This window comes from Sinohyriopsis cumingii, chromosome 16 (assembly GCF_028554795.1).
Source record: "Sinohyriopsis cumingii isolate HCF-2022 chromosome 16, ASM2855479v2, whole genome shotgun sequence".
Lineage (NCBI taxonomy): Eukaryota > Metazoa > Mollusca > Bivalvia > Unionida > Unionidae > Sinohyriopsis > Sinohyriopsis cumingii.
In genome coordinates this window covers 97,133,101-97,277,279 of record NC_142976.1, presented here as the reverse complement: position 1 = coordinate 97,277,279, position 144,179 = coordinate 97,133,101, and the positions used below count along the sequence as shown (strand labels likewise).

Here is a 144,179-nt window from a genome sequence, read left to right as displayed (position 1 = left end):
CTTTACAGATCACTGACATCTCACCTCTGTCTGCATGGGTTTGAGTCTTGGATTTAGCTAATGTGGGTATGTGAGAACGCTTGCCAGTAGCTTCTTTTGGGTCGGTGGTTCTTTCTGGGGTTTTCTCTGGTTCTTCCTCCACCCTAAAATTTTGGCTGCCATGTATAGTCTATCGTGTGCTGAACTATGGTGTTAAACCCTACAATAACAACAACAACAACCACTTATTGTTGGTGCCTTCATTATCAGAGTTGAAGACCATCAAGTTTGGTGTCAATTTAGATTAAGTCAAACCTGGCCTAAAGGTCACCTGCATTCATCAGTCACCTGTCTGCAGCATGCTATTTTTTTTTTTTAAAGTCTCCTAAAATAAAATATCGAAGAAATTAACCCCTGTTGAGCAGTAATTGGTGTTGGTAAATCCCTGTGCTAGCTAATTAGAGTAGTCTAAAATTGGTTAATTACTTAATTAGTTGTATACTTCTGATTATAATGCACAAATGTCTTTGGATAATGGAGAGCTGTGTATTAAGTCAGAATAGAAGCAATACACTAACCCAAAGCTAAAGGATGAATATATTTGTACAGTACACATGTACACAGCAAGCACCTGCAGGTTATATTCATGCAGAGGAATACACACACAAGTGCTATAATAATTAGATAATGACATCATTGAAATGCTGTAATCATAACCTAATGTAGCTCATTGAAATGCTGTAATCATAACCTAATGACATCACCAAAATGATATAATGATTACCTAATGACATCATTGAAATGCTGTAATCATAACACAATGACATCATTGAAATGTAGTAATCATTAGCTAATGACATCATTGAAATGCTGTAATCATATGACCTAATGACATCATTGAAGTGCTGTAATCATAACCTAATGACATCATTGAAATGCGGTAATCATTAGCTAATGACATCATTGAAATGCTGTAATCATTAGCTAATGATATCATTGAAATGCTGTAATTATTAGATAATGACATCATTGAAATGCTGTAATCATAACCTAATAGCATCATTGAAATACTGTAGTCATAACATAATGATATCATTGAAATGCGGTAATCATTAGCTAATGACATCATTGAAATGCTGTAATCATATGACCTAATGACATCATTGAAGTGCTGTAATCATAACCAATGACATCATTGAAATGCGGTAATCATTAGCTAATGACATCATTGAAATGCTGTAATCATTAGCTAATGATATCATTGAAATGCTGTAATTATTAGATAATGACATCATTGAAATGCTGTAATTATTAGATAATGACATCATTGAAATGCTGTAATCATAACCTAATAGCATCATTGAAATACTGTAGTCTTAACCTAATGACATCATTGAAATGCTGTAATCATAACCTAAGGACATCATTGAAATGCTGTAATCATTAGCTGATGACATCATTGAAATGCTGTAATCATGACCTAATGACATCATTGAAATGTTGTAATCATTAGCTAATGACATCACTGAAGTGCTGTAATCATAACCTAATGACATCATTGAAATGCTGTAATCATTGCCTAATGATAGTATTGAAATGCTGTAATCATGACCTAATGACATCATTGAAATGCTGTAATCATAACCTAATGACATCATTGAAATGCTGTAATCATAACCTAATGACATCATTGAAATGCTGTAATCATTAGCTAATGACATCATTGAAATGCTGTAATCATAACCTGATGACATCATTGAAATGCGGTAATCATTATCTAATGACATCATTGAAATGCTGTTATCATTAGCTAATGCCATCATTGAAATGCTATAATCATTAGCTAATGACATCATTGAAATGCTGTAATCATGACCTAATGACATCATTGAAATGCTGTAATCATTGCCTAATGATATTATTGAAATGCTGTAATCATGACCTAATGACATGATTGAAATGCTGCAATCATTACCAAATGACATCATTGGAATGCCATAATCATTACCTAATGACATCATTGTTAACTTGTATATACAATGGAACCTGTCTTGAAAGACCACCTATTCTGCCCAAAATTCTGGTCTCTCAAGACAGGCAGTCTTTTATAACAGTGGTCTTTCAAACAGGTTTTGCTGTAAATCTTACAGCTTCTCATCATACTTAATATAAGCTGAAACACTTCATTCTACAATCAAGGTCACTGTGCTTTGATTTGTATCACTGTCAGTACAGTTTGTTTTAAGTTCATCTATCACATATATCTCCTATGGCCCTAGATATCTTCTTAGTTTACTTGGTGTGAATTATTTTGAAGGTAAGTCAGCTCACTTTATTCTTGCACACTTAGTCATAGAAAATGTGCATTATGGTTTTGATTCAAGTCTTTTTTACTTGCTTATACCCATTGGCAGATTTTCTTCAAGCCTGAGATAAATGATTATGAAACTATGACAATTCATTCCATGACATGCACAGTTGCCCTTTGACCTTATTCTCAAGGTCACAGTTATAGAAAATTAGTATTAAGGTTTTGCTTAAAGTTTTTTTCATTTGCTTATATTTCCTAAATCCCAATAATGTATTCTCCTTATCCATCAGATGAATCATTAAGAAGCTTAGAAAATTATTTCTGTAAAATATGCTCTCACCCCATTCATGTTGGGATGAGGGTCACAGACATATAAAATTTGGGTTAAGGTTTTGGTTAAAGTTTTTCATTTGCTCGTATTGCATGAACCCCTTGATGGATGTTCTGCACACATTAGAGAAATCATCATGAAGTGAAAACAATTCATTCTACAGCATTCTCCCTAAACCTTTTGACCTGGGGTCAAGGTCACATGTTTCACTGCAATGCCATGTTCATGAGCTTGTTATGCAGGCCTTATCCTTCTTTTTTAATCTCAATAACCCCTAAAAGTGAGTAATTTATACCCTTTTATATATTTTTGGGATTGCTAAAGTAGTTTTAAGCCCAGATAAAGTTAATTGCAATGGTTTCATAATCTTGTAAATCCTGGCAGGCAGTCAGGCATTAAAAAAATGTAATTTGATTACAATGAATTGCATTTGAAGGTTATTGTACATCCATATTTTATTACAACAATGAGTTACTTTTATAAAGTAGCTTCTAATAACAAGAAAGCCAGGGCCTGATAAATTTATGCTTGAACCATTATTATAGAATGTGTGACCTTGACCCTTAAGTCAAGAGGTTGAGAGAGAGAATGATTGTTACCTTAACCTCAAGGGCAAAGGACAGAGAAATTATCTTTGTTTAGTTCTTGATTCATTCCAGGAATAAACAGACTCAACATGTATCAAGGGTTTTAGGATATAAAAGCAAACGAAAAACTGTAGCACAAATTTTAACAGTAATTTTCTGTGACTTTGACCATGCCCCAAAGGTAAATGGGTCAGGCAAGTATGACTTTGTGACCCAAAGGTAAATGGGCCAAGCAAGTATGACTTTGACCTTGATCCAAAGGTAAATGGGTCAGGCAAGTATGACTTTGACCATGAGCCAAAGGTAAATGGGTCAGGTGTGTGTGTTACTAAAAATGATTTATACTTACTTTGTGATATTTCATCAGATCACAATTCATTTTGGATTTGAGGAAAACTATGCAGATAAAAAAACTTTACCAAAATCTTAAATTGTTGAAGTCATCAATGCCTATGCTGCAAATGTAATATGAACTCCATAATTGTAGATTGACAGCAGTTCTCAGAATTTATTCGACATGCAGGCCTATTGCTTTATTTCTTTGTAATCCTTTCATAATTTTCAGTCATGGAAACATTCTAAGATATCTGATTAAGAATAAAAGAAACTTGCGTGATTCATAAGAAAATTGATTAATTGTGATTTTACAGTGCACCAGAACTGTAAGGCCATATAGCAACATATTGATAAGAAAAGCAGATTTTATAAATAAAAAAGAAACCCCAAATTTCTTGAGCCCACATTTTTATTTTCCCACATTTTTATTTTGCTACAAAGTAAAACAAAAAACGTAAACAAAATCAAATTCTTGAACAATATTTTTTGTTCAAATTAACCTTGACCATAATCTATGGTGTGTACAGACTGTGAACCTTGACCTTAATCTATGATGTGGACAGACTGTTAACCTTAACCTTAATCTATGGTGTGGAATGACTATTAACCTTGACCTTAATATATGGTGTGGACAGATGTACATACTGGTGGACATGCTCAAATTAATTGTTGTCTTGAGTTTGCAGCCAGATGGCATTGACAAAAAAGAGGTTTCTTACTTACAATGTCCAAACAAAATTCATTTATAAAATTGTTTGAGACTGCTTTATTTTCTGGAATATTTTGTCTTGCCTGCAAAGCATAGCTGAGATTACATAGGTATCACTATTCTAATGTCATTGGCATTGCTGGTGTAGGCATCAGCTTTCAATTCTTCCATATCTGACACTGTTGTAAATGTAACTTGATGGGCATATTCTTCAAAGGTGTTAGTTCATCCTGCAAAAGGAGGTCAGAGTATTGTACATTTCATGTTGCAGCAATTATGTATGATTTTACACTTAACTCAGTTGCTGTCACACTGTTGCATGTATTGTCCTGAAACTTGATGGGTGTATTTGTCTTAAAAGGTACTACTCACCATGAGCAAAAGTAGGTCATGATGATCTGTTTTTTATGATTGTTTTTGGATTTAGTTCAGTTTGTCTGATATTTTTTTGTATGTCCAGTCATGAAATTTGATTTCTTTTGAGAACAAAAGTAGGTCACAGTGACCTGCCTTTCATTCTGCAGTGATAATTTTAAGTTTTAACATTTAACTCAGTTTCTCTGATACTGTTGTGTGTACAGTCATGAAAACTGAATGGGTATACTCATTTTGGATGGTACTACTTACTAGGTGCAAAAGTAGGTCAGAGTGACCTATTTTGCTTGTTATAGCAACTTTACAAGGTTTTTAGACTAAACCATGGTGAAACAGGTGAGATAAAGCACTCTGTAGAATTCTTGTTTTTCACTACAGTTAAATATTTTTGAGACCATTCCAAAAGGGTGAATGTAACTTGTTCAATTTTACTAATCACTTTTATACAAGGAAAACAAAACTTGAATTTTTAGATCTCATATTTTCTCTTGAGATCATCAGTAGAAATTCATTAGTTACTGTAACTTGGTCTAATGCTTTTTTGTGTTAATAATGAAGTTTTTATGAGTGATGTCATATTTTACACAAAGAATGTGCCAACGTTAAAAGTAGGCAGTTTACACCTCTGACTAATGAGAGGTTATCAGTTTTTTCTCTCCTTCTCCGTTAATTGGCCAAGTTAAGAAAAAGTTCCCCCTACCAAAACAAAAAAGAGTAGTGTCATGCTAAACAGTTTGGTTACCTAATTTGTTTTAATTATTAATGCAGATTGCAGTTTTGTACTGCCTCACTGCCACTTCATTCTTGTGTTAGGAGCAAAGATAATGCACACTGTTAATGGAGATGAAAAAATGTTTCTTAGTCACTTGATCCTGGGAGCTCCAAGCTGCTATAAAAATAAAAAGATAAAAAATACATTTCTTTAGCTTACAGTACAGCCTGACAGTGCTTCTTACTAACCAATCCACATCATCCAATATCTGATTGGACACAGCTAAATTCCTGATCAACCAATGGCATATGTAGCTATGTATCTACTACTTCATTATCTGATTGGATGCAGCTGAAGTAAACAACCCCATCAGATCCCTTGTTGCATTTAAACTGGGCAGTTATTGGGAATAATCATAGTGGCCATGGTATACAATGACACAAATTGCATACAAGTTTCTCCATTTCAAACATTTCAAGTCAGTGTCAGTGGAGACAATGCACAAAAGACATGATGTGTCTGACAGGGTTTGTAACAGGGTCTCTGGAGGTGGAAACACTTATTGCTATTGGTGGGGGACATGTATTGCTATGGGAGAGGACTTGTACTGCTATGGGTGGGGACTAATTGCTATTGGTGGGGGACATGTATTGCTATGGGAGAGGACTTGTATTGCTATGGGTGGGGACTAATTGCTATTGGGGAGACTTATTGCTATGAGAGAGGACTTGTATTGCTATGGGTGGGGACTAACTACTATTGGTGGGGGACATGTATTGCTATGGGAGAGGACTTGTATTGCTATGGGGGTTACTAACTGCTATTGGTGGAGACTTATTGCTATGGGTGGGACTCTTATTATTATAGGTGTGGATTTATATTGCTGTGGGTGGGGACTCTTATTATTATTGCTGTGGATTTATATTGCTGTGGGTGGGGACTCTTATTATTATAGCTGTGGATTTATATTGATATGGGTGGGGACTCTTATTATTATAGCTGTGGATTTATATCGATATGGGTAGGGACTCTTATTATTATAGGTGGGAATTTATATTGCTATGGACGTGGACTTTTATCTTCAAGAAGGCACTTGTTCAAAACACAGTTTCAATTATCTTTATCAGCTCTGGATAAAAGTGAATCAATGACTGTCGACGATCAAAGATGGACTCTTTGATGAACAACAATCTCTCATATACACCCATACACTTTTCCAAGTAAATATTTAGAAATTTGGGCATTTAATGTAAAATGTACCACCTCTTATAAATTCTAACAACATAAGCTCCCCCACCCCTTACACCCACCCTTGAATAATCTTGAATCCTGCTTATCAGTCCCCTTAGTGTCTGTTTAATACCTGTGGAGGTTTTGACAAGTAATATTACTGGCAATGGTGTAAGACATCATGTGACTCATGGCTACTCTGGCCTAATGTATGTCAGTTAGTTGACTGCCATTCAGTATGATATTCAAATTCAAACCATCATCGGCTTCAACAATTTTTACAAAAAAATCTTGGAAATTTCACTGTTCCACCTAAAAATGTATTGCTAATTAACATGGAGTATATTGCTAATTGACATATGGTAAATATTAACATAAAATACCTTGAATTTTATATTTTGTTCCATACTAACAATTAGGCATGGTTATCTCCCCTGAGGCAGTATGGTAAAACAGTATTATATATTGCTCAGAAGTTTCATGTATTAACAGGGGTGACCTTTGAACTGTTGAGATATATTTTAGATTTTTTTAAAAATAGCATTATTATTTGCCATCGTATTTCGTCATGCAAATATTTTTAGTCTTTAAGCATGAATAAAACTTGTTACTAACAGTGAAAACCACACATACAATAGTTCTACATATGCATTCTTATGGTCTGAGATATTGCTAATTCAAAGAGTATCTCATCATTATTAAATAAGAAAAACTAACATTTTTTGTATGATTTACTTCTAAGCCATTAATATAAATCAGGGAAAAAATGTATTTAATGTTTTTTTACACCTAAGACAACAAGATTTCTGTCGGAAAGACAAATGATTGTGCAGTTTGTAAAAAATCTTAATAACCATAAGCTGGTTTGGGGATGTAAACATGTAGAAACAGTAAGCATGTACATGGGGGTGTGGGGGTTTTCAATCCTGTCAACATATCAATCAGAGCTTCTGAATGTGTTTGGCCTTTGTCTGACTATTTAAACCAAAAATATTTTATGAAATATATATCTATATATTTCACAAATTGATGTTCCAGAAATTGCGTAGATTTAAATCCTGGATCTGCTTTTTCTTCAGTTTTAAATCCATTAAGTTGTTTTAAATCCATTAAGTTTTAAATCCATTAAGTTTTAAATCCATTAAGTTGTTTTAAATCCATTAAGTTTTAAATCCATTAAGTTTTAACTTTTTTCAGCATATTTTAATGTTTCCTTTTGCAATTTACTTTTTACCTTCAAAAATAGTGTATGCATTTTCTTAATATTTCCAAAATGTAAAAGTTTATATAAGATATCAGAGATGATGCTACAGAAATGCATAATATTTACTTAGCAAATATATTTTGTTCATAGTCTGAGAATGAACTAGCTCCCAAAGTAGTATTTTGAGGCTAATAATTAAAGTCAGTTTTGTTGCTCGAATCTTTTTCTTATTATGCCCTACATGTATGTTGTATGAAGCACTTGCATACTCTGACACACTGAACTTCATGTATGTTGTATGAAGCACTTGCATACTCTGACACACTGGACTTCATGTATGTTGTATGAAGCACTTGCATACTCTGACACACTGGACTTAATGTATGTTGTATGAAGCACTTGCATACTCTGACACACTGGACTTCATGTATGCTGTATGAAGCACTTGCATACTCTGACACACTGGACTTCATGTATGTTGTATGAAGCACTTGCATACTCTGACACACTGGACTTCATGTATGCTGTATGAAGCACTTGTATAATCTGGCTCACTGGACTACATGTATGTTGTATGAAGTACTTGCATGCTCTGACACACTGGACTTCTTGTATGCTGTATTGAGGTATTGCATAGTCTGACACACTGGACTTCATGTACACTATATTAAGGTCTCACATACTATGATAAACTGGACTTCATTTATGCTCTACTAAGGTCTTGCAAAGCCTGACAATTTTGACTTCATGTATGCTGTATTAAGATCTTGCATACTGTGACCAATTGGACTATGTATGCTGTTTCAAGATATTGCATAGTCTGACAAACTGGACTTTATGCTGTTTCAATATATTGCATAGTCTGACAAACTGGACTTTATGTATGCTGTTTCAATATATTGCATAGTCTGACAAACTGGACTTTATGTATGCTGTTTTATGTACGCTGTTTCAATATATTGCACAGTCTGACAAACTGGACTTTATGTATACTGTTTCAGTATATTGCATAGTCTGACAAAATGGACTTTATGTATACTGTTTCAATATATTGCATAGTCTGACAAACTGGACTTTATGTATGCTGTATTAAGACAAACTGGACTTTATGTATGCTGTATTAAGATCTTGCCTGTGGTGTAAGGGACTGATGAAGTAAGTTATTTAGTACCAAGGGAATTGGAGTAAATTCTTGTTGGTCTTGGGCAACAAAAATGGTGCTTATGGAAGGGTTAATACCAATATATACAATTGTTATATTGGTTTTAGTATAACAAGAAGTCACATCATCACTTCATTTGCTTTGGAATTTGTGTTTTTGTGCTGTTGTTCAGATTCCTGGAGTGTTAACATGTTTTAGGGAGGGCGTTATCATCAAGATAATAGAATTCACAGCTATCAAAACCAGCTCTTGACATGAAACTGTCAGTCATCAAGATAAAATATGTGGGTGTATCAACACATAATTAGAATCTAGATAGATGCAAATTATATTACCCAGATAAAAAATACACAGCATATTTTTAGGTTACCACCAATCCATCAAGTAAAACACTTTTCTTTCTTCATGTGCTTCTTTGAAATTTTCCATGATCAGCTGCAATAAGTTGTCTCCCTTACCTTGATCACCAGGTGGCATGCACATAAGGGGGCAGGGGCCAGTTTTTATGTACAAATTTAATGCCACAATCAGCAGCCTAGTACAAAAAATCATGAAAAGTCAAATACACAAGTGAGGTCAAAAAGGTCCATATTTTTGGATACCTATATTAAAACAAAGAATATTATCCACTTGACCAAAGAAGTAAATGGCAGCTCATAACAGAAGAAGTTTATGCACCCCAACCCCAAATTTATACCTGCATTTTTCATGTCCGAAGGTCATTTTTGACACCATGTGATGCTCACAGCGCAAACACAAGCCCTTTTCCTAGATGACAATTCTGCAAAACATTGTGTACTAAACAGGCTGATGCAACTGAAAATAGTTGTCATCCAAGCCGTTTTTGAGATATTCTACTTGCCCCAAACCCATGTGTTTACTGCTATGGAGGCTAGCTTTTCTTCCTAGCTGACTATTGGTATTTCACTATCAACATACTGCAGAGTAGCTATGAAAGGTGTACATGCCTGACATCAGTTTCAAGAACAACACAAGCCCGCAACACCAAGTTCACAAATATATCCATATCTTTAATTAGTAAACAATAATAGCTGAAAAAGTCACACCATAGCCTTAAGTTAATAAATTTGCCAGGGGCCAATTTACAAAACTGGACCCTGCCACCTAAGGTATGACCAATGGCAAAACATGAACTAATATTATTCATTTTCATTTCTGTTTAAAAATTTTGCTTGAATTGTGGTGCATTTTTTACACCCTTTTTGGTAAGGGATCATCTAATAAATGGGGGAGTAAGGGGTGGAGGAGGTGGGATTTTTTTTCTTTTTTTTCTGGAACCCAAATAGTTTGAAAATATTCTTTCTCTGATTTGTTGAAAAATAACTTGTTATATCCATTATATTAGTTGAAAAAAATTATTATGACATTAAAGAAATATAAATTTGCTTTAAAAATATCACACACATACACACACATGCACACACACACATGCACACACACACACACACACACACACACACACATTAAATGAAATTTTATGAGGTGGTCACACACTTCCTTTGATTGTTTGAGACAGTTTTGTTCATGTTAAAGTGTCCCTTATTGACAATAAAACTACCATATGTACTTGCTTATAAGATGACTCCAACTGCAAACTGCATAGACCTGATCTGTCACTGCATAATATGCTGGCAGATCTAAGTCTGAGCAGTTTATTAGGAGTATTCATTTGAATAAACTACATTCACTCTTATCTGTAGGCACATTATGCTATGGCAGACCAGGATCTTTGTTGTTTGACTCAATTTAAAAATGAATATATAAGGTAGACTGTTTTATAATCACTTATATTCCACTGAATGATAAAATTACAAAGTTACTAATGCATTAGATGAGGCTGTGATTGATGCACTGTAATAAGTTACATGGTCACAATTACTAGTCACATCAGTCATGAAGTATGACTTACAATCACTGTTCATATGTTAAATTAAGCTGTTATGGCAAGTTGGAAGTAGATCTTCAGAGAGGGACTACTTCTGGTGGACTTCAAGTTTATTTATGAAGAATAGAAAAACAAAGAATGGTTGCTCAAGATGAGTTTTTCATGTACTCTGTGATTATTATTGGTTAGGCTTGTAATGTACTCTGGTGTTATTATTGGTTAGGCTTGAAATGTACTCTGGTGTGGTTAGGCTTGTAAAGTAATCTGGTCTTATCATTGGTTAGGCTTGTAAAGTAATATGGTGCTATGATTGGTTAGGCTTGTAAAGTAATCTGGTTTAATCATTGGTTAGGCTTATAATGTAATTTGGTGTTATGATTGGTTAGGCTTGTAAAGTAATCTGGTGTTATGATTGGTTAGGCTTGTAAAGTAATCTGGTGTTATGATTGGTTAGGCTTGTAATGTAATCTGGTGTTATTATTGGTTAGGCTTGTAAAGTAATCTGGTGTTATGATTGGTTAGGCTTGTAAAGTAATCTGGTGTTATCATTGTTTAGGCTTGTAAAGTAATTTGGTGTTATGATTGGTTAGGCTTGCAATGTAATCTGGTTTAATCATTGGTGTTTGGCTTGTAAAGTAATCTGGTGTTATCATTGTTTAGGCTTGTAAAGTAATATGGTGTTATGATTGGTTAGGCTTGTAATGTAATCTGGTGTTATCATTGGTGTTAGGCTTGTAAAGTAATCTGGTGGTATTATTAGTTAGGCTTGTAAAGTAATCTGGTGTTATCATTGTTTAGGCTTGTAAAGTAATCTGGTGGTATTATTGGTTAGGCTTGTAATGTACTCTGGTGTTATCATTGTTTAGGCTTGCAAAGTATTCTGGTGTTATTATTGGTGTTAGGCTTGTAAAGTAATCTCACAAAAATGTTATATACTTCACAAGAAATTAGTCTTTGTTGTGTAAAGTTATTTGGATTTTGATTACAAGAAATTGACTATCTTCAAAACAATGTTAATTCTTCACAAGAAATTAGTTTTAGTTGTGTAAAGTTCTTTGGATTTTGATTACAAGAAATTGACTACCTACACACAAATATGTTACATTCTTCACAGGAAATTAGTCTTAGTTGTGTAAATTTATTAGGATTTTGACAAAAAGAAATTGACTACCATTGTAAATATGTTAAATTCCCCACAGGAAATTATCCTTAGTTGTGTAAATTTATTAGGATTTTGACTACAAGAAATTGACTACCTACACACAAATATGTTAAATTCTCCACAGGAAATTATCCTTAGTTGTGTAAATTTATTAGGATTTTGACTACAAGAAATTGACTACCTACATACAAATATGTTAAATTCTCCACAGGAAATTATCCTTAGTTGTGCAAAGTTATTCTGATCTAGAGACAATGATGGACCAATCTCTTAATGATTTTTTCATTAGTAAAATGTGGCCAGTATAGACATTGTCTGTTGGAGAATATTAATTACTTTACAACAATTTGAGACCCTTTAATTCCCTAATTCACTCTCCATGAAAACTTTCTGAAATAATCTTATGCAATTTTTTCATCACACCTGTATCAATTTAATTAAAAATCCACACCTTAAGATTTTGTTTGTGATTTATTAGGTGTTTTTTTCCCACACACACCCAATAATTATCAAGGCTCCCATTAATACTCAGGTCAGTTAGGTTTGTGATTTCACCAGTCAAAAGTAAAGGAATGCAGAAGAAACAGATGGACAAAACAAATGTAAATGCCAATAAACAGTTAGATAAAGGAGATTATCTAAAAATGAAAGATAAAACAATAAATGAATATATGAACAATTTCTGGTACAAAAAGAGAGACATAGAATTAGGAAATATATTAATTAATTATTAACAAATGAGAATAAACAAGAGCAAAATGTAAATAACCATTTCAGCATAAGATTATAAGCTGCAATCGAAAACTTGTTTTATTCACAAAATTACACTTCATTTCTCACGAGGACATTTTAGTTATACTGAAACTAGGAAGGAAAATACAGTTACAAAGTATCAATTAAGAATTGATGTATGTTATCTTTTTAATAAAGGTTTTATTTATTGTTTTTCTTAGTTGGAGCAATAAAACAATTATCACTGCAACAGGTGGCCCTCAGATGCACACAGTACAAACTTCAACATCGCTGACTAGCAATAAATCTCCCATAATTGAAGGACTTGGGTCAAGAAAGCAAGCCTTTATTTTATCGAATCCATTAATTATCTTCTTTAACCTTGTGTGTACTTTGTAAGCATTGATATGAGCAGAGCTGCATTATTAATATTATTAATTAATATTAATTAAATTAATTAAATAGATAATTAATTAATTATATATTTTTTGTTTGATAGGTGACATCATAAGTTGCCTTCTTGATTAAAGATGCCTTCAGAAATTTTAAACTATTTTTAATTTTCTATTCTCTTTATGAAGTCGACGTATTAAAATATGTTATATAAGTTGTATAAATAATAATAAGCTTGCAAACCACCTTGTTCTGTGCAGTTTACAGGTGGATACAGCTTATAAACTAGTATATACAGCATATATGGTATAGTTTTTGTATCAGTGATAATACTATAAATAATGGTATATCATAATTTGGTCAGTTGCACAGACCAAATCATCTTTTCTGGCTATGGGTCATCGAACCACTTCACTTCACATCAACCCTTGACATATTTAGCCAGCTGCAATGGTATCTACTGCACCACTATCTGATTGGATGCAGCTGGAAGAAACTGATCCAATCAAATTCCTTGTTACATTTAAATTGGGAGATTGTTAGGAAGAAACTGATCCAATCAGATCCCTTGTTACATTTAAATTTGGAGATTGCAGCCTCCACACTCAGTAATGCATACCGCATATAAATTCTTCCAGTTTAAACATTTGAAACAACTTTTGATTCCAAGTCAATTCCGGTGAACATCATGGTAATTGCTTTACTTAATATCTAACAGGTCACTTGACAAGCTCTCTGTTCTAGCATCTAATCTGGTGCAATTGCACTCTACTAAGAAATTAGACAAACCTGACTGTCTTACTGACTGACTCACTTCACTATGGTTGACCCTAGTTTATCAATGACTAAAGCAATCCTCAGAGACTGAAGACCTTTCTATAGTAATGCTGAGCTAGCTTATTGTCTGACTGTGTTAATTGCTGACATTTATCTAACTCTAGGTTACAAACTAAAACACACAATATATAATCAGATTACAGCCATATATCCATTCTCCATTCACACTTCCTACTAAGATTTAATGTGTACAGGAATTTCCAAAGATGCTATGTTAAGTGTGAAATTATTTTAAAACTATTTCCTTATTAGCTAATTATATCCAAAATGTACTGTAACTACTTAGCTCGATTTCAAGCACTTTACGCTTACTTAAAAAGCGACAAATTTTGCAACAAATCGTCAGAAATCCAAACATTTGGCTATAAAAGAGAAACTTGCTGTCAGTGATTTAATAAATCTAAAAACACATTTTCACCAATACTAGGGTTCTTGTTTCATTTGCTTGCCAGCCTGAACTGACAGATGTAAAAAAAAAACACACTGGGCTAGTCGACGCCATATTTAACATGGACTGCTGTTATAAATTTAACAGTAAATACAAATCTCTCGTAATCAAACAATGTATAGATTTATCAGAAGAATTGTATACCAATGTATTTTCTCATTTAAGACATAGATAACTATAATAACTGCATAGATAACAAAATAATTAAATCTAGCACTATAATACGTACATCTGGCCTGGCAAAATTTGCTAAAACTATTTACTGTTGCATGGACCGAATTATTTATTAAACTTGGGTATGTGTGTGTGTGTGAGTGTGTTTATGTGTGTGTGTGTGTGTGTGTGTGTGTGTGTGTGTGTGTGTGTGTGTGTGTGTGTTAACAATTTGAATCATATTGCCATGATGTCTGCAGTGTGGCAGTTTATAGTGATGTCTAGCCAGTACTGGAGCATCATACCACAGACATGTGGCATCATGTCCCACCCAGTCACACTATCCTGAAACCAGTGTTACAAGTCTATACTCTTAAAATAAGTAACAGAAAAGAGTGAAGACAACAAGATTTATAAAATTTAACAAATATTTTGTTTCCCTTTAATAGAAAGTGAAAATGAGATAAAAGAACTTAAGGTATTGCGAATTAAATCCCAAAATGATCAAAGAATTAAACACACTAGTCCTAGTAATTAAAAGTCCTGAATAAAATTCAGTTAAAGTCCCGAAGAGATCCAAAAGTGAAGGCAATCACATGTCTGTTAAAGCCTTCAGAGTGATGATGTACCAACAGTCTCTTGTTGAATCACATAAATATTACTCAAGGTTTGAATTCAGCATAAATTCCAGTGAATGTCTTTATCCAAGAATTTTATCAGAGCACTTTTGTATTTCCAGAACAAATAATCACTTGAATTAAATAATTTGAAGAAAATAAAATGCAGCCCAAACTGGCCACAAAATAATACAACTTAGAGTGCTACATGTTAAAGCATGACTGTTAAAATCCTCAGTCACAAGATTATATAGTTCTCTGCTTGACCTCAAGTCACAATTACCATTTTCTAAAAACAACCATTACCTGATGGAAAATAACCTTCTAGAATGATCTAATGAACCTTTTTTATTTACAACACCAATAGCCTACAACATTCACTTAGGAATCTCCAAAACCCTGACCCTGATCAACATATTTACTCCTTCTTTGTTTACCCGAATAATAATCCTGATAATAAGCTCATAAACATAGAGAATAATGAAGTTAATATAAATGAAATAAAAAAATTCAATCAGGTCAAGCAGAAATGACCTCAGTTTTGGAGAAGGTCAAGTTCAGCATACAGTGCTACAATGCAATAAAAAATTAAAACTAACAAAAAATTAAATTAACTATACATAACACAAGACCAACCTTTCCTAACACTAACTCTTAAGGCTGATCGACAATCATTTTTATAAGTGTTTGGCATGATTTGGCTGGGGTTCAAACACTCTAACCACTTAGGCCACTGGAGTGGTTAAACTAGAGTAAATACTTAATGGTCATTTCAACCATTACAAACCTACAAAATCTAATTCCATTCAAATAATTCACATGCCATACTGCTCAATACTGAACAATGCTGAATTATATTACACTCTTTTCAATTAGACCAAGAAATAACTTTATAGTCAAAAGAGTTCATATGGGTACATGCCAGTTCCATGTAAAAATTAAAGTTATCCATGCCTGATATGTAAAGTCCATATCTCAAAATATTCCATGAATGTAGGTCAGTACGATGTAAAGTCTTTCACGACCATAAAAAGACTTAGCACAAACATTGTGATGTTCACTAATTTAATGTTACTGTACAGGAAGTTATTTGCTTGCTAAGAAAGTCCATTTGGTATGTGCAACTGTCCAAGTGTGGACCTTATATATCGGTTATGCTATGCCATGGGAGAGAAGAGGTATACGAAAAATATGGAAGGAAAGGTTTATAGGACAGTATAGCAGAGCAAAATCAATATAATCAATATAATCAGTCCCTAATTAAGAACTGATAAAGTCCACATGGAAACTTTACCCCATTATATGCCTGGACCCCAGGGACATATCTCCTGGTTGCCCCCTCTTGTTGACCCTGACTCTATCACTTGTTTTGGGATATCAGTTGTCTTGCTGTGGGCTTTTGTCATCAGGGAATGGTTACCATCTGTTTTAGTCTGTAATGATGGACAAGTCTCCTTTGTTGTTTTGGTCTCTTGCAGTGTGTTTGTGTCAGTTGTTTGATCAAAATTCTTGTCTCTGTTGTTGGGACTGAAGTGTGTATCAGTTTGTTTGCATGGACATAGGGACCTTCACAGCATATGATTTGCACAACTGCATTATTTGTAAGTCTGACTGAGTCTGATGTCACTTATGTACCATGGTCCTGCCCATGGTTGTTGAGTCTGGATAATCTCCTTTTTGGATTATGCAGCCTAGTATAAGGACCATGTTCATCGTGGTAGTCCTAATATCATTGTTGCAATTTATCACTGTTGCCTTGCACCACCTGTTTCATTATTTCCATCGGTGCTTTTTAGTTTTTGTAAATAAGTTGCCATTGTGTCCTTTACTGGCTTCTTGGTATTTGTAGAGAAACATCCAGTGGAGCTGGTTTGTCTCCTCCAAAGACTAGTTCATAGAGGGAGAATACTGTTGAATTAGTGCATGGTGTCTGGCAGTAAAGCCAATAGTATTCCTGACAACAAATCAATCCAGTTCTATTGTGTTTCAATAAATAAGTGGACATAGACTGGACCAACGTCCTGTTGAATCTCTCACATGTGAGTTGGTTTGTGGGTGGTAGCAAGATGTAGTGAAGTGTTTAATATCCATTTTCTTACAGTTGTCATCATGACTGGATTTATCATTCTGGTGGAGCTATTTTCAGCTTCAAGGAATCTTCTTGTGAGTCAGCAGAGAAGATGAGTCAATTACTAATTATGTCATTTGAAGTTATGAAGCCTCATACAAGGGCCTTCATGGATGATATGACAAATACATCCAAGGATGATATGACAAATGCATCCAAGGATGATATGACAAATAGATCCAAGTCAGAACCAGAAGATAGATGGATGTTAAAAGATATTGGAGACCTGATTAACTGAGCCAGGATGAAGTTCAAGTCATCTAAGTCAAGAAGTCTGGTCCTGAAGAAAGGAAAGGTGCAAGATAGGTACAGGTTCAGAATAGAAGAGGAACACCAACACTGGGTTAAGAGCTTCAACAAGTGGTTTAAGGATTCCAAGAATGACAGTGAGAGTGTGGAAAACATGTAGCAACAAACCAAAGACTTGATGAAAGCCATAGAAAAGAATGGACTACATAGGCAGTACAAGGCCTGGAATTACCAGCATGTTTTTCTACCAAGAACCCTTTGGTTACTTCCAGTATACCGAGTTCCACTGATGGCCATAGAACATGGACAAGGATGAAGTTTAAGCCATCCATATCAAGATGTCTGGTTCTACAGAAAGGGAAGCTGCAAGATAGATACAGGTTCAGAATAGAGGAAGTGATACCAACACTGAGTGAGCGGCAGTTAAGGGACTTAGTAAGTGGTACAAGGACTCCTCAAATGACAGTGAGAGTGAGGCAGACATGAAGTGACAAGCCAAAGACTTGATAGAATCCACAGACAAGAGTGGGATACCTGGGAAGTACAAGGCCAGGTGTTAACAGAATTGTATTCTACCAAGAATACTTTGGCCACTACTAGTATATCAAGTCCCACTTATGGCTATTTGAGAAAGTCTTCAGTATATATCTGCAATGATGGATGGGAGTGCCACGGAGCTCCTGTAGCATTGGCTTATGCAATGCTGTCAGCAAGCTTCATTAACCGCTACCATCAGTGACAGAAGAGCTCAAGATGACCAAGGCCAGGCAGGTGATGATGTTTGAAGACAATGCAGATGAGAAGGCAAGAGAGATACAGACAGGAAGAAAGTGGGTGGTAGCAAAGGCAGTTGAAGAAGCAGAATCCAGACTGGCACACAGTGACATGGTAGGAACAGTAGCAAAAGGAAGGTTGTGGCTGGGAAGTCTGAAAAAACTTATGTGGCGAGCTGCAAGCACTAAGGAAAGACAGGCAAATTAAAGCTGTCAGCATTATGAAGCAGAGGAATTGGCTATACTGGGAAGTCCATGAAACTGTCTTGTAGTGACATCTGGGAGTTGAAGCCCAGAAAAACGCCTTTTACTTATGCTCACTGTATGATGTATTTGAGAAAATGTTCAATATTATATCTGCAACAATGAATGTGACTGAGAAGGAATTTCAGTAGTATCAGCTTGTACAATATCAGCAGTAAGCTTCAGTAACCGCTATCATCAATGACAGAAGAGTTCAAGATGACCAGGCAGGTGATGATGTTCAAAGACAATGCAGATGAGAAGGCAAGAGAAGTACCAGTGGAGGTACAGACGGGAAGAAAGTGGGTGGTAGCAAAGGCAGTGAAAGAGGTAGAATCCAGACTGAGATACAGTGACATGGTAGGCACAATAGCAACAGCAAGACTGGGGCTGGGAAGTCTGTAAAGACCTATATGGCAGGCAATAAACACGAAAGAAAAGAGCGGCATCAGCCAGAAAAAAGTATGTCTTGCAGCTGTCAGCATGAGAAAGCAGGGAGATTGACTATGCTGAGAAGCTGCGATGAGTAAGAAATTGTGACATCTGGAGAGTTAATGGCCAGAAATCAGTTTCATCTTCACACTCACTGTATGATGTTCTCCCTACACCAACAGACATAAAGCCTAACTATTGATTCAAATTGAAACTTTGTGGGAGACTTGCAAATTTGGAACATGTGCTGTAATGCTGGCAATGTAGCTCTGACAGACGGTCATTATATTTAGCATCTTGACCAAGTGCTGGTAAGATCTGTGTCAGTATGAATATGCCAAGAGAAAGAAACATCAGGTGAAAAGTGTCATCAACTTCATCAGCATTGTGAGAGGTGACGAGACATGAAGAGGTATTTTGACATCAGCAAGGGATTGGGAAATGTGGGAAGATGTAAAAAGAGAGCTGAAGTTCCAAGGTAACATCTGTAACACCAACTTCGAAAGTGAACCCAGAGTCTGACTGATACTGGCTGCTTATCCAGTCTGGTCTACTATTCTGTACACTGAGACTGGATGATATTGCACCTTGCTGGATGAGCATGGAGGGTCACATTCCAAGGTCATTATTCAGGTTTATTGATGTTTGTAATGCCTGGTATACTACTCTGTATACAGAGTGTGACTGATACTAGCTGCTTATCCACTGTCTGGTCTACAAATCTGTCAGTACAGAGACTGGCTGATATTGCACCTATCAAGGTCGTTATTGCAGGTTTAATGATGTTTGTAAACAATATACTGATATCAGTTTTACTGTTACTGTGAGCAGCCTCACGTATTAAATGACATTCTTGATACAGACTCGGCATTGGTATAATTGGCACCACTTTTGTGATTGCCTCATAATGAAATCCTTGTAATAAGATACGCTGACGACCGATGAAATCTGTTAGATTTGTAATGTCCATAAGGTATTTTAATGCGGTGTAAAAACATTGAATTTCTGGTGCTCAAGAAAGTGTCTATAATACCGCATTCCTTCCACTAATGCTAGACCTATGTTGGATACGCCCCATTTTGTTTCAGACAGACGTAATATATTGTCTCCATATGAAAAATTATATTCTCTACCCTAAACATATCTTTAATGAAAGTGTATGATATTGCTTGTCAAGAAGCATCTTTTGAGACAAAGATTAATCTAAGGTGCGACTGTACAAAAAGACATCATCAGTGCAGCATAGAATATATTTATACATTAAACCTTGCAATAGCGAATGTACAAAGACACATCGTCAGTGTAGCATAGAATATATTTATACATTAAACCTTGCAATAGCGACTGTACAAAGACACATTGTCAGTGTAGCATAGATTATATGTATACACTAAGCCTTGCAATAGCGACTGTACAAAGACACATCGTCAGTGTAGCATAGAATATATTTATACACTAAGCCTTGCAATAGCGACTGTACAAAGACACATCGTCAGTGTAGCATAGAATATATTTATACACTAAGCCTTGCAATAGCGACTGTACAAAGACACATTGTCAGTGTAGCATAGATTATATGCATACACTAAGCCTTGCAATAGCGACTGTACAAAGACACATCATCGGTGTAGCATAGAATATATTTATACACTAAACATTGCAATAGCTCTGTCATGAGAAGCTGCAAACTCATGTGTGAACTAGACAAAAATCCAAACGGAAACCTTTTGAACACATACGAATCATCGGATTTGATTCTTTTCTACAGTCTAAAGATCAAGCTTGGTTTGCCAGAAACCAGAAAATCTGTCAAGCACTAAATTAAAAAATAGACTGTAGAAGATTGGCTATGCTAACTAGCATGAAAACAAAATGTGGAAGATGAAATACTTCCGGTTTTCAAAACTCCTTCAGGTTCTTGTAGTTCACTGCAAATCTATTTTCCCCATATTCCTCCTTCGCAAGAACCACTGTGCTTTGCCATGGTGATGCAGATGGTTTGATGATGTCATAATTTAACATTTCTTGAAATTGTCTGTCGGTGTATTCTTTTTGTATTATGTCAGTTCAGGAATCATTGGCTAACAGGGTATATATATATATATATATATATATATATATATATATATATATATATATATATATATGTGTGTGTGTGTGTGTGTGTGTGTACGTGTAACGTCGCCCTCTTAGTAAGATGGGTGGCCAATTGGATTTGGCTGGCGTTATCTAGAGGATGACCTCCCTCGATGTTATAACATGGTGGGAGTGAAAAAGAATAGAATTTCAACAGAGAACTGAGCAAGAATACTAGGAAGAAAAAGAGCAATACGAGCCCTCTTAGACAAGAAAATAACAAACTTAATCAAAACAAACTAAATGTGACAATTCCAATTCATTCTAAATTATGTTAACATAATTTAATAGCAGTATCCAATTTGGATTTATTCCATCATAATAACGAGTGGTGAAAAGAGCTCAATGTCCACAACTGATTTGCATCTTCCTCCCCTTGATCGCGTATCAACGTCTTCATGTTTCCTCGAGCCTTCCTATTCTCTACGTTTCACCCCTTCCTGGATTTCCTAGTCCTGTATTCTGAACTCGTCACTCCTTTTCTTTGGACTTCCGTCTTCCGACTGTTCCGTCTCTCTCTCTCTCTCTCAGAAAGCTGATCCTTAATGCTGTTCTCTTTCAGAACTTGTGCGTCCTAGCACTCAACCCTGTCTTTTCTCACAAGACAGCCACCTGGTCCCTTTCTTGTTTAACGAGGAAAGCACTATTCTCTTTATGCTTACCCGGAGTTAAACTAATCCTCTTTCATAAAATTTTGGACTAAAGAATTCCGACTAAGGCCATCACTTTAAATTCGCATTGCTTTTAAAGTTTGCGCCTTAATTTATTCTGCCCAATCATAGGCAGCGGTTCCTAAATTTTCCCCAAGATAATAATTTCTCCCGTCACATTTAGACAGCAGAGAATCCGTGAACTACGGAGCAAATCACTTTCCCTTTGATAAAAATGATAATTTGACATGGGTTCCTATCAAGCGGTTATGGTTGGTAGCTCAGTTGTTTACATTCTCAGGACAGCGTAGCAATGCCCAGATCAATCTCCCTGATTCATACATTTTAGCCTTTCAAATTTTAACACTGACACGGGGGAAGAAAAGAAGAAAGGTAGAAGTGACCTTCACAAAGACTTTCTGGCTTAAATGCGAAAACATTTTAATGCTCAATGCATTCAACTTTAAGGTTCAATACAATTAAAAATTCGACACTTCACTATATATACATACATACATATATATATATGGGTTTGTGTGTGTGTGTGTGTGTGTGTGTGTGTGTCCTAATTCCGATAAGTCCACAACAAGCGACCTCTGTTTCTCCTAACAAATTCTTGGAAATACAATTTTTCAGCATAGGTTAAGCCAGAGACTGACAAAATGAAAGCCATGGTCTTGAGCAATTGTCACAAAGTGACCCTTTTCGGGACTTTCAGTTGCGTGTGAACAGTTCACACCACAATGCCCTTCTCCTCTAATGAGCTGGCTTGGTAATGTCGTAAATTTCAGTACCTTTTACAGTTGCTACTGTTTCACTAGGTCTTAAGGTTATGTCTTTGTTAGTGGGATTTAGTAAACGAAATCGTCCTCTGCGTCCTTGAATCGTATGTATTGTTTCTGTCTCTATTTATTAAGTTGTGGAAGGCAAGTGTGATACAGGTTGTAACAATATATCGTCCCTTGGGGTAGTAGTTCCTAATTTTCCATGATACTTCACAATCACACGGAGCAGGCACCACAATCCTGGCAACTGTTCTAGCAAGGCTTATTTAGGTTTATGTTCATATTGTAAATCTGCCATACAGGGTTATTGTTTTTGAGGTCAAGTATATTGTAGCTTTCCTACTTTCCAGGAAGTCGATACCCAGAATAAAGTCACAAGGTACATGCTTATAAACATGGAAACTGTGTGCAACCATGGGTCTTTTGATTTCTTGGTCTGATGTTGACCTTTTATATTCCCATGAACTCCATCAATGAAGGGAATCCAGGCGATGCAGCTGACCACTTGAAATGCGTCAAACTGATGCTCCTGTATCAATTAGTGATGTGGATTATTCATAATCAATGTCAAGTGGTTTCTATTAATGTCTGATGTGATCGTCTCATGTAACCTAAAGAGATTTGATTGTGACATTTTTTATATACTGTGATGGGCTTTTCATTTATCTGGTCACACTGTCGGAGCTGATCCGCATATTGTTGTTAAACTTTCCACATTTTCGGCACTATTTGATATTGGCTGAACATTTCTGCTGTTACGTGCAATGAAAATCTTCAACACCATCCACAAAATTCTTGTTCAATGTCTGCGGCATGATGCCCCAATGCTAGACATGGCGAGAAACTGTCACACTTCAGACATGGTAGCGATATGACTGAAAAATTGTAAAAGCTACTTTAAAAATACAACACACACACACACACACACACACACACACACACACATTATAGTGCTGATGTTCTCTGCCATTGTACCTTTACTTCAGGACCATCTCTACTAATGAATTTTGGTTACAGAAACAAAAGTCATACCTTGATACCGCCGTAATCCATTGTCTGTTAATACTAAGGATAGTGAAGCGAGTAAACCATAATTTAGCATCTTGGCTTCCATCACCAGAACAAAAAGGTGAAAGCTGACTGAAATCCACGTAGCTTCTGTCCATTTTGATTCAGCGAACGATAGTAAAAATTGTAAGGTTCAGCAAATTCAGAATAGAATCAGTTTCCTCTAAATCATCTGAAACCAGAACATTTTGAAAACACTTCCACACAGTATATCCACTTTTACTTCTCCGCCAATTGCTTTATCGCTTAATCCGAGGTAAATGCAATAGGGTTTGTGAATTTGACAAACGAGACGAGTTTTCTTCTAATTCTACATGTTGACTGATTGACTCACTCACTTACTGGCTATCCATACCATGGTTGACCCTAGCTTATCAATGACTCTTCGGTTTGACTGTTGTGGTGTGCTTTTATGCACTACATTTTACTTTCATTACCTCAGCACTAAATAGTCTTTAACGTACTGATGTGCTTTTCAAGACGAATGAACTTATTATTGTGTCAATCAATAAATCGGTTGACGACCTAATTCGATTTGCACATTTCTTATCAAGATTTTTTTAATTATATAATAGGACTTTATATAATTTAAATTCTTTCCAACCCATGCTACCCTAACATACATACATACATACATACATACATACAAACATACATACATACATAACCCATACCCTAACATACATACATACATACATACATACATACACACACATACATACATACATACAAACATACATACATACATAACCCATACCCTAACATACATACATACATACATACATACATACATAACCCATACCCTAACATACATACATACATACATACATACATACATACATACACACACACACATATGTATGTATGTATGTATGTATGTATGTACGTACGTATGTATGTATGTACGTACATATGTATGTATGTGTGTATGTATGTAATGCTATTCACTGCAAAAGTCGATATATATGGTCAGTCACACCTTTTTTGACGTGTATTGATGGATACAAGGTCTCTCTATGTTGGGTGATTGATGAATATATAAATGTTTGGAACACTCTTCCATCCAATAAGTGACAAGCATACGACGTATCGCTGTGCATAAAATGCCTTAGTAACTGTGCTTTGTTGACATGTAATTAAATGCAATTTCACAAATAACCAGACAGTTGGAGCATAAAAGAAGATCCTTTACACATTTATTCTGCACATTTCAATAGCAAGAAGGCAGCTTTATCGTTATTGTATTGAACAGGCCCAGAGGATTTGCAAGCACGGTGATTTCCATGTTATTTTTAGACAGACTCTTGTAGGTCTTGTGTTTCATTGGTTGAAAGCAGAGCAGAGGTTTAGGCGAATCGTATCTTGGTAGTAGTATATAACGGCGGCATAGCTGTGGTGGTTAGTCTGTAGTAGAAAGATAGGTCAGAGTCGAATTGTACGGATCGAGGTCTTTAAGGCAGGTGTTACAACCGTCATTGTAGTGGAAGTGTACATTTTGCCTTGTGGACTAGGTATTTAGAAACCGAGTGGCTATAGCGATAAATTGTACCGAACATCTTGCGATGGTTAACTGCGATAAAGCAATCGGTGACGATTTTAGGGTGACTGCAGGATCGTAGGTTGTATATTGGATAATATTATATCAACAATTGGTGCAGTATATACGCATGTACAGTCATTGTAGTTGTTTAGTTTGGCTAGTAGCAGTTGAAGTGAAAGACCCTGGGTGTAACAGCTACGGAAGATTTCAATTCTTGGATTTATCACAAGCGGATGCGTCAAGAATCCATGTTGTGGATATTTCATTAAATTGTAAGTGGTTTTCTTTCTTTCTTTTTTTGTCAGTTTTATTTTAGATCTAGATTTGAATAATATTAGTACAATTAAAATGAAACCACTCATCGACGGACACTAAAGGAGAATCACGAAAGTCGGCATTTAAAATAAAAAGATGAGTCGATTAAGAGAAGTGATTATTAGATGTCCTTATATGACGTTTTTATGATTTAATAAGGATTTTGTTCAATACGTAGAAGTGTCGGCGAAGGACGGTTTCACTGTAATTGGTCCCCATTATATACAGCCATAGTACATAGACACATCCATAATAAATATGTAGAGTTCTTATAGTTACATATATTTGAAAAATGTAATTTTAAATTATACGTTATGCATTCAGTGTTGTTAGGATTTAATATCTTTTCACATGATAGGCTATGCATGGCAGCCTGTATAAATGGTGGAAGGAAAAAAAATCCGGGAAAACCGTGGAAGAACCACCGACCCGTAAGAAATAATTGCCAAGCGTTCTTTCTCGATGGCCTATCCCAAGTTGTTGTCTGCTTAACGCTGTTTTCAGCACACGATAGGCTATAAAGACCGCTCCGGTGGCCTAAGTGGTTAGAGCGTCAGCCTCAGATGCGGGAGGTCGCGGGTTCGAACTCTTGCCGAGTCGTGCCAAAGTCTATAAAAAAGGAATAGGTTATGTCGACCTGGTGTCAGGGATAATGTGACTGGGTGGGGCATGATGCACCAGTGCTCGACATCACTATCAGCTGCCACATTGCAGACATCGTTAGCGATATGACTAAACAATTGTTAAAGCTACGTTAAAAATCAAAATCGCACATATACACACAAAACATTGTGGCTAATATAAGTGAATGGAGAAAGGAAAAGGGAAGCTACTGGTAAGCTCTCTCAAATACCAGTGTTGGCTGAGCCTGAGACTCAAACCCACGTAGACAGGTGAGATGTCAGTGATATGTATAGTCCAGCGCCTTAGACCACTCGGCCACCTACCTACCCTCACCCACGAGCATTGTAGCAGTAAATGCTGACCATTAGGCCTACTTTGGATTTTGTCACTTGTTTGGACTTGAATGAAATGTCGTGAGCTCTGGACCAACACTTTTAAAGGATATAAGTGTTGTTATTATTATTATTATTATTATTATTAGTAGTAGTAGTAGTAGTAGTAGCATTAGTTATGTTGGTAATCCTTATCTCTGAGGAATGACATATTATTGAGAGAGAAAGACAACAACATGGTAGCCGAGTGATTAGTGTGCCGAACTCGAATCAGCCAGTCAGGTAGGCGTTGCGTGTCCCGGGGACAGACATTTTACAGTAATTGCAGGGATCTTATATAAACACTCGTGCATTATTTTGCCATCAAATCCGGACAATTGACAGTTTACTTGATTACAATAATACTTCGCTATTTGAGCGCACATCCGGGTACACAGCGTATATTTCCTTGTCAGGAAGGTCTAGGCATGTGAACTTCCCATCCAACATAACGTTTTGCGTAGTAATTAAAGATTATGTTTCGTTTTGTGGCATGAAATAATAATAACAATAATAATAGTGATAATGATGCGGCTACTATTGTTGTGTTCAGTGATTTGATTCTCTACTAGACTTGATTAAAAACAGTTTCTTTTTTTTATTTTTGATATTCTTTTTAAGTTTATAACTGAAAGTACATATTCTTAGTGTATGTATTAGACCAGGGGTCGGCAATCTATTTTACATAGCGTGCTACTTTTTCTACTAGCAAGATTGTAACACTTAAAACCGAGATTTTTGGCTGCCCTGCACGTGCCATACGATCTTGAATTCGGTTTAGTGAAGTTGGGTGTTACACACGCATCTTCATTGTGAATACAAACAACGAAAGGGAACCAGTCTAAGCAGGAAGTGTATTTCGTTCAACCTACGATTTTAGGTTTGGGACGTAACTTCATGGCACACGCCATAACAAGGGTGACTCAGTGCAACAGGGACTTATTTTCAGTCAACGTTTAGGTATTAATATATTATTATTAAGAGTTTTAAACTTATCTCTGCGCCTTTTAATTAGATATCCAAATAAGGGTTTAGGAAAAGCACTCGTCAATCGTCCTGACTGGGTAAGAAACTAAGAATTATTTTTTCGAGTACAACGTTGCTACATACTTGTTTATGGACTGAATACATGTATATTCACACGCTTAGAAGAAATCTCAATACATTTCCCACCCTTGTGTAATTTTTTCATCTGGCCAGACATTGTTACACAGAGGGTCAGATTATGGGGTGGGGTATGGGGCACGTGCCCCGGGCCCCCAGGTTACTATGCATAAAATTACACTTAAATCAACCATATATAGGTCTACGCCATCTGAAACTTTACCTAATATAACTATAATAAGTATACACATGTATAGGTCAGTTTAAGGGCTCGTTTCATTATGTATTTATAAATCCATAATGGCACCACTTTCCTAAGCACCCCAGGCCTCCAGAGTGTTTTTCTTGCCCTGGTTACATTTGTTTCAGGTCACCAGTATTTTCAAGACTGTAGCTGTATTGATACATTGTCATGCCAGAGGGAAGATCTCTGTAGATATTTCTAAGAGCCTGTAATTGCTTTTAGCGTTGCCAAATGGGTATTTTCATTGTTTCAGCCAGTTCACTACAAACTTTCTCACAATGCATGCTATTACAATCTACTTATTGAAACAACATATGATTGATTGACATTTAGTTGGGGTAATGATCTAGCAATGTTCCAGTTCACATGGTGCCTATGTTTAAGTCTCTGGAATGGAGGTTTCACTATAATGGATCATTTAGTGGTAAAGTTAGTGGAAATAAAGATTGTTGGAGGCATTCTTTCAAATTCATATTACTGACATTTGTCTTGTGAAAAGTAATTAGATGCTTATACAGTGGTGTTATTAGGTGCTGGGGTCCATAGATTTATCACTGTAATTATTTTTCTATCAGCTGCCTATATTCAGTAAATCAATAAATGTTTTTAAAGTAAAAAAAAATATAAAATCCTCCTATTTTTTGTGGAAAACCATTTTACATGTAAAATGAATGAACACACTGCTTATATAAATATACATCATTACTTAGGCATGACAGTATCCTAACAAAGTCATACACTCATGAAAATATTGGTGTTCTGGGGGCAATCATAACAATGTTAGACCAAATGAAAATCAGAATTTTTGACATTTTTCCTATCTCTACTTCTCCCACGTTTAACTCATAAAGACTCGTTGAAAAAAAATAATTATGACACTTAGAATATTTAAACCTCTAGTTTAGTAAAAGCATAAGAAGTGTAGTGAAGTCTGCACTGCTGTGTACATGTAAAATGGGGACATGGATGGTTAACTCTTGCAACTCACTTGTCCCTGAGAATTTTTTTTCCTGAGCCTATGATATAGTATGCATGGCTGAATCTTGAGTATTGGTTTGTTTTGGATCTAATAATAGGTCAACATTTTTTCATTTTTTTTAACATGACTTTTGGTCTAGATATTATAGTAATATATATTATTACAAACATTCATAAATAGTATTTGTTTTATCATTTATGTGTTTCTTCAGATGCTATATCCCTAGACCTTAAATACTTAATTTTCCCTGTTTTATGAAGATAACATCCCAACAATATTTTGATTTAATTATCCTGCAGGTAATTGAGCACTGTTCTCATAATGTTGTACAGTTACCAGTGTACCCCTTCAAAAAGTTCAAAACACAGCTGCTCGGATCATACTTAGAGTACCACGATCAGAGCTCACCTCCCCGCTGCTCTGTACCCTACACTGGCTATCAGTTCGATCCAGAATCAAACACAAAATTTGTTCTCTGTGCTACATTTCAATGTCGGACTCTAGTCCAACATACCTATCCGATCTCACCCACGTGCGTGTACACACCAGCAAGATACTTACGCTCCTCTTCTGACAATCGTATACTCATTATTCCCGCTGTGAAAACAAAGTCATATGGACAGCGTTCTTTTGCATACCAGGGCCCAGCAACGTGGAATGAATTGCCCACTGAACTTAGACACAAAGACACAGTGATCACATTCAAGAGGGTTCTGAAAACTCACTTATTTCGACTGCAAGAACAAACTTAAAGACCTAATAATGTTTCCTACCTGAAATATTCTGAGCATGTTTTTTATTTTTTAATGTTTTTCTAATTTCATGTTGTTTATGTTTTTGTAATAATATTATTATGTTTTTTATCTTACAGGTGTTGTCTAATGTAAAGCGCTTAGAGCTTCTAAAGATTAGGCGCTATACAAAGTCCTCATTATTATTATTATTATGTTATCTTTGCCCTGCCAAATGAATTTAAAGAATGGTTTATTTACTTAAATTCAGTGAAGTATTTTCAAATAGGCTTGGTATAGCTAAGAACGAAAGTTTCAGTTTGGAGATTGTTAGTATTTTAGTTAGTGTTATTCTTCTATTAGGACTTGGTAATCTTTAACTGGTGTGTGGCAGTGTGACACAACTAAGGCAGGGCTAGCAATTAATCGTTTTGAAGTTACTTTAATGAAAAAGTTTCTACTGATCTTTATTATTTCTAAAAAGAGGTTTTTTTAAAAGTAGTTAAAAATTTAAAATCTAGTCTTCAATACAATCCGAATTTTATAATTACTAAACTACTATTAGTCAGACATGATAAATAGTTTGTGTGAACCTTTGTTCCATTTATGTAAACTGCAAAACAAACGGGGACCTTGAGTGGCCGAGTGGTCTAAAGCTCTCATCGTTATGGATCACTGCCATCTCACCCCTGTCTGCATGGGTTTGAGTCTCCAGTTCGGCCAACAGGGGTATGTGAAAAAGCTTGCCAGTAGCTTCTCATGTGTTGGTGGTTCTTTCTGGGGTTTTCCTGGGTTCTTTCTCCACCAATTATACTGGCTACCATGTATAGCCTATCTTGTGCTGAAAACTGTTGTTAAACCCTGCAACAACAACAACAAAACAAATATTTTTGCTTCTACAATTCAAGTTGTATTTGTGTGCATTCTTAAATATTTGGACCACAAATATCATGCATATAATGAAAGTTAAATTTTTACAATGGAAAGCAAATATTTCACTCAAAATATTGCTATGGATCATCTAAACTTGTTAATATCAAAGGTAGGTTTTTATTTATATTGAAATTATTATCTCGATATTTATATTGAAATGAACTTGTGCATTGTTGTTGTTGTTTTGGGTTTAACGCTATTTCTCCACAAGTATAGGCAGCCAGTGTAACTGGTGGCCAAAGAACCCAGGAAATTCCTGGTAAGAACCATTGACCCGTGGGAGGCTATTGGTAGGCTTTCTCAAATACCCACATGGATAGAGGTAAGATGGCAATGACCAGTAAAGGCGAATGCTTTAGTCCACTCTGTCACATGGGACCCCATGCATGATTGTAAATACAACTTGTTATGTGGACCCATACATGTGTTATATTGATCCATGATATATATCAAAGTATAGAAATAACATATCAGCCACAACATACAACACCAAAATATCACAGTCTATATGCTGTTAGCTTGAAATTATTAGTGGAAGAAACATCAGACATATGAGAGAACAATGAAATCAGACCAGGAGAGGTCAGCTTAGGACAAAGCAGTAGTTTTGGAAACTTTTGTCGGAAGTTTTGACTTCAGATTGGGAGTATTTTCGAGTACCTTTTATAGGCATGAAAAAGATGGACAACTATTGATTATAGTTCACATCACGGTGATCTTTTACAAAATATTAATAATATCTTTCGGTTTTTACTGTTTTTACTTCAAGCACAAGGATTTCCACATAATACATCTATTCAAATGCTTAAGTTGAACTTAAACACCAAAATGAAACCAGCTTAGTTGAAAGAATTCAAAAACTGTTAATTATTATTTTCTGTTTGAGCTCTTCCCGTATCCAACAATAGTCCTTTAACATCTTTAGTTGTTTTTCAATTACCACTGATCACATATAGTATAATCCAGTGATTAATTTTAGGTTATTGTCAGTTGAATTTAAGTGTCAAACTTGCCAGTTTATAGTCACATGAATACATGAAGTCTTCACCATAGTACATTGCAAGCAGTATGAAAAAAGGAAGCAATTTCTGTTCTGGAACCTTTCAAGAAAACTAATTCTGAGTAAGCCGGAAATTTCCGTGAGTGATGTAAGGGATGGGAGACACCCCAATTCTCATAAGGATGAACCTCTCAGTTACATATAGGGAACAATGTGCACTCGGATCACTGACCAGAAGTATAGCCTGAGACATGCCATGCCAGGACAGTTTGTCATCTAGCCTCAAAACAGTGGCAGCAGTTGTTTTATTATAAAGAAGAAAAGTGGAATAACCTCAGTAAAATGACATGGCTATTGCAATCATTGTTTGTTCGTGTGATTTGGATTTTTAAGGTAGCTTTAACAATTTTTCAGTCATATTGCTACGATGTCTGGAGTGTGACAGTTTATAGTGATGTCTTGCATTGGGGCATCATGCCACAGACATGAAACATGATGTTTCATCTTCACAGTCACATTATCCTGACACCAGGCTGACCAGTCCTAACACTAACCTCTTAATGCTGAGTGCCAAGCGAGGCAGCTGTTAGTACCGTTTTTGTAAGTCTTTGGTGTGACTCGGCCGTAGATCGAACCAATGACCTCCCACATCCGAGGAGGACGCTCTAACCACTAGGCCACTGGAGCGGTGCTATTGTAATCGGAGTAATTAAACAGTATTTTGGTCTGATGCAAATACTCTTGGTCACATGCCCAATTACTTGATCATCTTGGAGAAATATGAACTGGGGGATTTTAGTAGATGGTTTAAGTTACTGGGTAGTCAAGGGTCAAGGGTTGACATTGTTACAATGTCCATCATAAACTGTGAATGGAAAGTTCTGATTTTGAATGATAAGCTACACCCACTTAGTTATGGTTGCTGTCGATATATGTGGAAGAAAGATCATCCTGACAAACTAGGAGATAACATTTTGCTAGAATAAGACAAAATAATAAAATCTCTCAGTTCTTGCAAAGCTATACATACTTAATAATTATCAGATTTTCTAGTAAGGTACCAGTACGTTTTATAAAAACAATATTTAAGCTTTCGTTATGTGCCTGTTACATTTATATCCTGATGTCCAGGCATGTTTTGTTAAACAGATATTAAAGTTGAATAAATAAATAAACAAACACTTTAAACCAAGTTGCCTGAATGATTCAAAGAAATATACATTCTTTACGCTGCAGAAGTATGTCTTCTTGGTTTAATGGATGAAAAATTTCATAAGGGAATCATTGATAAACCAGTAAATTGAAATTAATCAGATCCATGTAAAATGACCATTTATCATAATGTCTTTTTAAAAAAAGGAAATAATAATGGCACATTGAAATAAGCAACAACTTGCAAGTTGATGGGATATGTTAGCATCCGCTTTGACCTTTGATAATTAATGTGACTTGTTTTAAATTACTATATTGATGTTATAACATTTAAAATCAGTTATTTGTTTTATTTGAAGTCCTAATAAAGACAGTATAAATATAAAATATTTTTTTGAAAACCTTCCATTGAAAACAGTTAAAAATAATTCAGTTTAACTTTTGAAATAATGTCAAAATCTAAGCTAGCTCTCTCTCTCTCTCTCTCTCTCTATATATATATATATATATAGTGTAGGAACAATCCAGAATTTAAAGTTTAGGGTGGTGTTCTGTCAACTTAACACCATTTACAAGTCAGTGCTCAAGTTTGAAAATTTTAATAAAATCAGCACTAATGAGGCATGATGCAGGATTCCAAATTTAATTGTTAAAAGAAAAGCAAGACAAGGTAACAAAAGTACAAAGCTAAACAACACAAATATGCAATGTTTCTTTATTGCATGTAATGTTATGGCTCCAATTAGATATGCAGTTTGAACATAAGCATACAATTAGCATAAAATTGTATTCAACATCTTCACAAGCACAACAAATGCTATCATTATTTAAAAGTAGTTTTGTATATTTACATATGAAATATTATAAATAATGCATTGCTTCAAACGTAGATATTTTGTCCATGTTGATGTTTGGTATGAGAATTTTTTATATAAAAAAAATCCCTCTTGAATCCTTTCCTAGTAATGACTGACTGCATCTCATGTGCCGCAAGTACAAAGGTAAATCATTATCCGGATAAATTTTTAATTTTCTGCATAATCTCTCATTCCTCGGCAATGTAATACGAGAGTAATCAAGCATGGTCTCATGTTTGTGAGCAAATATGGTGGATAGCAATGTGTAATTAATACCTAGTTTTGATTGGTCAGTGTGCTCAGTATGATTGACAGGTTGGAACTATCCATTGAGTGGACACATCCAAATTATATCACAAACATGCAGTAAGTAAAAAAATCTTCACCTACACTAGACCATCTGGAACTAACTTGACCACTGCCTTCCATTAGGCTAAGCCTTGTTCTGAACATGGCAGCATCTAAATACAAGTTCATGAAGAACCCAGGGGCAAATAGTTGAACTCTGAATTTACTAAAAAGGGAGTTTGGTACCAGTATACTACGACAAAACAGTTGCTGTGTGTAATATGTAAAATGGTATTAACAGCTGCCTGACTGGGCGCTCAGCATTAAGAAGCTAGTGTTAGGACTGGTTGATCTGGTGTCAGAACAATATGACTGGGTGGGACTTGATGCAACATGTCTGTGGCATGATGCCCCAGTGCTAGACATCACTATAAACTGCCACGCTGCAGACATAGTTGCGATATGACTGAATTTTTTGTAAAGCTACAGTAAAAATCCAACTCACACACTTTATGTTCAGTGTTTTATGATATAAATATATTTACTGAGGGCTGATAGTAATGTCTACCATTGAATGACTACATGGTTATGGACAGGACCATAGTACAGCATTTTCCGGTTACTGGTCCTGTGGGGTTGTGGGATATTTTGGTGAGTTTCAAACCCATTGTGTGTGTGTGTGTGTGTGTGTGTGTGTGTGTGTATATATATATATATATATATATATATATATATATATATATATATATATATATATATATATATATATATATAGGTCATTTTTGAAAACTTCACACAAAAGGAGAATTATGTTTCTATTCTTTGCTGCCTTGTTCACACTTCAGAACTTATCTCAAAAGGAGTATTGGGTTTCCAGTCCTGTATCATAGATTGTTCTACCTTGTTTACCTGGGCTGGAAGAATCTACCTTCTTTACCTGGGCTGGAAGAAGAAGCATACTACTATCTATTCTCCTTGTTTGACCCATAATCTAATTTTTTTAATGCCACAGACTTGTCATGTATTAATTCATTTCTGATCAGGTTTAGAGTAGATAGCCATGGGCTTTATGATGTAAATAGTTATTGCTAATGTGATGTAATTAGTGATTGCTAATGTGATGTAATTAGTTATTGCTAATTTGATATAATTAGTGATTTCATTTCTTTTGTAGCCGTTATAGCGCTTATTCTGTAATTATTAAATGGCATTTCAGTATTGACAGGAACTCAGTAGTCCGAAGACTTTTGTAGTTAAGCAAATGCTGCAGAAAGAAGAAGTGATTCTGGTTAAAATTGGAAGAGGGAGGGATGGGCTATTTGAAATGTGGTATTGTTGCTGTTCAACATGGTAATTCATTCAGGATGCTGTTATTTCATTTGGTCAGCCTCGCTGAGCACTCGGCATAAAGAGGTTAGTGCTAGGACTGGTTTGACTGGTGTTAGGACTGGTTTGACTGGTGTTAGGACTGGTTTGACTGATGTCAGGATAATGTGGCTGGGTGGGACATGATGCCACATGTCTGTGGCATGATGCCCCAGTGTGAGTATCGCTATAAAATGCCACACTGCAGACATGATAGCGATATAACAAAAACTGTTAAAGCTACCATACATTAAAAATCCAAATCACACACACACACACTTGGTAGAGTTCTGGGTACTTGCCTACTGTGTTGACAACATAGTTGTTATGGAGCATGCTTATAAACACTGACAGTTTCCTGTCGAATCGGTTGGATCCTGTGATTACTGATACTAATGCATTATAGTTCTTCTCGTGTTTTTCACAGGTTCTTCTTCCACAACTTACGCTGGCTGCCATGTGTCAAGCATTGAGAAATGACATTAAACCCAAACAAGAAGAACACAAGACAATATTCAGCCATACATTGTGAAACTTGTAAATGAAGGTTATTAAGTCAGGATTTGTATGCTGAACAGAAATACTTTACTTTTATGGGGATGTATTGTTAGTAGGTGAGAAAATTGGGAGGGGCAGTAACCATTAGAAGTTGGTCAAAACAAGAGAACATTTGAGGAGATCCTTGCTAGATACTGATTTTCATATTTCCATTAGGCACAACAAAATATACATTTTGGGGGTGGGGGGAGGTTTGCAGATTCTGGCACATTGTTTCCCAGGTATAAAAAAAATTATAATTGATTTGTTCATCTAACTGAGCCAGTTTTGCCCAGTGCTTGAAGTACTTATGTTATATATAATGTATATTTTTAACAACAAAATACCTACCTAACCAAATTTTGAAACAAATGCAATAGAAAGCACACATATTTTTTTTTACATATGGACCAGTGACTTGCTGCATACTTCCAGAAAACAGTGTATTGGTGGTGGTGGTGAAGGGAGGGGTGGGTGGGCAGGGCTCAGTAGGATGACTGCTAAAGTAAATATGTTTGCTTTTGAAGTCTGCTGTCTGTCAGAGTAAGGTATTTTTGCCCTGTGTTAATTGACGTCTATTAGACATATCCACCCATAAAGTTAAATTGTCAGTCCCACAACAGCACACACCAAGAGTTAACAATGTATCATACAGTTACAGATATTGGTCTGCCATCCTGGCTATTTGTACTGTGGATAAATTGTTTGTTGTCCTGGTCACAGGTACAGCCCTAGGTGGCCAAGTGGTCAAAGGCAGCTGTCTTTACAGGTCACCTACATATCTCACCTCATGAATTCTAGTCTTGGATCAACCAACATGGGTACCAGTATGAGAGAAAGTGTGCCTCCCATGGTTTGTGGTTCTTCCTTTACCAAATATACTGGCCACTATTGAAAACTTGTGCTGAAGAATGGCTTAAACCCCACAAAAGAAAACCAAACCTGACCACAGGTGCTTAGGAAGCCAGAGAGACATTAATGTTTTCTTAGTGGGAGAAAAAAATCAATTAACAGTTTCTGTCATGTAATGAAGCTGCTTGCTGCTACTACCATAAAGCAGTGCAGTGTCTTTTTGAACTTCCTGTTTGAACAGAACTGTATAGAGAAGAAACCATCCAGGTTATTCAGTTCCCTTTATAATCAATATAACATACAGTCTGCAATTTTTCATGTTGAAGTAGACTTTTGCCTCAATCTTGACTGGTGTGCTAATTTTTGCCACAGTCATGACTGGTATACTGTTGATATGGGGATATGCTGATCACAAATGTATTTACTTACAAGTGAGAAAGTAAGGTTTCTGCAACAATGGAGCAGATAGATGCATTATTATTATGTTTTGGTGTTTTACAGCACAGCAGCACAAGTTCTGTAGGTAATTTTTGAGTGCTTGAGAGTAAAGTGCTTTGCTGAAGGATCATGGTAGCTGACCCAGCTGATCTGATGGCAGTGTGTATTGCCATAAAAACTTTACAAATTTGGAAACTGAATGAATTCTTCACATGCACAATTTATTTGGTGCAACTTGACCAAGCTGAACTTTGTAAACTTGTATGTTCTTACACACAGAGATGTTAGTCCAGGTACAAAAAGAATTTCAATGACACAGAGATGTACTTTTAAAATAAAAACAACTTGTACTGTAGTACTTGACCCACCCATGCTATGTACTTCGCTGTAAAGTTTATAACTAATTAAGTTGTTGGTTCCTATTTATATGATATTATCACAGAAATGTACAGGAGTTAGTGTACCAAAAAATGCATGAATGACTGTTTGGAAGTTATTATATATTTTAACTTTTGGAATACATAATTTATATTTGCAAAGAAAATAATTTCTTTTGAAGTTATTTATTTAATAGTTACTCGACACCATTTCTGTATTTATTATCATAGATTTGTCGTACCAAAATTTGGTCTTGATTCTGAATGCATGTAGTAAACCACATTACTCATTCAAAATGTCTAAAAGTCCATCATATCAACATGTCCACATTGTTCTTTCAAAATGTCTAAAAGTCCATCATATCAACATGTCCACGTTGCTCATTCAAAATGTCTAAAAGTCCTGTCATCTAAACATGTCTACATTGTTCTTTCAAAATGTCTAAAAGTCCATCATATCAACATGTCCACATTGCTCATTCAAAATGTCTAAAAGTCCTGTCATCTAAACATGTCTACATTGTTCTTTCAAAATGTCTAAAAGTCCATCATATCAACATGTCCACATTGCTCATTCAAAATGTCTAAAAGTCCTGTCATCTAAACATGTCCACATTGTTCTTTCAAAATGTCTTTAAGTCTATCATCTCAAAATGTCAAACAGTCCATCATCTCACTATATCCACATTGTTCTTTCAAAATGTCTAAAAGTCCATCATATCAACATGTCCACATTGTTCTTTCAGAATGTCTAAAAGTCCATATCAACATGTCCATATTGTTCTTTTAGAATGTCTAAAAGTCCATCATATATTATAATGGGCAGAGCTGTGCTACTTTCACATCATCAGTGTTATAATGGGCAGAGCTGTGCTACTTTCACATCATTAATGTTATAATGGGCAGAGCTGTGCTACTTTCACATCATCAGTGTTATAATGGGCAGAGCTGTGCTACTTTCACATCATCAATGTTATAATGGGCAGAGCTGTGCTACTTTCACATCATCAATGTTATAATGGGCAGAGCTGTGCTACTTTCACATCATCAATGTTGTAATGGGCAGAGCTGTGCTACTTTCACATCATCAATGCTTTAATGGGCAGAGCTGTGCTACTTTCACATCATCAATGCTTTAATGGGCAGAGCTGTGCTACTTTCACATCATCAATGTTATAATGGGCAGAGCTGTGCTACTTTCACATCATCAGTGTTATAATGGGCAGAGCTGTGCTACTTTCACATCATCAGTGTTATAATGGGCAGAGCTGTGCTACTTTCACATCATCATGCAAGCACTACTTGTTGGAATTTTGATACAACTTTTCTGATCATTTGTTCAAATTTGTCAGTATTTATCACTTGGGCATAACTAAAGTGAATTTATGAACCCACCTGAAAATATATTTCATATTACCGGGAAGAACTGGTAATTAGTTTTTGTGGCACTTTAAACGCTTTAGTGGCTGTGTCACACTCATGTTTGATCTCTTTCACAAAGACACCTAGAGGCAGCTTGCCAAGGCTGGCCATGGCAGATCTTGAACCCAAGACCCATGGATTACTAATCCAACACTCTACCTACTAATACTTAGCCACAACGGCTCCAGCCTTGAGGAAAATTGTCATATGTGCATAAAACATTTTACTGTGAAGATAAATTAATTTCTAATCAGTGTGCCCAATGTAATCAAAATCAATTTTAGGTTATATCCATGACTCTAAGATGTAGATGGACTCTAAGATGTAGACGAGGCTTGATGGTTCATCCTGCATGTCGTAAGAAGTGACTGTTGGTGGTACAGTGGCTTTGTTGTCAGCATACCAGACTTTTATCCAATAGGGTTCAGGTTTGAACCCTACCACAAGATCATCCCAGATCAACTACTCAACTCCCATAAGATCATCCAAGATCAACTATTCAACTCCCATAAGATCATCCCAGATCAACTACTCAACTCCCATAAGATCATCCCAGATCAACTACTCAACTCCCACAGGACTAAATTACTTGATCAGATTCTCTTCCAATAAATCACAACCGCTCCGGTGGCCTAGTGGTTAGAGCGTCCGCCTCGGATGTGGGAAGTCGTGGGTTCGATCCCTGGCCGAGTCATACCAGAGACTTACAAAAATGGTACTAACAGCTGCCTTGCTTGGCGCTCAGCATTAAGAGGTTAGTGTTAGGACTGGTTGGCCTGGTGTCAGGATAATGTGACTGGGTGGGACATCATGCTACATGTCTGCGGCATGATGTCCCAGTGCTAGACATCACTATAAACTGCCACATTGCAGACATCGTAGCGATATGACTGAAAAATTGTCAAAGCCATGTTAAAAAAAAAAAGTCCAAATCCAATAAATCAAACTAATCTGCATGTGAATTGCTTGCTTGAATTTTAATTCTCATGTAGGCAAATTGATGAATATGGGACCAGAGAGATCCCACTCACATCGCCAGTGGAGTGAACATGTACGCTACCACAGTAAATGCGTTGACAATTGGACCATTGCGCTTGATACCAAACTTGACCATCACAATTTTTAAAAAAAAATTCAACTGGTACGTAACATCATGTAATGACTATTGATAAATCATTACTATAAGATGGCCTCAAGTTACAAAAACACTTAATATCGCATGATTGGACTGCTCTGTCACATGACCTCTGGCAGATGGGTCTTTTACTACATTGGGCTTCTGGGCAGTTGTTGCTGTTATGGGGTTAATGCTGTTTTTCAGCACATGGTGGACTATATATGGCAACAGGTATATTTAGTGGAGGATGAACCTGGAAAACCCTGGGAAGAACCATCAGCCTACAGAAAACTACTGGCAAGCTTTCTCAAATATATACTTTGGCCAAGCTGAGGACTTGAATACATGCAGAGGTGAGGTGTCAGTGATTTTAAAGGCAGACACCTTAAACTAATTTGTCCCTCCCTTCTTCTGATCGATATCCACACATATAAAAGCACATGCATACATGTACATCCTAACTATATCTATCATTCTTTCGACTACATTCCAGGCAAGTTTCAAGTGAGTTTCACATTTAGTTCACTGCATAGGTTGTTTTTTTTTAAACCCTAAATACACTCTCACACCTGTAGTAATGAAACTTGGTGAGGAGATAAAGATTGATGAGAAAGATGCCCTCATCACAAAAGTGGATCACCATGACTCATGTTTCACACTTTGCTGACTTTGGTTAAGTCTTGATTCAAGTTTATTTTGCGGGCACTATTTATGTTACAATCATTCAACTAGATGGTTTCATTGATTCTATCACTCTACCAACAAAAGAACACTGTGACCAACTTTTTTTTATCTTACTAGCTTGGGTTAAGTATTTAATTTAGCCCTTCAGAAAACATATTTTCCACACTGAAAATACTAACATACCTAGAATCATGAATCTTTGTGAGGGGATGCACCTTGATGAGTACTGGATCATTTCAGAAGTATGTCACTTTCGCCATATTGCATACTTCACTGACTAATTAAATATTGTGCTTGAAGATAATGTCTTAGGCAGTGCTTATATTAAAATCATGAGACTTGGTTCTAGTTGGCATTTTGTAAAATAGTAGGTCACTGTGCTTATATTTATACTTTCACTAGCTTTGGGCGAGTCTTTTTGTTTAGTTAATATCCATAGAGTTCATATTTTTTAATTATTTGGGTTTGACCTGTACATTAACTCCTGCAATTCTATCTGCACCCCATCAGTGTACATTTTAGACACTTCTCACCATTTCTTGTGGCTCTTGCATTCACATTTGGGTTTAGGCTCCTTTCGTTGATATGTACAGAATATTTCCAAATCATATTCTCCGTTGAGAGCTTATAAATCCATGTGGAATAACACGCCCTACATGCTGTCACCATTTTGAATTTCATGAGTAAGTTGGATCTTATAACAGTAAGATTCGTCTTTCACTCATTTGAAATTTTTTGGTTTTTTTTGTACACGTACAAGTGACTCAACTCTAGCATCCATTGCCACCACATTGACATAGGAAGCAAGCCTATATAAGAGGTAAGGATATTTCAGATGACCTGTTATATTGTATTTTTTATTTGGGCTACTTCGGATAATTTTCGTTTAGCAAAAAACACTCGAAGATTATTTAATTTTCAGAGTAAATGTGCTTTTGAAAGAAAAGACTTGAAGTCCCTGGATAAATTACATTATTGACACCAACGATGTGTAAAAAATATCAGCTTCATAGTAACAACTCGAGCACCGCCCCATATGATCCTTGGCGGCCAATATTTATAATACATTGTTTCATGTCATCATGTAGATTAATAGGTCTTTTTTTCACATAAATATTTTAATTGACTGGCTAATTGTACAGAAGTCATAAATCTAACTGGAAAACAGATTTCCAGATGAAGGTTTATGATCGGTACATTTGCATCAGCTTCCAATCCCAGTGCAGATATACTTGAATGCAAGTCGAGATCAGCTCCATTGATCCTGATCTTCTGGTGGATATTATTTAATAGCAGATCAGCATCTGCATTGTTTGTTCTACGGATTACTCGCAACAAGCTGCATTGACTTAGATCTGCTGGCTCATTATGGGATGACAGATCTGCGTTGTTTGTTCTACTGATTACTCTCAACAAGCTGCATAGACTTAGATCTGCCAGCTCGTTATGGGTTGACAGATCTGGGTTGTTTGTTCTACTGATTACTCATAACAAGCTGCATAGACTTAGATCTGCTGGCATGTTATGGGTTGACAGATCTGCGTTGTTTGTTCTACTGATTACTCGCAACAAGCTGCATAGACTTAGATCTGCTGGCATGTTATAGATTAACAATCTGTGTTGTTTGTTCTACTGATTACTCGTAACAAGCTGAATAGACTGTATCTGCTGGCTTGTTATGGGTTGACAGATCTGGGTTTGTGCAACTTGCTGTTGGACTTCGGGTGAATATATACTGTATACTTACATTTTGTTTTTGTTCCGAAATTCATTGAGTGACATGTGAAGTGTTTTCCTATGCTGTATATAACTAGGAACATTATCCTAATAGGCAACATCATGTATGGGAAAAATCCTGGACATGTTCTGAATGCTGCATTCAGGGAGGTTTGACTACTCCAGTGAGACCCATCTCTCTGGTCTGACAGCCATCAATAATTAGTCCTGCAGTGCAAAATTCTTGCCATTCTACTGGAATGATTTCATTTATGGCACTGTCTTCCTACATAGACAAGATGGATGAGGTGGAAAATCCAAGTATGTAGACCATTATCCAGATTTTTGCCAGATATGATTCTCACTTGCATGATGAGGTTAACACCTTTGAGAAAGTGAGGAAATGTCCATGTCAGACATGCACACTGGTACATGCTTAGTGGTCCCTCACTGTAATGGTCCCCATTTTAAAATTAGGTATAAAAGAAATATGTTTCCTGTTGCATTGGTTTTAAATTAGAGTAGGTTTGTATGCATTTTTTAAAAATGTTATATATGTTATGATGATTTGTAGGTACAATGTATTAAGCACTACAAACTACTGGTCAAAACCAGCTCAGTTAGATGCACAAATCAATTTCAGGATTTTATATATATATATATATATATATATATATATATATATATATATATATATATATATATATATATATATGAAGGGGGAGTGCTAATGTCAGCAGTGGAAAACAGTCAGTCAACAGTAAATGCACATTTTGTTTTTTGGGGGGTTAGTCTTTGATACAATACAGGTATAGTCTTGGATCACACTTCACATCCATAATCCCCCTCTTTAAGTGACTTAATTAGTACACAGTCCCTGATACAATATTGGTATTGTCTTGCACTCCCACTGCATATTCCCCACTCTAATTGGCATAAATATCACACAGTTTAAGATACAATACAGGTATGGTCTTGGATCCCACTGCATAGCCCCCACTATAATTGACTTAAGTATTACACAGTCCTTGATACCATACAGGTATGGTCTTCGATCCCACTATATCCCACACTATAATTGACTTAAGGATTACACAGTCCTTGATACTATACAGGTATGGTCTTCGATCCCACTATATCCCACACTATAATTGTCTTAAGTATTACACAGTCCTTGATACCATACAGGTATGGTCTTCAATCCGACTATATCCCACACTATAATTGTCTTAAGTATTACACAGTCCTTGATACTCTACAGGTATGGTCTTCGATCCCACTATATCCCACACTATAATTGACTTAAGTATTACACAGTCCTTGATACCATACAGGTATGGTCTTCGATCCCACTATATCCCACACTATAATTGACTTAAGGATTACACAGTCCTTGATACTATACAGGTATGGTCTTCGATCCCACTATATCCCACACTATAATTGTCTTAAGTGTTACACAGTCCTTGATACCATACAGGTATGGTCTTCAATCCGACTATATCCCACACTATAATTGTCTTAAGTATTACACAGTCCTTGATACTCTACAGGTATGGTCTTCGATCCCACTATATCCCACACTATAATTGACTTAAGTATTACACAGTCCTTGATACCATACAGGTATGGTCTTCGATCCCACTATATCCCACACTATAATTGGCATAAATATTACACAGTCCTTGATACCATACAGGTATGGTCTTCGATCCCACTATATCCCACACTATAATTGGCATAAATATTACACAGTCCTTGATACCATACAGGTATGGACTTCAATCCCACTATATCCCACACTATAATTGTCTTAAGTATTACACAGTCCTTGATACTCTACAGGTATGGTCTTCGATCCCACTATATCCCACACTATAATTGGCATAAATATTACACAGTCCTTGATACCATACAGGTATGGACTTCAATCCCACTATATCCCACACTATAATTGACTTAAGTATTACACAGTCCTTGATACCATACAGGTATGGTCTTCGATCCCACTATATCCCACACTATAATTGGCATAAATATTACACAGTCCTTGATACCATACAGGTATGGTCTTCAATCCCACTATATCCCACACTATAATTGGCATAAATATTACACAGTCCTTGATACCATACAGGTATGGTCTTCGATCCCACTATATCCCACACTATAATTGGCATAAATATTACACAGTCCTTGATACCATACAAGTATGGACTTCAATCCCACTATATCCCACACTATAATTGACATAAGTATTACACAGTCCTTGATACTCTACAGATATGGTCTTCAATCCCACTATATCCCACACTATAATTGACTTAAGTATTACACAGTCCTTGATACCATACAGGTATGGTCTTCAATCCGACTATATCCCACACTATAATTGACTTAAGTATTACACAGTCCCAGATACAATACAGGTATGGTCTTTAATCCTACAGCATATTCCCTTGTTTAAGTCTGCTGTTCAGATTATTTTGTTGTATAACAAAGAAAACTATTTGGGGTGATTAACATCAGAAAATTGAAAATTACAGTGACAAACAAATTTATGCTTGATTTGGATTGCTCTAGACTTGGTCTTTTGTGGCACAGTAACTCATCTTCCAAGGCAGTTGAAGAGTTTTAAACTTTGGTAGCCAACCAAGAGTGATGTTAGGATTCAAGCCAATACCCTTTTGGTTGCAAGGTCAGTTGTTTGCCACTAAACCACCAATGTTTCTTGCTTCCTTCTTGAAAAGATTTCCAAAATGGTTTCTCTACAGCTAGGTTGGTCTGGAACTTTATTTCATCATTGTGTACTTTTGTGACCTTTGCAAATGATTCAGAAATTTTTGTAAGAATGACTGCAGTCTAGTTAGGCCACAGTTTGTAACCTCTCTAGCACTTTGAATACCTTGTTTATTCCAGTCAGCCAAACAGAAAGTCATAAAGCATTCCTATTGTGTTTTAAGTGTTTTATATTCAGTAAGGATATCTTACAGCAAACAGAATGTGTGTAAATCTTAAGGCATCATTACACCTAATCTTAAGATTACTCAAATGACTGGTTTACATATATTATTGATAATGAGTTTGTCTGTAAAACTTGTCAGGTGATGATAAGAAATATATTTATGTAATACGCAGTACAATACAGTCTAGATTCTGCTGGAAGAATACAAAGGCAGCTAAGAATCCTCAATGTTTGCAGAAAAATCCACAGGTGTAGTTAGCCTGCCTTTTGTATCCACAGGTGTAGTCAGTCTGCCTTTCATATCCACAGGTGTAGTCAATCTGCCTTTCATTTTGTATGAGATGTGGAACATTCTTTATGTTATGAAGATATTCTTCTTCTACTGTTCTTCACAAGTTGATGTTTTCAATTTTTATGTATATTGATTTTAAAATTATCTATGGATAATTTGTGGTATACTGGTACCAGTATTACAGTTTTACAAATGGTCTTTGTTCATGTTAAAGTTCAGTTATCAAGGACATTGTTAAAATTAAAATATTTTCCTTTGTTTTTTATGTTCATTCAAACTCAGTTTCTCTGCTAAAATGTATTACTTTCCACAATATAACATAAAATTAATGACAAATTAAAACATCCAAAATTACCTACAACATTCCATGGCTTGGTTTGCTGTCATGTCTGACACGATTTTATGATGCTTACGTAGAAGTACATTGGCTCATCGTTGTTTCATGTCAGAATTATGGTTTTGTGCAATGTATTGTCAAATTGTGAATTTAAAGAAAAATGAAAAGTGGCTAGCCATTTTAAAAAAATTCTTAACAATGAATGATACTGAAAATAGGATCTACCAAGTATTTGGTGTCAAACGGAAGCGTTATGAGTTGTCCGAGTATACATTTACACTATGTGACTTACAGTTGATGAAATAATCACAAACCCTTTTAAATATTAAAAATAGAATTTAGAAACGTAAAATAGGCAACCATTGGGGAAAATGAGAGAAAGAGAGAAGAAAAGTAGACTATTTAAAAATAAGTCAACCTCTTTCATAGGATATTGAACTTTGAAAGGATACATCTCTTCATTGAAATCTTTGCTTTACAGATATGGATCAGAGAAATAAGAGCAGATATTAAGTATACTATCATAAAGCATTATGCTTGGAGATGAGGAGTTACATTTAAATAGGCCAGAGTCCCCCCACATACTATTTGAAAGAACTGCAGTTTTTGTTTCATGAGTTATTGTCAGGAATTATGACTAGAAGAAGTGATCAGATGTATTTGCTATTTTAGTGTGGCTTACAAAAATAAGAATGTAAATCAAGGTTTGCTTCTGTATTTCATAGCTGCATAGTAAGTTGTATATTATTGAAGAAAAAAATCTTCTATAAAAACACAATAACTATATCATGATGTTTATAATAAGGTGAAAATTAAAGTGAAATTAAATATTAAGTTTCAGTGATAAATTTCACACTGTTTTCATGATAAAGTTTACACTGTGAAGTTGGGGTCCATGACTGGACCACTTCATATCTGGGACCAAGTTATCATTAGGTGTCTTTTAATGATGAACCAAGCATGGTCTCTACTACTGACCACATGCACTGTGAGGGATCAGTGCATGGTCTCCACTACTGGCCACATGCAATGTGAGGGATCAGTTCATGGTCTCTACTAGGGACCAATGCACTTTCTACTACTAACCACATGCAGTGTGAGGGATGAATGCATGGTCTCTACTAGGGACCAATGCACTTTCTACTACTTACCACATGCAGTGTGAGGGATCAGTGCATGGTCTCTACTACTGACCACATGCAATGTGAGGGATCAATGCATGGTCTCTACTACTGACCACATGCAATGTGAGGGATCAATGCATGGTGTCTACTACTGACCACAATCAATGTGAGGGATCAATGTACTTTCTACTACTGACCACATGCAATGTGAGGGATCAATGCATGGTCTCTACTACTGACCACATGCAATGGGAGGGATCCATGCATGGTCTCTACTACTGACCACATGCAGTGTGAGGGATCAATGCATGGTCTCTACTACTGACCACATGCAATGTGAGGGATCAATGCATGGTCTCTACTATTGACCACATGCAGTGGGAGGGAAAAAAGCACTGTTTCAACTACTGACCACATGCAGTATGAGTAACCAGTGCACTGTCTGCTACTGACCACATGCAGTATGCACCATTCATCTTTCATGATTCATATGGATTATACAAGGTGTATGAGGTACCCCTCAGACCCTCCTATCCAGGTAGGTCAGACCTCTGACCCTCCTATCCAGGTAGGTCAGACCTCAGGTTCACTGCTTTAGGAAATATTGGTGTATGGTGGAATCTACTCCAAATCAAACCTTGTTCCTGCAGATCAGTAATGTTTACCCAGATGTAGATCTATCTCTTGAATCTGCCACATTAAATCTTACTGTATCAGACAGGATTGTGTTGATATGCTATGAGAAAAGACCTCCAGCAACTATAATCCTTGCTGAACACTCAAGCAAGCATTTTCACACATCACAATAATGAGGACTAATTGATTCTCTCTCTCTCTCTCTCTCTCTCTCTCTCTCACACACACACACAAATGTTTAAAGTTTTGATTTATTGTAATGCAGTGAGTAAAACAAATTTTAATTCTGTAGTTTAACTTTTCAGACTTTTTGTACCATACCTAAATAGTTACTTTTATTTTAATACCTTTTACAAAATTTTAATATCTTTAATTTTTATATTTTATCTTGTACATGGGGTGAAACAATGTGACTGCCAGATATTGATATGTATAATGAATGATACACAACCTACAGTATTGGTACATTATCGATGTTTATTTCAAACAGAAGGTATTATCATAATAACTCATTAACCCATGAGTAGAAAAAAATTGGGTCCAAAAACTAAGGTTTTCCCCACTGTATTTTGTAGTGCAACTAGGAATTCCAGATTATTTGGTATCATTGTAGAGCTACATCTGTCTACCTTTCTATAAAACCACCCACTTTAGTGTATCATGCATGACCCTGATGCTACAGAGCATGGCAGTAGGCTACTACATCTTGCCACATAAACTCATCACCAGGGGTTAATGTGTTAACAAGGATTTATAATTTATGTGCAGTGTCGATGCACAAGTGGTTAAATGCGCATCGTATCGAGACCACTCTCTGTTCCAAATGCCCATATTATCCTACTTTTTGCAAAGGTTCATCTGTCTGTCTGCAGTTTATAATGGTCTACCTTAGATCTGAGGCCAAAATGTCTAAAGTCCAGACACAAAATCGGATTCCGACCATGACCAAATTTTGGGTGGGAAAAAAATCAGGTCCAAAATATGAGATTTTTTCCATCTGTATTTTGTAGTTCAGCTAGAAATTCCAGATTATTTTGTATCATTGTAGAGCTACAAGACTGTCTACCTTTCTATAATACCACCCACTTTAGTGTATCATACATGACCTTGACGCTACAGAGCTCGGCAGTAGACTACTACCATCTGCCATGTAAACTCGTCACCAGGGGTTAATGTGTTAAAACCAACAAAAAAGTGACTTTAATTGCCAGATGGTCTCATTTTGAAGGATATATTTAGTCTCTTACACAATAAATTGGGACCGCTCCAGTGGTCTAAGTGGTTAGAGTGTCCACCTCAGATGCAAGAAGTCACAGGTTTGAACCCTGGACAAGTCTTACCAAAGACTTTTTAAAATGGTACTTGCAGCTGCCTTGCTTGGTGCTCAGCATTAAGGGGTTAGTGTTAGGACTGGTTGGCCTGTCATGAGGACAATGTATCAGGGTCACAGGACATGATGCCCCAGTAGTAGACATCACTAAAAACTGCCACACTGCAGACATGGTAGCAATATGACTGGAATTTTTTTTAAAGCTATGTTAAAATCCAAATCACACACACACACAGTATATTAGAGCTGACAAAAATGGTTCCTGTTTTTGAGTTAAAATGGTTCCTGTTTTTGAGCTAGGTCCTTCGTGAAAGGTTTTACAGCAGGAGTGGGTAAAAATGTGGTCCACATGTCATAACATTTCTGTCTAACTCACCTGGCAAGTGAGGACACCTGGATTATGAGGCAGTTTCATTAATATAGTAGAAATTATGGGCCTGTGAAAACTTAACAAAGTTTGTGGAGTGGTCCTACTGTGAAAATTATTGCCCACCCCAGTATTAGCAGAAAAGGAAAATTTCTAATTGTGATATTGCATATTTTTTACTTTGCAAGGCTCATAGATTGGCATCTTGTTCTTGAAAACCTTGAAAGTTCTTTCATGTTGGACAATGTTTGGGTCATACAGAATATAATTTTGGATGGTCGGTTGTGTTGCTGATCTGTGTTGTTGAAGCTTCTATTAGTTTTGTATTGCTCAGTCAGATCTCAAAAAATTTGAGGCCCCGGAAAGCTATGGAAAAGTTAATGAATATTTGCTTGAGTGGATGCGTACAGACCCTGTTTACACTGCATGGTTGTAAATGCTACTTGTCCAACCAGACAAGTGCCTATACTATGAGAAACAATACATATTATTTTTCAGGGTTTATAAATTTCAACTTGTATTGCATGACAAGTGCTTATACTATGAGAGGTAATGCATATTATTTTTCAGGGTTTATAAATTGCAACTTGTCTTGCTGGACAAGTGCCTATACTATGAGAGGTAATGCATATTATTTTGTAGATTTTATAAATTGCAACTTGTCTTACTGGAGGAGTGACAGTACTGTGAACACTATTTATTGCTGTTTGTATAGAATAATGTTCCATGATAACTGGAGAAGTGAATTTTATGGGAAGTTTTTTCTTCTTCTGTTGAATTATGGGATACCATTAGTACAGAACTAACATAAATCCCACGAGTTAGAAACATTTTTTCACATATTCCTTTTTTTCTTGACTCCAAAGTTTTCTTTTAATGTTTTGGAATTTGGAATGCCTGATTACCAGTACAAACTGTGTAGCCATTTACTTTAGGGGGCCCCGAGTGGCCGAGTGGTCTAAAGCGCTCTTCGTTACGGATCACTGCCATCTCACCTCTGTCTGCGGCGGTTCGAGTCTAAGATTCAGCCAATGTGGGTATGTGAGAAAGCTTGCCAGTAGCTTCTCGAGGGTCGGTGGTTCTTTCTGGGGTTTTCCCGGGTTCTTCCTCCACCATTAATACTGGCCGCCATGTATAGCCTATCGTGTGCTGAAAAATGGCGTTAAACCCCACAACAACAACAACAACAACAACAACATTTACTTTATTCCAGAACTGAATTGCTTGAAGTTCATGCTAATACACCAAAAAACTTCAGAGAAATTATTAAATGGAGACTTGAATGCTCAAAGAATACAGAAGATATGGGGGGGGGCAATGGGGTAAGGTCTGAGGCATGGGAACAAGTTTTGATGTAGATTGTTGTACTGTCAGTCTGTAGAAAACATCAGAGACAGATTATTTACAGTCAGGGTCTAACAGATTTCTCCATTTTGACAGATGATCTGTATAGGTAGATGGCCCTTGCGATGCCTGGTGCAAATTAATGATGATGAGGTGTCACCTTATAGAGATCATAATCAGCCTGCTAAATGTACATACTATACATGTAGTGGCATCTTGATTCCATTAAGACCAGATGGTTTTCTGCCCCCAAAATGGGAGAAAATGTCAAATTGGGATTCACAACTCTTTCTGAGTGGACATCTTTTTATTTTTATTTTGTGGATTTCATTGCCTTATGAATCTGTTTCATATTTCTGATATTGCACTGCTGAAATACTATGGCATGTTGTAGAAGATGAAGGACCAGAATCACATGTAGGAATCCAACATGGACAGATGTATTTTGAGTTAAATTTTTGTTTTGTTTTGCTTTCGTTTATGGTTTGGCTTTCACCAGTGTGGGTGAACATGACTGTTTCCTATTTTCTTGGAGGTCTGTACTAGCGGTGAAATCATCATTCTGTCTTGATAGTTTTACTGTGTCTAAATTGCCATTCTGACTTGATACAATTTCACTGTATCTAAATTGCCATTCTGTCTTGATACAATTTCACTGTGTCTAAATTGCCATTCTGACTTGATACAATTTCACTGTGTCTAATTGCCATTCTGACTTGATACAGTTAAATTGCCATTCTGACTTGATACAATTTCACTATTTAAATTGCCAGCTAGAAGATATCAAATTCTGGAGTAGAGTTTCATAACACTCTGAGGGGACTCATAACACGCTGAGGGGACTCATAACACTCTGAGGGGAATCGTAACACTCTGAGGGGACATTAATATTGTTTCTCATTTCCGTTTATGTATTTCTTTATCACTTTAAAACAATTTCAGCTATTCACCCACTTGATGGATGCTCCATCTCCCAGCTGAAGTTATGCTTGCATTTAAGTTTTATATGCTCTTTGTCATTTCACTGTTTTGACCATATGACTGCCAGTGAGGACACCAAAAATCTATACATTGTAATTCATTTTAGCTGACAGAAATGGACTAACTTGATTACAAATAGGTAAAAATATTTAATCAACTGATACTTACTAAGAAATGAGAAAATGAGTCAAAAATGTTTGAATTTTCTTTGGACTCGCTCCCTTGTAAATGTGTAATGACTGGGGAGAGGTCCTGAGGAGAATATAGAAACATGTAAGAATTGAATTTATTGGGTTATTTTTATATTTTCCACATCCATGTAATGTGGTTTTCTGTTCCATAAAGTACATGGCTTTCAAATCACATGGAAGATTTATTTAGTGACACTCTTGACAGGTTGGGTATTATATATATATACTAGCATAACTAATGTAGCAATCAACCAACTCCCAGAAGTGAGATTATCATGTTTTTTCATAGGATTGCATGTGTGTTTCTTTTGAAAATTTTACCACTGTATTAGAGAGACATTGTCAGTTGATAGTGAAAATGTTACCACTTGATTAGAAAGACATTGTCAGTTGACAGTGAGATCATTACCAGTTTTTTAGAGAGACATTGTCAGTTGATAGTGAAAATGTTACCAGTTATTAGTAGAGAGGCACTTTCAATTAATAATTAAAACATCATAAAATCAGTCAAAAATAACTATTTCTGGCATTTTGTATTGTGCATACTGTATTGGTGTGTAATCATTAGAATACCTCGTGTCAGTGGGTCCCCGAGTGGTCTAAAGCACTCTCCGTTACGGATCTCTGCCATCTCACCTCTGTCTGCGTGGGTTCGATTCTTGGATTCGGCTAATGTGGGTATGTGAGAAAGCTTGCCAGTAGCTTCTCGTGGGTCGGTGGTTCTTTCCGGGTTTTTCCTGGGTTCTTCCTCCACAATTAATACTGGCCGTCATGTATGGCCTATCGTGTGCTGAAAAATGGGAGTTAAACCCTACAACAACAACAACATCGTATCAGTTTAGTTTCATAGATTATTCATGACAGCTGGAATTACATAACAGTTCTTTTTGGACAAAATGGAATTTTGAATGCAAAGTGGTTGACTGGGTGATGGTGGTGGCATGAGCATCAGCAGGAAGTATTCCCCCAGAAGGTGGTGGGGGCAGGGTAAAATGTAGAACATGGTGTAGTTAATCTTGTTCCAGTTAAGGCTGGCATGGTCATGAGTCCTTTTTTTATGTACTAGGTAAGTTGTATGTTTTGTGTAAGGGGAAGGTGATGGTGACAATGTTCCTTTGTGATAAAGAGGTGTGGTTAATTAGATTTGGCTGTCTTTATCTAGAGGATGACCTCCCTCAATTTTATTTACCAGTGTGAGTGGATAGATAGAACATGAACAGAGAATTGACCATAACTGTTGAGAAGAAGTAAGACAATACGACAAGAGAGTAACAATTTAATCAATGACATAAACTAATAGTGTCAAATTCAATTTAAACAAATTTACGTTTACAGAATTTATATAGCAGTGTCCTATTATTGATTCATTTCATCATGATAACGAGAATGGTGAAATGAGCACAATGTCCATGCCTGATTTGCATCACTGAGCATTGCTTTCTGTCTTTGTCTCTGTGTACCCCACGTCGTCCCACATTCATGTGTATACATTTGATCTTTCTTGATCCCTCTATCCTAACCACTCAAACAAGTCCCTCTTGCAGGAATCATGGACTGAGGAAATTCACCCAGTCATTACATTAAATTCAACAGTTCAACAGGGTATACGCCTTAAGTTAAACTGACCAATCGTAATCAGTCATTCCTAATTGTTCCCCAAGATAATTGTTACTTCCATCAGATTTTGACAGCTTATCGAAACTTAGAAATATGACACATACCAACTTCTTTTTATTAATGACTATTCGAAATGACATTCCCATTAAGTGGATATGGTTGGCATCTTAATGTATACTTTCCCAGGACGGCTTTGCAATGCCCGGGTCAATTCCAAATTAGCTACATATGCTGGCCTCTCCTTTTCCCATAAAATGTAACAACTGACATGGGAAAAGGTCGAAGTGACCCTTGACATAAAACCTTGCTGGCTTGACTACTAAAATTGTAATGCACAGTGTATTCAATTTTAAAAAATTTCAAAATTCAACACATTACAGTGGTAAACTCTGGCTACTATGGACAGCATTATAATGAGGGAAAACTGTAAGGTAGTCACAGGTGGTATTGATATGACTGCCATGGGCAGCATTATAATGAGGGAAAGTGACACTTGACTTATACGAATTTGATTTATGCACTTTCATTTTAACACAATTTATAATGAAGTAATAACATTCATTTTGGGGGGCCCAGAGTGGCCGAGTAGTCTAAAGCGCTGTCACGGATCACTGCTATCTCACCTCTGTCTGCATGGGTTCGAGTCTCGGATTCGGCCAGTGTGGGTATGTGAGAAAGCTTGCCAGTAGCTTCTCGGGGGTCATTGATTTTTTCTGGGGATTTCCCGGGTTCTTCCTCCACCTTTAATACTGGCCGCCATGTATAGCCTATCGTGTGCTGAAAATTGGCGTTAAAACCCACAACAACAACAACATTCATTTTGCGCCATTGTCCTCGTTTTTATGAATTGGCAGGTGCCATGTGTTATGATTCATATAGATCATGTATGCGCATTTACATTATTTTTTATTTATGCCAAATCCTCAAGAAAGCATCAATGGCATACATCAATCATCCTCTATATAACATATTTCATTATGAGGCAGTCTCACTGTAAGATCATATACCCTATATTATCCATGGTCAGCATTACAATGAGGGAGTACTGTGTTTATAAGGCAGTCTTACTGTGAGGTGGTATCAATATGGCTGCCATGTTTTGCATTATAATGAAGGATTACAGTATTTATAAGACAGTCTCAATATTACTGCTATGGATAGCATTATAAAGAGGAGTACTGTATTTATAAGGCAGTCTTACTGTGAGGTGGTATCAATATGGCTGCCATGGTCAGCATTATAATGAGGGAATACTGTATTCAAAAGGCAGTCTCAGGTGATATCGATATGACTGTCATGGACAGCATTATAATGAAGGAATACTGTATCAAGTTTCCATATTGAGAGTTATCAACCAGATTTAATTGTATATTACCAGTACATAATCATGATTGATCAGTGAAATGTAAGAGATCAATACAGCAATACTGTCCATACAGAAATGGTCATGCCAATTACACTATTCCTTCATTTTAACAGCACCCATGAAGCTGTAGAGTATACTGTCTTATAGTGGGACTACTTTATAATGAAGTATATATAATAGTCCATTGTTATAACACTGTCTGTTATAGCCTTTGAGTATACTGCACTATAGTGAGATGCCTTATAATAAGAGTATATGATACATAGAATTTTTTTACCACTTCATGAAATGGAATGGCATTATAATGAAGCACCTCGTAACAGGAATGGCATTATAATGAAGTACCTTTTAACAGGAATGGCATTATAATGAAGTACCTTATAACAGGAATGACATTATAATGAAGCACCATATAACAGGAATGGCATTATAATGAAGCACCATATAACAGGAATGGCAATATAATAAAGCAACTTAAAACAGGAATGGCATTATAATGAAGCACCTTATACATGTAACAGGAATTGTATTATAAATCATAAAACATCTAATTGATCTGTTATATTCCAGGCCAAATCGATCTGTCTTAAAGTCAGGTCATAAGACATCCAATTGGTATGTCTTAAAATCAAGTTGCAAGACATCTAATTGGTCTGTGCACAGAAAAGAGACCGGGTCTCTTTTCCAGGTCCAGTTGGTCCATCTTAAAGTCAAGTCATAAGACATCCAATTGGTCTGTCTTAAAATCAAGTCATAAGACATCTAATTGGTCTGTGGTCTCTTTTCCAGGCCCAGTTGGTCCATGTTAAAGTCAAGTCTTAAGGCACATAATTGTCCTGCATTCTGTTCCAGGCTCAGTTGATCTGTCTCCAAGTCAAAAGACATCTGATTGATCTGTGTTCTATTCCGGGCCCAATTTATCTGCCTTGAAGTCAAGTCTTTTAACATCTAATTGGTCAGTCTTAACTAAGCCTTAAATTTGAATAAGTCCAGTCTTTGATTTTGAGACGTAAGATACCCCTCAGCCAAATGTGAAATTTCCAGTAGATTTCTAAGCTGCACAACAAATGATGTATTAAACTATACCATATATACTCACTTAAAACTCATATCAAGCTGAAAATTGAACATGACTACCATCATACAGTGCACAAGCATATCTGGGTCTGTGCAGTTTGTTAGGACTAATCATTAGAACAAACAACATAGACCCCTATCTGCAAGCACATTGTATTATATGATGGTATCTGTGTTGTTTCCATTTGGAACCAACTTATAAGCGTGTATATATGGTAGGTTTCAAAGTTTGACATTTTACCTGGATGTTTTTTTCTAGTTTTATTTGTTCTCCAACATGGGTTTCATTCAGGGCTTTGCAAAAAATTACTATTTGTATTGACAGTGTCAGTTGATTGTGAAAATGTTAACACTTTATTAGAGAGACTTTGTCATTTTTATGGTGAAAATGTTAAGACCTTATTAGAGACATTGTCATTTGATAGTGAAGGTGTTAACACCTTATTAGAGACATTGTCAGTTGATTGTGAAAATGTTCACACCTTATTAGAGGCAGTGTCAGTTGATAGTGAAAGTTTTAACACTTTATTATTGACAATGTCATTTGATAGTGAAAATGTTAAAACTTTATTATTTATTTTTGAGGATGCTTAATGCCATTTAATTTTTATCTAAAATAAAACCCATTGGACATTGTTCAGTCAAGGGCAAATTTACATCTCAATCAAGCATATAGACAACAAAGACTTAAATAATGATGGCAGTAAAAACAAAGACTTCAGTAAAGAAGAGTTGTAAATCTTTTATTTGATTGGAATCATGCAACTTCCAACAGTCCTTTTTTAAACCCTTGCCACGCAGTTGGAGTCCATGTAACTTCCAGCAGTCCTATTTTAATTCGGCATTACACTTCTGAGGAATTCCATAATGTGATTAGTGTCTTTTTAGATGCCAGTTTTGATATAGTAACTGGGGGGCAATTGAACAATCATTGCTTGAAAAGGTGTTGGAAAGTGGACAACATGTTTTCTTTATTATATATTTAGTTGTTGTTGTTGTAGGGTTTAACGCCATTTTTCAGCACATGATAGACTATACATGGCGGCCAGTGTTAATGGTGGAGGAAGAACCCGGGAAAACCCCAGAAAGTACCACCGACCCATGAGAAGCTACTGGCGAGCTTTCTCACATACCCACATTAGCCGAATCTGAGACTCAAACCCACACAGACAGAGGTAAGATGGCAGTGATCCATAATGGAGAGCGCTTTAGACCACTTGGACACTCGGGTCCCCTATATATTTAGTAGATACTTGAAAACAAACAAAGAACCTTAGTAAAAAATGTTTCATCCTTGCTACCTCAGGGGGTTAAAACGTGTGTCTTAAGGCATCAGATTGCAGCATCAAATACCATAGACCTCAGGTGAAAGGAAATCCCTGCTTATAAATGAAACTGAACACCCAACACTATATGATGTGTTCCATTTTAACCTTGGCTCCCTAGATAATTGGTAAGCCCTATGGGTCAAGTGGTCTAAGGCACTCGCCTTTACAGGTCACTGACCTATCATCTCTGTCTGCATGGGTTCAAGTTTCAGGCTTGGTTAATATGGGTATATGAGAAAGCTTGCCAGTTACTTCTTATGGGTAGGTGGTTCTTCTTGATTTTTTTATAGTCTTCTCCACCAAATATATGCTGGCCACCAGGCATAGCGTAGTGTTGAAAAATTGCATTAAATCCCTAACAACAACAACAACAACAAGAAGTCTCTAGGCTCTTGCTATGATGCTTAAGAAATAAATGTATTGAATCTTGAAGTGCAGTCAGGCAAAATATTATGTGTCGCATCTGAGTTGTAAACAACAAAGAGTGATAATCACATGATCAGTAATTGTCGACAGAATGCATGGCCAGGTTTATTGATTGTAGGTTTCTTTCTGTATACCTGCATATGTCTTCTATGGAAATCATTAAGAGGTAGCTATTATGACGGATGGAGACATTTGATTAAAAATTAGAATCCAAAGATGGAGCCTTGATTTTGTAGATGATTTCAGGGTTAGGTGATTCCCTGTAGGATTGTAATAGATAATCCCAATAAACTTATATTATTTCAATAGGTAATTTTATGTTTCCACATCAGTGGATTAAACATTCTCCATTCTGCTGCTGTGTTTAATTTTTTTATATTTATGGTGGGTGGACATTTTAGTCTTGGCACCCTCTAATTAATGCTTTTCAGTGTTTTGATGAACAGTTTGTCTAGATTTACGAAGCTTGTATTGCCCAGTATCCATTGTCTCCCAGTTTTGTGAATAATATAGTTATCACACCCATGGATCATATTGCCAGAATAAAATGAGAACTTTCCTTCTTAAAATACAGTTTGTATTACTGATTAATGTGTTGTGGATTTTTTAAAAGGTGGATTTAACTGTATCTTAGATTATTTAAGAAGCCACACGAAGCTAGAAAGAGGTTTCAGTACCAGTGTAAAATACCCAGTTGTAACCTTTTTACTTGAGCAAATTTTATCCCAAATTGATCAAATTTTTCCACCAATATCATGGATGCTGGCCCCATTTCTGGTCTCCCATGAAAAGTCAGTTTATTATTTTTTTAATTTCATATTGATTTAGTATCTCAGAAAGACAATGCATTGCATGTCAGAATGTCAGAGTACTATTTTGTGTATTACAGGCTTGGTTTCCAAGGAAACGATGGAGTATGATTGATTGGCATCTGAATACCGAAATTGATTAATCTGAGTATTTTGCATGATATGTGCTATTTTACCGATTGTAGCAAACTCCTTACTGACATAAAAGCTGAATAAATATAAATGGTTGTGACAAGCTTTTTGCTATTTCACCAGTCAGGATCTTGCGACTCCATATTGACATCAATGCTGAATGAATGCAGTGTCATGTCTTGTGCTCACTTGTAGCCAAAAGATCTTTCGATGGCATGTTAGTGAATGGGAATGACATGTATCATGCCTATTTACCACTTGTAGCAAAAGATTTTTTACTTCAATAATGACATCATAGATGAACTAATCCCAAATGGCAGTGACATGTGCTGTTTTAAAGTTTTAAAAAAATGATCATTTAGCTAGATTTAAATGCTAACTGGCAGTGACATAATAAATGTTACATGGCTTTGACATAATTAATGGCAGCGAGACAATTAATGCCAAATGGCAGTGATATAGTTAATGCTAAATGGCAGTGACACAATTAATGCTAAATGGCAGTGACATAAATGCTAAATGGCAGTGACACAATGCTAAATGGCAGTGACACAATTAATGTTAAATTGCAGTGACATAATTGATGCCTAATGGCAGTGACACAAAGCTAAATGGCAGTGACACAATTCATGCTAAATGGCAGTGACATAATTAATGGTAAATGGCAGTGACAATGGTAAATGGCAGTGACATAATGCTAAATGAATGGTAGTGACATAATGTGAAATGGCAATGATGTAATTATTGCTAAATGGCAATGACAATGCTTACTGAATGTGACATGACATATTGCCAGATAGCAATGACATAATTAATGTTAAATGGCAGTGACACAATGCTAAATGACAGAGACATAATTAATGCCAAATGGCAGTGACATGTCTTGTACTGGTTTAATAGACAAAGTACAGATCTTTTATTTGAGTGGTGACATCAAAGCTGAATGAATGCCAAATGGCAGTGACATGCCTTGTGCTGTTTTACCACTTGTAGTAAAGATCTTTTAATTCAGTAATGACATCAAGGCTGAATAAATGCCAAATGGTAAAAATACTATTTATCCCACTTTAAACAAATATATGTCAATTTTTGGGTTAATTTAATTCATGTTAACTGCCCAATTTAATCCAGCATTTGCCTGATACTGGCATGCTGATATCTAGTTTTCTTTCAATCCTAGAGGCATGCTGATATCTAATCTTCTTTCTATCCTAGAGGCATGCTGATATCTAGTCTTCTTTCTATCCTAGAGGCAAGGTAGAGCTCCATATCTAGTAACAAACTGCATACATGGCTGATAGTGTTCTGTTTTATCTTAGTTATTGCAACATTTTACCTACTACAGACGCTAGCTTATGTAGCCATTGTTGTACTGCCCAGCTCTTATTCACAACTGTCAACACTTGCCAACATGTCAAACTATTTTTGTCTCTTTCCTAAGATTTTAGGTCCCCATTGAGATGCAAAGCAAACAGCAACAGTATTATTCCTAATTTGCCAATTTAAGTTCCACATCGAGGTTGCCAAAATTCATTGCATAAAAGGAATTGTTGAATTACAATGGCCTCATTATTAGGGTTTTGAATGTTATGAAGATAAAATGCAAGATAAAATTGAGTTGACACCTAAATGCCACTCACTTAAGCTAGTTTATACCTTGGAACTGCATTAAATGCATTCACTTGTTGCATTCTAATATTGTTTAAATTATTCATTAGTTTGGCTTTTATTTTTTTTATTTTTTGAGAGTAAAGGTGTGTAGTCATGACAATTTTAGTCAGGTCTTCATATCATGAACATTTTTGGTAGAGTTTATTGTCATTTTTGTATGATATGGTTGGAAGTTTGAATGAATGCAGTGTTGAGTATCTCTGTGCATAATTTGATGTGTTAAATGTTGCAGAGGTTTCATTACTTACAGATGGTCAAATGATGCCTTATCAGTAAAATCAAGTAGAGAAAACATTTGTGACAGATGTTGAAAAGATGAAGCATAATTTGCTGTCTATGATATGTAGAAAATATGATCGTGTGATGGAAGAAAAAATAAGTGTGGTTCCGGTAACCCGACCTACCCTTGTGGCCTCAACCCATAATTTTGTACAGTAATATCTGTTTTGAAAGACCACCCCTTCTGCCAAATAATAATGGTCTCTCAAGGCAGGTGGTCTCTCATGACAGCTTATAACACCTTATAATGAACAAATCCATGCGTTGAGAATTTGGTCTCCTAAGACAAGTGGTCTCTCAGCAGTGGTCTTTCAGGACAGGTTTTACTGTATCACATATGTAATCAATAAAAATTATGATCAGACATTTTTACACATCCGAACTTTTTCTAACTTTAGAGTGACACAAACTAATACAAGCTAAATCAAACATTAAACTTAATACTGACTTTTCTGCCTTATTTTTGTCCATGCTGTTATGCATATTTTATATTTTGGCCTGAAATATGTTGAAAATGTAAGTCTCAGAGACTTATTTATGGTGTTAAATTCATTGGGAGAATTTTGTAGTGACAGGTGTAGCATTGATGCTTAATTTACGGGTAAAATCGTGTGGAGAAGCTGTCGTGAATGTGTTAGATACAGCCCAAGTCCAATTTACTTTGATTCTAGCAAAGGAAACAGTTTCATGTTTCAATGAAGGAATGAATCATTGATGTGTTCGAAACTAAACTGCAGACAAAAATGAGGAAGATAATTCATTTTATATTGTATGGGGAAGTAACTCATTGTGAGGCGTATAAGGCAAGGGACAGTTTTTATGTTAAAAAAAAATTTGATGTTGCATACACCTTCCTAATATAACAGTTCATTAAAATGAAATAAATGAGTGAGGTCAAAAAGGTCCATATTTGTGGATAGGCATAATTGACATGACAAGTCTGTGGAAATTCATTGAATAAAACATTGATGCACCCTAGCCCAGAATTTATGCATGCATTTTTCATGTCCGAAGGCCATTTTTGAGAACATGTGATGCTCACAATGCAAACACAAGCCCTTTCGCTGAGTGATAATTTTGAAAAACATTGTGTACTTAATAGTTTGATGCAATTCAAAATATTTGTCATCCAATCAGTTTTTGAGATATTCTACTTGCCTTGAACCAACATGTCTACTGCAATAAGTGGCTAGGTCTACTTCCTACCCGACTATTGGTATTTCACTGACTACATACCGTGCTGTGACTACATGAAGTGTAAATGCCTCACATAGTTTCAAGAACAACACAAGCCAGAAAGACCAATTTCCCAAATATTTCCATATCTTTAATTATTACACAATAATAGCTCAGAAAGTCACACCAGACTCTTAATTTAAGAAATTTGCCAGGGGCAAATTTACAAAACTGTCACCTACTACCATACCACAGCAACAGGAAGTAAATTACTGCAGTGATACATGATTGAAATGTATGTGTATGTCATGAATAACAGTGCAAAATATTTTTAAAAAATGGTTATTTAATCTGTTATTCTGGCATGATGGTGAAACTGTGAGGTAATTCCATGCAATGTTACAATGGAGGCATCCCTTGCCAAAATTGGATGATCTGGATTATCAATGGATGAATGTACCATGACATTTCAAAGGGAAAATGTTCAGGGACATTTCCTTGGAAGGACTTTTAAATGTGAAAGTTTGTTATTAGCTTTTGAGATTGTGTTTTTCGACTTAAAACATATTGAATAACAAAAGGACACTCCCTTTTTGCAGGATTAATTTTGGTGAATCTGTTATAAAACTTTATATTTTTGGAGGATAAAAAAAAACATGCTATTTTTTTCACAGAATGTTTATATAGCTCACTTAAAAGATTGGTAGTTTGGACAGTCTTGACTTGAGAGATTTGTACCTGTCATGATATGAATTCCTACATTCCTGACATGACGTGACACAAATTCCCATGTTCCTGACATGTTATAAACATAAAACTCTTCTTTGACAACTCCTCAATGTACTCTGTGTAACCTTTAACCTTTCAACACTACTGAAAGTGGTAATTGTCAAATAGATTCTTGAGATGCCAGGTATAAATACACAAATCTGCATTATTTAGCACAGGTAAATTAAATGAATATTTCAGGTGATTTGGTATTTGACAAGCTGCAACAACTTCTCAAGAGTTAAATTTAACTCCAAAGTGAATTAAGTTTTAATGCTTGATATTTAAACGATGTTATTATATTGGGTCATTGGCATGTACGACAAAATCTTGCCCTCAAGGCCATGTGAGCTGGCCCTTGTATCCTACAATATTACTTTTTGCTATGGGATGTATGTGCGACACATTAATTGCTATCAATATTGTTACTGTTAGCATCACATGTACAAGTTAAAGTTGCATTAATCTTTGCAGTAATGATGATAATTATACAGTATTCCATATAAAAGCAATAATGATGATGATAATTATACAGTATTCCATGTAAAAGCAATGATGATAATTATACAGTATTCCATGTAAAAGTAATAATGATGAAAATTATACAGTATTCCATGTAAAAGCAATAATGATGATAATTATACAGTATTCCATGTAAAAGCAATAATGATGATGATAATTATACAGTATTCAATGTAAAAGCAATAATGATGATAGTAATTATACGGTATTCCATGTAAAAATAATGATATTTATACTGTATTCCATGTAAAAACAATAATGATGATAATTATACCGTATTCTATGTAAAAACAATAATGAGGATAATAATGATACCCTATTCTATGTAAAAACAATAATGAGGATAATAATGATACCATATTTTATGTAAAAACAATAATGACGATAATAATGATACCATATTCTATTTTAAAACAATAGTAATGATAATTATACCATATTCTATGTAACAACAATAATGGCCATAATTATACCATATTCAATAATAAACTAATAATGATGATAATTATACCATATTTTGTGTAAAAACAATAGTAATGATAATTATACCATATTCTATGTAACAATAATGATGATAATTATACCATATTCAATAATAAACCAATAATGATGATAATTATACCATATTTTGTGTAAAACAACAGTAATGATAATTTTATCATATCTTATGTATTAACAATAATAATGATAATAATAATACCATATTCAATAAAACAACAATAATAATGATGATAATTGTACCATATTCTGTGTATAAATGATGATAATAATTATACCATATTCTATTGTAACAACAATAATGATGATAATGAGACCATATTCAATGTTAAAACAGTAATGATGATAATTATACCATAATTGATGTAAAAACAATGATAATAATGATACCATATTCTATATTAGAACAATAATGATAATAATTTATAATGTATTCTATGTAAAAACAGTAATAATGATCATTATACCTTGTTCTATATAAAAATAACACTGATGGTAATACAGTAATGATATATTTAATGTTAAAACAATGATGATGATAATTATACCATGTTCTGTGTACAAATAATGATAATAATTATACCATATTCTATGTAATGACAATAATGATGATAATAATGATACCATATTCAATGTTAAAACAATAATGGTGATAATTATACCATATTCTATGTACAAACATTAATGATAATAATTACAGTTTTTGATGTAAAAAGACAACAGTGATGATAATTATACCATATTCTATGTAGAAGCAATAATAATAATAATAATTGTATTCTAAATGATAAACAAAATAATGTTGATAGTAATTATGCCATATTGTATGCAAAATTCCCACAATCCTCATCAAGTACACATACATTCTTCTTTATTAAAAAATCCTCAAGCAGGGTGTAAGTTTTGTGATCTGGGCGAGCCTTAGTCCAGGAAGCAGCTCATTTAGAAAATTGTGATTTGCTCTGTAAATGTTTAACATCTCATTACCGCTTAGACTCATTACCACTTAACTCATTACCACTTTACTCATTACCATTTGTTTTTACTCATTACCACTTAACTCGTTACCACTGAACTTATTACCACTTAACTTATTACCACTTAACTCTTTAGGGGGCACTCACCAGTTATTATGTACTTTTGAGAGAGTGATGTATTTAAGGTGAAGTTGTTTGCATTTAAAACATGCACAATGGAGAGAATGTTGGCATACCTCTAAGCTACATTAATGTAATGTGGATGATATTTCTTTGGATATTGTACTTTTGGAAATTGTACATGATTTAAACACACTGCTAACTAAAATGACTGCTCCCTTGTGCTAAAAAATCAGCCTGAATTAGGCTAAAGTACACTATCCATAGCAGCTATTAAAATAGGGAAAATGAATTTTGCCAGACTAGACTACCAGTTTCTGAAAGTGCAATGAATGAATTACCAAATATATAAAATGTAAAAAAAAGTTATTGGTTCTTTTTTTAATGCAATTTACCTCTGAAGTTCAGGAAGTGAAAATGACCAAGTAGAGCTAGCACTTTTTTGAAAGGTGCACTTCTGGAGTAAGGCCAAGCTGTATACTCTATAACCCATATTACACCCATCAATCATATACCAAAATAAAGAGAATTAAAGGTTATTTGAATTATACCTAAGATATACAAGGTCTTTTTTAAATAGCCAGTATAACCAGTGAGGAAAGCGGGGGAAATTCTTTTTCTTTAAAATCCTAACCCTATGCAAAATACGAAACTGTAGAGTGCCACCTTACTGCTTAACTCATTACCGCTTAACTCATTACCACTTTACTCATTATTACCGCTTATCGTATCTATTCATGTATAAGCTCGTTCGCATATAAGCTGACCCCCAAGCTGAACAGATATAAACACTAAAATGTACATGACCTGTGTATAAGCCGACCTACAACTTGGAGTCATCTCAAGATGCACAAGATATTAGTTCTAAATGCATTTATTTAGGCAAAGTTTTATTTTTTTTAAATTACACAGGTTGGCGTGCATGATTATTAAAAAGAAATAGTATAAACTTGCTTGAAAAGTAATTTATTTAATTTTCTGTTTTCTTGTTACTTCTGCCTAATTTAGATTTGTGTATAATTTGATTGAACGATGACAAGAATTTAGCAATCGCGAGTTGCTGTAACATTACCTCTTCCTTTTAACTCGATTATTGTTTGCTTATGCATTATTGTATTGGACATTTTATATCAGTGCACCAGTAAATATGCTTTTACTCAGCTCTGAAATTGAAATTAAAATGTAATCCCAGTATGACAACACAAGGAACAAACAATACAGTTAAATGCTAATACCGTAAAAGCTGAGTTGTAGTTTGCTTTGATGTAAGTGACCTTACACCATACCTGTCAGCTTTCATTTTAGTCACGTTGGCTTTCTTGCTTGTTTATTTAAGACTAATTTTTAGCTATTTATAGTTTGACAACAGCTGACCAGAATATGAAAACATGGCACGTCCTGAGGGAAAATAGGGCAAGTCACAGGGAGAAACGGCTAGTCTTTTTGCAAATTTCACACATTGGACCAGGAAGATCGATCAGTATTTAGTGAAAACAAGGCTTTAAAAATGCCACGAAAAACCTCCCGATTTTAGGTCCCATTCTCATTTTTTCATTCAGTCTCCCTTCCTGGCTTTTGAAAAGTTCATAGGTATGCCTTACACCCTGTTTTACAAAACTACAGTAATCATGCTAATATTAACGAATAAAAGGCAATAACACATCAATGTACTGGTATAGTTACCAGTCAAAATTCCCTCTTATCACAAGCCAGTTTCAGGGTTTTAATGATTAACTGGCGTGTACTGCTGTCGCAAAATGAAAGAAATTTGCCGACTATCAACATAGGAGATGCCTAAACATCAAGCTTTCCATTGTGTGGAAAGTTATGATGTTTGTTCAGCTAAAACACAAAACTAAAATTGATTGATGTTGAGCTTAGTTGATCTATATGAGAATTTTAGCCTTTATTATTACCACTCTTCATTAACATGTAAATTATGATGGTTATGTGCCTTGTACAATTAAACAGTGCTGGTTATAATGCAATGATGTCTTAGGCTGTAATGATAAAGTTTGGATCATTGTTCAGTTATGTTTGAGGCTGTATTGATATGGTGCAGGTCCTTATTCAATGATGTTTTAGGCTGTATTGTTATGGTGCAGGTCCTTATTCAATGATGTTTTAGGCTGTAATGATATGGTGCAGGTCCTTGTATAATGATGTTTTAAGCTGTAATGATATGGTGCAGGTCCTTATTCAGTGATGTTTTAGGCTGTATTTATATGGTACCGGTTATGAAACAAAGAAGTTTTAGGCTGTATTTATATGGTGCAGGTCCTTATTCAATGATGTTTAGGCTGTATTTATATGGTGCAGGTCCTTATTCAATGATGTTTTAGGCTGTATTGATATGGTGCAGGTCCTTATTCAGTGATGTTTTAGGCTGTAATGAAATTGTGTTAATCATGATAACATGCATATCATGATATACAAGACACAACATAAATATAGTAATGTTTTAAACTGCAAGTTAAAATTCAGCATTGACTATTCTTACACTTAGAAAAAAATCAACTTGCTTTTTTGTTATCTAAAACAAATTCATTTCTTAGAATTATAATAATGGCATTTAGGTTGTCACAGAGCTAGAACTATTAAAAGTGCTGAATATCAGATTCATCTTCTATTCAAATACAATTTTTATTCTCTGACGCCATCACCTTTCATTGCCTTGCAAACTGTACTGTACTGTACATCACATAACAGGGCTTTGCATTGGATATAAGATTTTTTTTATCTCCAACAGAACAAGATTTGCTTTTCACATAAAACTAACTGCATTGGAATTCATTATAAATTCATGAAGCACAGAAATGGAATTGTTCATATACATTCCAGATTTCTATAACTAACTTAATGGGGCATGAATACTTTGAAATTTGATCCCTGGGACATGAAATCCCTGGTACTTAGTACTTGCCAACTAGTTTAATTTAGTGTGTGTGCATTCAGTTTCAGTGGAAATAAGCATGTTGGCTGGGGATAGACAGTGCATGCTGGCAACATGGAATTCTTAGTGAGACGATTAAAAATGAAACATACTTTAGGAAATGTACTTTTTAAAGTTCTGATTGTCCCATACCGCAATACTTGCACAAACACATTGATCTCATATCATAGCCATAATGTCATAATTATTTGTGTATTAATGAACCGTTGCACTCATTTATATGTATTAATGAATTGTTACACCCCTTTATATGTATTAATGAATTGTTACACCCCTTTATATGTATTAATGAATTGTTACACCCCTTTATATGTATTAATATATTGTTATTCCCTATTATATGTATTAATGAATTGTTACACCCCTTTATATGTATTAATATATTGTTATTCCCTATTATATGTATTAATGAATTGTTACACCCCTTTATATGTATTAATGAATTGTTACACCCCTTTATACGTATTAATATATTGTTATTCCCTATTATATGTATTAATGAATTGTTACACCCCTTTATATGTATTAATGAATTGTTACACCCCTTTATACGTATTAATATATTGTTATTCCCTATTATATGTATTGATGAATTGTTACACCCCTTTATACGTATTAATATATTGTTATTCCCTATTATATGTATTATATGTATTAATATATTGTTACGGCTCTTTATATGTATAGGCTACAATACCATCAGCTGACTTGCATCTGTTATTTGACTGGCATTAGTATCCCCATGCTATAGCATAGGTGTATTGGTTTGGTCCCATGCTATAGCATAGATGTATTGGTTTGGTCCCATGCTATAGCATAGATGTGTTGGTTTGATGCCATGCTGTTGCATAGGTGTACTGGTTTGGTCCCATGCTATAGCATAGGTGTATTGGTTTGATGCCATGCTGTAGCATAGGTGTACTGGTTTGGTCCCATGCTATAGCATAGGTGTACTGGTTTGATGCCATGCTGTAGCGTAGGTGTACTGGTTTGGTCCCATGCTATAGCATAGGTGTACTGGTTTGGTCCCATGCTATAGATGGCACAGGAACACATGTAGTGCCAAGGAAATGGGACTAAAGTGCCTTGCTGAGGAGCAGGCCAGTTTTGTCATGAGTGCAGTTCCCATGGGATGTTTTTGTCCCCTCTGTCCCATATGATGTTGTTGTCCCCTCTGTCCCATATAACATTGATTTTTTATAGGATGTTATTGTCCCCTCTGTCCCATAGGATGGTGTCCCCTCTGTCCCATAGGATGTTGTTTCCTTTCTGTCCCATAGGACGCTATTGTCCCCTTTGTCAGTCAGTTGGAACCAAAAGGATAACTTCATCTTATTTATGTACTTTTAGTCAATAACTGGATGGCAGATACACGGGACTTCATGTTTAGCCAGAGTTCTTTAGAGTGTCTTTCAGATTGGAAGTCCACTTTCCAATTTTGAAAACTAGGAGTCCTGGGCCAGAAAATACAGGTAGTTGAACCATAGAGTCACACTACAGAGATCTTGGCTTAGTGATACATTATCTACTAAAGCAATGTAACAGATGGGAGGCTGCCGCCTCTCTTTCCTCCTAACCATTTTCATGTGCAAACAAGACCAGGCCTTGATTTACTAATTCTGTCAGAACATGTCATTGGTCAGTGTGCATATGACCACTTACCATTAGCCATGCCCTTTTTTATAACATCTGCAACAAGGCAGAGCAGAGCATGTCATGTTACGATGTTGGTTTTCCATATTGTTATGTTACGATGTTGGTTTTCCATATTGTTGTGTTGCAGTGTTGGCTTACCATCTGTCTGTTGCCATAAGGCAGAGTGTGTCATGTTATGGTGCTGGCCTTTCACATGTCTGTTGCCAGTTTCATTTCTGCATGATAATAGAGTTCCCAAATATCTAAATTGACCAAACATCTTGGAAAACTTGCTCTTAAGAAGAAAAAAATCTCTCTATTTGGTGGTCAGAGATAATGGTCACTGTGACTAAAAGAACTATGATTTCTGCATAACAACACTAGTTGTACATTGCAGACTTGGACCAAACCTTGTGGATGGCTTGCACCTGGGGTACCAATGATAGAAAGAAGAAAAATGGTTTCTGAAAACAGATTTCAGTTTTTGACCATGTACCTTAACTCAAATTTGATTTTGCCTTGCATGTTGTTTGCCTATTCATTTTGAGTCAAAAGTGTAGGTTGAAGTGATAGAAGGAAGGAAAATGTTTTTGTGCATAATAACTAGTTCTAGACAAAGTTCCAAGGTTTGTGGATTCATGCACTTAAGCATGGAAGAGGCCTATTCAGTGGTGTGGCCACCCCCAGTTGTGGGGGTTACATTGCTTTAGTAGATAATGTATCACTAAGCCAAGATCTCTGTAGTGTGACTCTATGGTTCAACTACCTGTATTTTCTGGCCCAGGACTCCTAGTTTTCAAAATTGGAAAGTGGACTTCCAATCTGAAAGACACTCTAAAGAACTCTGGCTAAACATAAAGTCCCATGTATCTGCCATCCAGTTATTGACTAAAAGTACATAAATAAGATAAAGTTATCCTTTTGGTTCCAACTGACTGACAAAGGGGACAATAGCATCCTATGGGACAGAAAGGAAACAACATCCTATGGGACAGGGGACACCATCCTATGGGACAGAGGGGACAATAACATCCTATAAAAAATCAATGTTATATGGGACAGAGGGGACAACAACATCATATGGGACAGAGGGGACAATAACATCCTATGGGAACTGCACTCATGACAAAACTGGCCTGCTCCTCAGCAAGGCACTTTAGTCCCATTTCCTTGGCACTACATGTGTTCCTGTGCCATCTATAGCATGGGACCAAACCAGTACACCTATGCTATAGCATGGGACCAAACCAGTACACCTACGCTACAGCATGGCATCAAACCAGTACACCTATGCTACAGCATGGCATCAAACCAATACACCTATGCTATAGCATGGGACCAAACCAGTACACCTATGCTATAGCATGGGACCAGACCAGTACACCTATGCTACAGCATGGCATCAAACCAGTACACCTATGCTATAGTTTTTGACCATGTACCTTAACTAAAATTTGATTTTGCCTTGCATGTTGTTTGCCTATTCATTTTGAGTCAAAAGTGTAGGTTGAAGTGATTGAAGGAAGGAAAATGTTTTTATGCATAATAACTAGTTCTAGACAAAGTTCCAAGGTTTGTGGATTCATGCACTTAAGCATGGAAGAGGCCTATTCAGTGGTGTGGCAACCCCCACAACTGGGGGTGGCCCAAGTCCAATGGTGGCCCAAAATTTCCATCAAATGATTATTTTTTGTGTGGAGATGGCCCTAGAATGAAGTTTTGCTGGGGTCCCAGAATGTCTTCCTATGCCACTGGGCATATTGATTTTGAGGTCAGAGTTCAAGGTCATTATGGTCCAAGGAGAAAGAGTTTTGCTGAATAACTTTTTTTTCTTGAGTAATCTCTTTGATCAAACTTTGGATTGATTACACTTGGGGTAATGAGGAAATTTGTAGATTCTATGGTCTGAAGGTCATATGTCAAAGTCTTGCCAGGTCTGAAAAGAAAATAGTGGATTTTGCATAGCAAGTTAGTACTGCATATATGTTCCAAATGCCCAGATTATTCAGACTCCATTGATTGATAATCTCCAGAGTCGACCAGCTTTTGGTAGTACCCACATAGAGGATTATTAAAGAATATGTGGGCATAAAACATGCAATAAACAGTACTCCCAGTCATCAGATACATAAATTCAATGATGACCTTGAGGAAAGCCAGGCAGCAGTTGATATAAGATCAGCCATAATGACATAAATTGAGACATTGTTTGAAGCGAGAAATTAAATTACTATGTCATAGCAAATTTGGGGGCTGCAATCTTTCTTCATTACCTTTAGAAGTTATAGACTATTTAGAGTTCATGATATTCATTTGTTTCTCTTCCAGATTTGGGATCAAATATGAATAACAGGAGATATTCCTTGGTGAAACCCATATGTAGTGTCTGGACCAGAATATAGTTCATCAGCGGTTATCTCCCATGACTATTCATTCACAGGAGTTACATTCCTTGTATCATAATTTGTGGCCATTATCTGAGCTAATGTAAACTTTTTTGGGGTGTTTTTATTTCCTTGCAAAATTTTTTGTTAAAAGAGCAATTTGGATTAAAAGCGGATTAAATTTTGTGTATGCTGCTTTTTAACGAGAAAATGTCTGACAACAGCGAAAGCGGAAGCGAAGATGCAAAATATGAAATAGAAAATGGAAAGTCAGATGACATATGTAGAGACTTTCTTCGAAATGTTTGCAAGCGTGGAAAGCGCTGTCGATATCGCCACCCAAATACTAATGAAGCGAAAGAGCTAGGCAGGCGTCATGAGTACACATTTTGCCATGATTTTCAGAATACAGGGTGCCGACGAGCAAACTGTAAATTTTTACACTGCACTAGGGAAGAGGAGGAATATTACAAACAGGCAGGTCAACTTCCTGTACGATTACAGCAGGCTGCAGCCATGGGGGTTGGTGTGACCCCTAGTGAACTACCCATTCTTAAGGGAGATATCCCTGTTTGTAAAGACTACTTAAAGGGGGATTGCAGACGAGGGGGCAAATGTAAATTCAGGCATGTGTCGGCATCTGACTATGAATTCCAAATGCGGAAATCTGATAGTAGAGTTGGAAAATTTGATTCATTCAGGGATGGATTTGACCGTTTTGATAGGTATGACTATGATCATGACCATGGAATTAAGAGGCGGAGAATAGATAGGGATTTTGAAACTCGATATTCCAGTTCATTGCCGCTAAGTTATCAACTTTTAGAGGATGAAAACTTGATGTTACGTCGAAAAGTTGAAGAACTAAAGAAACAGGTGGCAGACTTAACTGCCACAAATGAAGTTCTGCTTGAACAAAATGCCAGATATCGGGTTTGTAAATCAAACGCTATGCACTCATTGCAGAATCCTCCCAGCATGCAATCGGGACCTTTAAACCACCTGAATGCAAGTCTCGCCCAGCAAATCGCGCTGAACAGTGAATTGGTATCTCAGCAAGCAGCTATACAACAGCGCATTGTTCGGGAGCTCGCTCCACAGGCGCAATGCAGCATGGCAGCAGGAGTGTCAATGAACCCTTCAAATATAGTTCCTGTGTCTCTTTCCCAGACGGTGTCACTTCAGCCACCAGTCACACTGCAGCCACCCGTCAGCCACTCACAGAGCATCCCACAGAATCTCGTGGCCCCAAGTGGATCCTTGGTGTCCTACCCTATTGTCACGCAAAGCATGAGAAACCCTGCTACAGGCCCCACGTCCAGTATGGCTCACTGACTATAGGATCCCAAGGTAGGTCTTGTCTTGTCTAATTTTGTACATTCCTATCTGTCTTTAAAAAGAAATAGTTATTTTAATATTTACAGCACTGTATAGCTGGTAATTTTAATTGATACTTCAGCAGACTGGAGAAAAAAATATTTCTCCAGTTGAGAAATTTTGCATAAATCATTTATGTATGGGTTTCCAACTCTGCAAGAAATCTGCAGATGTGGATTGCAAATGCAGGATCATGAAAATAGTTCATGCTTTGTAATACCAGCATTAAATATAATTAGGCCAATAGAGCTGAAATATCGGTTTTTAGATAGGCTAACGGAGATAATGGTAATATTAGCAGACAACGTATCCCATACAGGCAGACTTTGTTTTGAGCTCCTTAAGTGTACTGGCCATGAGGCAAGAGTTATTATGTTGTTATGTTGTCCTGCCTTCTGTCTGTTACAGATTTCATTTGTGGATAGCTTTTATTTGCTGTAAGGAAGAGCCTTATCAACTTTGGGGACAAAAAGTCATGGTCACTAACAGAAAAAAGAAAAATTATTTTATATGAATTAACTAGAATTCTCCACTACCTACTGTTACCAAGCTTTATGGATGTCATGTACTTAGAATAAGGACGAAACTTAAAAATTTCAGGATTAAAATTTCAAATGTCAACGTCACCATGACTGAGAAGTAAAGTTTCTGCATAATAACTTGAGTTGTCAACAGTTTACAATTACCAAACAATGTGGATGGGTTGCATTTGGAGTAAGGAAGAACAGTGTCAGTTTTGCAGTTCAGAGATCAAGGTCAAGGGTATTGACTTGCAGGTTTGGCAAGAAAGAATCCTATTAATTTTAGGGTCAAAAGGTTTTGGTCACTTTAAAAGAAGACAGATGTTTTGTGCGTAATAATTTAATTACCTTGACCAGAATTTGCTATGGTTCACTTAAGCTGTGGAAGAGGCTTATTGATTTTTTAGTAAAGAGGTCAAAGGCCAGTGTCATTGTGACTTAAAAAAAATGGGTTTTACCGAATAACTTTTTGTCCAGAGTAAGTTACCTGACCAAGCTTTTTTTGGTTGACTTGCACTTAAAGCAATGAAAAAGCCTTTAGATTTTGAGGTCTGAAATCCAGAGGTCAGGGTCATTACAAGTCTTAAGAAAATACACTGTAATAGATTTTGCAAGTTAAGTTTAGTTGAAGACAGCATGCTTTGACAAAAGGTCAAGGTCATTGAAACCTGGTGATCAATAAATCTTCAAAGTCAGATATTCTGTACTATTGCCTACACAGAGGGATAGTAAATGGGGGTGGGGGTGTAATGTGCTATTCATGGTTTGGAATTTAGAATCTATAGTTGTTTATGCCAAGCCCTTGGTGCATAAAAAGAGTAAAAATACATATTACATGTCTTTAGACAGGATGCAGTAGTGCATCGTCACTAGCCAAGGTTCCAATGATGACATCATCTACACCTTGGCGGATTGAACAGATATTTTAGCGCTTTTTCCTAGTGACATCAGTTGGATTTCATGAGTTGCCTCCCTTAGTATGTAATGCCAACTAATCATTAGCGTTTAACAGTGGTGCATTGTACATGGCCGAAAATAGTGGAGGCAGTTGATTTAAACAGGACATTTTGTAAGTTTAACATTGAAAGTATGATTACGTACCAGAGAGAAGCCATTACAGGTGTATTAGAGTTAAATATATTTGAACAAACATGGACTGGCAGTGGAAAATTGCTTATTTAGCATTCCATTCAAGTTATGTGCTCCCCATATCTCAGTCATCATGTAGGAACTGTGTTCAAATTTGAACAACTTAATTTTGATTTGAGGTGATGACTTGCTGCCACATCCAATTAAATTCACAGACCTGATGCACAAAATATCTGTTCGAAACGCCATGGTGTAAATAAGATTATTATATTGGAACCTTGGCTAGCAAAGATGGCAGATGTTTAGTATTCAGTCATTAAAGTAGTGATTGTGACCTTCTGTAAGTCAAATGAAATCAACCTCCTGTCCCTGTTTCTTGGAGGTCAGAGATTGGTTTCATACAACTTCCAAAAAATCTTGTGGTCAAGAAATTGTGCTGACTAGTATACCAAGGTTTGATTAGTATTGGAATGGCCTTATTGGGACCAGATTGTGTGCTAAGTCTGTACAGGAAGTCAGAGTACAGAGTTGTCTGTTCTGTACAGAATACAGAGTGGTCTGTTCTTTACAGGGTACATTGTGGTCTGTTCTTTACAGAGTACAGAGTGGTCTCTTCTGTACAAAGTACAGAGTGGTCTGTTCTTTACAGGGTACATAGTAGCCTGTTCTTCACAGAGTTCAGAGTGGTCTGTTCTTTGGGGGCACTCACCAGTTGTTATGTACTTTTGAGAGAGTGACGTATGTAAGGTGAAGTTGTTTGCATTTAAAACATGTGCAATAGAGAGAATGTTGGCATACCTCTAAGCTACATTAATGTAATGTGGATGATATTTCTTTGGATATTGTACTTTGGAAATTGTACATGATTTAAACACACTGCTAACTAAAATGACTGCTCCCTTGTGCTAAAAAAATCAGCCTGAATTAGTCTAAAGTACACTATCCATAGCAGCTATTAAAATAGGGAAAATGAATTTTGCCAGACTAGACAATACCAACTTCAGAAGTGCAATGAATGAAATACCAAATATATAAAATGTAAAAAAAGTTATCGGTTCTTTTTTTTATACAATTTACCTCTGAAGTTCAGGAATTGAAAATGACCAAGTGGAGCTAGCACTTTTTTGAAAGATGCACATCTGGAGTAAGACCAAGCTGTATACTCTATAATCCATATTACACCCATCATTCATACACCAAAATAAAGGGAATTAAAGGTTCTTTGAATTATACCTAAGATATACAAGGTCTTTTTTAAACAGCCAGTATAACCAGTGAGGAAAGCCAGGGAATATCTTTTTCTTTAAAATCCTAACCTTATGCAAAATACGAAACTGTAGAGCGCCACCTTTACAGAGTACAGAGTGGTCTGTTCTGTACAGAGTAGAGTGGTCTGTACAGAGTACAGAGTATTCTGTTCTGTACAGAGTAGAGTGGTCTGTACAGAGTAGTCTGTTAACTCTACAGAAAGTCAGGTACAGAGTGGCCTATTTAGAAAAGTTTTACTGTAATTTCGCATTTCTCTTTCTTATAAAAAAGATGAGAGAAAAAAATATGTACAACTCCTTGAATAAAAACTTTCACCAAGTTTTGAACAATGTGCATCAAATGATGCTTTGACGTTATATTAATACATACGAGCTATCTTTGTAGACAGCTAGAACCAGTTTTTTGTAGGACTTTGTCAATGCCATTGTTCTATAACCAGTTATTTGCATGACTTTGTCAATGCCATCTTTCTAGAACCAGTTATTTGTATGACTTTGTCAATGCCATTGTTCTATTACCAGTTATGTATGACTTTGTCAATGCCATTGTGCCTTTTGTTCGTTTTTACATTGTAATTATTTTATTTCATTTTAAATGGCACTGCCTAAAATCTAGTACAAAATGCATTCACATTATAATATTTGAGAATTTATTTTCCGGGATCACTCTTTCAAACTGCTCTGAAACATAAGTTCCCATTTACTCTCCTGTTGCTTGCATCTTGGTTTGCAAACAAAACACCACTTCTCTTGTTGCTTACATCTTGGCTTGCAAACAAAACACCTCTTCTCCTGTTGCTTACATCTTGGTTTGCAAACAAAACACCACTTCTCCTGTTGCTTACATCATGGTTTGCCAACAAAACACCTCTTCTCCTGTTGCTTACATCTTGGTTTGCAAACAAAACACCACTTCTCCTGTTGCTTACATCATGGTTTGCCAACAAAACACCACTTCTCCTGTTACTTACATCTTGGTTTGCCAACAAAACACCACTTCCCTGTTACTTGCATCTTGGTTTGCAAACAAAACACCACTTCTCCTGTTGCTTGCATCTTGGTTTGCAAACAAAACACCTCTTCTCCTGTTGCTTACATCTTGGTTTGCAAACAAAACACCACTTCTCCTGTTGCTTACATCTTGGTTTGCAAACAAAACACCTCTTCTCCTGTTGCTTACATCTTGGTTTGCAAACAAAACACCACTTCTCCTGTTGCTTACATCTTGGTTTGCAAACAAAACACCACTTCTCCTGTTGCTTGCATCTTGGTTTGCAAACAAAACACCACTTCTCCTGTTGCTTACATCTTGGTTTGCAAACAAAACACCACTTCTCCTGTTACTTGCATCTTGGTTTGCAAACAAAACACCACTTCTCCTGTTGCTTACATCTTGGTTTGCAAACAAAACACCACTTCTCCTGTTGCTTACATCTTAGTTTGCAAACAAAACACCACTTCTCCTGTTGCTTACATCTTGGTTTGCAAACAAAACACCACTTCTCCTATTGCTTACATATTGGTTTGCAAACAAAACACCACTTCTCATGTTGTTTGCATCTTGGTTTGCAAACAAAACACCACTTCTCCTGTTACTTGCATCTTGGTTTGCAAACAAAACAACACTTCTATTGCTTACATCTTGGTTTGCAAACAAAACACCACTTCTCCTGTTACTTGCATCTTGGTTTGCAAACAAAACAACACTTCTCCTGTTGCTTACATCTTGGTTTGCAAACAAAACACCACTTCTCCTGTTGCTTACATGTTGGTTTGCCAACAAGACACCACTTCTCCTATTGCTTACATCTTGGTTTGCAAACAAAACACCACTTCTCCTGTTACTTGCATCTTGGTTTGCAAACAAAACAACACTTCTCCTGTTGCTTACATCTTGGTTTGCAAACAAAACACCACTTCTTCTATTGCTTACATATTGGTTTGCAAACAAAACACCACTTCTCATGTTGTTTGCATCTTGGTTTGCCAACAAGATGCCACTTCTGTTGCTGCTTTCATCTTGGTTCACAAACAAAACACCACTTCTCTGTTACTTGCATCTTGGTTTGCAAACAAAACACACTTTTGTTGCTTGCATCTTGGTTTTTGCTTGCATCTTGGTTTGCCAAGAAGATGCCATCTCAGTTGCAGCTATTGTGTGTTCTGCTTCATGCATTGTGCGATTAAACTGGTTGCCGGTTGATACATTGCTGGTGGCATTTTGAATTTGACACTCCAGTCTGGATATTCCATCAAAGAGACAGCTGTTAAAAGTGTTTGAGAAGATACCCCCACCCACACCCATCTACCTTTCTTGTTCTGTGGTTAATGACTTTGATAGCACAGAATTATGCCACAAATAACAGCCATATAACCGTTATAGGAAGAACACATGAAAATCCTGTTAAGAACCACCGATCCATGGCAAGCTTTCTCACATACCCACATCGGCAATGTCCGAGACTCGAATCCATGCGGACAGAAGTGAGATGGCAGTGATCAGTAAAGGCAAGCACTTTAGACCATTCATCAGCCTGGTGGCCCCCCTCCATTCATTTATTAGAAATGTGTTTTGTAAAATTAGTATTTTTCAGACATAATCAGGGATGGGGGGAATAGTTCAGAATTATGTTTTTGATGTGACATGCAGTGACGTAGCTCTTATGTTATTGATTGCAGTGAACATCATCATTATAATGACGTCATTGATACATCTTCATCAGCATGACATTCAGGCTATTGATAAATACATGTATCTTTTTCTTTGTACAAAATGCACCTTGTTAATCATGCCTGACAGTGTGCCATAACTTAAAGAAACCCACTTAAAATAAAGGAAATTGATAAGAAGATGCTTTTCTCATATAAACTCAATTTTCTTTTCTTCTTTATGCTTTTACCTTATATTTATTATCTTTAGAGACCATGAAGAATTTGCATTAATAATTAATTTACAGGGACAATTAATCTCTTTCCATGTTATGAACATCCATATTGCATGTTGCCTGGCATTAAAAGTGTTTTCCTAATTGAAGAGTTTCTTAGGGGATGTTAATTCAATTGATTTCCAATTCAACCAGTCCTGGCTTAATTAGCTTCCACTGAGCATGGACCTAAAACTAGTCAGATAAAGAAATCACGCCAGTCATAGTCACCTTGAAAATTGATTCTTGCTTCATGATAAGTCATATAACTAAGTAGGTCAAAAGTACGTTGGTTGGCTTCTTCTCAGGGAGGGGAGGGTTTTGATAATTCATGTCTGTCTGTCCACCTGTGCAGGCTTCTTTCTGTTTGTAACTTCTGAACCTAACAATTGTGTAGCCAGGACAGTGGTGGGTGTAGCAAGAAATTCTAACATGGCAAAACTTAATTACGGGGCCCACTACCAATTTTTTAAAAAATATTTTGGTGGTCAGAAATTCATTCCCTCCCTCAGCAGGGATTGTTTGGGCAATTGCTAAGCGACTGAGTGAGGAAGAGCATTTGGAACCTGAAGGAGTATTCAGGCTGCTTTTCTTGGAGTTTACAGAAGTGGATTCTTTTGTGAAATAAAATAGTAACTCAGCGGTTTTCAAAGAACTTCTGAACTGGAATTTGTATGTTTGAGTTTATAGAAAAGTATGAAAATGCTTAAGGTTCATAGAGATCTATCAAACAACTTTGAAAATTTTTGTGTGTCCCACAGCAATTTAACTTCTCAGAAACCAGTAAGCCAATTTCAGCTGGACTTAAAGGAAATCACCCTGGCATGAAGGCCTTTGAAATGTACAAAAAATGATGATTTAAAAGATATTTTCAAGAACCCCTCTGTAGAATTTGACCAAGTCAGACTAAATCATCCCGGTTATTTTTGTTGCACATTGAGTGCATGCACATAGGTTTCCTTGAATACTGTCATATGTCGCTCAGATCTTGACCTAGTTTACCCTGGCTACATCAGAAGGAAAAAAATCCCAAAATACAATTACAGCTTTATATAAGTGGATGTTTATCCGTGTCTCTGTTGATGTCTGCAATGTCCATAGTTGCAAAAGGTCATTTTAAAACAATGAAAGGGCTTCTCTTGCTCTGTTAAATTGCTGAGTGAAGTGCTTGACGGCCGGTAGCATAATATATTTTTGAGGTTACCTTTATAGTGAGGAAGATCTATTTTGAAGTTGATATTATTACAAACAAGACTTAAATTTATGCAAATACACAATTTGTCATTTAATTAATGATTTTCTAGTTTGGAAAGAAGAAAAGTAATTCAGAGTACAGGGGTAATTAGGCCAAACCAAAAATTGTGTTTCCAGTTGGCCGACCATCCCTGTTTCTCATTGCTGACCCTAGCACTTTTCACCCTCATTGTAAATAAAAAAACATTATTTCACACAAAAAAATCACCTTTTATATATATATATATATATATATATATATATATATATATATATATATATATATATATATATATATATATATAAAATAAAAAAAATGACCACCCTACGCTAATTTTAAAACCAGTGCAGTAGGTAGTTCTCTACAGTGTCATATTTTGCATAGGGTTATAATTTTAAAGAAAAAGAATTTCCTCAGGTTTTCTCACTGGTTATATTGGCTATTTAAAAAAGACCTTGTGTATGTTAGATATTGTTCAAAGAACCTTAAATTCTCTTTAGTTTGTTGTATGATTTTGATGGGTGTAATATGTGTTTCATCAATATGTTTCTGATACTTAAAGCAATGATAGTTAAAATGACTACCAGAAAACTTTGCCAACAATGAATATTTCAAAATTCCAGATTTTGATGCCAGTTATCTGTAGATAAACAGAATTTTAGAGTAGTTTGCATTCAGAATGTGTTTTTACATCCTACGCTATGATGTAAGCTATTAATCATTGATGTGGACTATCTGATACATCTGGCCTTGGCCAGCATAGACCAATCCAGTTATTTAAATGCTTTAGTGATGACAGTTTCGTTTGATGTTTTTTTATGTATAAAGAATTGGCAAAGATGGTTGGAAGGGACTATTGAAAGATGTTCTATTCCAGTCACAGAGCCCCACAGAAAATACCTGGTTTTCTGTTGTGTTTTAGGGGCCCCTAGTGGTCTAAGGCACTCTGTTACGGATCACTGCCATCTCACCTATCTGCGTGGGTTCGAGCCTCGGATATGGCCAATGTGGGTATGTGAGACTACTTGCCAGTAGCTTCTCCTGGGTCGGTGGTTCTTTCCTGGGTTTTCCTGGGTTCTTCCTCCACCATTAATACTAGCCACCATGTATAGCCTATCGGGTGCTGAAAAATGGTGTATAACCCAACAACAATGTTTTTTTTTTGTTTTTTGAAGGTGAACTTGGTTTTATGCAATGGTGCTCTATTCTTTGATTCAGTGGGCAGCCAATGAGAGTTGAGATGTGTATGATTCATTGGGGAGCCAATGAGAGTTGAGATGTGTCTGATTCATTGGGGAGCCAACGAGAATTAAGATGTGTATGATTCATTGGGGAGCCAATGAGATTTGAGATGTGTATGATTCAATGGGGAGCCAATGAGAGTTGAGATGTGTCTGATTCACTGGGGAGCCAACGAGAATTAAGATGTGTATGATTCGTTGGGGAGCCAATGAGAGTTGAGATGTGTATGATTCAATGGGGAGCCAATGAGAGTTGAGATGTGTACGATTCACTTGAGAGCCAATTAGAGTTTAGGTGCGTATGATTCAACAGGGAGCCAATGAGTTGAGATGTGTATGATACAATGGGGCGGCCAATGAGAGTTGAGGTGTGTATGATTCACATGGGAGCCAATTAGAGTTAGATGCGTATGATTCAACGGGGAGCCAATGGGAGTTGAGATGTATATGATTCAATGGGGAGCCAATGAGAGTTGAGATGTGTATGATTTAGTGGGGAGCCAATGAGAATTGAGATGTGTTTGATTCAGTGGGGGAGCCAATGAGACTTGAGATGTGTATGATTCAATAGGGAGCCAATGAGACTTGAGATGTGTAGGATACAGTGAATGTGGATTAATCATGTCAGGGTCACTATTCTAGATTTACCACAGGACCAGGCAAGTTGTAGTATGTACTGATTCTTGTCTTCAAATATTCATTCAGTCTTTCATTATGAAAAAGTCTGCCTGTGAGAATTAAACATGTGCCTGCTTCCAGAAAGGAATGTTGTGTTTCTTGATAGGTTTATAAGATACCTAAATATTATTACATTAAGGTACACATCAGCTTTGTACATCAGGTAACTTGGGGGTTGTTGCTGATGGGAAACAGCAGTGATGGATGGATCATTGAAATGTGGATGTGGGTCAGTTGTCTTTTTGGTGGGGGAATATTAACTGATCAACTTTAGATACCAGCTGGTTGTAGGACAAAGTCTACTTGCAGACAATTGAAGCAACCTCCATTTGTTGCCTGGTCCTGGCAATTTTAGTGACATACATCCATCTATCCATCAGTTCTTCGATATGGCCATTGTTGATCTTTGGCCATTGGTCATCATCCATCACATACATACATAAGCAGACAGACAGGCAGTGCCGATGGTGATATGATTTGTGAAACTGACATACAGTAAGAATTGTTATTTTTTCATCAACAGAGTATGGAAATTTTACTTGTGTTGATGTGACGTCTTGAAAGTTTTATTTGTATTCTCTCTCCCCCCCCCCCAATATTACTTTAAGTAGACGACTGACTGACATTTATTTTGGAACAAATATTGAAAACATTTATTTTTTGGCTCCACAGCCCAGTAATATTATATTTTCCCTTGAAATATGAAACCATTGTATTTATATATATTGCAATAAATGTGTCATTTCAAGGTTTAAATTCATATATTTAAATGGAAGTCACACTTTTTCTATTAAATACAAATTCATAATATGGACTCAAGTGGAGATGCCGGTAGTTTTGAAGCAGATTGAATTGTGGCATAATGAAAATAGTTGGGGAAAATAATTAAATATAGGAATGGGATGATGGACAATTGAAAATTTGGTCCTTCACGTTGTTTTATCCAGTGCCGATGGTGATATGATTTGTGAAACTGGATCTGTTGGCACATTGTTTGATGCAGAGGTGTGTTGCTAACACAACTTCATTTTTTGATATTCATTAAATGTTCTATTTTGTGTTAAATTTATCTCACCAGCACTTAGCGCAGGAAAGATAATGCTATACCACGAGTGTCGTAAGTCCTTAGCAGAAACATTTTGATTTTCCTCTGGTAAAGAATAGGGTTATGTATAAATTGGCGATGGCAGGAAATACACCCATCCCACACATTAAGGAAGTTTCTTTTGCCAATTTAAATAGAGATCTCAATGAATTTAAAACAATTTTCTGTGTAAAATTCCAGGATTTTTTGTGCGGTCACATACATTGTGTGGTATACTGACATTGGATAGTGGATTTAAAGTAGAAGTGAAAAAAAGAGTTATAACAGAAATAAGGCAAATTGCCATATATACTTGCTTATAAGACAACTGCAAACTGCACAGACCCAGATCTGAATCTATGTAGCTTGTTTGGAGTAATCAGTCGAATAAACAACATAGACCCTGATGTACAAACCAAAGTAATCAGTCGAATAAACAACATTGTCTCCCTGATGTACAAACCAAAGTAATCAGTAGAATAAACAACATAGACCCTGATCTACAATCCAAAGTAATCAGTAGAATAAACAACATAGACCCTGATCAACAAACCAAAGTAATCAGTAGAATAAACAACATAGACCTTGATCTACAAACCAAAGTAATCAGTAGAATAAATAGCATAGACCCTGATCAACAAACCAAAGTAATCAGTAGAATAAATAGCATAGACCCTGATCAACAAACCAAAGTAATCAGTAGAATAAACAACATAGACCCTGATCAACAAACCAAAGTAATCAGTAGAATTAAAAACATTGTGCCCTGATCTACAAAGCAAAGTAATCAGTCGAATAAACAGCATTGTCTCCCTGATCTACAATCCAAAGTAATCAGTAGAATAAACATCATTGTCTCTCTGTTCTACAAACCAAAGTAATCAGTGGAATAAACAACATAGACCCTGATCAACAAACTAAAGTAATCAGTAGTATAAACAACATAGACCCTGATCTACAATCCAAAGTAATCAGTAGAATTAAAAACATTGTCTCTCTGTTCTACAAACCAAAGTAATCACTAGAATAAACAACATAGACCCTGATCTAGAAACCAAAGTAATCAGTGGAATAAACAACATAGATCCTGATCTACAAACCAAAGTAATCAGTAGAATAAACAACATAGACCCTGATCAACAAACCAAAGTAATCACTAGAATAAACAACATAGACCCTGATCTACAAACCAAAGTAATCAGTCGAATAAACAACATAGACCCTGATCTACAACCAGTGTAATCAGTAGAATTAAAAACATTGTGTCCCTGATCTACAAACCAAAGTAATCACTAGAATGAACAACATAGATCCTGATCTAGAAACCAAAGTAATCAGTAGAATAAACAACATAGACCCTGATCTAGAAACCAAAGTAATCAGTGGAATAAACAACATAGACCCTGATCAACAAACTAAAGTAATCAGTAGTATAAACAACATAGACCCCGATCTACAAAGCAAAGTAATTAGTAGAATAAACATCATTGTCTCTCTGTTCTACAAACCAAAGTAATCAGTAGAATAAACAATATAGACCCTGATCTACAATCCACAGTAATCAGTAGAATAAACAACATAGACCCTGATCTACAATCCACAGTAATCAGTAGAATAAACAACATAGATCCTGATCTAGAAACCAAAGTAATCAGTAGAATAAACAACATAGACCCTGATCAACAAACCAAAGTAATCAGTAGAATAAACAACATAGACCTTGATCTACAAACAAAAGTAATCAGTAGAATAAATAGCATAGACCCTGATCAACAAACCAAAGTAATCAGTAGAATAAATAGCATAGACCCTGATCAACAAACCAAAGTAATCAGTAGAATAAACAACATAGACCCTGATCAACAAACCAAAGTAATCAGTAGAATAAACAACATAGACCCTGATCAACAAACCAAAGTAATCAGTAGAATTAAAAACATTGTGCCCTGATCTACAAAGCAAAGTAATCAGTTGAATAAACAGCATTGTCTCCCTGATCAACAAACCAAAGTAATCAGTAGAATAAACAACATAGACCCTGATCAACAAACCAAAGTAATCAGTAGAATTAAAAACATTGTGCCCTGATCTACAAAGCAAAGTAATCAGTCGAATAAACAATATAGACCCTGATCTACAAACCAAAGTAATCAGTCAAATAAACAACATAGACCCTGATCTACAATCCAAAGTAATCAGTCGAATAAACAACATTGTCTCCTTGATCTACAAACCAAAGTAATCAGTAGAATAAACAACATAGACCCTGATCTACAATCCAAAGTAATCAGTCGAATAAACAACATTGTCTCCCTGATCTACAAACCAAAGTAATCAGTCGAATAAACAACATTGTCTCCCTGATCAACAAACCAAAGTAATCAGTAGAATAAACAATATAGACCCTGATCTACAATCCAAAGTAATCAGTAGAATAAACAACATAGACCCTGATCAACAAACCAAAGTAATCAGTAGAATAAACAATATAGACCCTGATCTACAATCCAAAGTAATCAGTAAAATAAACAACAGAGATCCTGAAAAACAAAAGTGCAAACAAATCTCCAGATTTTGATCATTATTGGGTAGGAGTGAAATGATACACCTGTGCCACCTATCGATACAGGTGGGAGTGAAATGATACACCTGTGCCACCTATTGATACTGGTGGGAGTGAAATGATACACCTGTGTCGCCTATTGATACAGGTGGGAGTGAAATGATACACCTGTGCCACCTATCGATACTGGTGGGAGTGAAATGATACACCTGTGCCACCTATCGATACTGGTGGGAGTGAAATTATACACCTGTGCCGCCTATCGATACTGGTGGGAGTGAAATGATACACCTGTGCCACCTATCGATACAGGTGGGAGTGAAATGATATACCTGTGCCACCTATTGATACTGGTGGGAGTGAAATGATACACCTGTGCCGCCTATTGATACAGGTGGGAGTGAAATGATACACCTGTGCCACCTATTGATACTGGTGGGAGTGAAATGATACACCTGTGCCGCCTATCGATACAATTAATGTTAAACAGCTGACAATTTTATCCATTTTCAATACAGATATTAATTTGATATTATTTCCATATTCAGAATATGAAAAATAGGGTGGCAGGGGTCAGAGGAAACGGGAACCATTTTATGCCAAACAAGCTGTTATAAAAAATAATTATCGTGGAATGGGTGGGGGTGCAGGAGGGGGGAGTGCGTATAATATTATGAACCACATCACTTGATGATAATTTGTACGAGTTGATTTTCACTTACAAAAATGAGTGCCTTTGCCTGCAATAGGTTTGCTTATCAGGGTCTATGTTGTTTATTCTACTGATTACTTTGGATTGTAGATCAGGGTCTATGTTGTTTATTCTACTGATTACTTTGGATTGTAGATCAGGGTCTATGTTGTTTATTTTACTGATTTTCACTTACAAAAATGAGTGCCTTTGCCTGCAATAGCTCCCTCAGATGACTTCTCTATTTAAAAAATAACAAGGAAAACGATAATTATTGACAGTTACTAAAGATTAAAATATGCATATGGTAAGTATTGTTTTGTATCGATTTTCTGCCACTTGTATTGATATGTGCATCAAAATAGCAAAAGTATCAATATATCAATGAATCATTTCACCCATATTATGGGGGACAGATGTATTTAAAACCTACCATCACCCATATTATATGGGGACAGATATATTTAAAACCTACCATTACCCATGTTATAAAGGGACAGATGTATTTAAAACCTACCATTACCCATATTATATGGGGACATGTATTTAAAACCTATCATTGCCCATATTATATGGGGACAGATGTATTTAAAACCAACCATTACCCGTATTATAAGGGGACAGATGTATTTAAAACCTACCATTACCCATATTATAAGGGGACAGATGTATTTAAAACCTACCATTACCCATATTATAAGGGGATAGATGTATTCAAAACCTACCATTACCCATATTATAGGGGGACAGATATATTTAAAACCTACCATTACCCATATTATAAGGGGACAGATGTATTTAAAACCTACCATTACCCATATTATAGGGGGACAGATGTATTTAAAACCTACCATTACCCATATTATAGGGGGACAGATGTATTTAAAACCTACCATTACCCGTATTATAGGGGGACATGTATTTAAAACCTACCATTACCCGTATTATAAGGGGACAGATGTATTTAAAACCTACCATCACCCATATTATAGGGGTACAGATATATTTAAAACCTACCATTACCCGTATTATAAAGGGACAGATGTATTTAAAACCTACCATTACCCATATTATAGGGGGACATGTATTTAAAACCTACCATTACCCGTATTATAAGGGGACAGATGTATTTAAAACCTACCATTACCCATATTATAGGGGGACAGATGTATTTAAAACCTACCATTACCCGTATTATAGGGGGACAGATGTATTTAAAACCTACCATTACCCGTATTATAAAGGGACAGATGTACTTAAAACCTACCATTACCCATATTATAGGGGGACAGATTAATTAAAACCTACCATTACCCGTATTATAAGGGGACAGATGTATTTAAAACCTACCATTACCCATATTATAGGGGGACAGATGTACTTAAAACCTACCATTACCCGTATTATAGGGGGACAGATGTATTAAAACCTACCATTACCCGTATTATAAGGGGACAGATGTATTTAAAACCTACCATTACCCATATTATAGGGGGACAGATATATTTAAAACCTACCATTACCCGTATTAAAAGGGGACAGATGTATTTAAAACCTACCATTACCCATATTATAGGGGGACAGATGTATTTAAAACCTACCATTACCCATATTATAGGGGGACAGATGTATTTAAAACCTACCATCAGCTAAGATGCAACAAAAATAATCTTCAAATCTTAATAATTAATGGAGGACAGAGGTATTTAAAATGGACAGTTCAGCCAAGGTGCAACACTGCAATACAGTAGTTGCACTTGATAAAATACATTTATGGTTGATTATTTTTAGACTGATGTAACCTACACAAGTTGAGTATTAACCGATAAGCCACACAGTTTTTTTAATAGTAACAAGATTACAGTAATGCCTGGCAGTAAGTGATGTAAATATCACTAAGTTCTATGCAGGTTTTAGCAGCTAGGTCCCTCCCATGAGGCATGCTTGGATCAGGTTTTAGCTGTAATGTCCCACCCACCAGTCTTGCTTGGATCGGGTTTTAACAGCCATGGCCATCCCATGAGGCATGCTTGGATCGGGTTTTAACAGCCATGTCCCTCAGGTTTTAACAGCCATGTTCCTCCCAAGAGTCATGCTTGGATCGGGTTTTAACAGCCATGGCCATCCCATGAGGCATGCTTGGATTGGGTTTTAACAGCCATGCCCCTCAGGTTTCAACAGACATGGCCATCCCATGAGTCATGCTTGGATCGGGTTTTAACAGCCATGGCCATCCCATGAGGCATGCTTGGATCGGGTTTTAATAGCCATGTCCCTCAGGTTTTAACAGCCATGGCCATCAAATGAGGCATGCTTGGATCGGGTTTTAACAGCCATGTCCGTCAGGTTTTAACAGCCATGGCCATCAAATGAGGCATGCTTGGATTGGGTTTTAACAGCCATGGCCATCCCAAGAGTCATGCTTGGTTCGGGTTTTAACAGCCATGGCCATCCCATGAGGCATGCTCAGATCAGGTTTTAACTGCCATGGCCATCCCAAGAGGCATGCTTGGATTGGGTTTTAACAGCCATGTCCCTCAGGTTTTAACAGCCATGGCCATCAAATGAGACATGCTTGGATTGGGTTTTAACAGCCATGGCCATCCCATGAGGCATGCTCAGATCGGGTTTTAACAGCCATGGCCATCCCAAGAGGCATGCTTGGATTGGGTTTTAACAGCCATGTCCCTCAGGTTTTAACAGCCATGGCCATCAAATGAGGCATGCTTGGATTGGGTTTTAACAGCCATGGCCATCCCAAGAGTCATGCTTGGTTTGGGTTTTAACAGCCATGGCCATCCCATGAGGCATGCTTGGTTCGGGTTTTAACAGCCATGGCCATCCCATGAGGCATGCTCAGATCAGGTTTTAACTGCCATGGACATCCCATGAGTCATGCTTGGATTGGGTTTTAGTTGCCTCGCCCTCCCATGAGGTATGAGGTGTGTTTGGATTGGGTTTTAGCAATCTTGATCATCCAACAAGTCAGGCGTGGATCACATTTTCGAAACCACATCCCTTCTGCATGGCACTCTCAGATCATGACATGTACACTTAGAATTTTGTTGTGAGTTTTGACCAAAGGATGTGTGTTTTTTAAGGCTTGTTTATGTTGAATATGGTATACATCATATAACAGTGGCTCTGACCTACTTAGCAAAATAAAGTTTGTCATTTATTTGGTTACAAAGGAGAAATAAGCAGGGCAGAGTTTTGTATTTTCTTAAAACTTTTGGCAGAAAAGAATTGATTGAATTTACTGCCAAGTCAAAGGTCAAAGAAAGTTCTTGATAATTCTGTATAGTCCTTGAAATGCGAATTATGCTGTTGTTGTTGTATGGTTTAACGCCATTTTTCAGCATAGGAAAGGCTATACATGGCGGCCAGTATTAATGGTGGAGGAAGAACCTGGGAAAACCTCAGAAAGAACCACTGACCCACGAGAAGCTACTGGCAAGCTTTCTCACATACCCACATTGGCTGAATCCGAGACTTGAACCCACAGAGACAGAGGTGAGATGGCAGTGATCCGTAATGGAGAGCGCTTTAGACCATTCGGGGCCCTGAAAATTATGCACGTCAGTTATTAAATCATTTATTTACAAACACGCATTTATGTTTTTCTCAATGCTACATGTAATACAACTGTACAATTTTTATTTTACAAGTACTGTTCTAAATTATATCTGATAAACTCGGCAGAACACTCCAACATACCTAGGTAAAGTATAAAATTAACATGGGTTGACAAGATATACTGCTAATTTGCAAGAATGATTAATTACTATGTTGGAAAAGTGTGTATTTTAACTGGGCCACTATACTGTAATGTCACCATTTTCTAAAGTAAAGTATACAGTATTGGAATTAGGAGACTGTCCTTCCATACTTCCATTGTCATAAGCTTTACTGTAGTCAGGAAATTTGAATCCTGAACTTTAAAAAACTTCAAAAATGTTTTGCACCATAGCTGTTACTGTTCATAGGTCACATGCACCTCTCTGTCACTCTCTCTTTATTTATATGTGTGTGTATATATATATATATATATATGTGTATATATATATATATATATATATATATATATATATATATATATATATATATATATATATATATATATATATATATCTCAGCTTGTATATCATTATTTTTGCAGACATGTACTATTGATGCCCAGGTATGATAATCCCTCCCCCCCCCCCTTTTGATTGTGGTTTTATGTCATTTTCAACACATGATAGGCTATGTATGTCAGCCAGTGTAACTGGTGAAGAAAGAATTTTAAAAAAAAAACCTGTAAGATTCAGTGACCCTAGGGAAGCTAATGGCAAGCTTTCTCACATACCCCACAAATTTGGCTGAGCCAAGACTTAATGCCCATGGGGGATGTCAGGAATTGGTAAATGCCTTCAGTCATTCTTCAGCCCAGGTCCCCTCCTACTTTTTTGCAGTAAAAATGTGTTACATTAGGTTAGCAATTTTGGGTGTATCCTGGGAGAAATACCGTACCAGTGGGGTAGATCTAATCTTGTTATCCAATGTGCCAGTAGATAGGTCTCAGTATATCCAAACTTGCCATCCACTGTGTCAGTAGATCCAAACTTGCCATCCAATGTGTCTGTAGATACAGGCCTGCTTGCCATCCAATGTGTCAGTAGATCCAAACTTGCCATCAAATGCAATAGAAGACGAGACGAAACTACAGCATTGCTGAAATTTAACCTGGTTCTCGCAATTTGCGATCTTAGTCACATGACTTTACAAATCTTGTAACCTACATGTCATTGACATCAGAGGTTAAATAGTCCCGTGATATTGACAATAAAAAAACTTCCAAAGTTGTTGTTCATAGAATTTGAAAATTTTATATACAAGTCATGTAATGTTTGGAAATAAATATAATGTATACTTAATTCTCAACATATTTATTCTGAGAACAACAATCAGAAACCTGTCAGTATCGCAGCAGGGTGAAGAAAACCATTTTCAACAAGTACTGAGCGGGTGTCAGCAATGTTTTTTTGGTATCATATGACTACAGCATTGACATGTGCTCTCTGCTTTAAGTGAATCTGGTTTTCTTCACGTTGCTGCTACATTAACAGATTTCCAGTTGTTGTTTTCAGAATAAATATTTTGAGAAGTTTGTGTTCCTTCATTTTTCTATAAAGATTATGTGACTTTCATTGATTTGTTTTCCTGCAGCATCACTAGCAATGGTCACTTGTTGATATCACATGACTATATGACTTCTGATGTCATTGACATGAAGGTTGCGACATCTGTGTAGCCATCTGACTAGGAACAATAATGGTCAGATCCATGTCAAATTTCAGCAATGCTTTAATTTTGTCTCATCTGTCAGCAAATTCAAAACTAATGCTATGCTCACAATATTTGAGAAAATAAATTGTATCCCTATCAGTTTCATGCATTTGTATCTCAATGAAAGTTGTTCAAGTTTCCGACTAGTAAGCGGCTACCCTATGCTGACATCAGATGGTATTGGCAAATTACAACTTTTCGAAAGGCAGTTGACTCGGACCCTACATCCCAACATAAATGTCCAAATATCAAAAATAGGGTGGCAAGGGTCAGAGGAGGGTGGCAAGGGTCAGAGGAAACTGGGACTATGTAATCATGTACTTCTTTTTAAGTTGGTCCTTATAATGAGTGTTCTATGGCTCCCATGGACAGCATTATAACAAGGGGAAAATGTATGTGTTATATACTTCACTAATGTAGTCCTTATAATGACACTACTCTATAGCTTTGGATAGCATTATAATGAAGGAATACTGTATGTGTTATATACTGTATACTATGGTGGTCCTTATTGTGAGATTACTTTATGACTCCTTTTGGTCAGTGTTACAATGAGGGAATACTGTATGTGTTATATACTGTATACTATGGTGGTCCTTTTTGTGAGATTACTTTATGACTCCTTTTGGTCAGTGTTATAATGAGGGAATACTGTATGTACATTCCAATCCCACCTAGTGCTTCATCTTTTAAACTGTAATTTTTTGTCATATAGGGTTGGTAGAGTGGAATTACTACTGGTCAAGGAATTTCCAAAAAGAAAATCATTCTATATATATTGCCCTTTACACATAGACATAAGAATATATTAGGAACTTTACACACAGACATATGAATACATTAAGACTGTGTTTAAAGAGATGGATCATGGGTCAGTTAGCAGATCTTTGCGGATCCACTTCAGGGCAATTGACATCAAAGGGGAGGGCAATCTTTCATTACTCCAGAAGTTCTCCCAATAGGTGGTGTTGGGTGTGGTTCAGCAGCGTTTGATGGCACTTAAGGTGGCTAATCTTTTTCACAAGTTACACCTGGCATTCTGCTTACTATATGGTCAATTTAAGCTATGCCACTTGTCATAAGTAGATAGTTAATAAAGGTTAATCTACACTGATAGAGGTTTTACAAGATCTGCTTTACATTCTAGGTCAATAGTTGGTCTGCTTCTGCATTCTAGGTCAATAGTACTGTTTGTGGTTTAAAAAAACATTTTTGTAAGGCATTAGGGGAAGGGTTGAACTATGACCGATGAAGTTCTGAGAGTTCATGACTAGTATTTTGGTTTAAAATGTAATGAAAGCAACTAAAATCATTATCCCTAGTCATTTATATAGATAGATACTTTAAAAAAAATACTTTATGCTCGTGGAAAACATTCATTTTTGACACTGATTGCATCAAGGAAATCAATGGAATATGGGCTGTTGTTTCCAATCGGAGAAACATCTAGTGGTCAGCTTAGTGTTGTTTACTTTTGTCATTGTACAGTAATTTTTTTAAGGTGGTCTGACATTTGAGAAAAATCTAAAAACAGTTTCATGGCAGACTAATCGTCAAAATGAGATCATAATGATTTTTTATTACAGACTTTTTAAATAACATTTCTGGTTTAGTGGTGAAGTATTCCATAAGTTATATAGAGCAATATAATATCAGACAATCCTCATTTTATAAAGATTTCGCTGGTAGATTGTACAACAATTTACCAGATTAATAGTTTGATCTTCATCTACATGCATGATATACAAACTTTTCATTTCCTTTAAACTTAAATATTTCTCCATTAGCATCCTTCAAATATTTGAAACCTTTTGAATGTATTTTTTTTCTCAAGATAATCTTTTGCATATTTATGTTTAGGATAATCTGCCATATCAGCCATCGTAAAAGATCTAAGAATTTATTTTAGGGGACCACAGGAGCTAGTTATATACATCAGTTCCAGTGAAACAAAGGCAAGCATAATTGACAAATTTTCCAATTTATTCCTGAAAATGGTTATAATTACATGAAGTACATTTTTGCTCAGAATGTTACTACTTCAGGATACTGTCTTTGACCCTCTCACTTGTAAATTAGCATTCCATGCTGCATTCATTTTGCATAGACCTGAATGTAGTCTTTGCACAGGGGATGCATTACCGGTAATAATAAATCTCACTGAACTGCTAGAACATTCATGTCTGTGATGCTAAAAATGATGTCATTCCTAATTACTCCTATCACTTTGCTATCATCAGGAAATTTTACATATGTTCAGAAATATCAGTCATTTAGTGTTTGCTGTTTTTTGTTTTTTACTGCAGTATCATGCCCCATTTCCTAGAATTACATCGTAAAAAAGACATTAATTGTACAGTTGCTACAAGTACTAATGAGCTATCAGGAATTGTTGACACAAAAAAATGGAGAAGATGTCACTACCTGTGTTGTTCTTTATGCCCGACGAAAGTTCAGTTGTAATTCATCCAGTTTTAAAAATTAATAAGATGTTTCCAGCAATGGCAAAGAACATTTTTTTAATTTAATTTAGACAGCAAACCATTTCATCCGTTGAGATAATAAGATGTGCCTGATCTAATTTGGGGTCTGAAATTTATGATATGAAGGTCACAGTTCCTCATTGTTTGACATCAGTGTAGTGTCAGTTCACATTGTACCTGCCACTCCGACCCCACAGAATCTCTTGACCCAAACTGTTCCTCAACATAACGTCTTTGTTATTAAAACTTTGACATGGCATTTTTTGTATTCAAGTTATAAATCTGCTGTACAGTACATCTGTATGACAAAATAACCGGTGGTTTGTATAGTTTGAGGTCTTTCCACATGAAATACCCTAAAGAGACAAATCTCTGAAAACACCAGTAAGAAAGTCCCCTAATCAACGCCAGCTCCATCAATGCTTTCTGAAGAGGGGTTGACATGGGGATCACTTAGCTCCATACCAGGAACTGCTCTGGTGGCCTAGTGGTTAGAGCATCCACCTTGCATGCAGGAGGTCATGGGTTCAAACCAAGTCATACCAAAAGACTTATAAAAACGGTACTAGCAGCTGCCTTGCTTAGGAGATTGGTGGTTGGCCTGGTGTCAGGATTATAAAACGTGACTGGATGGGACATGATGCTACATGTCTGCAGCATGACACCCCAGTGCTAGATATCACAGCGATATGATTTTAAAGTTGTTAAAGCTACGTTAAAAATCCAAATCACACACACCAGACCAGGGATGTCTTTAACTTCCACATGTACATAGTTCACATCATGTGCAAGTATGTTCCAGAGGAACTGTCAGAATGTGAATGATAGCAGTCTGTTGTACACCTGATGCCAAACGTAAGAATGGTATTTTTTACCGTCCCACAAAATTCTGCACATCTTGAAGATAATTATCCCATTGCTGTCCTGGCAGACAATATTTTCCAGATTTCAAGATTAGTTTTTGGTGGAATGATAAATTTACAGTTTGCAGAGACTAAAATCTTATTATCTTTGACAGATTGGCACCAAAGAGATTATACCAAGTTATCAAGCATTGGGACCCGACATCTTAGCCGCATTAAAAAATTAAATTGAAAGCAGCATTTCTTAAACTACACCAAACTCTAATCAGATTCATTTTCCTTGTCGTGATTGCGCTGGACACTAAAGCAATCGATCTCGATGTTACAATTGATACATTCTGTTTTAGCTTATTTTTCTAACTTAGTTTATGTTTTGTGGTTACCACGTTTTCTGACATCATTACATGCTTGAGCTGTTTCTCAACAGTGGCAGAATCACCCTTGTTTTGAATTCCCATGTACTGTTTTTAGGATAACCAGATTCAGTGCCTTTCTGTTGCGATTGCATAAATACGAATTCTTATGGCACAACATGACTGTTGGCCCTGGTATTGTACAGTTAGCTTAGGCAGGGTAAACAAAGTTTGAGGGCAAAATGTCTGGGGGAAAAAAAAACATCTTTAGCAAGAAGGCACTGCCTCTAGTTGTTTCAACAGTCTCTTACAACATGTTGAAAGGCACTTCATTACTAGGAGCAACGCAAAACATAGCATCCAGTACACAGACATTCATATAGGTTAGAAGAAAAGAACCATCACAAAATGTTAAAACAATTGCTGGATGCAAAAGAACAAAGTTGTGAGGTGAAGTTTGCATTTCCAGCATGCACAGCAAAATGAAGAGCATGTTTGCATATCTATGTTACTTTTTATATACTGTGGCTGAAATTTCTTTCGATATTTTACATGATCTAAGCACACAGCTATAAAATGGTTGCTCCCATGTGCTTGGAAAAATCAGCCGGAATTGGTGTAAAGTACATTATTTTTAGCACCTATTAAAATAGGAAAAAGAATTATTCCAGACTAATGACAATACCTACTTCATAAATGCAATGAATGAGTTTAAAAAAATATCGGCTCTTAATTTCTTTTAACATTTACCTTTGAAGTCCAGGAAGTGAAAATGACCAAATGGAGCTTGTGTTTTTTTTATGTAAATGCACATCTAAACTAACACCAAACTGTGTGCTCTATATAACCCAAATTGCACCCATCAATCATGCACCAAAATAAAGGGAATTAAACATTCTTTTAGCAATACCTAAGATATACTAGGTCTTTTTTCAATAGCCGGTATAACCAGTGAGGAAAACTTAAGAAAATTATTATTTTTTTAACCCTATGAAAAATAAAATATTGCTGAGTACAACAAACTTCTCACTGAATAGCATATGGTGATCCCTTGTCCAAAACATCTGACCTTGCAGAGACATTTCTTATATGCATGCTTTTATTTGTAACCTTCACCCACCCAATTAATTTCATGATGCATTAATTTGTCATTTGATGATAATTGATGGATATGCAAGTCTATTGTTCCATATGTTGTTACATCATTAATTAAGAAAGCACCTGCTTCTGTTTGTCTTAAAGTGTGCATGACTGGTGTTAATGATGAGGTAATTGACACATGTCATGGATGACCTTGTTAATAACTGATATGGAATGTAATGTTTCTGTACATATTTGATTGATATTTTAGAAGACTTCATGATCTTCATAGGTCACATAGCTGACCTCTAGCAGAGGTGATGGTAAGTTTTCATACTGTAATAATGAGACATTTTGTCAAATGTTAAAGGCATAATTACCATGATGTGTCATTATAATTAGAATGATTGAGATGTACATTTTTATTGCATTTTATTAACAGGTCAGGTGAAGCATGATGATAAAAGTGTGACTTTATTTTTGTTGTGATTGATCACCGTGACACTAATATGACTTGTGAACTTGATGAGACATAAAGAAAGGAGTCAGCCGATGTTTCATAAATGACAAGCGGCATCTGACATTAGTTAATGTTTAACATACAGGCTGGACCAATTTACATTTGATCTTGCCTTAAAATGTGCAGTGTGTGTGTGTGTGGAGGAAGAGCTTGTAGTCATTGTCTAGATCAGGTATGGGCAGCTTGATTTTGAAAGCCACACCCTATGATGTAGATTATTGAACAAAACCAGGTCATGGGCCAGATCAAGCCTGCAGGCTGTAGTTTGTCCAACCATGGTCTAGATACTAACAGTTTTTACATTACTCTGTGTACTTTATCAATTGACATTTGAATACAGTATTTTTGGAAGGCATATATAAGAGTGTGTGTATATATATATATATATATATTTGCACATCCCATTGCCAACATAGAAAAGAAGAAAATGATAAATAGAATCCCATATTTTATATTAAATAACTAAATTCTTCAAGTTTTAAAGTAGAAGATACAAAAAGAAAGTTTGTCCATATACTTGAATGTTGCTAAGTGAGTGCCATTGTGACAGTATGTAATTTGTCATACAAAAATTCCAAGCTTATCAGGAATGATAAAAGAATCCTAACCGTGGAACCAATGGTCTTCTGTGGTCCAAGCCAGCATAATTATTCGTTGATGAATGATGGCTTAACAATTACGCTGCAACCTTCACAACTGTGACTAGAATCCAGTTCAGTCAAGTTTATGTTGATTAATTAATTAATTCTTTGCAGTATAAATAATTTGCATCTTCATAATTATTTCATTACTGTTATGTCTCTATGATCTTAGAAGGAAGCAAAACCAACAAGGTTATTAAAATTAATGAATAACTTGATTTTTCTAAGATACAAAAGTAAAATTTAAAGCAGTATTGTGAATTAATTTAAAATGAGCTTATGTACCAACAGTCATTAATGTATCACAATGATATAATCCAGAATGTCTTTGAATGAATTCACAATAATCCCAAAGTAGTGTTTTGTCCAAAATATCAAAGAGTACTTTATTGTTCCAATGAATAATACTTTAAATAAATGATTCCTCTCAACTTATATCGGAACTTAAAAATTTTGTTTATCAGAACCGTATAAAAAAAATATAAGACAATTTAATAACCGTGCTGTTCAGAACATTCTAAATTTTGTAAACAAGACTAGATCTTGAATTTAAATTAACCATTTTAGCCCCCAATTTATTCATTCAATGTATCTCTTGTAAGAAAATAACTTGGTTCCATTTTCCATATTAAAGTAATAAATTTTGCATAAGTTGTGATAAATGAGTGACCAAGTCAGGGCCGGCACTACCATATAGGCCAACTAGGGCGCTGGTTTCAGGGGCCGCATTTCTCCAAATAAATTTCAGTTTTATTGAGGGTCATTTTTTTATCCTGGTTTATTTCATACAGGGACAAATAATCAGGTAGATTCAGTCTGACCGAAACAAGCAAAATGAGTGAGTGAAAATCGCGCGTATACGAAACTTTCAAATGGTGAAGAATTTTTTTTAAAATTTATATTTTCCTGGGGGTGGAGGGGGAGGGGCTTGAATCTAACCTTGCCTAGGGCACCAGATAGTCTGGTGCCGGCCCATCTTGGTCTCCTGTATGCTGTTTAACACCATTTTAGAAACCCAGCCACCTGTATTATACATGTTCTTGTGCTTACAGATTTAGGCAAATTAATGGCAAAACGTTGTGAACTTAGGTACATTCAACTTTAAAATTGCAAATAGGCCTGACCTTTGGTCACTTCAAACCTTGCTAGTTTAAAATGAGAAATATTGATAACAAAGACTGCAAGTTTTTTTTTGTTTTTGTTACAGCTTTTCTTTAAATAAAGGTTCTCAATTTCAGAATGTTGCCAATGATCTAAAACTATGAGGCTTGTTACATTGACCTTATTTGGTTCCAGTAGATGTCATTTCACATATTGTACTTCAATTTTCCATTCGCTCTTTTTCAATAATGAATGATTCAGAAATCTGTGCTAGCATTACACCAGAACATGCAAGGCACTGATTAGGCCACTTGAAAACTCAATTATGAGACTATAATGTAATGAATAACCTCACAATGGACGAGTTCTTTTGCCAAACACTGATCAGAGCTGTTGTAATTGACTCGCTAACGTGTTACTGCATGAATGTTGACTTCAGAAGACACGATACCTGAATATTTCAATGAAAGGCAGAATTTTTTCTTAAGTTTATTTGCAATTAGACCTAACGCTTTCACTTTGTATCATCTTGTGGGGTGTGGCAATAGGAGTAGATATATAAAGAGATTATTAGTTGATGACCTTGAAAACTTGGGCCCCACATTAAATAAAGTAGTAGTAGTAGAAGCGGAAATATTTTTAGGGCAGCAGTATCAAGATGGATTTTGAGTGATTAACAGCCGCAACTCAGTTATTGTACAGAAGAATAATGAGAGACACTTGTTTCATATTTGGAGAACCACTCACAAACAGTTTGCATAAAATCCAGGAAACAGCATAGGTTTTTAATACCACACAGGTGTGGTTGGGGCAAAGGTCAAGTGTTTTTTATATGACCTTCTGCAGTACTCTGACTCCCACTTATCTAATTAATACTTAGATTGATAACGAAGCTTATATCTGTTCGTAGATAATTATCAAATTGGGATCAGTGAAAATGTATAGCTTCATCCATTACAGTTATTACAAAATACTGAAAACACACCAGCACCTCATCTGTACTGACAATTTGGCGATGCTTTCATTTTCCTCTGTTAAGCACAAAGGTAATAAATATAAAAGATTGCAAAGGACCAAGAGGTACAACTGGTTTTGTGCTTCTCAGCTGCATGGCTTAAAAATCGAATGCGCCAGTCAGACTAAATTCAGTACCCCGAGTAGGTCCCAGGACTGATTGTATCCACATTTTATTTTAGAAATTGCCAACATCATTGGAGGCAGACAAGCAAAATGTACAAAGACAACCTGTATAAATTTTGAATCCATTTTAGTAATTTATTTTACACCTTTTTTTAATTGCTTGTAAAAAATGAGGCAAGCATCAAGTTTGATAAACAAATTTTGTCATGCTTGTTGATTTGTTTTAAACTGTTGTCACAAAGTTTCCATCTGCAAGGTATTTTATTATCCTGATACGTCTTTTTGGCATGTAAATAGGTGATATGATAACTGGATTTATTTCCACAAACTTCTGTTAGGTGGGCATGGCACATGCTGTACAGACATAATAGTACTGGAATAAAGCGATTATTAGTAGTATATTTAAACCAGACAAGACATGACTAGTTTGTGCATCCTTAGTGTTCGACCATTTTTTAAATTTCTGAGTAAATTTTGTAAAAGTAGGAATCTAAGAAATGGTTTGGTTTGATGTTTTACAGCACAGCAACACAAGTAAGGTGCTTTGCCAAGGTAGATAATCCAGGCTGGTCTAATGGTTGGATTTTGAACTCACACCATTTCAGTGGCAAGTCTGACACACTAGCCAACGAACGGTAAAAAAAACACATGAATTCAACATATAGTTCATGTACTGTTTTGAGGCTACACCAAATTTTTATATTCTCTCAAATTCTGTTGTAATAATCTGATACCCAAATATTTAAGAAATGATAAATAGAAACTATTGTATTCACTGCTGTGCATTAATAGGGGGTGTTCTGCTACTTAGCTTTCCTGTATTTCTTACAGTTTCATTAATTGCTTTAAAAGCAGACTACTTCATGACCACTCTAGAGATTTAATCATTATTTCTTGTCAGAAAGATGAAATAAATCTTTTGACATTTCCTTTACTTATCACGTCACTGTTATGAGTCTATGCTCTTAAAATATGTAACAAAAGAACTTGCACTATTGAGAATTAAATCCTAGTAATTTGCACTATTGAGAATTAAATCCTAGTAATTTAGAGTACTGAATAAAACTTATAGTCCCTAAGAAATCCAAAAACTGAAGGCAATGACGTGTCTGTTATAGCTTATAGGGTGTTGATGTGTCAGGTCTTTTGTTGAATTCCAGTGAATGTCGTCAGGGCACTTTTGTATTTCCAGAGAAAATAATCACTTGAATTCAGTTCCAGCCGATAACTCCTTTTCACAACAAATAACAGCTAGCAAACAGTTTATATTTAACAAAATGCATTAGGATTGAGGCTTCGTCATCTTGTTGAGCTTGCTTTGGTAGTAACTGAACATACTTCTCCCTTTTGTGTTCCCATCCATCCACACCTAGACTGGTCTCAGTGTGTGGTCACTTTCTCCAGTACAGTTGACCCAAGAGGTGTGGCAAAATTGTAAAATTGTGTTGTCTTTGTTTATATTCATCTTGTCTCTCTCTCTCAAGGATTTGTTGAAGCCCTATTTCTTGAAAAAGAGAAATAGTATTAGAAGCATTGATCTAGGTAATTATTAATCATTTCTTTAATTTGTTAAAACGTTTAGGAGAACTTGGACGTGCAGTATATGCAACCTAGTTGACCTCTGTACCTGCAATAAATTTTTGGACTTAAATATGGATCACAGATTATTTTATGAATAATCATGCAGTTTTTGGAACAAAAGAAATAAACTTTTGGATTTTTTTAAACTCCAATTTGAACATTTTTATTTATTTATCAACTTATTTACTGCATTTAAAATGATTGATTGAAGTGTTAGGAGGCAGATTCAATTACAATTTATATTTTGTCAACTCCATGGCATGACTTACTGTATATTTCTCATAAAACTACACCACTTCCATTTTTTAAAATATAATTTCAATTTCTGTGAAAGCCATGTGGCTCTGTACACCAGGCATCTTTTTAATTTAATTATTGTTAGTACATAGATTGCCGACACCATGCATATTATCTTTAAGATTTTGGAAGTGAGCAGGAGACACTGAGCACATAATAATTATGCCTTCTTGATGTTTTGAAATGGTTTAATAGGTTTTGTTGTAACAGTACATGTACTAGCTTAACAGGTGATCATTTTTGGCCCACTTGGGCCTTTTGTTACAATCATCATAAATAATAGGAGTATTTTTATATTACAATTTCTATTAATTTCAGTGATTGTGATAGCTGAGAGTTCATGTGGTTTAGTTTGGCGTGAAATATAGCAGTTAGAGTGCTTAAGGATCATACATGTTCTTTGCTATTAGATTGTACATTACTGACATAAATAAGAAAAAATATTTTCATAACCAATAGACTGGTGTGCAGCTTCAGTCATTGTTTCCAAAGGAATGGAATTTGTAAACTACATAAAAAAAATAGGACTTGTAGACATATTCTTTGTTTTATTTTCATGAAGGAAAATTAGAGATAGAGACCCTGTCACATTGCATGTTAAGAGGGAAGCTTTATTGCGTAGAAAAATGAAAATAACTTTTTTTATGAGATTAGTTCATGGATGTCTTCCAAACTTCATTTATGCTCACAGAACTTCTATTGTATGTCTGTTTAAATACAAATCTTTGAGAAACAGCATTGTCATCTTCTAATTTTTAGCTCTACTGATCATCCATCTGTTCATTGGCACATGCTTTTTGTTGCTAATCCTCCTAAATTACATGGAGGGTCGGTATGAAACTTGACTGGATAACGTGTGCTGTACAACACCATAACTAAATGCCAAGAGAGATTAACTACACTCATAGTTCATGCATTTATTTTGAGGCTTATTTGCCCAAATTAAAATGTTGAACATCTTTACTGGCAGAATTGTCATAGATGAAGTATAAAATACATTTCCAAAGTTTTATATCTCTGCGGGCATGATTGTTGCAGGTCAGATAGATAATTAAAATGGAAAATCTCATTAACACTGTTATTACAAATTATTTATTTATTGCAAAAGCATCAGCCAGTTTTGTTTTTTTCTTTTTCAGGTCATTCCAAGCATATGATTCTGGAATTCTTGCCATCTGATGAGATTGAAATCTATAGTGGCAGAGTGAATGTCATGTACACTTCGAGGACTGTTGTATTATGAACTTGTCTGAGAGTTGTTGCTGAGAAAATGAATTTTATGTTGTTAAAATTTCACTTTTTGCATTATGCTTGACCAAGGCTTTTGATTCATGTATTGATGATATATATTTGTAGATTTTTTATTTTACAGTCACTTACAGAGTTTGTTATTAATAAAATAACTTGACGGTCATGGCAGAAATTCCATACATGTACAGTATCAATATATACTAGGGTTGGTTAACAAGATTTTCTTACCCCAAAATTATGTCATGGTTTTTTTATTGAAATCATTTTTTAGAGTAGTAATTGTTGAAAATGCATTATAATTATCAAAAGCAATGGATATTTAGAATTTTAGTATCGGAATTATGATTTTAAATCCCTCCATGCCTTTGGGATAGTGTCCATTCTCTTATACCAAATATAGTTTCTATTGCTAATAATAGTTACAAACCTTGCCATTGATTTAAGAATGATCATAAAGTAGAGGGCCACTTGCCTTTAGGTCAGATGTAGAAATCAAGTTTCAGATGTTATTACAGGCAGTAATGTTTCATAAATTACACCATTGAAAAAGCATAATTGTTTGCAATTCAATTGATGCTACTGCAAGACAGCAAGAAAAGATGTTGAAATTATTTCTTTTCATCTCCTTTTGATTAAAAGATAAAGATAACAAGTCAAGGATTGATTGAGGCACTGTCCCTTGGAATATCTTCCAAAGTTCTGTTACTGTTAATTCTTTTTGTTTACATTATGAACAAAATTCTGTATTAGCTCGTTAATTTTTTAAAAAAGTGTTTTAAAATTTGTCATTTAGTGTTGAAAGTTTTAATTTTCTAGTATCAAAAGTTCAGATAAAGATCTCATATTAGAGGAGGAATGTCTGTTTCAAGATTTTAGCTGTTGTTGGATTAAGTTTTAAACAAGAGTGGAATGAAAGAAAAGAAGTGTCTATCATTATGTAGACCCCACTATCCAGGGTCATATTCCGCATCCGGTAAATAAATAGATTTTTTTCATGACTTGTATTTGGATATTGTATTCCTGAATCTAGTTAAAATCAGATTGCCACTGTCCTAAGTGAAGATCTGACAGTAACTGCTTTGGGGTCATGTTCTGGTGACCTTTGAATTAGCCAATGGAAATGCAGCTTTCAAACCTTGGAAAGGGAATCAAGTTGTTCGGAATACATTGATGTGCTTCAGCCACATTGCTCAGTCTCCCAAACACAAGGATATTAGATTTCATCTGATTGGCTGATAAAATTAGCAATTATGTAGGTAACCAGAACATGACCCCAAAGAGGTCACTGTCAGGTCTTCATCCAGGACAGTGGAGATCCGATTTGACTCGCAGGGTTCATATGGCCTTTGAAGGTCTTTGACATTATGGGGAAAAATGAGGTAGCATTTTCAAGGCCCTGAAAGTTTGGGAAAATTGTGCGGATAACCTTGAGGTCTTTAATAGTCTAAATAAACCCAAACATTTTAATTTCTTTCCATAATCACAAATAAAATTGTCCCAGGTTGTTAGATTCAGATGTCGAGTTTTCCTGGTTTGTTTCTTTTGATGACCCATTCAGTGTCTCATTTCATCATTAAACAATAATGTAATATTTTGCATTATTGTTTTCTCATATAACATAACATATCAAAATGTTAGCAAAAATAGGTCTTGGAAAGTTTGGGAAAAGTCTTTGAATTTTATCATTCAGAATTCTGTTTTGTAGTGTTAGGACTGGTTGGCCTGGTGTCAGAATAATGTGGCTGGGTGGGGGACATCATGCTACATGTCTGCCAAGTCATACCAAAGAGTTAAAGCATTAAGAGATGGAAAAGATACATTTCTTGATAAATTTAATAATGGTATGTTTGCAATAGAGGATTACATCTTAGAGGTTGTGATTTGGGTTAAATATGGTATTATCTGCAGCCACTCTGGGACAATGGTGTAAGGCTACAATGCTAGCTGAGGCTATTTGAAACAAAGATGTCACTACAGTAGTGGAAGAATTGTGTGTTTATATATTTAATCAGCAGCTGTTCTGAAATTTGATGCTCTTTTAGTAGATATAAAGTGCTTATAATAAAGTTGGGTAGTTACGGTTTAATTTGGAATTACCAGTAATTAGCTTACAATAGAGTTGGGTAGTTATGGTTTAACTTGGAATTACCAGTAATTAGCTTATACACAGTAGGAAATTAATACTTATAAGATTTTTGGAAATTCAAATGTACATTATCAGTTGCAAAAGTGTGTGTGTGGAGAGTGAGTTTGGTATGTAGACTAGGGTCATATAAAGGGTCTGCAGTTAATGCAATCAGTCCATAAGTTTAGCTCTAGGAAAGGTCTTCAGGGAATGTGTTTTTTCTCTCCTTTCTGCTAGGATCAAAGACAAAGATAGTGGAGGGACAATAATAAACAATCTTATTTTTCTACCACAAGGATGAAATGGCACAAGAAAAACAAATTATATTTTTATATCTGTCCTGCAAAAGCTATAATAAAGTGGCTAAAATCCCAGCCCTCAGTCCCCACCACACAAAGTGGCCACAATTGCACTGCCCTTAAATAGGTGTAGCTGATAAATACTGGCCCCAAAGTTAGAACTATATATATGGTGGTCAGATAATCCCTATGACCATCCGACCCCACTGCCCCTAGCTGATACTATATAAGGCAGCAAATACCCAAACTATTAGGCCCACTGTACAAGGCATAACATGGATGTTTTTAAAATTATCACTAAGGTATTATACCTCTGAAGATGCTCTTAACATCGACTGCCTTGCCGTTTGTACTTCACAGAGTCAGTAACATCCAAAATTGTGCCAAGACAAACATCAGTTCCAGAACTGGGATCAACATTAACCAATGGAAGTGAACAAGCAACTTATTCCCTCACCATGGCCAGGCATGACAATTAAACGTGTGGGGTAAATGAGGATCATTACCCCCCCCCCCCCCCATAATTATTTATCCCACAATGAGGGTAGTAACCAGTCATACACGCCCAATGGGCCAAAAACGACTTGGAATTCAATTCAAGTTCAATCGAATGATACAGTGAAGAAAATGGAGACTAACAAAGCGAAAACTAGCAACGTGGCTTTCAGGTTACCAGCTAATTCTATCATACCTATGCATGCACGTAGGGCCCTGGCTACCAGCTGGAGCCAGAGAGGTACCGAAAAAACCCCACTACTACTAGTATGGGATAATGAAATAAAAGTAGATGCTAGGAGAGTTGTTACAGGGATGTGGGAGGCGGACAGGTCTTGGAGAAACGTTACAGTGTTACAAGGTCTGACCTTAATCAGGTAGGAACTCACCCACTACCTTTACCATCCAAAACCCCATACACCCACACGCTACCTATACCATCCAAAACCCCATACACCCACACGCTACCTATACCATCCAATACCCCATACACTCACATGCTATATAAATCTCACTATCCAATGCGCTATGAATATAAGAAAAGGAGATAAATCTCAAAATATACTATCCCTTAAACCATCACACCATCTATACAATCCAAAAACCCTTGCAAGACTAACCATCATAACCTAATAATGACGTGTAGAAATGCCTCTCATTTGCGAAGGTATGTGGATACCATCTGGCATATACCAACAACTTGGAAAAAAATTGATAAATATAAACCCCAATTCAAAATTCTGTTTTCAGAATTTTTCCTTTCTTTAAGGTACGTACCTAAACACTGAAAAGGGTGGAGCACATAAAAGTCTTTATATTTCTGAAAATTGAGGGGATATTCCTAAAGTTCTTAACCAGCTATATATGCTGCGACAGGTCTGTGGGATGTCCACAAATAAAGAGTACAGATTTCTGGTAAAGTTGCAAGTGTGTCTGTTTTGGAAAATGGCAAATATTGGATAGAATTTATTTTTCTCGTGGAGTGTCTGTGCAAGTGTCAAAAACGAAAGTCATATAACTTTCTTGGGCTTGCAGACATTTCAACTCTAGAAAATATGAAGTATTACAAGTCATTTATTTAGATACATTCAGTAAACAATGCAACTACTCGGTCTTGTACTTTGGTCTTGGGAGATTTAAAAATATAAAATGAGGAAACATGGGGTGTTAAAACAGGGTTGGTCTTCATCATGTTCAACAACAAAGTAGAAGTGACAGTGAGAAAGAGACATCGTTGCCGACCAGTGTGGTTTCTGGAGTATGTACGTTTCCTATCAGTACAGTTCAATCTCTCTTGATGACTTGGTGGTAAGTTCTGAATCGAAGAGCCATCAAGATCGTGTTTGATATACACTGTTTTCGTTTGCATAAGTCTGGCAGGGGGTCCCAATTGTTTGGCTTTGACTTGCCTTGTGAAATATACCAAGTCTTGTCACAAGAGGCAGACAGGGGTATATATAGAGAAAAAGAACTTAGTTAAATCATTTCTGAATCAGCGATCGAGATGAAACTATCACACGACTGAAGTGAAAGAGAAGAGGAGCAGGAGGGGGTCAATCGCCCCTCCCCCATGTGGTGACGATTTGGGATGGAGTGGGGAAACGCTTTTATCAAGGCCCCATTTTGCGAAACAGGGGGTACAAAAATTCTGTTTTTAGCCAAGCAATGTTGATCCATCAATTACCCAAAGGCCAATCCAAGGTTTGTTTATATTTCATGACGGGGGAGGGCAGACCCCCAAAAATTGGCATCGGCGTAAAGTGGTGTGAGTAGTAAATGGGGTCACCCTAGGGACAATGGGACTTAGCATTAAAAACACCCCTGGGTCACCCTAGGGACAATGGAAATTTAACATGGAGAAAAATCGTGGGTCACTCTAGGGACAATGGAAATTTAACATAGAGTTTGGGTCTGTCTAGGGACAACGGAAATTAACATGGGAATAGAGTTTGGGTTTGTCTAGGGACAAGGGGAATTGAATATGGGATTTTTTTTTTTTTAGATTTTTTAAATTTAAATTTAAATTTAAAAAAGGGTAGGCAATTGAAAGGCTATCTCTTTTCGAGAAATATGGCTGGCCCTGAAAAGGGTCTTTGGGTTTCTTCTTCTTCTTCTAACTCCTTAACTTCTTCCACCAAGTCCTCACTTTTTCCATTATTCCTTTCTTCTTCTTTTTCTCCTCTGGCATCCAGTCTGGATGGCCCAAGGCTCTAAACTTTTCCTGGACTTTGATCCAATTCTGATTTAGCCTATCAAAATCAGCCTGTTTCTTTTTGTTTTCCTGATCTTTTCTTTCTTTATACCATCTCTCTTTAATCTTCTTTACCTCTACCTCCATCACTTTTCTCATCAACTCCTCTCCTTTCCTATGTCTTTCCTGACCTCTCTCCACATAAGAGCACTCTGTCCCATGTGACATTTTTTCAAGAAAACACCTGACTTTGCTTGCATTGTCAAGTGCTTCCTTTAGGCTTCCCACTCTGACATAGGTGGGATTTATCATACCTCTCAATCTCTTTTCCTCCTCTTCTATCATTCCTGCTATCAGTTCTTTTGCTATGTTTAGACATTTAGCGTAGTCCAGGTACTCTGCTATCTTCCATTCTTTTTCTAGTCTCTCCACTACATAGATACCATCTATTATCCAGTTGTATATATGTACCAAATTGTTGAACAAGTCACTTGCAACCACCATCTTCGTTTTTTATTATTCCGTAGAATGGTTCTAATGACGAAAGTGGTGGGTTCTTATAGTGAAAGCGCGGACGTGATGGAAAACATCCCCCTAAAAACGTAAAATTGATCTTACCTAGATCATGACCAAGCAACGCGCGGACGTGAAGGAAAACATCCCCCACTTTTCTCATCTCATGTAATCAAACCCAAACTATACTCTCCACATACGCTAAGAAACAATAAAGAAACCCATAATCTACTATTCACACAAACTTCCTTGAACATTTACAAACAAAAAACACACAAACACATACACTCTCACTATCAATAAAGAGTTAGTGTTTATATTCACACTACTCTACCTACACACATTGGCAAATTAATAGTTATTTCTTTTCTAGAGTATTGGGTAGCCCTTAAAAGGGCTGTTTTTTTTTGAACTCCAGATGCACCTATCTAATGGTTGCACCTTCCTGGCCTGGCGCCACACACGCATCTTCTTCCCCAGTCTCCTTTCACCTTTCTTCTGGGGAGCGCAGAGGGAGGATGATTCGCTTCAACACCCCAATCCTCTGTCTCGGGAATATTGTACGACATCCTCTCTTCTAGTTTCTTTTCCTCCTCTTCCCTCTGTCTTCTCTCCTCCTCTTCGTTCTTCATTCTTTCCTCTTCTACTATAGCCTCCGCGGCCAGTTCATTTAACAGGCGCCTGACATATTCCAGATGTATCTGGAGTTCAAGAAGTTTGCTTATTCTGCTATTCATTCTTGTGTTGATCAATCAACAAGGGTAGCTAGACTGAATGAATGAATGAATGAATATTGAATTATAGACGCTTACGTACTAGTACTTTTGCGTCTTGTTAATGCCTGATGACCAGGCTATTTATTTGATCGGGTTTGTAGGAATGGTGCCACTACATCCCCGTGTTTATATGCGATGACCGCATTACTTAATTAAAATGTCTGTCCGTGGCAAAGGAGGGAAGGCATGAGTCCAGGAGGAGCCCGACGTCACAGGTCCATGTTTGTTAGAAACGCCAAAGCCTATTGTTCAAATCGAGTCCAGTTGTACTAATGGACGTTAAATATATCAATGTCGTGTTAGCCACTGTAATTATTCTGATTTTGATAGTTGTTAGATTTGTTTATGTTAACCTATAGCAGTTTTCTTTTCTTTTGTTTATGTACAGAGTGTACTTTTGTGTATGTATATAAAAAAAAACATAAATTATGCCAATCAATTAGGTGTTTGTCACCCGTTACTTTCAGTTCTTGTATTGTAATTTTTAAGTTTTGAATTTTGATGGCGGTGTCCAAAAATGATCATATTGAATTAGGGCCACAAAAATTTGGTATGTCTGAAGAGCCCTCTAATAGCCAATGTGAGAGCTTCTTTTGAGGCAATTGACCGATGTCTGTGTCTTCTTTCTGTCATCGTTGTTGTGAGTTGCTGGTCTTTTCTTGTTGGATTCCCCTTCTGCTTAACTGCCACACACCATTATCTTAATTATCATTGTGCCTCAAACTCTAATATAATAATAATATTTTTTTTTAATATTTTTTTTTTAATAGTTAAAATTGTCAGCACGTGGTCTGAAAAAGTCCTGTGCTCCCTGTGTAGTGTGTTATTAATGATAAGTTTTGTTGTGACTTTAGTTTAGTTCCGCCTTGTGCGGAGGGTCCTGATGACTGGGCTTATGTCACCTTATATATCTAAATTTAGGGAGTTAATGTATTCTGTTCTTGTTGTCAGACCTTAGATGTTATAGTCAGAATATAGACATGCAAAGTTGGAAGGTAGAGAAGGGAAGATTGGTACATGCATGTATTTTAATAATTTTATGGGTGCAGGCACCTTTGCTGAATACTCAGGTCCGGGTGGACTTATGAAAGGTGCCTGTTTCCCCATTTTCTTAAAGATAGTTTTTTTGTTGTTTTTTTTTTTTTTTTTTTTTTTTTTTTTTTTTTTTTTTTTTTCCCTTTTCGTTAGTTTATTTTATTTTATTTTTAGTTTTTATTTTTAAAATTGCTATTTTATTTTATTTAATAATTTTTTATTTTTTTTGTAAAGATTTGTATTGTTTGTAAAGTTAGTTATTCTTCTTTTTTATATATCGAGTATGGAGGCACCTTTGCTGAGTAATCAGGTCCTGGGGACTTCTCAAAGGTACTTGTTCTCGTTATTGATGTGTGTTTGGTAGCCTGTATTTTGTGTTATCCTGTTTGTATTTTTAACCTTGAGTGTGCTTTTCAGCTAGCAATTGATGCTTTCAACTCATTGGGTTATATCTTGTCATACTTGTTTATTTGTTTTAAGTATGTTATTATGTTTTTGTATGTTAGATCTTTGTTGCTGTTTGTTTTGGGATTTATGAAGTCTGGATATTTGTAGGGCGATCCGATTTTCTTTTGTTGTTTTTGAAATTCCATTCTGTGCGAGTGGTAATAGGTGCACTGATTAAAAACGTGTTCCAGGGTCTCTGTGCTGGTGCAATGGGGACAGTGGGTGTGGTTGTCCATTCCTTTGTTGAGATGTCTTCCAAAGCTTCCCTTGAGTAAGGTTTTAGCGGTCCTTATTCGATTTATGATTCTGATATCTGGGCTTTGCAGTGTTCTAGGTATTGTAATATGTCTCTCTACCTTTTTTTGCCATTGGTATAGGTGTCTGCCCTTGATGCTGTTGTCCCATGTTTGTTGCCATTTATGGTTGATTTTCTGAGTTATTTGACTATATATTTCTGTAACGCTATATTGCATGGTCAGATAGGTATTTTTTGTGAGGCTGGATTTTGCACTTAGGTCTGCTTTATCATTTCCTGGTAGGTTAATGTGTGAGGGTACCCACAGGAATGTTAGTTTCTGTTGTTTGGTATCTATTTCCCTTATTGTTTGTAGCGCTTTTTCCATGAGATTTGCTCTACTTTTGGAAATACCAGATTCTAGTGATTTAAGTACACTGAGGGAGTCGGTGATGATTACGTGTTGTTTTGTGGTTGAAAGTGTAATCCAGTTTAGAGCCTCATTTATGGCCCAAAATTCAGCTGTGTAGATTGAGCAGTCGTCTGGGAGTCTTTCAGTTATTTCGATGTTATATTCTGGGATAACCACAGCTGCTCCCGTTCTTTTTAACTCTTGCGATTTGGAGCCATCTGTGTAGATTTTAACATGAGTCGGGTACTCTTCCGTTATGATCTTTTGTATTTCTGCTAAGAGTCCTATTGGGTTTTCGTTTTTGGATCCAATTTTTTGTGCTGTCAGGTTGATGTCTGGAGTCGTATTTTTCCATGGTGTTATGTCTATTAATTGGTGTTGTTCAGCTTGTAGTCCCCATTGTCCTATTTCGGTACAGAGCGTATGTACCTTATTGGCTGCCGGTGGATTTGGGACAAGTTTTGGCCTAAATGTTAGTCGGCATTTGGTGATTGTACTTTTGGTGGGGTTATTATCCGAGTGTATGGAGTTCCTGGTGGCATACCTAAGGGTTTGTTCCTCCCTTCTTAGGTATAGGGGTAAATCCCCTGTAAGGATTTGTAGTTCTTCTAGGGCAATGTTTGGAGGTGTTCCTGTGCAGAGCCTTAGTGCTTTATACTGTATGTTGTTTAGTTTGTGAAGTAGTTTTGTGCTTGCCGATGCATATACCTGGCAGCCATAGTCTAATTTGGATCTAATCAGTGACCTATATATCATTAACATACTTTGTTGATCTGCTCCCCATGTTGTTCCCTTTATGTTTTTAAGTAGATTTAGATCTTTATTGCATCTCTGTATGATGTTGGTAATATGAGATTGCCAGTTTAATTGTTCATCCAGCAACATTCCTAGAAAGTATGTATTTTTGACAAAGTTTATTGGTGTTTTTTGTAGATATAATTTAGGGTATGTTATTTTACACTTATTCGTTGGGGAAAAAAGCATTCCTACAGTTTTGGTTTTGGATATTTTGAAGCCCCAATTGTCAGCCCAGGTTCCTATCTTGTCTAGGTTGAGTTGAATTTGTTTGATAATTTCTTGGCTGTTTGGGTTGCCTGCTTTCCAGATACCACTATCATCAGCAAATTGTGAAAGTTCCACTTGGTTGGTGTTGACGTATTTGCTGAGTTCATTGATCATGATGTTGAATAGAGTGGGGCTAATCACACTCCCTTGTGGTGTTCCATTTTCCAATGTGTGTTTTTCTGAGTGTGCATCCCCTACTCTTGTTTTAATCTGTCTTCCAGTTAGAAAGTTAGAGATCCAGCAGTGCATGCGTCCTGTAATACCATACTGGTTGAGTTTGGATACGAGTCCTTTGGTCCACACCATGTCAAAGGCTTTTTCTAGATCTAAGAAGATCGCAATAAGATGTCGGTCTTTCTTCCTTTTTGCATTGAAAGCAAGTTTGATGTTGGCTTCTAGCCGGATGAGTTGATCTATAGTAGATCGTCTAGGTCTAAATCCGCTTTGATTCTCTGATAATAATTTGTTTTGTTCTAGGTGGTGTTTTAATCGGTTATTTATCATAGTCTCCATAAGTTTACACAGGGTGTTGGTCAGGGAAATTGGGCGGTAGGAATTAATATTTGTAGAGTCTTTCCCGGGTTTGGGTATGGCAATGACTATTGCTTGTTTCCATGTCGTTGGTATGCTCCCTGTTTGCCATATTTGGTTAATTAGTTGGAGAATTATATTTTCCATGTTTGGAGGTATTTTTTTGTAAAATTCGTAGCCTAACAGGTCTTCACCTGGAGATGTTGATTTTTTGTTACGTAACGCCTTTCTCCATTCATTTATATTAAATAGATCATTTAGTGGTGTATTTTCGTTGTTTGTTTGATCGTTAAATAGGTGCGGGAATTCCGTTTCGAGAATGGTGGTTTGTTTCATGAAGTCCTTGGTGTGATTGCTGTTGCTGCTAGAGTTTGCAAAATGTTGGGCCAGTTGTTTGGCTTTTTCTTCGTTAGTGTCCGCACCAGGAATTTTTGGTGTTGATTTTGGTGTGTTTCCTTTCATGGTTCTAATCTTTCCCCACACTTGTTTTGAGTTGCTATGATGGTTAAGTGTGGAGCAGTATTTTCGCCATGAGTTGATTTTGGAGTCCTTAATTGTAGTCCGAGTTATGGCTTCTTTACGTTTGTATTCGAGGAAGTCTGCTGTTACTTTAGTATGTTTGAACCGATTTAGTGCTTTCTTTTTGGCCTGAATTGCTATTCGGCATTCCTCTGTCCACCATGGTATAGGTGTTTGTTTTATTTTATTCTGTGTTTTCGGTATACTGATTGTAGCTGCTTTGTTGATAGCTTGAGTTATGGCTTCATAAAATTGGCTGCTGTCGTGGTTATGTAGTTCCCCTAGTGTAATTTTTTCTAATGATTTGTAGAATGTATTCCAATCAGCTTTTTCAGTTTTCCATTTTGGTATGATTTTAGTTTGTTGCTTAGTTTTTTGTGTGTATATTGTTGTGCATATGGGGAAGTGGTCGCTGCCCAGGGTGCTTTGATGTAGTACTTCCCATTCGCTGATTAGTGCTATGCTGGGTGTGGCAATAGTTATGTCTATAGGGGTTAGCTTTCCTGTTCCTGGGTCTAATCTGGTGGGTGTTCCTGTGTTTAGTATTACTAACTGATGTTCCATTGTGTACTTTTCTAGGTTTTTCCCCCTGGTATCAGTATGGTCGCCTCCCCACTCTGGATTGTGTGCATTAAAGTCTCCGCAGATAATTGTGTGTTGACCCCTTTCTTTAAATATATCTATATAGTTTTGTATGGGATTTAGGCTAGAGCTACCTGGATCATATATGTTATATATGTTTATTGTTTTATTTTTAAGTTTAATATTTATGACTAGATACTCTATGGGACTCCCATTTAGGTCTATGGTAGGATTAGCTTCATAAGTTTCGGTAACCGAGTTGTGTATATAAATGGCTAATCCTCCCCCTCTTGTGTTATTGGTTCTATTTTTTGTGTATGTTGTATGGTACTCACTAATTTTGGGTATTTTATTGTTTGCATTGGTTAGATAGGTTTCTTGCAAGCAAATAATGCTTGGTTTAGGATTGGTATTGGCAATGGCTGCAGAAAGTTCCCCATGGTTCTTTTTTAGTCCTCTGCAGTTCCATTGCCAAATGAGTATCCTATTTTCACTGTCTGTGCTGTCTTCTGTATCCATTTTAGATTTTAGTGCGTTTATGTAGTTCCTTAGTTTTCAGTTTTAAATAGTGTTGGGGTAGAATGTTCCAATGAGTTTTATTAAAAGTTGTAAGAAGTCCTGTTTTTGTACTTCATTGTTTTTTGTTATTTGTTTGACCCCTTTCTGTAATGCCCCAATGTACTTTTGTATTAGATTAGAATCTATCAAACCTTCATTATTACTTGTGTTTTGTTGTTGTAGTTCCACATTTGTGGTTATTGGTTTATGTGGTTGTTTAGTTGGATATTTCTCTAGTTGTGAGTTATCTTTCCTTTGAGTGTTGTTTCCTATCGGCTTGTTAGGTATTTGTATTGGCGGATTGATTTCAATATCTGATGTTATGTTTTTTTCCTTTGGTCTTGTCGTAGCTGCAGTTTCTGTGACTGTTTGTTGTGGTTTCTTGGCTTTTGTCCTTGCTTCATAATAGGGTATTTGTTGTTGTTCCATTATTTCTATTGTTCTGTGTTCTATTTTTGTATATGGACATTCGTAAGAGTTGGGGTGGTGGTTTCCTAGACAGTTGGCACATTTTTGTATTTTTGACGTGCACTGTTGTTTGTGTGGACCTCCACATTTATTGCACCTGGTTTGGTAGTGGCATTTGGTGGTGAAATGCCCCCATCTTTTACAATTCGTGCAGAACCGAGGTTTATTTATATATTTGTTGAGCTGTTTCAATTTAGCTTGGGGTCCTATTTTGATGTTTTTTGGTGGTGGGTTGTAAAACTCCAGTAGTACTGTGGTAGTTTCTTGTCCCTTCTTGTTTTTAAGTTTTATAGCTCTCTTGTATGGTATGCTATAATAGTGTAGATCATATTCGATGTCTGCTGTTGTGTAGTGCTTGTAGGTTCCCGTTAGTTTCAGTATGGCTTTGAAGCTTGCTTTTGGGGTGTCTGTGTGTCTGGTTCCGCTGTTTGTGGTTTGCCAGTTGTTATCTGTGGGATTCTTGAATGTTCCTTGGATTGATTTTCTGCTGTTGTTCAGCTCGTCCTGTGTGATATTTGAGGTAGTGTTTTTGTTGGTACTGATGTTTGTTGTGGCTGTTTTTTTTCTGTTCACGGCATGGTGTCTTTGGATCTTGATTTTCATTCCTGCCATTTGGTCTAGCTCCAAATATTCAGCCACCTGCCTGTTGGTGGTACACCATATCACTATATATTCAGTGTTTGGCCTTATAATTCTGTATGTCCCTCGGTGTTTGTTGTTTAGAGATGCGGCTATTGTTGTACTACTTAGCCTGATGAATTTGGGGTTTGGGCTTGTGATATATAGTGTAAGTTCAGTTGGATGGTACGGGTATTTCTGTTGTTGCTGATTGTTGTTGTTCTGATTTCTTTGCCCTGTTTTAGTTCTTTGTGATCCGCTGTCTTGGTTTATTTGATTGTCTGAAAGAGAATTTATTTTCTTACCTGATATTTCTTGTTGCTTCTGGTGGTTTGGGGTCTGAGTTGTTTGTTTCCTTATAGTTTCCGTTTGGATATTGCTTAGTATGTTTGGGTTGTCCTTTTGTGGCTGAAGTGGTTCAGATTTTTTGATTATTTGTTTTTTGTTCATTGGTCTTTTTCCTTTGTTGGAGCATGTTTCTTCGTGATTCTCATTGTGGAGATTGTTGTGATAGGCTGGCATCTGTTCGAGTTGATCTGCTTCTCTGATGGCTTTTTCGATTTCTTCCAGTTCTTGTGGTGTTATGTGCATCGAGGGGCCAGCTTGTTGACTGTTGTGAATAGTGTAATTAGGTGTTCTTGTTCCTCTGTCTTGTTTAAGTTTGTCCCCTTCCGTGGATGCCTCTTCAATTACTGTCATCTCATTGGTTGTTATATTTGTAGAAGGGCCTGCCTGTTGACTGTTGTGTATTGTGTTGTTTTTTGGTTTGTTTACTTTGGTAATATTAGTATTAGGTTTAATAGTAGTGGTGGATATGTTTATCTCTTGGGGAGTCTTTGTTGTAGATGGTGTTCTTGGTGTTGTTCTCTTTGTTGTTGCTTGTTTGGGTGTTGTTGCTGGGTTGAGTTGTTTAGTCTTTGATGTGACTGTTGTCCCTGGTGTTGTTGTTGCCATGATTCTTTGTTGTTCAATCATTGGGATGGCTGTTGTCGTTATTGTTGTCATTCCTGTAGTTGTTCTCTTTTTAGTATTTATTGGTGTAGGTATTTTAGATTTCTTTTGTGTTGTTGTCGGATGTGCTGTTGTGGGTGATGTTGTTAGATATGGTGTTGATGTGTTCTGGCCTTCTGTTGTTTGTTTTTGAGGTGTTGCTGCTGTTGTTTGTTTATTTGTTGGTGTTATTGCTGATGTTGTTTTAGGGCTATTTTGTTTCCTAATTGGTGGTGTTACTTCCTTGCTTTGTGTAAGTGTTGTTTTGGGAGTTGTTGATTCTGAGATTGCAGTCCGTTTTGTGTTTAGTTCAGATTGTTTATTTTTTTTTTTTTTTTTCCTGGTTGGTTGTGTTTCCGTCGTTGTAGGTGTGGGACTAACGCTTGTTGTTTGTCCCTGTTCGTTATGATGTATGTTTAATTCTGTTTGTATTTTAATTGGTTTTTTGTTCTTTGTGACTTTGCTTTTTATAGCATCCTCTATTGTCTGGATTTGTGTTTCATTTTTTTTAATAGTTGATCTAGTGATTCTGCTTGTTTGGTTTTTTTTCCCTCTGTGTGTCTGTATGTACTTGTAGTTCCTGGATGTTTATTTCTCTGGATTCTAAGCTGTTGTGGTAAATTCCCATTTGTACCTCCGTTTGACTGATGTCTGCGCTTTTATTTATTTGATCTATAGCTTTATCCATTTTTCGTTTTCTCCTAATTTGTTTTGTTCTTTCCTGTCTTTTTTGGTCATCAAGTCTTATTTTATTTATTTTAGTGGCCATTTTATGTTGTTTTGTGTTTCCCCCTTTTTTCCGTTTATTTTTATTTTATGTGAGAGTTTATTTTTATTTATTGCTTGTTTGTTGTTCTCTTGTTATTATATCATTCTGTTTATAATTATTTATTGTATTTTAATGTTTCTGGTTTTTAGTTATATATTTGTTTATTATTATTATTAATTTATTTATTTTATTTATTTATTTATTTATTTTTCTATGTGCGTGGGGTTATTTCTTGTTTTGTGGTTAATGTAGTGATTCCGATATATCTTACTGGCGGAATTAACTAATCACCCGAAGTGGGCGATGCTAGGTTGTGTTTGATTGGAGACTAGGTCGCGGATTTGTTTGAGCGGGGTAAGCTGCACTTGCTTTAGATTAATGTAGCGCTTGCGCTTTTTAATTTAGCGGAGAAGTGGTCTTCTATATCGGTTTGAGACGATGATTTCTATTGGTCGTCGAGTGTTTAGTTTAGTTAGATTCTGGCGGTCTGCGAGTGGAGTGCAATGCGTTGTTTCAGTAATTTGATACTCGCGTTGTACCGCCCGTGGTTGTTTATATGTGTAAAACCATGAAATTAATATTCAAACTTGAATTTGGTGTATGAATTAGATAGTTTAGTTTAATTAGGTAATTGCTGATTAGTTTGATGTGTTATTAAATAGTAAATCAGTTGTAGTTTGGTTATTATTAAAGAGGAAACTGTCTAGTATTATTAAAAGGTATAAAGGAAACAAGAAAGAAAGAAGAAAGAAAAAAAAAAGGGAATTACTTTGTCGTTTGCTGCCCTTGATGAGAAATCTTTTGACAACAAGTTGTCTCAAGGATCTGGTAGCTAGACTGCCCAGCGAGTTTCAATTTATAGTGAAAGCGCGGACGTGATGGAAAACATCCCCCTAAAAACATAAAATTGATCTTACCTAGATCATAACCAAAAAAACAACAACGCGCGGACCTAAAAGAAACACACTCACTTTTTTATGCTACCCATCACTATTTTAAAAATTTTTTATAAATCACTTCAATAGACTATCCACATAAGCAAAGCAATCCAATCTAACTAATAATCTACACCTCAAACACCAAAAAAAAAAAAAAAGACATCATTTTAATCTACTATCCATACCAACCTACTTAACCACTTACAAACACAAACACACAAACACATACCCTCACATTTTTTAAAAAAAGAGTTAGTGTTTATTTTCACACTACTCTACCTACACACATTGGCAAATCGATCGTTATTTCTTTTCTAGAGTATTGGGGTAGCCCTGAAAAGGGCTGTTTTTTTTGTTTGCTATGGCATTCTTTTTTAGTTTCTAAGAATGTGATGTCCTCTGAGGATAGACTTTCTGGCGATAGGTCTGCTTCTTCGGAAAGAGAAGAAGAACTCTTTGGTGTCGATACGACAATCGACAAAGCCTCTGTCAGCTTCAGGTTGCTGCTGTTGCTGTTGTTGCTGCTGTTGTTGCTGTCTCTGAAGTCTGTACTTCTCTGTCCATTCTTCTTTCTCCCTGTTCACTTCTTCTCTGAAGAGCTCTTCTATCAGGTCTTCAGTGATTTTTAGCATTCTCACATTCTCTATTTCTTCTGGCTTCGGTATCAGACTGTGTCTGACCCTATGCAAATTCACGTAGGCTTCGTTGAGCTTAGCTAGTTTGGAGCACATCTTCGTAGGAGGATGAGTCGACAATGGATGGTTAGACTGGAAACAACCCGGTTCTTAAAGTCAAAGTGCGGACGTGAAGGAAAACATCCCCCACACGGTTTTTGAGTCGCAACGTTTAGTGAGTGTCATGAGAGGGATAGTAAGAAATGAAAGAGCATCAATCCAACATTCTTATAGCTAAACAAAAGACAAAGGCATTTTTTTCAAAATACAACATTTTTTATTCAAAAATCACTTAACACTAAACAACAACTCTAACATTTTTAACAATAATCCAACAATATAACATCAAACAATTTTTTCAAAACACAACATTTTTTTATTCAAAAATCACTTAACACTAAACAACAACAACTCTAACATTTTTTAACAATAATCCAACACTAAAAGTTTCTCCACTAGGTAAAGAGGGATAACAGTCTTCCATGGTTTCTAGTAATCTAGGATGACTTCTCTCAAACTGTTGATTTCTATGGTATTATCGAATTCTGCATACAGGATGACGTTCACCGTTTCATCAGGGTCTCGGTCTTTAAACTGAATTTCCACACGAATCTGGCCGGATTTTATAGGGTGGAAATGTCCCTCGTCGCTGCCTTGGTCTGGAGTGAAATCGAAAGCCCACAAAGCGTAGCCTCCTGCATAATCCTCGTACGTAATACCGTGACTGGTATTGGTTCCTAACTGTCCGGTGGCTTCGTACAGGGACAAGTACGATCTCAAGTAATTCTTCTTGGTAAAGTCAGGTTCGAAAGGTCGGGTACACAAGGTCTTGCCATCGCGACTGACTTCGATTTTGGACACGCCAAAGTGTTGAAAGTAGAAAGGATTTTTTTTCGGCAGCTCCGTTGAAGGCTGTATTCTCGACGATACCAACGATCAAACGTTTGGGTAACTGTCCTTGGAACAGATGATCTTCGATCATGGATCGCTGTCCCTTGGGAATGGTGAAGGTTTTCACTTCCACGCGTCGTATGGGATACTTGGCAGTCGTTCTGCTCAACGTCTGACTGATGTCGTTTCCCACTTTAGGTAACACTTCCACACGGCGTACGTAGAGTCTGGCTTCTTGGATTTTGGTTTTGTAACCGTCACTATCAGCCAATAAATGGAAAGCGGTACTGCTACGATTCAGTCTCAGGCGGACATCCACCCCGTTCAGCAAATACTTTTCTTGCAACCACATGTCCAAATGCAAACGATCCATCAGTTCTAAACTTGTGTCGGCTCCCGTGATTCTCTTTCTTCGTTCTAGAAATCCATCATTGTTGTCTTTCTTTTCATCAGTTTCCAATATTTCAAACTTGGTAGGTTCGTCAGTTTCCCATACCACACAGGCATTGAGATGAGTGTTCTTGGCATCTATTCCGTACGTCAAGAGATTTTCCAGGTAGGCACGATAAGGGTAAGTATCCATGCTGCTACTGACCAGTTTGTTATTCAAGTACAAGTCCACTGCACTGAACAAGGAATGCATGAAATTGTTGACGGGAGCTACTGCTTCATCGTCTATAGCACCTCCAGTCTTATCTAGAATTTTGACTTTCAGGTACAAGTAACTGCTATTCAGATCGATGTAATCTTCGGGCTGTCCTTTGATTTCAAACTCGATGGGAGCGGAATCGGTCAGTGAGGAGACGGGGTGAAATTCCACCCACTGGGATTCTTGCATCGTCATCATCGTGGGGGGCATGGCAAACAGGTCCAGTTCCGTCTTGGAACAAGCGCAAGATTCTCGGTGTATCATTTTTTTTGTCTCTTTTCTCAATAATCGAAAACGTCTACGTCTCGAACGGTTCTTCTTTTCTTGGCCTTTCTCGCTTGAAGTCTGGTGAAATGGTGTTTTCTTCGTCGTCTCTTTCTGCCTTGTCCTTGCTGAATGCCTGACTCGGTAGCGTGCAGGGCATTTATAGGTGTCTCTCGTTGGCCTAAAATGTCTTTGCCCGTTTGCAGCAAGACATTTTTGCCTGCCCTTATGAAGGCTTCTTTAGGGTTTTGTTTGTCGATGATGACATTTTGGAGAAATTCTTTGCCTTGCGTCAGTGCCGCATCTTTCAAGGCGTGCAATCCGCGTGCCACCGAACGAAAGGCCGATTTTATCATGTCTCCTAAGCCGTGTCCTCGCTGTCGAGCAACCCCTCGGTACACTGGATACATGACTTACTTACGAGTCGTGAGAGAACCGTTTTCGAAAATGGAGTTTCACCGTGACTTTTCCTTTGGTGAATGGAATATTTTGTCCCAGATCTCCTTTTATAGCAATGTTGACCGTGTCCAAATACGACTTACTGACAGGCAAATAGTGAGGATGGACAAATTCGCGGTGGACGTGGTAAGTGTTTCCACCTTCCTCGTCAGTGTTCGTGGCAGAATCCACTTTGAAAGGAATGACACGCAGTAACGGTACGGAGGTGTGTCCCACCACGTTGTACTCCACCACATCGGAATACACGAACATCAAATTCAGTCCTTGGTTCAGTTCTACCGGGGCACGAAATAACCTGCTAAAAGACTCGTTGTCGTAAACGATGGGTAATTCGTTTTTCTTGAGCATGGCCTTTCTCATGTCCATGTCTCCGCCCAACATGTCAAACAATTCAGGACAAAATAAAATGGACATGATTTTACTTCGTTCAAATTTCATCAAGAAGCGACGAGCTGCTTTGTGGTACTCCATGGTGACACTTTTGTTGACATGCTCCAAAGCTTTCAGAAACACGACATTAAACCTGGAGGCTATGGTGCTAACCAAATGTTGACCACTAAAATAATAGCCTGGGGGAATGAACAAGTGATAGGTGGTGTACTTTTGTGTACGGGTTTTCTTGTCATATTTGACATTGCTATCCATCCACTGTTGCATTTGCTCGTCATGAACTTCCACATCAAAAAAATATTGATTGGGAAAGACATTGAGGACTTGGGTCGGGTGAATGATTTCTACTAAAGCCACTTCCCAATGGGCTTCGTGATCTAACTGGATGGCCTGAGGTAAATTGGCCGTGTAACAGCACAACGTGTTCTTGGGAAACACCTCCATGGAACTGTCACTGGGTAAAGTTAAGTAAAATTGGCTTTGGTGACTCATAATTCCAGAGTTCTGTGGCTGTCCGAGGGGTTAGTGGACGTCAGAGGCGTGTCTCCGTCTAAAATGGGGTTCTGGTTGTGATTGAAGTGGTGACTGGCACTGGCACTGGACACAAGGTTCCCGGGGTTCCCGTTCGAGGTGAATTTCAGGGAGGGATTAGGAAGCAGGTAACCGATGCAACTGCTCAATAAAATGGTCCACAATTGTTTGTCTCCTTGTTGCAAACTCAAATTGGTGATGGCTGCCCCGATGACACAATACACCACGAAGATTTGGCAGAAAAAGACGATTTGCGTTTTAGGCACACGTTCTCCACACCACACCCACAAGGGTTGTTTTTGTAAATCTTGCACAGAAGAACTAGGTGAAGGAGGAGTGGTCGACGTAGCTGCGTCTGTGTGAAAAGGCATGATGGTCACTTCTTTTTATAGTCGATGACTTGCGAAGCGTCGATCCAAGAATCAAAACTGGGTGGATATCCTTTCCAACGTACTTTGACTTCTTTGACACGTCGTTTGCCCACTTTACGGGTTCTGCGTTCGAGAATGCTTTCGATGTCGTACACGTCGTCTTCTTTTTTGGTGACACGTTGTAACTCGGGCAAATAAAACGTTCCTTTGAGCAATTCTCCGTTCATGTCTTCCAATTTATACACGGCAGGATGACGGCCATGCACTCGTCCAGTGACGCGAAACAATTCGGTCGTCCAGTTAGGTAAGTAACCTTTGTCGAAAGTGCGTTTGGTTTTGCCAATGCGCACCCAATCTCCTACGGCCAACATTCCACTTTTCTTGGGGACAGCCCTCGTCGGGGACGTACCAAACAGGCGCTCAAACACCAACACTTCGTTGTCGGGAGTCACGTCTTGCGGGGCACGTCCGATGCTTCGATGGTAAGATTGGTTGTACGCTTGCACCAGGTGCGGTAAGATGTCGATGTACTTCAGAGTGAGGTGATGCGTAAAATATTTCCACATGCGTTCTTTCAAAGTGCGTTGAAAACGTTCCACGATGCTGGCTTTGGTTTCGGGATTCTCGGTGGTAAAAAAATGAATGTCACGTTTCTTTAATTCTTTTTGGAAAGCTTGGTTCAGAAATTCGGTGCCTTTGTCCGTTTGCCATCGAAGAGGGTGACGACCGCTTTGTTTCAACACCCGTTGCAGGGCTCGCACTAACTCGCTGCTCGATTTGGAAGTCAAGGGCACGACCCAGGCAAATTTGGAAAAGACGTCGATGACACAAAACAAATATTTGTAGCCACGATTGTAGCTGGCCAAATGAGAGACATCGGCTAAATCGGCTTGCCATTGATGATCGATGCCTTCCACTCGGGTGCGACTTCTGGCAAACTTGCGTCGAATGGGTTTGTGTAAAGTGTAGGTAGCTTGTTCTTGTAACCATCGTTGCACTTGAGGTAAACGGAGACTTTTCAGTCGCGTTTTGGCAGCACGATACAATTTTTGAACTCCTGCTAACCTGCAGGATGGGAGGGATCGTAGTAAATGCTGGCTAAGACTTTTTCCATTTTTTTGTGTTGGTTGGTGTGTTAATAAGGCACTCACTCTTGGAGGATGCTACTCTTTTTCTCTTGGGGTATTTTCTTGGATTGCAATGCTTTGCGTGTGCGACCGGCAATAGGTGTTGAAGAGGAGGAGGATGTCTGAGCGGGGGATATCGGTTCTTGTTTCACTTCTGTCTTCACTTCTGTCTTCACTTTCTTTTTCTCTTGTGATGAAGAAGGGGTGGCCATCATCTTTTTAATCCATCCAATTCTGGAGGTAGGTGGTGTTGTTAACTTGCGTACTTTTTCTGGTGGAGTTTGAAACCCTTCTTCTTCTTCTTCTTTTCCTTTTTCTGTCTTGGTCACTGGTACTGGTACTGGTACTGGTGATGGTGCTGAACTTTTCATCAAGGTCTTAAAATCTTTCAGAGTGGGTAGAGCTGTTTCGTCTAAAGCTTTCTGGTGAAAGAGTTGCAGTCGTTGCAAGAGTTGACCGTACTTTTGCGATTTTTCTGTTTCGGACAAATCTTGGCGATCCATCAAGGACTGCAATTCGTGTTGTAACTGGGACATCTCGCTCAGATTGGGATTGGGAGGTAAATGCGGGGTGTGTTGTTCTTGCCACCGATGGTATTCCATCCATCGTTTGTAAGGCACTAAAGCTAGTTTTCGTCCTACCATGGGGTTGTCAGGGGTCGATTCTGAGATCTTGGAACTTCCGAGGCCTTTTTATCTTGTTCCCACCAGTCCTCCCAACATGGTTCCCAAGACTCCTTTCAGTATGGGGCCTAACAAGAGAGGTAAAATACCTCCACGTTGCACTAACATTTTCTTTTTTTGACGAATGGGAATTTTCTTTTGAACCATTTGGCGAAGAACGTGACGATGTTTGCCTAAGCATTGTTTCTGGTGTTTGGACAAAGGGATCGTGCCTTTCAAAACGTTCAAACAACATTCGCACACGGTATCGATGACCTCTTTGGAGGCTGTTTGAATGAGTTTTTTTCGTAGGGGTGGAGAAGCTTTGGACAGGACAGATAACATGTCCCCATGTTTGGCTAAACGTGGTGGCAGTCCTTTCCTTTTCTTTCCTTGGGGTTTTCTGGAGGGTGACATCTTTGAGTCTTCAGGAGCACCAAAAAACACTGATACCCGACTTGGTCACATGCCTTTTTTATACTGGAACGCGTCGCCACTGATTGTCTTTACGTCGTATTAGTTTGAGGACAGGCATGACACGTCGTGCAGGGGTACGTAACGAACTAAATCGAGCCAGTTCTTGCTTGGACAAATCCAGTAAACTTTGTAACATGCCCGATCTTTCTTGAACTTTGATTTTGGGAGAAGGTACTTTGTGAGCAGCAGCCACTGCCACTAAATTGGAAGGTCCTGCCACTGGGGAAGTTCTTTTGGGGGTCATCAACGGAGAAGTTCTTGGTGTGATCAACGTCTCCAAGTACTCTTCAGTTCTGGGTGTCATTAACGGAGAAGTGGACAAACGTGAGGCTGCCGGAGACGCAGTCACCGCCGTGGCAGGTCGTGGTTTGCGAGTGTAAGGTTGCGTCCTGGCCGAAGTGCCTCTCTTGCGACTAGTTTTCTGTGGACTTTTCTTTTTCTGGGGACTTTTTCTCTGTTTCTTTTTCTGGGGGCTTCTTTTCTTTTTCCGGGGTGGTGGTGTCTGGTCAGAGGAGGGTCCTGCCACTGGAGAAGTTCTCCTTGGGGACCTGGTCATTTTCTTCTTGGGGCTTCGTTGGACTTTTGTCTTGGGGATAACTTTGGGGGCATTAGGATCCCATCTTAAGAGAGAGCGAATGATGACCCCTCCTAGAGTACCGCTCCCTCCAGGTTTCAAAATGATTTGTTTTTTGGTTTGAGTGTCGATGCGGGGATCAGCCAGCTGGACCAAAGCGACTTTGTTTCGATCGAAAAGCGTTTGGTTTGATGAGGAATCTGAATGATTCCTTGGAGTAATTGACGTGCCGTCACCGTGAACCATCGTAAGACTTCTTTGAGACTAGCTTCTAAGACACGAGCTCGTGTTTGTGGATTTTTTTCTCGACTGATGCCATACAAGGCACGAATCAATTTGACGGGAAGATGCGACTGAAGGGACGTCATGTTCACACTGTGTGAGACAGACGAAAAGGGTCTGAGGTTTTTATAGATTTTTTTATGGGGAGTGAAATGAAGTCGAGGACGGAGACGTGTACAGGACAGGCCCTCCGTCTTGGCCCCAGTGGTGAAACAAGTGGGTACGAAATCGCAAATCCTCGGGAGTCGTAGGTTTCAAATCGACGAGTAAATAGGCGTGTGGCGTTTGAGTGGCATCGTCGTACGCCTGAGTCAGCCAAGGCGTTCCTAACTGTTTGGCTAAGACTTGCACTTGCGATTTATCTCGAGGGCTTTTAAACAAGACCACGTAATGCGCATTGAGACTGATGGTGCGATGGGCTTTACTTTGTTGAAACAAATTTTGGGTGATGTAAACGACACTGGCATTATGGTGATGCCCTTTGCGCATAAAACACAGTTTAATTTCTTCTTCGTCTTCTCCTAACATGTCGTCGAAAATGACCAAATGGGTTTGACGGGAGTCAGAGACGATACCGTCGTCTTCTTTAGGAATGCCTTCCACAAACACGATGGAATCGCCTTGACTTTCTCGCAAGAGGTTGTACGCCGATTGCCACTCTTTGTAACACCACACGATCCGTTGAGGTGGCCGATCGATCAAATGATGTTTATGTTCGATCAAACGTTTGACGAATTCGGTTTTGCCTGAACTGCTAGGTCCAGCAATGAGCATGTTAAAGGGATGGCGAAGATACAAAGCCTCCCAACTGGCACGATCTAAGTGTTCGTCGATGACTTTGACAGTAGAGGAAGAGGGAGCAGAGACAGCAGAGGTAGCCATTGTGTGAGAAATGTCACTTGTGACACGAAAACAAACAAGACAAGAGTTTATATACTTTTTCAGAACACGTTTATTGAATGTTTCAAACATGAATACGAAAGACAAAAATACATAAAGGCCAAAGGCTTAAGTACAAGAATAAAAGGCACATGATAACCATGAACGTGGAATAAACACAAGTGTCTGTACAACATGTTTTGGGTAAAGTTCTAACCAGTTCTATAGTAGGGGGTAAGGTCACACAAGTGTCCTCCCGAAAGGGTCTTTCAGGCCTGTCCACGACAGTCCCGTCCTGGGTGACGGGTTCTTCTGGCACCGTCACTAACACGGGTTGAAAAGTAACTTTTTTCCTTGAATAACTCTCGTGCATACTGGGCCACCTCTTGGGTCCAAGCCAAACCAATCTGGTTTCTTCTTCGTCAACGACATGGTAAGTTACTTCAATGAACAATGAACTATCGATCTTGCCTAGGGTTCCTTTTTATATACAGACCAATACCGACGTGACCGTACGGCAACGTAAAGTGATTGGGAAGTCGCACTCGCTTCTGGTATACAATTTGATAGACTTTTTCCAAGGGTCGACTGACGATGTGGTGAGTGGGTAAACGTACAATCTTGTTCGGTTGATAGGTGGTCACTTTAAAGTTTCCATCCTCTCCCGATTGCAAGGCTTCTTTCAATACCCCAAAGTTGACCACTCGACTGGTACGATGATTCAGAGTCAGTCCTTTCACTTTGCACGTCGTGTGCACTTCTCCTTGTTTGTCCCCGTATTCGTAGCCGTAATTTTTGGGGCCGCCACTGACGAAACTTAGAATCTTGTCGTCGGGATGCTCGTCTGTCCAGGCTCCTAAACGGTCTCCTTCGATGTCAGGGTGATGTTGAATCGGGTGATGGATGTAAATGCAACTGTCCGTGTCAAAGTACAGGACGCGTTCTTCTAACAGTTCTAAAGCTTCGTACAATTTTAAGCGAGCATGAGCTGTCACGTAAGCCGCAATGATGACATTTCCAAAAGGGTCGTCTTGTACAAAGTCCAGATCTTCTTCGTAATTGACCAAGATCAAATCCTCTCGAACGACGTCCACGTGTTTCATGTATTTGGTTTTGTCGTGAACCATCTGGAAGTAGCGGGAAGGTTCTGTCAAATATTCCGTCTTGGGTAAACACGGTCGTTGTGCCATTTTACCCCACAAGCAATTTAACATCACTTTGGCAAACGATCGTCTGCCTTCGTTTTTTTCGATGTGGTCTAAAGAGATGCCTTCTTGTTCGTAGTATTTCTCTTTGAATTGTATTCGGTCTTCGGGAGTGTGACACCAGGAAGGATAGCCGCTGGCTTCTTGTTTCAGTTTCAAAAAGGCATCCACGTAGTCGGCGAAAATGCCTTTCTGAGTAGGGTCACCCTTGTGGTACTGTTGTGTCTTGGGAAAGTGGCAAATTTCGTACACTTCTAACAGTTGGTATCCCATGTCCAGAGCTTTGAACAATTCCACGCTGGCCCAGGTTCCCGTCAAGGCACGTTCTTCCTGGCTGTGATGGCAAGGTTGGTCCTGGTTGCACGTTTCGGCACAAGTACGGCACAAGGGAAACATCAGTTTGCCTTGACAATGGTGAGGTAAGACGGGATGGTATAGGTTCGTGGGAGGCAAAACTTTACACTTGATCAAGCCTTCGTATTGTCGAATGTTTTTCAGGTCGATGTGTTCCGTCAGCAATCGCGGGTGCCCTAAAGGAAAGCGACAATATTTGCACACGTAGGGATACAGCGAACACACATCCAAGTATTTGATTTCTTCTCCTTTCTCTTCGTCGGCTTGGTACAGCAAACAGGTGGCATTGGTCCTTCCTCCGTACAAACTATCCCTCGGGTTCAACGGGTCCATGAACTGGTAACTTTCCACGAGGCGTTTAAACTCGGGATCGGTTTTCATACGGTGATCGTACTCGTGTTCGCACATTTCCACCACTTGGTATCCTTGATGTTCTAACTTTAGGCTCCGCTGACAAGTGTCCTGGTACAAGTCTTCCATGGTTCGTTGTAAAAACTGATTTTTAGTGCTACGGTCAGGGTAACAGACAGGACATCCGTGAAATAAGCAGCCGTTAAACTCGTACACGATCTTGGGGTTTTCTAAGTCCCAGCCATCGACCGAATACGTTCCGATGGTCTTTTCACCCCCTCCGTTGCGGGCATGCTGAATCCATTTGTCTTCCTTGTCGCACAAGTAATGTAACCAGCGTAGGGCTTTGACCGAGTATTGACGCTTGACATAGTGGGTCGTTTGAGGGCTGATGACAGCTACGGTGTTTTCAGGCATGAATCGTTGTCGATACACTAAGGAACACGCTTTGGCAATGGTGCAAGCTTCTTTCAAAGGATCGACCCCTCCGTGTTCCATGAACAGTTCACGAAATTTTCCACAACAACGTCGTAAAATGTCCACGTCGGAACGACAATACTTTAGCATTTCTTCCTGATAGTCGAAAGGGTCTGAGGCGTGAGCCTGGTACCAAGCGTAGAAAGCTTCTCGTTGTTCGGTACGCATGTTGTTGGGATCGTAATAGTGAGCCTCAGGCAAATGGGGTAGAACGGCGTGTTGATTGGCTTCCGTATTGAAAAAGTGTGGAAAGTACCCTTTAGCCATTTCTGTCATTCCAAACGTTTTAGGCATTCGGTTCAAAGGCATGGCCAAGTAGCTCATCGAATCTTTAAACTGTACTTGTCCCACTTGCATGAAAATGATTTTGGCTCCGTTCAAAGTCACTTTAGGACGCTCGGTGCCTTGTTCCGTATAGTATCTCAAAAGAAACTGTCCATCGTATCCGGAGAAATTGTGAGCCATCACCGTGGCATGACGATGACAATCTCCGTAACGTTCGATGTCCTCTTGGCTCCACGTCTTGTCGATGGGGTCTAAGACCCATTGGGCAAAATCGGCTAACGTGTTCGGTCCCCGAAAGATTTTTTCACGTCCTCCAGGAATCTTGCTGCAGTGAGGGCAATGACTGAAGATAGGTTCTTGAATGCACTTCTCGCACGCTCGATGAGCCACGCAGAAATTAGGAATGTGAATGCCGGTCTCTTGCATGCATTCGAAATCGAAAAAGATGAAATTGCCTTTCTTCTTGTGACCGTCCTCTTTCTCTGGTGGGGGTTGGTATTTCTGCACGTAGCATTCGTGTTCCAAGTCCACGATGTGGTGACAAATGTGACATTTTTTCTTTCCTCGACATACGTGTGCCTTGGTACTATTGGTACGTATGCCTTGTCCACAGGTAGGGCACATTCTCAGCAGTTGACAAGCACATTTCTTCTGTGAACCTTGTGTTTTCAAATGTTGTTGGTAACAGGTAGGACTGACAAACGTGCGCAGACAAGTTGAACAAGGCACTGGTTCTTCGCTCAGACAGGGTGGAGAGGCTAAACATCCTGGGCATTTCCATCCACAATGTTTGTGTTGTTCTCGATTATTATAACCATAGTCACATTTCTCACAATAATAAACATATCCCAGGAATCCGGTGATACTGGTAATGGTATCGAAATGTTCATCGTGATGATAGACATGAATGTATTTTCCGTCCTTAAAATCTTGGCCTCGAAACAACAGAGGCCCGCGCATTTCTTGAGGGTGCACTTTCAAGGTGTAGCGTTGAGCTAGGGCATCTTGCAATTTTTGCATCTCAGGAATGCCACAGGGTGTGTCATTGGACAGGCCAGCTTGTTGCAACAGGAGTTCTGCTTCGTTTCGTTGTTTGGTTCGGTTCGATTTTCGAATGTTCTCCCAGGTTCTTTTCCATTCTACCGTGTCGTTCTTGTTGGCATAGGTTCGTCCCACCACGATGGCACGGGCTAAGCACATCTGGTCATGAGGGTTGTTAATTCGGACGAGACTTGTTTTGGTGTTGCGAAGGTCGTCCACCAATAAGACCTTTTTGCGTCCTGTCCCTTGAGGAAGAGAGACGTGAGCCATTTTCAGTGTGGCTTTACCATCGGTGATGTCAAACTGGTCATTAGGTTGTTGTACGTGTTGAATCTTGTCCATGATTTTGGAAGGGGTTAGTTCTGCGGGTCTGCTAAACTCGATCCAAACAGGGGATTTCAAACCGTCGTGATCTATGGATAGTGTCAAGCGATCGTCTTCTTTGGGTTGACATTGTCGCTTGAGTGCGGTGAGCAAAGAATCCCACATCTCGGTGATAAACCCTTCTGCTTTCTCCAAGGGTACGTCGGCCTTGAAATCTTTAAACTTCATCGTGTAGGTGTAAGCCGTGGTTCTAAATTTTCTAGAGGAGCGCTTTTCCGTCTCTCGAATGGAATAGTATTTTTCAGGGTTGACTAAGGGTGACGAACTTGGTTTAGAGGTTTCAAATTCTGGTTCACTCATGTCCTCTTCAAAATCACTGGCATGAATTTGTGCCAAGATTTCAGCTCTGGTACGAGGCGATAGATCACGTTTCTGCCTCTTACTTTCTTCTTCTTCTTTCTTCTCGAATGAATGGGATCGTTTCATCTTGAGTACAAAACGTCAAATGACTCAAGTGTAAACATCATAAACTAATTTATAGTCATGGCAGACCAGCGTATATAAAAGGGTGCGTGTCTTGTCCTTTCACTATTCATTTCACTCTCAAGCCGAGCACAACGATGGAAGAGACTACCCAGATGGAACGTTTCATCAGAGCTTTGCGAGGGGTCATTAGAAAATTTTCTTCAGACCAGCCGACGGACTACTCTCCTTCCTTTCGAGATAAAAGTGAAGATACTTGCTATATCTGTCAGAAGAAAGGGCATTGGTCTTCAGAGTGTCCAGACCGTCAAAAAAGAAAGAAAACAGGGGCTAACAAAGACAAAAGTAAAGATACCTGTTATTATTGTAAAGAAAAAGGACATTGGTCTCCAGATTGCCCAAAAAAGAAACAAGAGGAATCAGAAGAAGAGAGGGATTCTTCAGAGGAAGAGAGGGATTCTTCTGAGGAAGAAAGAAGACAGGTGAAGAAAAAGAAACAGGAGAAAAAAAGAAGAAGGGAAGAAAGCGAGGAGGAAGAAGAGGAAAAGAGTGTGACGGCGAAAAAATTCAAAAAACAGAGAGACTAAACAAGGAAACAGAAGAAGTCAATGAACTTTTAATTAAAGTGTTGTGAATTGTGAATTGGATTGTAACTATGGATAAAAGAATACATTAATGATACAAGGTAAGTGTCTTTGAGTTGTGATTTTAAAATAAGAAGCTACACTCACGCACTCATACACAGACACGTACTATAAGGGTAAAATGGGTGGGGGCTTTTTTTTGAGTTATTGGCAAATTGAAATTGTATTTCTTTTCGAGAAATGTGGGTGGCCCTGAAAAGGGCCTTTTTTCTTTATGGTGTAGGAGTGAGTTTAACCAATCAATTTTAACTGCCTTAAGCCTTTGCCACGGTCAATGCCTACTTCTGATGATTGGGTTGAAATCACTAAGGGTGGTACGATAGGCTTAGTCACAGGGTTGGCGTGTTTAGCTCGGGAAGGTCGTATTCTCTTCGGTCGTGATAAAGAAGTCTGATACATTTGTTTCAGACTTCTTAACTCCGCTAAAATGTCCAACAGTACCGTAGCCGTTTGATTTTCAGCCTCTTGTTTCTTTGCTGCTACTTCTTCTTGCTGTTGTTGCTGTTGTTTTTTTCTTACCTCTTCTTGTTGCTGTTGCTGTTGCTGTAGGAGAAAAGCTTGTTCCGCTTCCTTTTGTCGTTGCATAAATTTCTCCAATTCTTCTTTCTGTCTCTGTCTAAAATTCTCCACTTGCGGTAATGAAGAATGAGACGAAGGTTCCGGAACAAATTCTTGCGAGGTAAGAAAATCCACAAAATCCCAATGTACCTCTTCTGAAAGTAAGTCCGGGTTCCCTTGGGCGGTCTCCCCTGCTGGTGCACCCCAATGGATCGTTTTCTGAATTTCCGTCATGTTGAATCACTGTCGCATAGATTGACTGCACACAAGCGCTAGCGAATCTATATAGACCAACTGACGTCACAGACTAATCTCTTCGGATTGGATGCGGGCTGACTGAATTTTGTAACGCGTGTTTGGATTGGTGAATGAACTCAATCCGTTTCAATCCTACCTCTACCTATAAATAAGCGCAGTTCAGTGCATTGATTCACTTGTTCTCGTCGCTTCAAGATGTGGACCGATGTGCAATCTTCTACGCTTGTGTCTTCCATGATGTTTAGGACGGACATGCTCATGTATGTCAGGTCCAAGTGGACTGTTGTTGATAGGACAGATACTAGTCAATGGATGAGGAGAGTTTACATAGAAAGACAAGGATGTCTCAAGAGGGTACTTGTGTATGGACCGGCAGTTAGAAGGAGTTTAAGAAGAAGAAGAAGAAGATGTGACAGATGCCATCTATGTTAATATTAATATTAACATAAACCCAAAGGCCCTTTTCAGGGCCAGCCATATTTCTCGAAAAGAGATAGCCTTTCAATTGCCTACCCTTTTTTAAATTTAAATTTAAATTTAAAAATTTTTTTTAAAAAAAAATCCCATATTCAATTCCCCTTGTCCCTAGACAAACCCAAACTCTATTCCCATGTTAATTTCCCTTGTCCCTAGACAGACCCAAACTCTATGTTAAATTTCCATTGTCCCTAGAGTGACCCACGATTTTTCTCCATGTTAAATTTCCATTGTCCCTAGAGTGACCCAGGGGTGTTTTTAATGCTAAGTCCCATTGTCCCTAGGGTGACCCCATTTACTACTGGTGTGCATGATCCAACGATATTAAAAATATACAAGGCCCCGTTTTCGTAACCGGCCCCGTTTTCGTAACCGGCCCCTTGTTAACAAAAAAAAATTGTATTATCCCCGTTACTCAATCATGAGGCTTCCAGCAATTATTATTTTATTTGATGTCAGTGGCCAATCCTGGCCCAAAATAATAGTGGCTCTACGTCAACAGATCACTGATTATTTTTGGCACCCCCACCTCCAGGTGAGACACGGGGTGCAAAATCAGGTGTGCGCGAATCATCGTGATGAGTACGTTTTCCTGTTGACTTTCGAGCCCTTGTCCCCCCCCCCAACACACACACACACTTATAATAGCTTGCTTTAAACGCCAATGTGGGCACGCGTGAAAGCTGCCCGTAGCTTACCGCTGGTCAGTGATTCTTGCCGGGGTTTATCCCTAATTCTTCTGCCACCAGTTATACTCGCCGCGTTGTATAGCCTATCCTGTGCTAAGAAATGGCGTTAAATCCAAACAACAACCAATGTCTGTTAAACGTAGCTTTAAATATAAAAGGAGAAAATTAGCAATAAAAGAATGACATGGCAACAGTGGTCAATGTAAATTAATTTTAAACGAAATAAATTGCTATATTCAAAATGTGAAGCAATGATTTAAAAATCCTTTAAAACCAATGAAACAATTTTGACAGCAATCTGAATCTGTTTTTAAGTTATTATTTTTAACTTTTTTTTTACAAAAGGAGAGTTTATTTCGCTGAGAAATGAGAAATATGGTTTGACGTTTACCTATAATGTTTTCCCACTCCCTTCCATTACAAAGAAATGTTTAGTCATATGTTGAGAAATATTCTGTAATTTGAATTTCATTATAAATAATGGCTATATGTTATAATAGTTAACTAGGAGTTTGGGTTCTACATGACCTGATTTTATCAGTCAAAAAAAAAAAAAAAAATTTTGCTCCCTACCTTTCACAGACTCAAGAAACCTTTGATATTGATCACTGTCTCGTCACACCTGGGCACTATTTAAAGAACTCCAAAAACTCCATATGAACAAACTTGACCCCTTTGTCTACACGTATATACAAACAAGCTTATTAAACTTAACTGACTAGATCACTCCAGTGGCCTAAGTGGCTAGAGCGTCCGCCTTGGATGCTGGAGATAGCGGGTTCGAACCCCGGCCGAGTCATACCAAAGACTTATAAAAATGGTACTAGCAGCTGCCTCGCTTGGCGCCCATCATAAAGAGGTTAGTGTTAGGAGTGGTCGGCCTGCTGTCAGGATAATGTAACTGGGTGGGATATCATGATAAGTCTGCGGCATGATGTCCCAGTGCTAGACGTCACTATAAACTGTCACTGCAGGCATTGTAGCGATATGACTGGGAATCTGCATTAAAAATTCCAATCACACAAAAACTTAATTGACTATTATTTTTTAAATTTAATTTATTATCGTCTTAAAAATTAAGATGCGGCTGCTGCATACGCAGTATGAACATAAAAAGGTAAGACTGGCTGATCGTTCGTCAACAAATTTGGAACAAATGGTAACGAACCAAAAGAGATCTTGAAGCATCTTCTTGTTTTTGTGTTTACGTAATATCAACGATACTTAAATAAAAAAGAAAACTGATAAAATAGTAAACAGAAACTTAGAAAGCAACAATTGCCAGCACTGACCTCATTCAGTGGCGAATGTTTTGTACCGACCTCGGGAACAAGTTTCGTATATGTGAAACCTTATAAGGTTGATTTCTTTAAATCAAAGAAAAGTAGAGAGATTTTATTTCCAGTAATTTCAACTTTTTGTCAATACCCATGCCCCTTTTTCTTGTTCAAAATCTCATTCACAGATAAGAATAGAAAAAAACCTCACTGAATTTCTAATAGAAAAGATACCTACTCAAAAGTTCGAAAAATCTGCTTTGCATCTTTGTGTTTAGTTGTCTGAACAGCACTGTATACATGTACACAAATCATTATATACTATTTAGTAATTAAGACGGTATGCACTAGATAAGTATGAAGACGGTATGTACTAAATAAGTATGAAAATCGTATGTACTAAATAAGTATGAAAATCATACGTACTAAGTAGGTATAAAGACGGTATGTACTAAGTATAAAGACGGTATGTACTAAATAAGTATGAAGATGGTATGTACTAAATAAGCATGAAGATGGTATGTACTAAATAAGTATGAAGACGTATGTACTAAATAAGTATAAAGACGGTATGTACTAAATCTAAAGTAAGTTCGAAGACGGTATGTACTAAATCTAAATAAGTATGTATGAAGATCATACGTACTAAATAAGTATGAAGACGGTACTATCCTTAAGACTCATAAATAATCCATTAATTGGCTCTCGTTCACATTTCTAATTGTCTGCCACAAATTTATAGTTTTTAATCTGTATTGGATTGCTTGGGTTGTAATCACGAATATTTGAACATTAAATAAACGTCAAGATATCATATGGTATTTTAACACGCCAATAGACTTATTGTACAAATTAGGAAAAGTGGAGGATTTTCTCAAATATGCTTATGTTTCCTCGAGTCTTTCTGCAAGAATATAACGTATCCTTTGCTTTAAAATCTAATTAATTTAGAGTTATTTTCATCCTTTCTCTTATCTCTGCATCTGGCAAATATCCAGCATTATTCAAATAGTATTTTAAATGATATTAAAAATCTCAGTTTGAGTATTTATTTTGAGAAATTTGGTTAAACCGAATCTTTCGGGGAAAGCATTGGGTTTGAACCAGAGTTTGAAAGTGAGTTGTAAGTTTCAGCCATTAAAAAGAGACTTTGCAGATGTAAAATCGGTTGGGAGTTTACAAGCTCCTCCCTCATACACACAGACAGACAGACAGACAGACACACACACACACACAGATAAGTAAATAATCATGAATTTATTAGTGTATAAATAGCACAACTGACGGAAACAATGGGGGAAAAGTCCACAAACTGACGGAAACATAATGAGGAAAAGTCCACAAACTGACGGAAACAATGGGGAAAATCCTCAAAATGGAAAATTTCAGACATAAGTATGGTCCGATGAAGGGCATGAATTAGGTTTTCAAAGATCACTTCCGTTAATTTGTTCTCGACCTTCTCATCATTCAATTATCTACATGTAAAATATTGCCTCTTCTATTGTAAAAACATACATCTAAAATATGCGTGGCATAGGACAATGATACTCAGTATAATTCGATAAAAGTCAATCTTTTTCAGTTAAAATACAAATTCTGCTTCGAGGACAAAAGGTCCACAATTTTCGGGACAAGTAAGCATGGTCGGCAGATTAGCATGAACTTCCATTTTTGTTTCTTTACAAATAATTTTCTTCATCATCAGCTCTTGATAATTTATCAGTTTCTGACATTAAATATTTCTGCCATCGGATCAGCCCGTGGCTGCGGTCGTTGTATAACCGTTGGTAAGGTACTTTGCTCAAATGAGCACGGCACGCCATAGCCTTCATGAGATGCCAAGACGTAAAGCGCCTTACCAACCAAATTCGGTGATTCAAAAGAAAGACCCTCTGTGGACTTCATGTTAACACGAACACGGTACTATACTGCCCCACTTGTTATAATTTTTGTTGAGAGAGATACAAGTTACGCGCGTTAATTGTTTAGTTTTGTGGGTTTAACGCCATGTTTCAGCATATGATACATGAGTAGTATGGTGGGACGGTCTAGGAACTAGGGGAGTTCCATGTTAAAAAGGTAATATCCACTCTGGGGACTACGTAAATTTAACATGGGAAGCAAGATCCACTCTGGGGACTATATAAATTTAACATGGGGAAAAAAGGCATCCACTCTGGGGACAAGGGAATTTAACATGGGAGAAAGGAAATATCCATTCTAGGGACAAAGGCATTTGAACAATGGGAGAAAGGAAATATCCATTCTAGGGACAAAGGTAATTGAAACATGGGAGAAAAAAATTTCCATTCTAGGGACAAAGGGAATTGAACATGGTGGGATTGTCTAGGGACAATGATGGTAGAGGGTCAAAAATATCCATTCTAGGGACAAAGGGAATTGAACATGGTGGTCAAATATATGCTAAAAGTCATACGAAAGCATAATTCACAGGCGAAAGTGGCAACAAAACTTACTCTTTTGGTCGTTGATTTGATGAGAGTCATACGAAAGTGTGTAAGTGCTGATGAAGTTTGCTATATCTGCAAAGGTAAATGGGTATTTGTCTCCAGAATACCTGCTTCGTCTAAGAAAGAGAGACAAAAGTCAAGATACCTAATATCGTTGTCAGGAGAAAGGACACTGGAATGCAGAGTGCCCTACGAGAAAAGAGAAGAAACAAAAAACAAGACGAAACAGAGAAGAGGGATTCAGAAGAAGAAGAAATTGAAGATGATGAAGAACTTGTGCCAGTAAAGACATGGAAATGGAAAAATTGACAATGTGAGCCGATGCGTTGGCCCTGATGTGAAATTTCATACTACCTTCTAAAAGAGAATAGACCAGAAAGAAAACGTAAGTGTCTCTTGGTCTTGACATTGTATAATAAGGATGGCGTGTTTTGCTTTTACTGACACTTTATGAAATTGTGCTCTTTCACCTCTCTCTATCCCTCTGGATCATGTTTTAGTTAGAATTGAAACGGAAGGATGTTTTCCTTCACGCACGCTCTTTAGGCATGCAAGTCGGTAAACAATAGTCAGTCTATTCATCCATCATTTTTGTGTCTTGATGTTTCCTAAATCACACACTGATGCCATAAAATAACGGGTTAAATGGGTTTTGTAGTGTTGGGAGTGGGGGGTGGGGTGTAGGTGTTTGGTAGAGTTGGTCATTGCAGGTGAGGGCTTAGGTGCTTTCAAAAAACTTTTTCTTCTTCACTCTGTGTTGATGGAATATAATGGGTTATTTTCTTCACTCTCTGTTGATAATATATATAAAGGGTTATTTCTTCACTCCGTGTGGATAGTGTATAATGGTTTTCTTCTTCCCTCTGTGGTGTGCGCGCGCGTGTATGTGTGTGTGTGTGTGTTCGCGTACGTTGTATAGATCGTATATTTGGTTGTTTTTTTCTTCTTCCTCCCGAGTGTGGATAGTATATTTGGGGTTTGTATGCGTTAGCGACTTTGTGTGGATAGTATATTTGGGGTTTGTATGCGTTCGCGTACGTTTGTGTGGATAGTTTATTTGGGGTTTGTATTATCTCCCTTCTGTGTTGATAGTATATTTGGGGTTTGTTTTTTCCTCTTCCCTCTGTGTATGTGTGTGTGTGTGTGTTCGCGTACGTTGTGTAGATCGTATATTTGGTTGTTTTTTTCTTCTTCCTCCCGAGTGTGGATAGTATATTTGGGGTTTGTATGCGTTAGCGACTTTGTGTGGATAGTATATTTGGGGTTTGTATGCGTTCGCGTACGTTTGTGTGGATAGTTTATTTGGGGTTTGTATTATCTCCCTTCTGTGTTGATAGTATATTTGGGGTTTGTTTTTTCCTCTTCCCTCTGTGTGTGTGTGTATGTGTGTGTGTGTGTGTGTGTGCATATGTCTGCATGCGTACGTTGTGTGTGTGTGGGTGTGTGTGTATTGGTCTCTGTTTGTCCCTATAAAACTCACTTTATCCCTATCAGATACACTCTACCTACCTACCTGCAGTAGCGTGTATTCAGGTCAGCCACTTGCAACACTGCTGACATTTATCCCCTAGTGTTCAGTACAGTGACGTCACTGAAGCTGGAAATTTCGAGACTGTAAATATGGACTTGGGGATTTCCATAGGTTGTAGCTATACATATATACTAGAGTTCATAAACAGGAACGTCACTCAAGCTGAGGCTATAAAAAGACAGTGGGATTTTCCAAAGGAATAACCCACAAATTGTAGTATAAATAGATAGTGAGATTTCATAGGAATTTTAGCTGATTATAGCTATAAATAGATACATGGGTGTTTATCCACGATCGTCACACAAGTTGATATTGTAAGTAGTTACTAATTTTATCTATTTTATAGTGTGTGTGTGTGTGAGAGTATGTCTGCGCGCGTACGTTGTGTGTTTGTGTGTGTTTGTGTGTATTGGTCTCTGTTTGTCCCTATAAAACTCCCTTTATCCCTATCAAATACATTCTACCTACCTACCTACTTACAGTAGCGCGTATTCAGGTCAGCCACTTGCAACACTGTTGACATTTATCCCCTAGTGTTCAGTACAATGACGTCACTGACGCTGGAAATTTTGAGACTATAAATATGGACTTGGGGTTTTCCACAGGTTGTAGCTATATATATGTACTAGAATTCATAAACAGGAACGTCACTCAAGCTGAGGCTATAAAAAGATAGTGGGATTTTCCAAAGGAATAACCCACAAGTTGGAGCTATAAATAGATAGTGGAATTTCATAGGAATTTCAGCTGATTATAGCTATAAATAGATACATGGGTGTGTATCCACGATCGTCACACAAGTTGATTTTGTAAGTAGTTACTAATTTTATCCATTTTAGTCTAAACCATTGTAACTTAATTTTCGGGGATATGTTTATTTTCCTTTAAATTCTGGGACAATTTCGTGATTTTAGCGTTATCTTTTAGTCACATCCATTTTGTCGTTGAGCATTTCCTTGATTATAGCTATTTATAGCATCATTACAATTATGCAAATTTTTGAACACCCCAGCAAGATTTCAGGTCTTGGTAATGCTTTATATATAAATCTCACGCCTGTATTAGTGTATGTATGTCTCTGTCTCTGATGTGTTTGACCCTCTACCATCATTGTCCATAAACAATCCCACCATGTTTAATTCCCTTTGTCCCTAGAATGGATATTTTTGACCCTCTACCACCATTGTCCCTAGACAATCCCACCATGTTCAATTCCCTTTGTCCCTAGAATGGAATTTTTTTTCTCCCATGTTTCAATTGCCTTTGTCCCTAGAATGGATACTTCCTTTCTCCCATTGTTCAAATGCCTTTGTCCCTAGAATGGATATTTCCTTTCTCCCATGTTAAATTCCCTTGTCCCCAGAGTGGATGCCTTTTTTCCCCATGTTAAATTTATATAGTCCCCAGAATGGATATTGCTTCCCATGTTAAATTTACGTAGTCCCCAGAGTGGATATTACCTTTTTAACATGGAACTGCCCTAGTCCTTAGACCGTCCCACCATACTACTTACATGGCGGCAAGTACATTTAGTTGATGAAGACCCTGGGAAGATGAAAGCAAGCTTTACCACGTAGCCTCTCTCTCTCTCTCTCTCTCTCTCATATATCTATATATTTATCAAAGGTCTTTACATAAGGTTTATATACCGCATCAAAATTGTACATATAGATACATTTAATTTAATAAGACATATTACGTTATAAATGTATTCATCTTTATCACTTTGCTTATTTGGATCAATTCAATAAATCTGACTATGTCTGGAAAACATTAGGTTTCACTACACGTCCAATTGCAGCAATCCTGATGCTTCAGCCATTATTTACACTTGTCATGCAAAATTCCCTTTATTCTCTCAATGTAATTTTGAATTGTCATCGATAAGTACTGTTCAAATGCTTCATTTGCAAAAATGCATCAATAAGTATTTATTGTTAAGTTTCCTCAATACCCATAATGAATCATTTGTTTGGTTAAGAACGGTTTATTTCTTCCTCCTGTCATACATAAATATTCATCGACGTCTCGTGCCATATTTCTCGTATACAAACACCTAGTTTGTTTCGTTGGGTTAAACACCTTTTTCAGCACAAGACAGACTACACATAGCGGCATGTGTACTTGGTCAAGGAAGAGCCCGGGAAAACTCCGGGAAGGACATTTTAACAACGAGAAGCTACGGGCAAGCTTTCTCACATACCCACGTTAACCGATACCCACGTTAACCGAACCGAGACACGAATCCACGCAGAGGTGATATATCAGTGATCTGTTAAGACGAGTACCTTATATCATTCAGCCTCCCCGGGGCCCCCACCTTGCTTGTAACCAACACGTTAGAATTTACATCAAATAGGCACGTATCACTATTATAACAAAATAGCAGCTAGAATTACTTTCGATTCTCTCTTTTCTTTTTCATCAAAGAATAGCATCTTCGAAACAGACCAGAAGCCTGCAAAAACTTAAATCCAATACAATGTACTGGCATAATGCCATATCCCCACTCCAGTCAATTGTAGTATTTTATTTTCTGAATTAGTTATCTGGTATGTATTTACCTTCTGTAAGATAGGGACTAATTTACAAAATGCCGTCCTGATACGCGAGTCAAGTAGTCGGTTTTTATAATAGCCAGTAAAGAACTTTTGATCCTGGAAGACATAATCAGTTATGTTGATTTGATTAAATATTGATAAACATACCTTTACGGTTTTTACTTTTGATTTTCGTCGGAGATGTAACATTTGCTTATCATCAGAAACAATGTAATTCTGATAAATAAGCACATGTCTGGAGCTTAAATTAAGCTTAAAGGTTCTAAGTAAATACTATGGACGGTTATAAAGCATTAGTAAGTTTTTAAGTTTTTATATTCAAATATTTTCAATTGTGTTCTTCAATATCAGAAATAATATTTTATCTTGCCCATAACAAGCTTGTTTATTAATACCTTCATATATTCATGAAGGCATTTTAAAATCGTGGCCATCGTCGATAGCCAATGGTCAAGGTACACTCTGTTCCATATCGATGCGAAATGAAGTGTATGGATGACACAGTATACATGGAACCGCTTTTCACACGCACTTGAAACTTCAGAATTATCTTACAATTATATTACAATCGATCATCCTCTAACCAGTAATTTACTTTATATTGGCTATATTGAGATATTATGATCCTATACGAAAAGGTGAAATTACAAACGCAAAAGGAAAGAAACAAAATCAACTTCGCTGAGTAATTCCAGGCCACTGGCTCAAAATAGATGTTAAGGAGCCGCTGTAGCTCAGGTCGTGAAGTTATGTATATCTATTTTGTATGTTTGACCTTTGTCAATGATTGAAGGTAGCATTTTGGTGCCTACCTGCGTTGTGTCTTGCTTGCAAATTAGAAATAGATGTTAACGTGGAGGTTTGAGTTCAAGAACTATCCTTGATTACATAGGAGCGAGAATTTCAATTAAATTGATCTAGTTGTTTTTCCCTCCAGAAACTCCAATTGCGACATGTGACAACAGGATTATTGATTCCTGCTATAACTTCAGACTGTAGAAGTATTTACCATTGTCTTAAGATATAATCTGAGAGGAATCTTTATTTAAAATTTATTCAGCGGGATTACAAATTGCTAATTATATTTTTGGGACAAAAACAATACTTTGAGATTATTGAGGACTCATTCTTGATTATAACATTGTGATACATCAAGACTAAAAGTACATCGGCACATTTAAGACTATTCGCACATCAAAACATTCAAGATTATAATTGATTCGAAACATCACTGCAATTCATTCGGAACACTATAAATTTGGTCTTGTAATAAAACTCTTGGGATTATTGGGGATTTAATTGAAATACTGTAAATTAATCATACATTTTTAATTCATATTCAAGGGAGATAAAATATATGTTCAGTTTTACTAAACGTGTTGGTTTTGCTTTTGCTGTTACTTAATTTAAGACCATAGATTCGTAGCAGTGGATAATCGAACTCGTAATACAAGTTTAGCTGCCTCTGCGTGACCTTTTCTCTGCATGATAAAGCCAGTAATTCATTAAAAGTGCTACTGAAACCAACAAACACAAAAAAAGAAATTATAATACGCGTTTATATATACATATGTAGCCAGAACGTTTATATTCGTGACTTACCACTAAGAAACGCTCCGTGCGCAAATATTCATTACAGGTGCCGTCTTGAATAAAATAAATTGGAATTGATGAAATACAGTATCCAACACTGTTTATATTATTCAAAAACCACACTCCATAAATATTGGTAGATTTAACTTGGCAACTAAAATTAAATAGGTTTTATTTAGACATGGATTTAGCTGTGTTTATATTGTCTAGGAAGTAAATTAAGAACATTTCTGTTCATTTAAACAACTCACATATAATATGCAACAGTGGGGTGTTAAATTAGGTCTAAGGGAGATCTAGATTTCTGTTCGTGAAACACTGTAAACCAATAGGTTTAAGAAGAAAATGTTAAATTTTTTAAAAGATTCGAAAAATGACATGCAAGTCTAAAATATTCATGTAAATATACACATATACATGAATACTTAATTTCCTTTCTCGACCTAAAGTTGTTAATTCAGTAATTATGCTGACAAGGTTTTCGTAAAGAAAAGTTTATGGTGCTAAAAAGTATTTTTGTGTTGTGGTAAATATAAACTAAAGACCCAAACGAGTTTTTAAAACTGTGTAAAATATTTTTCTTAAAAAGCGGGGTGTGGAGGTGTGGGTACTGTCCTGAAGTAGATTTTCTGCATGTAAAGATAAATATACCTATCACATTTCATATGAACACCGAGTGATTTCTACTGATAGCACATTTCATATGAACACAGAGTTATTTCTACTGATACCATATTTCATATGAACACTGAGTGATTTATACGGATACCACAGTTCATATGAACACTTCCAGTGATTTCTACTGATACCATATTTCATATAAACACCGAGAGATTTCTACTGATAGCACATTTCATATGAACACTGAGTGATTTCTACTGATATCACATTTCA

At 37.0% G+C, this 144,179-nt stretch overlaps 1 protein-coding gene across 3 annotated transcripts; it reads left to right on the top strand.

Annotated features, from left to right (window-relative positions):
* Nucleotides 1-25,022: 25,022 nt before the first annotated feature.
* On the top strand, nucleotides 25,023-103,905 carry LOC149781030 (zinc finger CCCH domain-containing protein 10-like). Of its 3 annotated transcripts, none has more exons than XM_089938162.1 (3): nucleotides 25,023-25,460; nucleotides 71,544-72,949; nucleotides 102,796-103,905. In XM_089938162.1, exon 2 carries the CDS (start codon nucleotides 71,789-71,791, stop codon nucleotides 72,932-72,934), a length of 1,146 nt encoding a protein of 381 aa, XP_089794288.1. In that variant the 5' UTR covers nucleotides 25,023-25,460; nucleotides 71,544-71,788; the 3' UTR covers nucleotides 72,935-72,949; nucleotides 102,796-103,905. The 3 variants fall into 3 exon arrangements, with proteins under 3 accessions (XP_089794288.1, XP_089794290.1, XP_089794289.1); XM_089938164.1 differs by lacking the exon at nucleotides 25,023-25,460 and adding an exon at nucleotides 27,330-27,458; XM_089938163.1 differs by lacking the exon at nucleotides 25,023-25,460 and adding an exon at nucleotides 27,417-27,562.
* The last annotated feature ends 40,274 nt before the right edge of the window (nucleotides 103,906-144,179 follow it).

Bases quoted from the DNA above. Each gene is read 5' to 3' on its own strand.
- LOC149781030 (XM_089938162.1), top strand. From the start codon at position 71,789: ATGCTGCTTTTTAACGAGAAAATGTCTGACAACAGCGAAAGCGGAAGC.